Raw genomic sequence first — 144,179 nt, 5'->3', positions numbered from 1 at the left:
AAGTTGCTGTATTAGCTGTTGGCGAGGTCGCCCTACATCTGCCTAGTGGAGCTTTTATTGCATTAGATGCATGTTATTTTGTTCCTTCTATTATCAAAAACATTATCTCCATTTCATGTTTAAAAATTAGTGGATATAAATTTGTTTTTGAGAACAATGGTTGTTCGATATTATTAGATGATAAGATCATCACGAAAGGAACATTGCATAATGGTTTATTTATGTTAGACACCACTCCACATATCATGAATTTAAATGTGTCCAAAAGGAAACGAGATGAGTTGAACAGTGCATACCTGTGGCATTGTAGGCTAGGTCACATCCATGAAAGAAGGATTCAAAAGTTGCTAAATGATGGATATCTAGATCCATTCAACTATATGTCTTATGCAACTTGTGAGCTAGCTCTCCATTTAGTCGAACTGGAGAGAGAGCCACTGAGTTGTTGGAACTCATACATAGTGATGTATGTGGACCCATGTCAACTTATGCCATTGGAGGTTACTCCTACTTCATTACATTTACTGATGATTTCTCAAGGTATGGATATGTGTACTTAATGAAGTACAAGTCCGAGGCCTTTGAGAAATTCAGAGAGTATAAGAATGTGGTGGAGAACTAGACTGGAAAGAGTATCAAAACTCTTCGATCAGATCGAGGAGATGAATACTTAAGTACAGAGTTTACTCAGTTCCTCAAGGACCATGGGATATTATCCCAATGGACACCTCCTTATACACCTCAGCTCAATGGTGTCTCTGAAAGGAGAAATCGTACTTTATTAGATATGGTACGGTCCATGATGAGTTTCGCTGACCTACCCATCTCATTCTGGGGATATGCCCTAGAAACCGCAGCTTACCTTCTGAACATAGTTCCAACTAAGTCGGTAGTGTCTACACCATATGAGATATGGAAAGGGAAGAAGCCTGATCTTAAGGTTGTTAAGATTTGGGGCTGCCCTGCCCATGTTAGAAGACACAACCCCGATAAGTTAGAATCAAGGACAGAGCGATGCAAATTTGTGGGATACCCCAAGGAAACTTGTGGGTATTATTTCTATCATCTCGAGGACCAAAAGGTCTTTGTAGCTAAGAGAGCAGTGTTCCTTGAGAAGGAACACATTCTTGACAGAGACAGTGGGAGAATGATAGAATTGAGCGAGGTTGGAGAACCAAGCTCAAGCACCACTCTACAGCCCGAGTTTGTTCAAGTACCTAATACACAAGTATCAACTTTACGCAGGTCTGATAGAGTATCCCATCCTCCTGAGAGATATGTGGGACATATTAGAGCAGAGGATGTAGAGGATATTGATCCTCAGACCTACGAGGAGGCTATTATGAGTATAGACTCCGGGAAGTGGAAAGAAGCCATGAATTCTGAGATGGATTCTATGTACTCCAATAAGGTTTGGAACCTAGTTGATGCGCCCGAAGGTATTGTACCCATCGGTTGCAAGTGGATCTTTAAGAAAAAGATCGAAGTAGATGGAAAGGTAGAGACCTATAAAGCAAGGCTAGTGGCTAAGGGGTATCGTCAAAGGCAAGGTGTTGACTACGACGAAACTTTCTCACCCGTAGCAATGCTAAAATCCATCAGAATTCTATTGGCTATTGCAGCGCACTATGATTATGAGATCTGGCAGATGGATGTGAAAACTGCATTCCTCAACGGGAACCTCGAGGAGGAGGTGTATATGATGCAACCTGAGGGATTCGTGTCCAAGAACTGCCCAGATAAGGTGTGTAGGTTGCTTAGATCCATTTATGGACTAAAGCAAGCTTCCCGAAGTTGGAACATAAGATTTGATGAGGCAATCAGATCTTATGACTTCGTTAAGAATGAAGATTAGCCTTGTGTATACAGAAAGGTAAGTGGGAGCGCTATCACCTTTTTGGTGTTATATGTGGATGACATCCTCATCATTGGGAATGACATAGGAATGCTATCCACAGTAAAGGCTTGGTTATCTAGACACTTCTCTATGAAGGACTTAGGGGAAGCATCTTATATCTTGGGGATTAGAATCTATAGAGATTGATCCAATAGGATGCTTGGCTTGTCCCAGTCCAGGTACATAGAAACTATTATCAAAATGTTTGGCATTGAAAATTCTAAGAAAGGGCGAACATGGATATGATACCTTATGCCTCAGCAATATGGTATATCATGTATGCCATGCTATGTACTAGGCCTGATATAGCGCATGCTCTAAGTGTCACGAGCAGGTATCAGGCGGATCCAGGCTTGGAGCACTGGAAAGCAGTAAAGTGTATCCTTAAGTACTTGAGAAGGACTAAGGATCTTTTGCTAGTATATGGAGGTAATAGCCTTAAGGTTGAAGGATTCACTGACTCAAGTTTTCATTTTGATGTTGATGATAGCAAGTCGAATTCAGGGTATGTGTACACCTTGAATAGAGGAGCAGTGTGCTGGAAGAGTTCCAAGCAAGATACCACTGCTGACTCGACCACAGAGGCGGAGTACATTGCTGCATCAGATGCAGCAAAGGAGGGAGTCTGGGTGAAGAAGTTCATCATAGATTTAGGAGTCGATACATAGAGCGACAAGTCGACTTCCTTATATTGCGACAACTATGGGGTAATTACTCAAATAAGGGAACCCGAGTCTCATCAGAAGTGTTCTGAGGAGGTTCCAGCTTATAAGAGAGATCGTAACCCGAGGAGATGTAGTAGTGGAAAGAGTTCCATCCGAAGATAACATTGCAGATCCACTGACAAAGCCGTTGTCTCAGATTGTCTTTGAGCGTCACAGGAGTCTGATGGGGATCAGACACATAGGTGATTGGCTTTAGGTCAAGTGGGAGATTGCTAGTCATATGTGCCCAGCAAGCCAATCACGTGAGTGATGGCACGTGTGACTTGATACATAATCTTTTTGCTTATTATATTTTGGCATATATCATTTTATAACAATTGCATATGTGCATATATATATATATTGTGATGTTCTTGGATTTGTGCAATGGGAATCGGATCGTGATGAGATCACGATAATGAGATCGATTCACCTTTAAACACATCCTAAATAATCCCGGTCATAGGTTACTCGAGAGGGACATCGTGATAACCGGATAGACTGGTGTGCTGTATACCCGTCCATATGATGGATGCAGCTGGTCTCATAGCTGCTCGTGTAGGGACACTAGGGATACAATACAGGTGCTCATTGGAGAATGAGTTCACTGATTGATCCGCTTACGGAATACTGGATGGTTGATGATGCCTTATTGTTAGACAGCGATTCCGTAGTCCTAGTGGTGTATCTGATCCTTAGACTTGAGACACCAAGGATGTCCTGTATGAATGCTCCACTCTTTGATACCATACTTATAGGTTTTGCTGTCCCAGATCTAGTACAGTTGGTCATTGGGAGTGGTAGTCGACCTTATGAGGGCTATTGAGTGTCGATAGAGGATCATCCACTCTCGGCGTCATGAGAGGAATATCCCACTTTTCTCAACATAGTTAATCGGCGTCGAGAGTTCGTCGGAAGTCTGGACGTTTGTCGGAAGTTCTATCGGAACCAGTTGAGAAATCTCGGAGCTTGCCAAAGAAGCTCATCGGAACTCGCCAAGAAGATCGTCGTGAAGTCTAGGAGCTTGCTGGGAGTCCGCTGGAACATTACCAAGAGATTATCGGAAGTTCGCCGGAAGATCACCGAAAGCTCATCGGAAGAATAGACCTAGGGACTTGTTTAGCTTAGCAAATGTCTTAGGATTTCGTAGTTAGTACGTAATTGGGCTTGGATTTGGGCCAACCTAATTGGGGCCAGCTAGGCCTTTGTAAGAACTGTGTTGGGCCGAATAAGAGGCCCAAATAGTGCCCCAAGAGTCTCACCATCGTGGTAGAGTCTTCGAGACTATGTCAGGCGGTGGTACCGCTAGTCTGGGCGATTGTACCACCCCTGGCAGGGTGCCATGCGATGGTAATACCAGTTTGGGTGGTGGTACCGCCCAATGCAAGCGGTAGGACTGGCCATGCCTGGGGAACTCGGGATGGGAAAGTTTTAGGCTCCAAGTTTGAATCAACTTGAAGCCTATAAATACCTCTCTCATCCCTGGTTAAAGCACACAAGCACAGAGAGTTTAAAAGCAAAGAATCATTGTAGAAATCTCTTGTGAGAATCCTCCTCTAGCCTAAGTATTAGAATTCTATTTAGAGAGGAGAGTGGGTGCTTGTAAGGGTTATCTCTTAAACCCGTGAAAAAGAGAAGAGGGGTATAAAAGGTGATTAGCCTTCGCCTATTGAACGAAGGCCTCTAGTGGACGCTGGTGACCTCATCGGATGAGGAAGCCGAAAGTGGATGTAGGTCACGTTGACCGAACCACTTTAAAACTACCGTGTTCTCTGGTTTGCATTTTATTCTTGCTATTACCTTACTGCAAACCTCTTTTAGTGCTTACTGTCTTCAATTCATTTATTAACGTGCTTCAAGTTAAGATATTTCCAAGATCGATTTTCAACATAAATGAATTTTTTGAAGATTATTTTACCACTGCACTAATTCACTTAGTGCCGACTCTTGATCCTAACAGTATAGACGAAGGATATGTCACATTTGGAGACAACAATAAAGATAAAATTATTGGCAAAGGAACCGTAGGTAACAAATCTAACTTCTTTATTAAAGATGTATCGTTGGTTGATGGCTTAAAGCATAACCTTTTGAGCATTAATCAATTGTGTGATAAAGGATATATCGTTAAATTTGAATCTAATGCTTGCATTATTGAAAAACCATGCAAAAACACATCTATGATTGTCTTAAAATAAAATAATATATATACTATCGACATTGATGATCTTTATAATGAAATGTGCTCTACGGTTTTGAATGACGATGCTTGGTTTTGGCATAGAAGATTAGGTCATGCTAGGATAAAACTAATCTCTCAAATCTCATCTAAAGTATTTGTAAGAGGAATTCCTCACATAAAATTCGTTAAAGACAATGTGTGTGATGCATGTCAACTAGGAAAACAAATAAAAGGTAGTTTCAAACCAAAGAACCAAATAAGCACCTCTAGATTATTGCAATTGATCCATGTGGACTTGTTTGGACCAATTACAATATCAAGCCTGAGAAGTAGTAAATACGCCTTTGTCATCGTGGATGATTATAGTAGATATACTTGGACTTATTTTTTGACACACAAAAGTGATTACTTTAGGCATTTTTCTAAGTTTTGTAAACTTGTTCAAAATGAAAAAAGTTTTATGATTTCATCAATTCGAAATGATCACGGTGGTGAATTTCAAAATCATGATTTCCAAGAATTTTATGAATCTAATGGATACAACCATAATTTCACTACTCCAAGAAATCATCAACAAAATGGAGTAGTAGAAAGAAAAAAATAGAAACTTACAAGAAATTGCTAGAACCATGTTAAACGAACATAGCCTACCTAAATATTTTTGGGCCGAAGCCATAAATACAGTATGCTATGTCATGAATAAGGTTCTAGTAAAACCATTGCTTTCAAAAACTCTTTATGAGTTGTGGAACAATAAAAAACCTAACGTTTCATATTTTAAAGTCTTCAGGTGCAAATATTTTATTTTGAATGAAAAATATACCTTAGGAAAGTTTGATGCAAAATCCGATGAAGGAATTTTTCTTGGTTATTCTTCTATTTCTAAAGCTTTTCGTACCTTTAACAAAAGAACTTTGATTATAGAAGAGTCTATTCATATAGTTTTTAATGAAGTTTTTGAAACTAAGAAAAATGATTTTGATGATGATCTTAACTTTGATGCTTTAAATTTAAATAAAACCCTTTCTCCATCTAGCAACTTAGATGCATCTTCTTCTGAAACATCCTTACCCAAGGAATGGAAGTATGTAGATGCTTATCCTAAGGAGCTAATCATAGGGGACACATCAAAAGAGATTCAAACTCGTTCTTCTCTTAAGAATTTTTGTGCAAACGCCACTTTTCTCTCCCAAATTAAACCTAGATGTATTGATGAGGCCTTGAAAGATGATTTATGGCTTATCGCAATGTAAGAAGAGTTGAATCAATTTGAGAGAAATGAGGTGTGGATGCTTGTTCCAAAGCCAAATGACCATTTAGTTATTGGTACTAAATGGGTCTTTAGAAACAAGCAAGATAAATTTAGTATTATGGTTAGAAACAAAACTATATTAGTGACCAAGAAGAAGGTATCAATTTTGAAGAAACATTCGCTCCTGTGGCTCGATTAGAAGCTATAAGGATGCTCCTTGCCTATACTAGTAGTAATAATTTGAAGTTATTTCAAATAGATGTTAAGAGTGCTTTTCTAAATGGCTTTATTTTCGAAGAAATTTATGTTGAATAACCTCCGGGATTTGAGAATGATAAATTTCCTAATCATGTGTTTAAATTGACTAAAGCTCTCTATGAATTGAAACAAACCCTAAGGGCTTGGTATGAGAGACTTAGCTCATTTCTTATTCAAAATAATTTTTCTAAAGGCAAGGTCGATACCACATTATTTATTAAAAATTTTAAAAATAATTTTCTTATTGTTCAAATTTATGTTGATATATTATTTTTGGGTCTACTAATGAATATTTATGTAAATCGTTTGCAAAGAGTATGAGTCTAGAATTTGAAATGAGTTTGATGGGGGAACTAACCTTCTTTTTCGGCTTACAAATCAAAAAACTTAATGATGGTATTTTTATTAGCCAAACAAAATATACATTAGACTTGCTAAAATGATTTAATATGAATAGTACAAAAGCTATCAACACTCAGTACCTCCACTAAGTTAGACATTGACGAAAGTAGAGAAAACTTTAATTAAAAAGTTTATAGGGGTATGATAGATAATTTATTATACCTCATCACAATTAGACTGGACATCATGTTTAGCATAGGACTTTGTGCTATGTTTTAATCTAATCCTAAACTATCTCATCTTAAAGTAGTCAAAAGAATACTTAGATATCTTAAAGGATCCACAAATCTAGGACTATGGTATCCAAAATTCGAAAACTTTAAAAAAATTGCTTATGCTGATGTGGATTTTGCTGGATGTAGATTAGATAGAAAAAGCACATCCAGAACGTGTTAATTTTTAGGACATGTACTTGTCTCTTGGTTTTCTAAGAAATAGAACTCGGTTGTATTATCTACAACCAAAGCCGAATACATTACAGCTATGCATGTTGTGCACAAGTTGCATGGATGAAAAATATATTGAAAAATTATAAAATTTACCTTAAGAATATTTCTATAAAATGTGATAATACAAGTACAATATATTTAACAAAAAATCCTATTCAACACTCTATAACTAAACACGTTGACATTATGCATCACTTTATACGAGATCATGTCAATAATCATAATGTAATCCTAGAGTTTATTGATACGAAACATCAATTAGCTGACATCTTTATAAAACCTTTAAGTGAAGAACAATTTGATTTTATTAGAAGGGAGTTAGGAATGTTAAATTGTCCAATTACATGAATTTGATGTTTATATTTTCTGAACTTTCTCGATAACTCTCATGAAACTATTTCATAAATAAGACTTTCATGAAATCAATCTACTAAGTATCAAATTTTTAATGAAAAATAGATTTGATTTATGAAGGTTTATTCATGGAATTTCTCTTTCATATGATGCTTCTTTCATATAAATTCTTCCTTACCCTTCTCATGAAAGAAGTAGTTTTATAAATTTTTAAGTACAAGATGATCACTTGCAAGAATGAGGATTTGATTTTACATGAATATTTTGATCTTTTTTTATGAATCCCTTCTTTTTGTCAAAATTGAAGCATGATTTAATGAAACTTGTGCTTGACTTAGTTCAAATCATTTCATAAATTTTGTTCTTAATAGATTTCCTCCTTACTTTCCTTCCTCTCCTTCGTACAAATATTTTGATGACAAAGGAGGAGAAGTTGATGGAATCTATCGCTTTAATGTTGATAACTTTTGATGTTTTTGAATGTTATCATGCAACGATGCAATATCAATTAAATAAGTTAGTGTGAACCATGCTTGAATTTTACCATACTTGCATTGTGGAATTATTCTCCTTTTTATTGATGACAAAGGGGGAGAAATGATATGTTAAATTGATGACAAAATTGGCATTGTAAATATATGCAATGTATTCTATCGTAAATGCTTATCATAAATACTTATATGTGTTGTGTATGCTTGAAATATTATTGGAATCATCATATACATTGCAATACATGTAAATGCTTGAAATATCAAAATATACTTCATATGTATTATAGATAAATGTCTTTCATTATGATAAGATATCTTGAGCTTAGCTTGCTATTTTACAATTGATATCTTGTCATGGAATGATATATTGCTATATTTGTCATCTTGCTATATTTCATATTTGAAATTCGTATCATTCTTGAAAATGATGATTGTCTATCATTAGACTTGAAAATGGATGTCATGCCTTGACATCATTTTTATTGATAAATACGTGGCATCATATTTTAAGAATGTTAAATTATGATGGGAATCATGATGTGCATGTTGATAAGTTTACATGAACTTAACTTATCGGTTTGATGCTTGAATTCAAAAGCCTTGAATTCAAGAATGTCTTTTCTCAAGTATAGCATATAGATAGGGAGAGTTAAGGTTAACTCTGTCATCAATTGATTGTCATCATCAAAAATGGGGAGATTGTTGAATCTCAGATTTTGATGATGAAATCAATTGTAAATTGTTTGATCTAATCTATATGTTGAGAAAAGTGTGCATGATTAACTATGATAGTAATAAGACATAAAGCAAGTGTTGTGCCGGAGTCAAGATCAAGATCTCGTTGGGAGTTCAAGAGTTCGTCGGAAGTCCGGATGCTCGACGAAAGTTTTGCTGGAACCAACCGAGAAATCCAGGAGCTTGCCAAAGAAGCTCGTCGGAACTCGCCAAGAAGATCATCGTAAAGTCTAGGAGCTTACCAGGAGTCCACCGGAACATTGCCGAGAGTTCGTTGGAAGTTCACCAGAAGATCGTCGGAAGCTCACCGGAATAGCAATTGACATACCTGAATAAGAAAGTGCTTTAATAATATCTTAGTTATTGTAGTTAGATCAAAAATTGAGTTAGAATTGGGAGATAATCCCACTGACTTAGTTATGGGCCAATTGGGCCCTTAACAGGGTTAAATTGGGTCGGATTGAATAGCCCATTCAGCCCCTAAAATCATGGTCGACGGTGGCACCGCTTGGGAGACCCACTCTCCCAGGTGGTCTGGGTGTTGGTACCGCCCAAACTAGGCGATGATACCGCTGGCAGTTAATGCTACCAGCGGTGGTACCGCCCTTGTCAGGCGGTGGTGCCACCCAGTGTCAGACTATAGGCGGTAGTACCGCCCAGTAATGATAGTGGTACCGCCAGTACCCCAAAATCCAAGGATGTGACACTTTTTTGCTTTAATTTTGAAGTCATTAGGGCCTATAAAAACCCCACCCTTTTCTGCATGAAAGGGTGTTAGGATCGAGAGCACTAAGAGGGGGGGGGTGAATTAGTGCAGCGGAAATCTTACAGCAATTTAAAAGCTAAAGCTGCATTCGTCCGATAAAAAATGATTTCGATATAAAAGCAGAATCACAGTGCAGTTTGCGTCTAAGCGCAGTTTTGCGTCTAAGCGCAGTTTGCGTCAAAACACAGTTTGCGTCTAAGCGCAGTTTGCGTCTAAGCGCAGTTTGCGTCTAAACTCAGTTTTACGTCCAAACGCAGTTTTACGTCAAAACGCAGTTTTACGTCTAAACGCAGTTTTACGTCTAAACGCAGTTTTGCGTCTAAACGCAGTTTTACGTCTAAACGCAGTTTTACGTCTAAACGCAGTTTTACGTCTAAATGTAGTTTTGCGTCTAAAAGCAGTTTTGAACCTTGAAAAGCGTTTTACGTAGAAAGCAATTTGCAGTTATAAATGGAATCCGAATGTAAGCGTAAACTGCAGTGTGAAGATCGTACGAAAACACGATTTACGTTTGAATGCAGATTCTGAAAGATCAGAGCTTAGAAACTCGTTCGTAAAGGCGCAGAGGGCAGTAGCAATGTAGGAGGTTTGCAGTAATGATAAAGTGCTCAAGGTAAAAGCAAACCAGAGATTTAGAGTGGTTCGGTCAGTCTTGACCTACTCCACTTTTGGCTTCCTCCTCCGACGAGGTCACCGACGTCAACTAGCTGCCTTCCTTCAATGGGCGAAGGCTAACTGCCCTTTTACAGTTTCTCTCCTTTTGACAGGCTCAGGAGACAACCTTTACAGATCCTTTCTCTCCTCTCTTTACAACTCAAAACTTGAAGAACAGAAGGAGGAGAACTTTAGGACTTTACACAAATTTGAGCTCTTAGAATCACTGAAAAGATCAAGAATTCGGTGTGCATCTGTATCTTTTCAGTGCTGAATGGGTGGGGTATTTATAGGCCCCAACCCAATTCAAAATTCGAGCTCAAAACCATCAAATCCCGGAATTCCGGGATCAGGCGGTTGCACCTCTTGACTGGAGAGGTTGCACCGCCTGGCAGAGCTCGAAGACTGAGCTCAGGCGGATGCACCTCTCTGTCAGGGGTGGTTGCACCTTTCTGCCAGAGCTCGAAGACCGAGCTCAGGCGATGCATCACCTGTCCAAAGAGGTTGCACCTCTCTGCCAGAGCTCGAAGACCGAGCTCGGTGGTTGCACCTCTTGGCAGAGCTCGGAACTTGAGCTCTGGCGGTGCTACCTCTTGACAGAGGAGGTTGCACCGCCCAGTCTCGCTTGGAGACTGAGCCCTGGGCGGTTGCACCGCCTGGCTGGAGCGGTTGCACCGCCCAGTCTCGCTGGGAGACTTAGCCTGGGCGGTTGCACCGCCTGGCTGGAGCGGTTGCACCGCCCAGTCTCGCTGGGAGACTTAGCCTGGGCGGTGCTACCTCCCTGCCTGGGCGGTTGCACCTCCCACAGCTACTTGGGTTCGAATGGGTTGAACCATTCGACCCAACTTGAGTTCTTCAGGGGCCCAATTGCCCCAGGATTAAGCTAATGGGATCACCTCCCATTTCTAACTTAATCACCGTGCTAACTATGATTAAATCTAAGACAATTTCTGCAGCTTTGCTTCGGTACGTCAATCGCTTCTTCCGGCGAGTTTCCGGCGAACTTCCGTCGATCATCCGATGAACCCTCGGTGATGCTCCTGCGGACTTCCGGCAAACTCCTGGACTTTGCGAAGATCCACTTGGCAAGTTCCGACGAGCTTCGCTTGGCAAGCTTCTGGACTTCTCGGATCTGTTCTCGCAGAACCTCCGATGACCGTCCGAACTTCCGTCGAACTCTCGAACTCCCAACGTGATCATGAACTTGACTCCGACGCAACTCCTGCTGCTTGTCTATCTTTTATCGTAGTTAATCCTGCACAACAAAACAAAACTTCGATCGAGACAATTAATCCTAAGTAATTAACCAAGTTGTCCGACATGTCATTGGTCCCTCGATGCTTCGTTCGATTCTTCGGCGCATCGTCCTCTTCTGCAGCCTATTGCCCAATCGGCCAGTCGACTCCGCAACTCCGATATCCTTGGCACAATACCCGCTCTTCTTGGCCCGATGCCCGAGTCCACGGCCCGAAGCCTTCTGTCGATACGCCGACCGATCCACCGGCCCGACGTCCAATCTTCTGACATGTTCCTTCGGCACAACATGATTTTCCTGCTTTAATTGTCTCATCCTGATCGAAGCATCCTGCGTCACTCAAAACGGAGATTAAATCATAAACATATATCAAGTAGTTTCATCATCAAAATACGAGATTCAACAATCTCCCCCTTTTTGATGATGACAACCACTTGATGACGGAGTTAAACTTAACTCCCGGAGTTTAAACAAACTCCCCCTATCAATATGCCATATTGATAGAACCTCTTAGATTCAAAAATCTAAGCAACATGTCATCATAAACGGAGTTAACCTTAACTCCCGGAGTTTAAACAAACTCCCCCTATCAATATGCCATATTGATAGAACCTTGAATTCACACTGAATTCAAGTGATTGCAATATTCATCATGAATACTTGCAACACGTCAACATGAACATATGCATAAACTTATGCATCACTCGTCATGTCATCAACATACTTCTCCCCCTTTGTCATCAACAAAAAGGAGAAGTACCACAATCAAGTGTGTGTGTGTGATATTGGTTCATCTCATTGCATGAAAAACATAGTATCAAGTTTTATCATCATGCAATCTTGGAGCTAGAAGATTTAGCAAGTGTTACATCATGCTTAGAACATTCATGCTATCAAGTTTTAGATATTCAAGTTTTATAACATATAAGATAGCACTTTTGGTAATGTTCAAGATAGCAAGTTCTATATCATGCAAGCTAGCAAATTAGAGATGTTCAAGAAGGCAACTCTTGCTTCTTGAAAATTTTGCTCACTTTGCTAGATGCGCAAGTTAGCATTTTTGCCTCTTGAGATAGGCAAGATAGCACATTTGTTTCTTTTGAGATAGCAACTTTTTGCTTCTCTTTAGACCAACAAGCTAGCAATTTTTATGATATACAAGTTTCACAATATATAAGCTAGCAAAGATTTCGAAAGCAAATGCAAGATAAATTTCTTGTGTAAGCTCATGATTCTTGCTTCCTATTGCAATGTGCAAATTGCAAGTTTTGCTTCTTGAGATATTCAAGATAGTGATGTTCAAGAAGACAATTTTTCTTCTTGAAATAAGCAAGTTAGCAATCTTTGCTTCTTAAAATAGGTAAGCTAGCAATCAAGTTTTTGCATCTTCTTGACTTATACAAGCTAGCTATCTCCCCCTTTGTCATTGTAAAAATGAAAGAGAGAATACAGTTTTGTAGTTCTCTTTTCCTTTTAGAACGATTTCAAAATCATGACAAATGATGGATAATCAAGTTATGAATGTCAAGATAATTTTTCATCATGAATATTTTATCATTGCATGCATCATTATCATAAATTGAAGTATTACATGCATGATATCATATCACCATTCATAACTACATTAATATTTCAATACAACAATTTCTTCTCAAAATGTGTAACTTGGCACTCATAGCATTTTAAATCATGATTTACATCATATGCAATACATCACATCATAATTAGAAAGCACAAGTATTGCATGCATAATTGCACATCATAAATGTTTCATATCATGATGGTATCAATTTTGTCAAATTATATCCTACCATGCATGATCAAAACTTCTCCCCATTTTATCATTGAAAACAAGAAGAAAGTAGGGGGTAGAGCATAAAAGTGTTAAATATTTCAATCATTTCAAGGCATTTATATCATAGATCAAGTCATGATTCGTAATTCATCATAAAGCAGATTAGTTTTCAATCATCACATAAGGCTTTTAAGGAATTTTTGAAACATAGGAGAATGATTAAATTAAGCATACAATGTTTCAATCCAATTCAAGTCATGAATATCAATGCTTTCATATTGTGAGTATCAATTCATGAATACCACAAGATATTATTTGTGACTTCAATTTTGCAAGATCAAGATTATGATTTAGATAAAACTTATTCAAATCAAATCATTAACTTGAAATTCATAATCAAGTCATTAAAATTAATTTCGAGATTCACAAAATATCATGAAATCATTAATCTCGATCAGATGGGAAAAGCATTTTTTAAGAGATTCTTTTTCATCTAAGCATGCCTTAGTCTTTATATGCCAAATTAAGATAAGCATGAAAGTTCAAGACATAAGGCAAATAAATCTTGTATTATGAAATATACGATATCAAGGCTCATAATTCATTCGAAAAGATATAGTACAAAGAGCAACTTGAAACATTCTTATCAAGATCATATTTTAAAATATTCCAAGTTTCAAGATATCAATATGACACTTCATTGAATTGCATTTCATTTGAAGAAACCCTTTTTGATAAATGTAGGGAGCATAATGAACGATCTTGATTTATAAAGAGCTTCATGTTATAATTATCAAGATCATGATTTTAATAATTATTCTCTTTAGCAAAGAATCACAAAAGCACTTTATTTTTGCATAAGAAATCACATTGTATTATGATTTATAAATTCTTTTTCTGCACACGAATCATAGGAGATATGAATGTGAAACAAATCTTTGCAAGCAAAAACACTATCATTCATATTTCAAGATGGAGTTTATAAGCATGAATCATTTCATCAAATCCATTTTAGAAAAATATTTTTCATAAGTGTATGAGAAAATCCGATTGTTAGGATACCAATGGTTAAGTGAATCCGAAAATGAAATTAACACTTTCATATATTCAAACATGATTTTTGCTATAGATCTTGAAATTAAGTCAAGAAGATCAAACAAGCTCATGATCATGGATAACTTAAAATCACATGCATAAAATTGTTAATAACCATTTCATATTACATCTTTATGCATTACTTTAAATCAAACGTGATTTCATTCAACAATGTTATGATACACATTATTACTTCTTAACCATGATCAAAATCATTTTGTTTGTTTATCATAAAATATGCAATATTATTTTCGAAATGATCATAATTTTTGTATTTTTATTTTTAAACATGTAATTTTCAAGAAAATTAATTCTAAACTAAAAAAGAAAATATATAATGAAAGCATCAAGTAATTTCAAAATAAACCAAAGGCATTTTAATTACCTCAATGTCGTAGGCTAGTAAGGCGTAGTTTGCCGCCTCGCTTTTGTTGACTTTCTCATCTTCAGATGAGCTCGATTCATCCCAATTTTTGTTCTTCTTCTTGCGTTTAAAGCAAGTAGTTCCATTCTTTTTGCTTTTTAATTTTCATTTCATTTGTAGATTAAGTTCACCATCACTTGAGCTTATGCTCGAGTGGTCTTCAAATGTTCTATGTCCCAAATCCTTCCTGTTCTTTGGAAGGTGGTTCTCAAGTTCTTCACGTGCATTGCACGTCATTTCATATGTGATCAATGAACCAATTAGTTCTTCAAGTGGAAATTGGTTCAAGTTTTTCGATTCTTGAATAGCAGTTACTTTTGAATCCCAAGTTTTAGAAAGTGAGCGCAAAACTTTGTTAACGAGTTCAAAATCCGAAAAGCTTTTACCAAGTGATTTTAAACCATTGACGACATCCGTAAAACGGGTGTACATGTCAACAACGGTTTCGCTTGGTTTCATATGAAAAAGCTCGAAATCAAGCAGTAAAATATTAACTTTCGAGTCTTTGACCCTACTAGTTCCCTCGTGTGTGATTTCAAGAGTGCGCCAAATATCGAAAGCCGTTTCACACGTAGAAATCCGATTGAACTCATTTTTGTCCAATGCGCAAAATAAGGCATTCATAGCCTTTGCGTTTAAAGAAAAATTCTTCTTCTCCAAAACCGACCATTCGTTCATCGGTTTGGAGGGAAGTTGAAAACCGTTTTCAATGATATTCCATAAATCCAGATTTAGAGAAATTAAGAAAACTCTCATTCGAGTTTTCCAATAAGTGTAGTCCAATCCGTTAAAGAACGGTGGACGAAAGACCGAACAGCCCTCTTGAAAAGTCATTTCTCTCGGGTGTAAATCCGAAATGAGAAATACCCCGCTCTGATACCAATTGTTAGGATCGAGAGCACTAAGAGGGGGGGGGTGAATTAGTGCAGCGGAAATCTTACAGCAATTTAAAAGCTAAAGCTGCATTCGTCCGATAAAAAATGATTTCGATATAAAAGCAGAATCACAGTGCAGTTTGCGTCTAAGCGCAGTTTTGCGTCTAAGCGCAGTTTGCGTCAAAACACAGTTTGCGTCTAAGCGCAGTTTGCGTCTAAGCACAGTTTGCGTCTAAGCGCAGTTTGCGTCTAAACTCAGTTTTACGTCCAAACGCAGTTTTACGTCAAAACGCAGTTTTACGTCAAAACGCAGTTTTACGTCAAAACGCAGTTTTACGTCTAAACGCAGTTTTGTGTCTAAACGCAGTTTTACGTCTAAACGCAGTTTTACGTCTAAACGCAGTTTTGTTAGGATCGAGAGCACTAAGAGGGGGGGGGTGAATTAGTGCAGCGGAAATCTTACAGTGATTAAAAACCAAAAGCTGCGTTTGTTCAAAAACTATTATGATGCAAAAGCAAATTCTCAGTTTGTATCTAAGTGCAGTTTGCGTCTAAGCGCAGATTGCGTCTAAGCGCAGTTTTGCGTCTAAGCGCAGATTGCGTCTAAGCGCAGTTTTGCGTCTAAGCGCAGTTTTGCGTCTAAACTCAGATTTGCGTCTAAATGCAGATTTACGTCTAAACGCAGATTTACGTCTAAACGCAGTTTTACGTCTAAACGTAGTTTTACGTCTAAACGCAGATTTACGTCTAAACGCAGTTTTACGTCTAAACGCAGTTTTACGTCTAAACGCAGTTTTACGTCTAAACGCAGTTTTACGTCTAAACGCAGATTTACGTCTAAACGCAGTTAGACGCAGATTTACGTCTAAACTTTGAAACTCGTTTGTATACTCGCAGAAGGCAGTATGCAGTTGAAACCAAGACGTAAACGTGAACTGAAATCTGATGATTGAGCGAAGAAAGCCGATTTACGTCTGAATGCAGTTTTACGTCTAAATGTTGAAACTCGTTCGTAAAATCGTAGAGGACAGATTGCAGTTATTAATAGGATTAAAATGTAAGCGTAAACTGCAAGGAAGCTCGTTCGTAAAAGCACGGAAAACAGTTCTGCAGAATCAAACGTAAACGTAAACTGTAATGTATGAAAATACGAGTTTACGTCTGAATGCAGATTTGGAAGAACAGCACTTAGAACTTGTTCGTGAAAGCGCAGAGAGCAGTAGTGATGAGGGAGGTTTGCAGTAATGATAAAGTGCTCGAAAGTAAACGCAAACCAGAGATTTAGAGTGGTTCGGTCAGCCTTGACCTACTCCACTTTTGGCTTCCTCCACCGATGAGGTTGCCGACGTCAACTAGGTGCCTTCCTTCAATGGGCGAAGGCCAAACTTCCCTCTTACAATTTCTCTCCTTTTGGCAGGCTTAGGAGACAACCTTTACAGACCTTTCTCTCCTCACTTTACAATTGAAAACTTGAAGAACAGAAGGAGGAGACTTAAAGGCTTTACAACACTTTTGAGCTCTTTAGAATCACAGAAAAGATCACAATTTCGGTATAGGTCTGTTATCTTTTCAGTGCTGAATGGGTGGGGTATTTATAGGCCTCAACCCAATTCAAAATTCGAGCTCAAAACGATCAAATCGATCAAATCCCAGAATTCTGGGATCAGGCGGTTGCACCTCTCGACTGGAGAGGTGGCACCGCCTGGCAGAGCTCGAAGACTGAGCTCTGCCGATTGCTTCTCTCTGCCAGAGCTCGAAGACTGAGCTCGATGGTTGCATCACCTGGCAGAGCTCGAAGACTGAGCTTGGTGATTGCATCACCTGGCAGAGCTCGAAACTGAGCTCGGTGGTTGCATCACCTGGCAGAGCTCCAAGCTGAGCTCAGGCTGATCCACCTCTCTGCCAAAGCTCGAAGACTGAGCTTGGTGAATGCATCACCTGGCAGAGCTCGAGACTGAGCTCAAGCTGATGCACCTCTCTGCCAGAGCTCGAAGACTGAGCTCGGTGGTTGCATCGCCTGGCAGAGCTCGGAACTTGAGCTCTGGCGGTGCAACCTCTTGGCTGGGGCGGTTGCACCTCCCAGCCTTGCAGCCCTGGCGGTTGCACCTCCTGGCTGGGGCGGTTGCACCTCCCAACCCCACAGCCCAGGCGGTTGCACCTCCTGGCTGGGGCGGTTGCACCTCCTGGTGCAATCAGGGTCCGAATGGTTCACTCCATTCGGCCCACTTTGAATCTTTTCAGGGGCCCAATTGCCCCAAGATTAAGCTAATGGGATCACCTCCCATTTTCATGCTTAATCATCATGCTAACTACGATTATCTCTAAGACAACTTCTGCAGCTTTGCTCCGATGCGTCAATCGCTTCTTCCGGCGAGTTTCCTGCCAACTTCCGTCGATCAACCGATAACCCTCGGTGATCCTTCTGCGGACATCCGGCATACTCCTGGACTTTGCGACGATCCACTTGGCGAGTTCCGATGAGCTTCGCTTGGCAAGCTTCTGGACTTCTCGGATCTGTTCTCTCTGAACCTCCGACGACCGTCCGAACTTCCGTCGAACTCTCGAACTCCCAACGTGATCATGATCTTGACTCCGGCGCAACTCCTGCTGCTTGTCTTACTCTCATCGTAGTTAATCCTGCACACTTATCTCAACACATAGATTAGATAACAAATGACAATTGACTTCATCATCAAAATCCGAGATTCAACAAGTTTTACGTCTAAATGTAGTTTTGCGTCTAAAAGCAGTTTTGAACCTTGAAAAGCGTTTTACGTAGAAAGCAATTTGCAGTTATAAATGGAATCCGAATGTAAGCGTAAACTGCAGTGTGAAGATCGTACGAAAACACGATTTACGTTTGAATGCAGATTCTGAAAGATCAGAGCTTAGAAACTCGTTCGTAAAGGCGCAGAGGGCAGTAGCAATGTAGGAGGTTTGCAGTAATGATAAAGTGCTCAAGGTAAAAGCAAACCAGAGATTTAGAGTGGTTCGGTCAGTCTTGACCTACTCCACTTTTGGCTTCCTCCTCCGACGAGGTCACCGACGTCAACTAGCTGCCTTCCTTCAATGGGCGAAGGCTAACTGCCCTTTTACAGTTTCTCTCCTTTTGACAGGCTCAGAAGACAACCTTTACAGATCCTTTCTCTCCTCTCTTTACAACTCAAAACTTGAAGAACAGAAGGAGGAGAACTTTAGGACTTTACACAAATTTGAGCTCTTAGAATCACTGAAAAGATCAAGAATTCGGTGTGGATCTGTATCTTTTCAGTGCTGAATGGGTGGGGTATTTATAGGCCCCAACCCAATTCAAAATTCGAGCTCAAAACCATCAAATCCCGGAATTCCGGGATCAGACGGTTGCACCTCTTGACTGGAGAGGTTGCACCGCCTGGCAGAGCTCGAAGACTGAGCTCAGGCGGATGCACCTCTCTGTCAGGGGTGGTTGCACCTTTCTGCCAGAGCTCGAAGACCGAGCTCAGGCGATGCATCACCTGTCCAAAGAGGTTGCACCTCTCTGCCAGAGCTCGAAGACCGAGCTCGGTGGTTGCACCTCTTGGCAGAGCTCGGAACTTGAGCTCTGGCGGTGCTACCTCTTGACAGAGGAGGTTGCACCGCCCAGTCTCGCTTGGAGACTGAGCCCTGGGCGGTTGCACCGCCTGGCTGGAGCGGTTGCACCGCCCAGTCTCGCTGGGAGACTTAGCCTGGGTGGTTGCACCGCCTGGCTGGAGCGGTTGCACCGCCCAGTCTCGCTGGGAGACTTAGCCTGGGCGGTGCTACCTCCCTGCCTGGGCGGTTGCACCTCCCACAGCTACTTGGGTTCGAATGGGTTGAACCATTCGACCCAACTTGAGTTCTTCAGGGGCCCAATTGCCCCAGGATTAAGCTAATGGGATCACCTCCCATTTCTAACTTAATCACCATGCTAACTACGATTAAATCTAAGACAATTTCTGCAGCTTTGCTTCGGTACGTCAATCGCTTCTTCCGGCGAGTTTCCGGCGAACTTCCGTCGATCATCCGATGAACCCTCGATGATGCTCCTGCGGACTTCCGGCAAACTCCTGGACTTTGCGAAGATCCACTTGGCAAGTTCCGACGAGCTTCGCTTGGCAAGCTTCTGGACTTCTCGGATCTGTTCTCGCAGAACCTCCGACGACCGTCCGAACTTCCGTCGAACTCTCGAACTCCCAACGTGATCATGAACTTGACTCCGACGCAACTCCTGCTGCTTGTCTATCTTTTATCGTAGTTAATCCTGCACAACAAAACAAAACTTCGATCGAGACAATTAATCCTAAGCAATTAACCAAGTTGTCCGACATGTCATTGGTCCCTCGACGCTTCGTCCGATTCTTCGGCGCATCGTCCTCTTCTGCAGCCTATTGCCCAATCGGCCAGTCGACTCCGCAACTCCGATATCCTTGGCACAATACCCGCTCTTCTTGGCCCGATGCCCGAGTCCACGGCCCGAAGCCTTCTGTCGATACGCCGACCGATCCACCGGCCCGACGTCCAATCTTCTGACATGTTCCTTCGGCATAACATGATTTTCCTGCTTTAATTGTCTCATCCTGATCGAAGCATCCTGCGTCACTCAAAACGCAGATTAAATCATAAACATATATCAAGTAGTTTCATCATCAAAATACGAGATTCAACAAAGGGCACGAAAGTGTTTAACATATTCTTGAATCTTTGGGGTGTTAAGTATTGTAAAAGTGAGAAAGAGTCCTCTCCTCCCTCTCTTAGCTTTGTAAACATCCAAGAAAGATGAGTGGGGCTTGTAAGGGTTATCTCCTAAACCCGGCAAAAGAAGAAAGAGCTGTAAAAGGTGGTTGGTCTTCGCCTATTGAAGGAAGGCCTTTAGTGGACACTAGTGATCTCGATAGAGGAGGAATCCGAAGTTGATGTAGGTCACATCGACCAAATTACTCTAAATTCTTGTTTGATTTTTCTTTTGTGTAATTTATATTACTGCAAACCTCTTTAAGCTTCTCTTTATATTTTTATGAAAGCTCTCGAGTTCAACATCCTTCTGAAATGGTTTGAATCAAAACGAATATTTTATGAAATTGATGTTTTTTCATTGTACTAATTCATCCCCCTCTTAGTGTCGCTCTTGATCCTAATAGCCACTGCATGGCCCTTTTGTGGGTGACCGAATGGGCCTTCCACTTAGCCCAAAATAACCCAAACTCAGGCCCAATTTACCCCTAATTGAGTTAGCAACATCCCAAAATCGACTCAATTAGACTCTAAACTACTTGAATCTAGACAAATAATTACAAAGCATAAAACCTTTGTCCGACATGTCATTGGTTTATCTGGTGCTTTGTCTGATCTTTCGGTGCATCGTCATCTCCTTCGGCGTATTCCCTAGTCGGCATTTTGACCTCCGCAACATCCGATCTCCTTGACGTAATGTCCGATTCTTTGGCCCGATGCCCGAACTCATGGCACGAAGTCCTTCTGCCAATATGTCGACCGATCTTTCTGCTCGACGTCAAATCTCCTGACATGTTTCACTCCGACCGAACGTCCGATTCCTCCTGCTTTAATCGATTTATCTTTTTTGATCGAAGTTAGTCCTACGTCACTCAAAACGTAGATTAGATCGTAAACGCATTAATTGATTTCATCATCAAAATCTAAGATTCAACAACGATGCCTATCACGTTGGGTAATCCATGTTTTCTTCGAGGGTATAAGTATGGTGTAAAGCATAATGCACAAGAAAATGCATCTCCTAATCGATTAGGTTAAGTTGTTTAACCAATATGGTTATGTCCATCTAACATCAAAGATCTTTTATTAGCAAAAAGTACGTCAACTTGTAGCTCTATCACCTACTACGAAATATGACTAAAAGGTAAATCTTGCACTAGCGAATGATGCCTATAAAAACCAAGCAGCACTTCCCCCTAGTCCTGCATTTCTAGACAACTACAAAATTCCCCACGGTTTGACCAATTACCAACATGTTTAACTAATTGCAGCCAACACAACCCTGATCAACTTTGGGCTGATCCCAATGATCTAATTACAAGTAGAAGAAAAAACATGATCAAATTCAACTGTTTGGTCAATCTAAATCAGTACTGATCCTAAATCTTATGATTGATTCCAAACACACTTCCAACCTTGCAAAGTTTGGATTTAGAGTACCAAGCATTCGGTGGTAGCTAATTATCGTGGAAGAGTGACCCGTGCACATACAAGAGAAGCATTAATTTTTATGTCTTTGCCTTTCATAACTTGACAATCGCACCGATGGTGCCCACTATTACAAGCCTAAAAACAAGAACCAACACTAAGCATCAAGAGATAAGTTGGCATATCCAGACAAACTCTCTTTTTGATTTTTTTAATGGCCTAATTTTGTTTCTTCTCAAATGAATAAATTCAATTTTCAAGACCTCATGATCATGTTTGTATCAAGTGCAAACTAAGCCGATGAGATTGTTAAATATGGGCTTAGCTTATTCATCCCAGTTGTATATGGGTTTATCCATGTCTTCCAATGATAAAACATAGGTCATACCTCCAGACAACCAAGTTATTCTGGATGGCTAAACTTACATATCATATCCTTTCTTTTTTCTCCTCCGTGACTATCCACCGATATTGTCAATCATGAGTGCCACCACTGTATCTACACTCTTTTGCTGTATTTCCCTCCAATTTCTCGAACTAAGCATCACATATCGGTCAGCAGGGAATCACATCATACTGTCAGAGCATAATAAACCATCAAGCACTGAATTCTAACTATTGGCAACATCTACAACTGCCAACTATCGGAGAAAATCAATTAGCAAACGTAATAAATCATCGAAAAAGTGCGCTCAGGCATCTCCGATCGGTCCGATCCGCGGTCGGAGAAGGTGAGTGGGGTTTCATCCAATCAGGGGAGGGATCGGCACCGATGCCGACGGCGACAAAGGGAGAGGCGGCGACGACGGTCTCTTGCACCACGGAAAATCTTCAGCTTCTCCATCACCAGCTCCATCCCTCGCTCTTCGCGCTGTCGATCGGGTTCCGATCCAATCACTCGGCGCTACCTCGCTCGTTCGGATCAAATGCGGCACATCATCAGATGTGCATCAACAGGAAGCCGCCGTCGATCATCAGCAGCCGTCCAAATAGGATCCGCTTAAAATAAGTCCCGCGCCCATCATCGACAAAACGGGCCAACTCGGCCTGGCCTTGTTACGTGCAATCCGTGTTTCCATTTCACTTGCATCGCTTTCTACTGATTCACATCACGTCACACATCAATCCGTTTGCCAAGACTATTCAAATGATTTCATGACAGGCGATGAGTCTTTCTAATCTTTTGTGTTTGTTCATCCTAAAAAAATTACGATAAGAGATGCTCTGTCGAGAACAATTGCAATGTAAGCTAAGAGAACACTGACCACACTTCCAGTTGCTGTATACAGTAATAAAACATATAACTAAAGTTGACTAAAGATGTCGGATAATTTTACATTCTTTTCATGCTCTCCATAAAAGTTTTGTTATAATGAATTATATTTCATCAAGCTCGTAGACACATGGAGGATCTCTCCCCTACAAGACGTACTTTTAGCTAGGAAAAAAAAAAGGCAGGAACATCCCATGTCGAATAGTATCTGTTGAATCTCGTATTTTGATGATAAAACTACTTGATATATGTTTATGATTTAATCTGCGTTTTGAGTGACGCAGGATGCTTCGATCAGGATGAGACAATTAAAGCAGGAAAATCATGTTGTGCCGAAGGATCATGTCAGAAGATTGGACGTCGGGCCGGTGGATCGGTCGACGTATCGACAGAAGGCTTCGGGCCGTGAACTCGGGCATCGGGCCAAGAAGAGCGGGTATTGTGCCAAGGATATCGGAGTTGCGGAGTCAACTGGCCGATTGGGCAATAGGCTGCAGGAGAGGACGATGCGCCGAAGAATCGGACGAAGCGTCGAGGGACCAATGACATGTCGGACAACTTGGTTAATTGCTTAGGATTATTTGTCTCGATCGAAGTTTTGTTTTGTTGTGCAGGATTAACTACGATGAGAGTAAGACAAGCAGCAGGTGTTGCGCCGGAGTCAAGATCATGATCACGTTGGGAGTTCGAGAGTTCGACGGAAGTTCGGACGGTCGTCGGAGGTTCAGCGAGAACAGATCCGAGAAGTCCAGAAGCTTGCCAAGCGAAGCTCGTCGGAACTCGCCAAGTGGATCGTCGCAAAGTCCAGGAGTATGCCGGATGTCCGCAGAAGGATCACCGAGGGTTATCGGTTGATCGACGGAAGTTGGCAGGAAACTCGCCGGAAGAAGCGATTGACGCATCGGAGCAAAGCTGCAGAAGTTGTCTTAGAGTTAATCGTAGTTAGCATGATGATTAAGCATGAAAATGGGAGGTGATCCCATTAGCTTAATCTTGGGGCAATTGGGCCCCTGAAAAGATTCAAAGTGGGCCGAATGGAGTGAACCATTCGGACCCTGATTGCACCAGGAGGTGCAACCGCCCCAGCCAGGAGGTGCAACCGCCTGGGCTGTGGGGTTGGGAGGTGCAACCGCCCCAGCTAGGAGGTGCAACCGCCTGGGCTGTGGGGTTGGGAGGTGCAACCGCCCCAGCCAGGAGGTGCAACCGCCAGGGCTGCGAGGCTGGGAGGTGCAACCGCCCCAGCCAGGAGGTGCAACCGCCAGGGCTGCGAGGCTGGGAGGTGCAACCGCCCCAGCCAAGAGGTTGCACCGCCAGAGCTCAAGTTCCGAGCTCTGCCAGGCGATGCAACCACCAAGCTCAGTCTTCGAGCTCTGGCAGATAGGTGCATCAGCCTGAGCTCAGTCTCGAGCTCTGCCAGGTGATGCATTCACCAAGCTCAGTCTTCGAGCTCTGGCAGAGAGGTGCATCAGCCTGAGCTCAGTTTCGAGCTCTGCCAGGTGATGCAACCACCGAGCTCTGATTTCGAGCTTTGCCAGGTGATGCAACCACCAAGCTCAGTCTTCGAGCTCTGCCAGGTGATGCAACCATCGAGCTCAGTCTTCGAGCTCTGGCAGAGAGAAGCAATCGGCAGAGCTCAGTCTTCGAGCTCTGCCAGGCGGTGCCACCTCTCCAGTCGAGAGGTGCAACCGCCTGATCCCAGAATTCTGGGATTTGATCGATTTGATCGTTTTGAGCTCGAATTTTGAATTGGGTTGGGGCCTATAAATACCCCACCCATTCAGCACTGAAAAGATACAGACCTACACCGAAATCTTGATCTTTTCTGTGATTCTAAGAGCTCAAAAGTGTTGTAAATCCTTTAAGTCTCCTCCTTCTGTTCTTCAAGTTTTCAGTTGTAAAGTGAGGAGAGAAAGGTCTGTAAAGGTTGTCTCCTGAGCCTGTCAAAAGGAGAGAAACTGTAAAAGGGCAGTTAGCCTTCGCCCATTGAAGGAAGGCACCTAGTTGACGTCGGCAACCTCATCGGTGGAGGAAGCCAAAAGTGGAGTAGGTCAAGGCTGACCGAACCACTCTAAATCTCTGGTTTGCGTTTATTTTCAAGCACTTTATCATTACTGCAAACCTCCCTCATCACTACTGCTCTCTGCGCTTTCACGAACAAGTTCTAAGTGCTGTTCTTCCGAATCTGCATTCAGACGTAAATTCGTATTTTCATACATTACTGTTTACGTTTACGTTTGATTCTGCAGAACTGTCTTCCGTGCTTTTACGAACGAGCTTCTTTGCAGTTTACACTTACATTTTGATCCTATTGATAACTGCAAACTTTCCTCTACGATTTTACGAACGAGTTTCAACGTCTAGACGTAAAACTGCGTTTAGACGTAAATCTGCGTTTAGACGTAAATCTGAGTTTTAGACGTAAATCTGCGTTTAGACGTAAATCTGCATTTAGACGTAAATCTGAGTTTAGACGCAAAACTGCGCTTAGACGCAAAACTGCGCTTAGACGCAAAACTGCGCTTAAACGCAATCTGCGCTTAGACGCAAACTGCACTTAGATACAAACTGAGAATTTGCTTTTGCATCATAATAGTTTTTGAACGAACGCAGCTTTTGGTTTTTAAAATTATTATAAGATTTCCGCTGCACTAATTCACCCCCCCCCCTCTTAGTGCTCTTGATCCTAACAATTGGTATCAGAGCGGGGTATTTCTCATTTCGGATTTACACCCGAGAGAAATGACTTTTCAAGAGGGCTGTTCGGTCTTTCGTCCACCGTTCTTTAACGGATTGGACTACACTTATTGGAAAACTCGAATGAGAGTTTTCTTAATTTCTCTAAATCTGGATTTATGGAATATCATTGAAAACAGTTTTCAACTTCCCTCCAAACCGATGAACGAATGGTCGGTTTTGGAGAAGAAGAATTTTTCTTTAAACGCAAAGGCTATGAATGCCTTATTTTGCGCATTGGACAAAAATGAGTTCAATCGGATTTCTACGTGTGAAACGGCTTTCGATATTTGGCGCACTCTTGAAATCACGCACGAGGGAACTAGTAGAGTCAAAGACTCGAAAGTTAATATTCTACTGCTTGATTTCGAGCTTTTTCATATGAAACCAAGCGAAACCGTTGTTGACATGTACACCCGTTTTACGGATGTCGTCAATGGTTTAAAATCACTTGGTAAAAGCTTTTCGGATTTTGAACTCGTTAACAAAGTTTTGCGCTCACTTTCTAAAACTTGGGATTCAAAAGTAACTGCTATTCAAGAATCGAAAAACTTGAACCATTTTCCACTTGAAGAACTAATTGGTTCATTGATCACATATGAAATGACGTGCAATGCACGTGAAGAACTTGAGAACCACCTTCCAAAGAACAGGAAGGATTTGGAACTCTGGACAAATGAATGCCACTTGAGCGATGACTCAAGTGATGAGGACAATGATGAACAAACCAACCTTCCAAAGAACAGGAAGGATTTGGGACATAGAACATTTGAAGACCACTCGAGCATAAGCTCAAGTGATGGTGAACTTAAAATGAAACGAAAATTAAAAAGCAAAAGGAATGGAACTACTTGCTTTAAACGCAAGAAGAAGAACAAAAATTGGGATGAATCGAGCTCCTCCGAAGAAGAGAAAGTCAACAAAAGCAAGGCGGCAAACTACGCCTTAACAGCCTACAATGATGAGGTAATCGAAATCCCCCTAATTTACTTCGAAATTACATGATGCTTTTCATGATGCACTTTTCTTTTTCTTTAAATTTTCTTGAAAATTATATTTTTAATAATTTAATAATGAAAATGCAAAAATATGATCATGCTTATAATCTTGAAAATGATAATGAAAATTGCATGTCTTATGTTAATGCAAGATAGAAATCTAATGATTTTACACCTAGTGAGATTAATCTTATTTATGTGCTTGAGAAGCAAGAATGTATATTTTGATGATTTTCATATTGCTTTTCAATGACGATACATGGCTTTTGTCTGGAAGGCTTGATATTTTTCATTGTCTTTGTTTATGAAATATAATGTATGGTTTTGACATAAAAATAAAGATTTGAGCATGCTATTATAAAGTCAATCATAGATTAAAACTAAAGAGGTTTTAGGCATCTATAAGAATCATTCAAAATTATGTTCAATGAAACCTTGCTTAATGTTGCAATGAAAATATTAAAGTTATACTTGATGATTTCAGATTTGACAAATGCTACACTTTAAATATGAATCATTCTTCAATCAGATTAAATGCTTCAATCATTTTCTATCTCTAAGAGTTCTCGATTTTGGTGAAATACAAGTGATAAATTCATTTATGATATCTTGTAAATCACTTGAATTATGAATGAGTTTTTCTTTTTTATGATGTGTTAAAAGAATCACTTAAAAAGAAAATGTTTTTCCCATTTTATCGAGATTAATGATTTCATGATATTATGTGAATCTCGAAACTGATTTTGATGAAATAATAATAACGTTATTCATGTTATAAATCTTAAAAATGATAATATGCTTCATGTGATAATATGAATACATGAAACACTTATGATATTCTGTGTATTCATAAAATATTTATCTCATCATCCAATAACTCTTCTTGATATTCCTTATGAGATGAAATGAAATAATGCATGAAATACAAATGAGGAGTTAATGATCATGCATAATAGGATGTAATGAATTCTAGATACCATCGTTTGAATATCTATGATCATGCTGCCAAAATGATGTATCATGAATGCTTGAATATCATGTTTGATATGCTCATGATGATGATTTTTCAGTATCATGCATAAATTTTTTGAAATGTAATGTTAATGAATTTGTGCATTGAAACTATAATGATGCACAAATAAGAATGATTACTTACCTTTGTCATGATTTAGAAATTGATGTAAAGGGTTTTTCCCTTGTTGACAATGACAAAGGGGGAGATAGCTAGTTTGCACAAGTCAAGAAGATGCAAAAACTTGATTGCCAGCTTGCCTATCGTAAGTAGCAAAGATTGCTAACTTGCTTATTTCAAGAAGAAAAATTGTCTTCTTGAACATCACTATCTTGAATATCTCAAGAAGCAAAACTTGCAATTTGCACATTGCAATAGGAAGCAAGAATCATGAGCTTACACAAGAAATTTATCTTGCATTTGCTTTCGAAATTTTTGCTAGCTTATATATTGTGAAACTTGTATATCGTAAAAATTGCTAGCTTGTTGGTCTAAAGAGAAGCAAAAAGTTGCTATCTCAAAAGAAGCAAATGTGCTATCTTGCCTATCTCAAGAGGCAAAAATGCTAACTTGCGCATTTAGCAAAATGAGCAAAACTTTCAAGAAGCAAGAGTTGCCTTCTTGAACATCTCTAATTTGCTAGCTTGCATGATGTAGAACTTGCTATCTTGAACATTACCAAAAGTGCTATCTTATATGCTATAAAACTTGCATATCTAAAACTTGATAGCATGAATGTTCTAAGCATGATGTAACATTTGCTAAAACTTCTAGCTCCAAGATTGCATGATGATAAAACTTGATACTATCTTTTTCATGCAATGAGTTGAACCAATATCACACACAAACACTTGATTGTGATACTTCTCCTTTTTGTTGATGACAAAGGGGGAGAAGTATGTTGATGACATGACATGTGATGCATAAGTTTATGCATAAGTTCATGTTGACGTATTGCAAGTATTCATGATGAATATTGCAATGACTTGAATTCAGTTTGAATTCAAGGTTCTATCAATATGGCATATTGATAGGGGGAGTTTGTTTAAACTCCGGGAGTTAAGGTTAACTCCGTCATCAAGTAGTTGTCATCATCAAAAAGGGGGAGATTGTTGAATCTCGTATTTTGATGATGAAACTACTTGATATATGTTTATGATTTAATCTGCGTTTTGAGTGACGCAGGATGCTTCGATCAGGATGAGACAATTAAAGCAGGAAAATCATGTTGTGCCGAAGGATCATGTCAGAAGATTGGACGTCGGGCCGGTGGATCGGTCGACGTATCGACAGAAGGCTTCGGGCCGTGAACTCGGGCATCGGGCCAAGAAGAGCGGGTATTGTGCCAAGGATATCGGAGTTGCGGAGTCAACTGGCCGATTGGGCAATAGGCTGCAGGAGAGGACGATGCGCCGAAGAATCGGACGAAGCGTCGAGGGACCAATGACATGTCGGACAACTTGGTTAATTGCTTAGGATTATTTGTCTCGATCGAAGTTTTGTTTTGTTGTGCAGGATTAACTACGATGAGAGTAAGACAAGCAGCAGGTGTTGCGCCGGAGTCAAGATCATGATCACGTTGGGAGTTCGAGAGTTCGACGGAAGTTCGGACGGTCGTCGGAGGTTCAGCGAGAACAGATCCGAGAAGTCCAGAAGCTTGCCAAGCGAAGCTCGTCGGAACTCGCCAAGTGGATCGTCGCAAAGTCCAGGAGTATGCCGGATGTCCGCAGAAGGATCACCGAGGGTTATCGGTTGATCGACGGAAGTTGGCAGGAAACTCGCCGGAAGAAGCGATTGACGCATCGGAGCAAAGCTGCAGAAGTTGTCTTAGAGTTAATCGTAGTTAGCATGATGATTAAGCATGAAAATGGGAGGTGATCCCATTAGCTTAATCTTGGGGCAATTGGGCCCCTGAAAAGATTCAAAGTGGGCCGAATGGAGTGAACCATTCGGACCCTGATTGCACCAGGAGGTGCAACCGCCCCAGCCAGGAGGTGCAACCGCCTGGGCTGTGGGGTTGGGAGGTGCAACCGCCCCAGCCAGGAGGTGCAACCGCCTGGGCTGTGGGGTTGGGAGGTGCAACCGCCCCAGCCAGGAGGTGCAACCGCCAGGGCTGCGAGGCTGGGAGGTGCAACCGCCCCAGCCAGGAGGTGCAACCGCCAGGGCTGCGAGGCTGGGAGGTGCAACCGCCCCAGCCAAGAGGTTGCACCGCCAGAGCTCAAGTTCCGAGCTCTGCCAGGCGATGCAACCACCAAGCTCAGTCTTCGAGCTCTGGCAGATAGGTGCATCAGCCTGAGCTCAGTCTCGAGCTCTGCCAGGTGATGCATTCACCAAGCTCAGTCTTCGAGCTCTGGCAGAGAGGTGCATCAGCCTGAGCTCAGTTTCGAGCTCTGCCAGGTGATGCAACCACCGAGCTCTGATTTCGAGCTTTGCCAGGTGATGCAACCACCAAGCTCAGTCTTCGAGCTCTGCCAGGTGATGCAACCATCGAGCTCAGTCTTCGAGCTCTGGCAGAGAGAAGCAATCGGCAGAGCTCAGTCTTCGAGCTCTGCCAGGCGGTGCCACCTCTCCAGTCGAGAGGTGCAACCGCCTGATCCCAGAATTCTGGGATTTGATCGATTTGATCGTTTTGAGCTCGAATTTTGAATTGGGTTGGGGCCTATAAATACCCCACCCATTCAGCACTGAAAAGATACAGACCTACACCGAAATCTTGATCTTTTCTGTGATTCTAAGAGCTCAAAAGTGTTGTAAATCCTTTAAGTCTCCTCCTTCTGTTCTTCAAGTTTTCAGTTGTAAAGTGAGGAGAGAAAGGTCTGTAAAGGTTGTCTCCTGAGCCTGTCAAAAGGAGAGAAACTGTAAAAGGGCAGTTAGCCTTCGCCCATTGAAGGAAGGCACCTAGTTGACGTCGGCAACCTCATCGGTGGAGGAAGCCAAAAGTGGAGTAGGTCAAGGCTGACCGAACCACTCTAAATCTCTGGTTTGCGTTTATTTTCAAGCACTTTATCATTACTGCAAACCTCCCTCATCACTACTGCTCTCTGCGCTTTCACGAACAAGTTCTAAGTGCTGTTCTTCCGAATCTGCATTCAGACGTAAATTCGTATTTTCATACATTACTGTTTACGTTTACGTTTGATTCTGCAGAACTGTCTTCCGTGCTTTTACGAACGAGCTTCTTTGCAGTTTACACTTACATTTTGATCCTATTGATAACTGCAAACTTTCCTCTACGATTTTACGAACGAGTTTCAACGTCTAGACGTAAAACTGCGTTTAGACGTAAATCTGCGTTTAGACGTAAATCTGAGTTTTAGACGTAAATCTGCATTTAGACGTAAATCTGCATTTAGACGTAAATCTGAGTTTAGACGCAAAACTGCGCTTAGACGCAAAACTGCGCTTAAACGCAATCTGCGCTTAGACGCAAACTGCACTTAGATACAAACTGAGAATTTGCTTTTGCATCATAATAGTTTTTGAACGAACGCAGCTTTTGGTTTTTAAAATTATTATAAGATTTCCGCTGCACTAATTCACCCCCCCCCTCTTAGTGCTCTTGATCCTAACAGTATCAACAGTTAGGAGCATGCGTAAGTAAAACTGTCACTGCTTGGATGGACAGAGAAACTGAAGAATATGTAATTCGATATTATCAACGACTTTCAATTGGTGCAAGGATTATTATGCAGGTTCTTTGTATAACAATGCACGCTTAGCTTCTTCGTCTCTATGGCAAAGGCAATTCTTTAAGTGAACCAAAGAATCACCATGTAAAAGACCATAATATTCGTATATTCTGGTCAGACTTATATGTCGTCCGTCATAATTGGGCTAACATGACTAACCTAATTAAAAGATGAGTTAGGTTCAGGTGCAGGAAACTGACTTAAACGACCAAAATCGACTAATTAACAATCATGTTAACAGCATCCTTTTGGCTTACTGTGTCAAGCATATCATACAAATATGCCATTTAAACAGGTTAGATCATGCCATGTTTTACTCAGCCTAACCTGACTTTTCTATTAAATGGTTCTATAGGTCGGTCAAGACAATTCACTCCTGTATTAGATGGCGAGTTTGGTTTAAATTAAAAGTTGATAAAGGGATTTGTTTCTATATCCTGCTGGAGCCACATATGGTTGCATAAATGTGCATGTGATGTATTTGTATTCATATCACAATGCAGCTATCCAAAATCTACTTCATATTATTGATCATATGTCTACTTAATCTGCATAAGATGGCTTCTACAGATTGTTTCTCTAATCTTGAGTTAAGCCAGACTCCAAATGGTATTAGACAACAATATACATAATTTAACTTTATTTGAGAAGATGTGCTCATCCATTTCAAGTGCAGATAGATAAGGAACTTAGGTTAACAGTTAATGTACATAATTACCGATGAATTTATTAAAACTAAGGAGAATATAAATATGATACCGTGCAGTGTGATGAAACAACATAAGAACTTGCAGAAAGATAAAACAGAGTAAGAGCTGAACAGCCCCTTGCCTGTACAATTTCTCTGACTCATGCAATAAACAGTCCCTTTCACCAAAAGGCAAATTCATGTCATCAGAACTCCCACTAGAACACGAATCATGTGAATACTCATTGGCATTGTATATGCCAAATGATGATTGAAATATTTCACTAGCATCCAAATTCTCAATAGAAGAAAATAAGTCCTTCATATAATGAACTGTCTGGGTGGGTTCGGGCAGATCACAATTTTCAATATGCTGCAGTGATTTTTGGGCAACCAACAAAGCCAAATCATCTTTATCTGCAATACGCCACCATCCCTCAGGCTTGTTACACCCAGACCAAGGCGTTTCAAGGTATGAAGAAGCCTCGTCTGACTTCCTCAAAGCTAACTGATCAACTGGCTTCAGATCCAAAAGATTTTCCACCTTGTAAACAAAATCCATATTTGTCTGCTGCTTTAGTGGCTGTTGTGAATAGATGGTTGTTGTATTCATCTCTTTGACCCTAGTTCCAGAACCACTCTTCATGGAAGCTGTTGATACCAGATCTTCCCTTTTAAGTACAAATTTAATAAAGTTAACTGGTAAAGACCCCCCCCCCCCCCCCCCCACATCCAACTTTGATGTTGGGACTGCAGTTTCCGTATACTTCTTGATAACTTCGCATTCTATGGAACTTAGTTGCTCACAAGTAAAATCCTTCAGGGTTGGAGCTGAAGTCGCCCTTTTGTTTCAGGAGATAGATTAGGATTCATGGGGTTCCTGTTTGATGGCATGAATTCCGGGACATGATAATCTTGTGCCATTGCAGTATTCTCATAGCCCAGAATGTTCACCGAGGTATATGATGGACAGCAAGCCAACCTTGGAGCTCCTTCTGCATCTTCCTGGACTAGGCAACGGCTTGCAATGCGCTGCCGAGCTGGCCTTGATTCTGTAGCTTCCATTAGTGGCTCATTTCCTCAGACTTCTGTAATAAAATTTATCTACCAGAGGCAAACAAATTGGTTATGTACTTGGTATGAGAAAATCAAACAATTAGTCAAAAAGTGAGTATATCAAAATAAATCGTCTAAATTCTCCACTTCATACTTTACAGCAGATTGATGTTCAAAGCATCATGTGGTAATAGATGACACTTTACACAGATAAAAGCAATTTCCAAGTTCAAGAGCTGCGTACCATGCAACACAAGAAACATGTATCACCTTCTCCAATTAGATACAAGCATAAAATAAGGAACAATAGATATGGTCCCTGAAAATTACTTTCAGCCAACATTTCAAGATGATAGTAGAACAATTGCATATCTTAAGATGATAGTAGAACTGTAGAACATATAAATTTAATGAAACAAAGAGGTTCCTATTCCAGAATGATCATTAAGGCATGTTTTGTCAAAACAACAGCAAACATTGTCAAAAAAGAAATTTCATAACTATAAATTTATATTTATATGGACATAAATAGTCTTATAAATGTAAGATCACTACCACTGAAGCATTAAAGTGAGTCTCCGGTCATGACTCTAGGCATTATATTTTTGTATTACGGATTTTATAAGGCTTGAAGTCTGGCCTAGCATTCTATCTTAAATTAGGCAAACTTACAGTAAGCATTTTGTTCATAAGAAGTTACATTAAAACAAAAAAAAGTAAGCATTGTTCGTAGATTTATGGAACTTCTTCATGGTTTTCGAGATGACAATGTTGAGCCCTTGTACAGAAAGATCTGATGATGTCCCAAGCCTCCGTTTCCCTACTAAAGATATATGTTTTTCTCAACCAGATGACTTTCAATACATTCCACCATTTATCCTGGTCATCCATTAGACAAACAGTCGGTAATAGAGCTGAATAGTACTTACTATGCATATGATCCAGTAAACCTTTAAATCAAATGATCTCAAATGATTAGAGAAGGAAACCAAAGCTAGCAGGGCCAAAATTGGGGGGAGACAATCAAACAAAACAAGTAGAAACATTCTACACACTTAATAGAAGAGAAAGAACAAAAAAATCATGCGTATTCCCACCAAGTTATCAACAGCAACTACTCGCAAGCGAATGAGGGTCCAACCCACAAGCTAAACAACGGAAACCACCAAATCTGAAGCAAACATGAAAGCATTAGATAAACGCGTCAAACTCATACCAAAGAATAGGAGAAGGAATTCGAGGAGAAGACCCAACTCCGACATCTAAATAAAACGTGCACTGTGAACTCGGAGGCCTAGGAGATCAACATTTGGAGTTACGGCGATTCCATCGTTCCGTCGGTGAGGCGATGATGCAGAATCGAATCTGGTGTAAGGGAAAGAGGAGGTGACGTGTGCTTATTACGACGGGCATCAATCGACCCTCGGGCTCCCCTGTGGGGTCCACAACCCCCGGTGACCGTCAGGAAGCGGTGGGGTCATCGGGAGCGTCACGTGTTCATGAAAGTTCGATCTGGGCCTGAGAATGGGCCTCGGCCTGCTTTTTGTCGCATAGGGTTTGCTTCGTGATTCATGCAACAGCAGATTCACTCGTATCCATCCCCTCCGAACTCCCTCTTGTATAAGAAAACGGCCGTGTCCGACTAAATCTATGGACTCCGTAGCCTCCACGCCATCCTTCGAACGCCATATAAAAAGGGCTCAGATTGGGGGAAGGTAAAAGAAAAGGATCGAGCGCTAGGGTTAGGGTTTCGGTCGAACCCCGCCAAGGATGCCGAAGAACAAGGGTAAGGGAGGGAAGAACCGCAAGCGCGGGAAGAACGAGGCCGATGACGAGAAACGCGAGCTGGTCTTCAAGGAGGACGGCCAGGAGTACGCTCAGGTTCTCCGGATGCTCGGCAACGGCCGTTGCGAGACCATGTGCATCGACGGCACCAAGCGGCTCTGCCATATCCGCGGTAAGATGCACAAGAAGGTCTGGATCGCCGCCGGTGACATCATCCTCGTCGGCCTCCGCGACTACCAAGACGACAAGGCCGACGTCATCTTTAAGTACATGCCCGACGAGGCCCGCCTTTTGAAGGCCTATGGAGAGCTCCCGGAGAACATCCGCCTCAACGAGGGCATCGGAGGACTCGATGAGGTGGACGAGGGCGGCGCTGATGACTACATCGAGTTCGAGGACGAGGACATCGACAAGATCTAAGCGGTCCAAGGATCGATTGCGGTTTGCCTTGCCTTTCTTCTCTCTATCTCTTGAATGGCAATCCGTTTCTTTTAAGTCTGCTGCTGGAGTTGGGTTATCATATAGAATTAAGTACAGATATGCTTGTATGGTTTCAAATGATTAACTTTGTCGATGAGTGCTGCAGGCGTCAAAGATTTTTAGTCTATCTGGTTAATGATGATGCTTATGTTGCACTTTGCTATAAAAATACATATTATCTTTGAGTATCTTTAATGGTTCTTCAATTCAGGTTTCATGGTTTTCTTATATCATGATGTGTATTTTGTACTTATGCAATACAACCATGATCAAAGTGGTTTTCAGTTCCATCTAGATTGAACTAGATGTTCTATGGTGTTAGATCAACACCTATCCTTTTTCAGATCTTTAGCTGTTTATGTTAATCTTGTGGAATACATTGATGATCTGACAAAAACTGTAAAGAACCTATTCAATACCATATTGATGCTTGGTCTGGGATGTGATTTCATTTCATATGTTTTATGTGCTCTTGTCAAACTTACCTTCGAAGTGGGTGGCTTTGTACTCTTGATTCTTCGTTTCTGTTGTTTTCATGCATGCTTTACTTGAATACTGAAGCTTTGTTGGTGGAACATCAATTTTAGCAGACATGTCTGTGTTTGCTGATTTGTGCCTCTAGATCTTAAGCCAGAAGCTGCTTGAATGAAGCCAATAAAACACTAAAGATGCATCATCGACATTAGATGACTATATTATTTCTGCAAGATATTTTGTTGCTCTGTGCAGTCCATCTCAACTGGCTTATTTCTCGCTTTTCATACTCAAACTACCGTATTCTGAGTATACTGTATTGAATATCATGAATTTTGGATATAATTAGTGAAGACTGTTAAGACTGTTTTTGTTCTTATACTTCTTGTCTCATCTGCCCAAGAGTTTTGAGCCCAACAGAAATACAGAAATAAACAAGTACTAGTTTATGTTGCATGAATGTAGTTTAGTTTTAAAGGCATATTAGGACAGAAGAATGTCAATTTATTCAGTAATTTTCGGATTATATGTATGCTTGGTTGCACTTAGATGGTATACATTCTGTTTGGTATGCAAGAATACTTGGACCCAAAATCTTCTTTCTAATTGTTTGTGGTCCTACAAGACCCATTCTGTTATTTTCTATTTCATGATGTTTTCTTTTATTCTTTTACGATCAAGAATTAGTCGATTTTGAACATGAAGATTTGAGGCAAGCTGTTTCCACATTCCTGTTGTCTTTAGTTAATCACCTATTGGCAATGAGAGCAGAGGACATTGCATTTAATGCTCACAAGCAGGGTAGACTAGTTTGAGATAGTCAGATTCAAGAGATTACCCAATAGCTTTGGAGATAGATTATAGAAGAAAATAACTTGTACAAGTCATATGCCCTTCCATGCCTAAGGACAAATAAGAATGCAACCACATGAAAGCTCTGGATTTGGTTTGCAGGGTTTCGAGTTTTGTTACTCTTGGTGGTTGATCTATCTTCCTGTTATCATTGATGGCCTTACTGACTTTCTCTGATCCTACTGTTTCCCAGCACCATATGATGGAATCTTTTTTTTCTAAATGATTGATGATTATTACCATAAGAATTTTTAGACTTGTCTGGGCAGTAAAGAATTTTTTTGGATTTGTGATGGCACCAAAACTAATGGCTGGGTGCAATGATAACGGTCGGTTGATATTTGTATCAGCTAGACTGTAGAAGATGGCTGATCTAATCTTTCATAACCACAGTGGCCTCTATCATACTCATCCAAGTGTTTCGGAATACCAGTTAGTGGAAATGCTTTAATGAAGGGCCTGATGAGGTTTGTCATCTCTCTTTTTGGAGTTATGGCACTTTTGTTTGGACTTGTTTTTGTCACTGGAGCTAGTTGGTGGTGTAGTATATATTTGCCTGATTTCGTGATAATCTTGCTAGGTTGATGTGATGTGGTGGCTCTGTCAAGTGGTTGGGGATGCCAAGTTGCGGAAGCAAGAATAGATGACAATACGTGTTACTGCAACCTAGTAAAGTTTTCTTTGTAGATATGTGAACAATATGTAGCATTTAGCCTACCAAATGTGAGGTTGATCAGATAAGCTGATGAGTATGATAATATTAGAGCTTTATTTCTAGATGGAAGAGGTACTGTTGTGGTTGGATGAAGCGCAGTTTGGTCATCTCTTATTGGGGGCATGGGACACCCACTTTTGGCTACCAAGAGAGCTCCTATGCTAGAGGAGTTAGGATGGGGGAGAGGAGGTTAGGGATGATAGCAGATTGGGTACTATCTGAACCCAACTATTCATATCTGTTAACTGAACCTAACTTGGGTATCTATCTTCCTAATTGAATAGCTAAATCTGATTTAAGTGGGTTGGGTAGATGTGGGTACTCCCATTGTCATCCCTAACTCATATCAAGCATGATAATAATGGGTGAGGTATTTGCAACCAAACCTGATAACTACCTTAATAGCTAATTTCGAATCTGGCTCAGTTAACTTCACTTGTTGATCTATGACAAAAATCATTGACTGCATATGAAGTCGGTTTTCTGAAATTTTGTTAGGCTTCGATTGGTGACAGAACAGCAAAGCTGAAGAGATTTGTCCCTCCCTCCTGGAATGTGAGTTATGTTTGCTATTTTTCTTTTCCTTGAAGCTTTCAATAGGAAGTCAAGTAGCTTGTCTGTCGTGTAGCATATTTATTATCCTCCTCACTTGATTTTTGGCATCATTCACTCTTCCGTAATTTCTTCTAAAACTAAGAGCTGGTGAAACTTGATTGTTAGGACCCAAGAAACATGGAGTTGCTATTTTGAAAGCACTTAGTTTTAGTTCTCTTATTCTTGTGAATTCATTGGCTTCTCCGTTTATGTAAACGTATCAGTTGTCTCGATGTGTCTCTGTAATCAAGAAGAGGAAAAAAAAAAAAAAAAAAGGGAAAGAGAAAAGTCATGTAGGAAATGTGAGGTTTTTAGGAATGAATTAAGGCAGGACCGCAATAAGAAGTGATAGGCTTTAGTGAGTAGGAGATGGATAAAGGTCCTTCAAATCCAGTTATGTAGTAAGTAATCCCTGAAAAGCTTTTGATATCGTTTTAGCTAAAGAGTAAATTTATCATATGCTGCAAACCCGTTCGGTAGCGGACACTGTTCTTTGGATCCGTTGGCTTCCGCATCCAAGCATGTGCTCCAACGACCGTCTAGAACTCTCGTCGTGGTGGTTATGTTTTCTTTGGTTATTCGTGGGTGGGTTTTGTCGAAGTGGAGCTTTTCCATTACCTCAGTCAGGAAACCAGTACGTACCACTCGTTTGTATCGGCTCCTCGTCCTTCTTCCCAGTCTGCTTTGTGCCCACTCCCAAACATGTATTGAATGTTTGTGCAGTCGGGACGCGTTCTTTGTTGGAACTCGGGAACCACCACTCGTAGCTTCTTTTTTTGTCCCATCGGTTACTGCCAGTGATGAATCTCGTTTTAAGATTACCACCAACGTGGCTTAAAGAAATAGTATCCCTATCTTTTCTCCGCACGACTCGTCTCATTTACAGACCACAGACAATTCGCTTTCGTGCGTGAGCCGGTTCCTGCCTGCATGTGATGATGATTGAGCCGATCCTCTCGTAATGATTTATCACATGTTAGACATGTTCTTCAAAAAGAAAGAAAAATTCTAAATAAAGCCATCAGATCGGATACATTATTACGTCGAGGCATACGAGTCTGTCCGACCACCAGCCCTGGTTAATTGTCATCTCATGTTTATGTATGACTCCACGCACGAGTAGAACCCCTCCCTCGTGACAATCTATTATAAATGTACACTTGCTGGCACCAAAGCATTGTCTGATTCAACACCAACCATCCTGCCTCGTTACAAATGTTTGTGTGCACATCTATGACTCGGGTATCAGAGAGATTCCTCCGACTTGCTTCTCGCTAGTTGGTGTAGATCATCCCAGGTCAACTCTCCGCAACATGGGAAGCCATGGAGGCAAGCGTAACAGCTCGATCGTCAACTCCGGCAAGCTCGATAGTCGATAGTTGATTCGTCGGATCTCCTGACTTGATTTGAATCACAAGTGAAGCAGGAGAATGTGTTCCATCTTACTTGAATCTCATTTTTTTCTTCTGGATCACGTTCTCTATGCAGATGAGATGGGGTGTGTGACGCAGTCAACGACATTGAGTTGTGGAGGAGGAAACTACAAGGGAACAGCACGCCTCAAGGAACACCTTTCTTATTCGTTCCTAAAAAACACAACCCCAACAAGTAAAGGAGTAATGATCAATCATAGACTTGCATCTTTCATGAATCATGTGTGTACAGTGATTAATGGTCGTGATCAATCATCACCCAAACTTGCGGAGTTTGTGCGCTACCATCTCATCGATGTGCGGTGATGAGCGTCTCGATGAACCGCAGCCCGTCGAATCTGGGAGCGAATCCATCTCCCGGCTGCGGCTGCTCCTCCTGCTTTGATTGAGACGCTGAGTCCTGCGCAATCGCAAGAACCAATTCGAGGAACTATTTCATGAGGGGAGTCTACTGATGTCCACGAGGGCCAATTACCTGGCTTGGACCTTGGGCCCTGGAGTCGGAGAGCGAGCCGGACAACGCAGTCGAGTACGAGGCGGCGGCAGTGATCACCGTCGACGCAATTGCGACCGCGCTTGTAACCTTCATGGCGGTAGGAGCACCTCTCTCTCGTTCTCTCTCTCTTTCTATATATCTGTAAAACCGTTCCTCCCTCTCCTTCCGCACCTCTATATATATATATAATACCACCAAACAAAGGGCGAAGAACGAGAGACAAGGAAGAATGGGAGGAATCGAGGGAAGGAACTTATCTCCTGCTTCCTGGCGTATCAATTCGAATTCCGCCTCGAACCAGGTTGGCTTGCCACCCCGGCCGTGGTGGATGCGGCGTGGAGGGAGAGGGAGTGTATATATATATATATATATATATATATATACTCTTTCTTTCAGGAATTGGCCTCGCACGGCCGCGAGACGACCGAGGGGTGAAAGAGTAAACTCGGGTGTGGCCGCTGCCACCATTACACGTTGGGTGTGGAGTATCGGAGCGAATGATGATTTTGTAGGAGCCGTCCAATTAATCGGTCATAATCAATCCTCCGTTTTCCATTTACTATAATTGTAGTATATATACGTGTCGGAGGTAAGGCATTTGATCCTTGAACATTATTTTTGCCATTTATTTATGAACCCTGTCGTGCCGCTGCCTCTTGGAAGAGTCCATTGTTAGTCACATCTTATAAGCATAAATTTCTATCAATGATCCAGCCAAAATAGTAATATTAGGAAGACATGACTACCAATTGCTTCTTGTTGTATCGGTTGTATTTGAAATAAGAGGATGTTGAACGTTGAGGAAAAATGTATTTCTTATTTTTTAAAAAAACTGAAACAAATACATGTGAAATAACTTTGTTGCCCTTTCACACGGTTGCCGTGTGGTACTCATACTGTAAGTTTGTATCAAGCAAAGTTTTAAAAAAAAAAAAAAAAAAACGAAAATATATTACAAACTTAGATTGAAAAGTTCATACGAAGTGATAGAAAGTGTTTTTTTTTTTTAAAGAAAAATATCTTAGCATAGACTAAAGAGTTCATACAAGGTGAATCGTCATGAGGAAGATAATTACGCTGTCTTGGTATATGATTCCAACTCATCATATTTGTCTTCCCAGCACAATCGTCAAGTTTGTGAGACTCCATTAGATTTCTTTTAGGTTCTACATAAAATAGATTAAGTTGTTTGGAATCCGACAAGATCATCCATTGGAGATGGATGTTCTGTCACCCCCAAGTAGATGATACGGTGCAACGATCGGAACAATCATGTTGTTCTCTTGGCCCCAGCGGTTGTATGTAACCCACCCCTGCGACATCGAGGACGCTTGGGAGAGAGAATATACAGAAATACTAGAACTATATATAGCAGTAAGTTGATGGAATATAAAGAAGAATTATTTTTTATACTTATAAGTACTGACAGATCATAACATATAACAAAATTAAATAAAAGTTATAATCAAATATGATACCAAAATTTATGTGCAAAAATTTTCCAACGTAAATTGTAAAACCCACATGACAAACCAGAGATAATCCACTATAAGAATAATGAATATACAAATCTCAAAGTCTTTTATCCAAAACGTAAGTAACAATCTCAAAAGAATAATTATGATACAAGAATTACACTGTGCATAGTATTCAAATTCTCCCCTCTACTATAAATCTAATTTCACCTAAGATGAGAATACTGCAGAATAGTCTTGCTACGTTGTCCTTATCTTCCTTTTTCTCTTTCTCTTATTTTTCTATCGTTTTCTCTTCCTATTTTGATCAAGATACTACTGCAATTTTCTACCTCATTGTTGTAATTTTTCCTCTTCTATTTTCGCATCCCCCACACCCCCCTTATTAGATCTAGGGTTTGACTTGAAAGGGGGGTGTGTTGTGGGCTATTAAAGCCCACTATGAGCTAAACTTGTGGGATGTTAGCCCAATAACCTCCCCCTTTAGCCCATAAGAGAGGTTGTCTCATGACTTCTCAATGTGAAATCATATTGATCAACTATCGACATATCTCCTATTTTTCTTTTGGTAATGTCTTTGTCAACATATCTACTCCATTGTTATCTATGTGAATTTTCTAAAACTGCAACTGCTTCACTTCAAGTACATTTCAAATCCGACATTTATATGCTTTGACTTGGAATGAAAAGTTGAGTTCTTACACAAATGGACGACACTCTGGTTGTCATAATTCATCACATAATTTTTCTATTTCAACATCAATTACTATAAGAATTTTTTTTCATCCATAACATTTCTTTGCAAACCTCTATAGCAGCAATATATTCTACCTCTATTGTGGAGAGAGCAATACACCTTTGTAATCTAGATTGTTATAACACAACTCCCCCTGTAAAAGTAAGTACAAAACCTGATGTGGACTTCCTCGTATCAATATCTCTTATCATATATACATCTGTGTAACCTGTCAACATAGGTGGTCTACCTCCAAAGCTTAAACAAACCTTAAAGCTCCCACTAATATATCTAAAAATCCACTTCACTATTGTCCAGTGCTCTTTGCTTGGATTTGTAAGAAATCTACTATAACACTCACTGCATATGTGATGTCCGGCCTTGTACATACCATTGCATACATTAAACTTTCAACTTCTGAAGTAAATGGAACTTTTTGTATTTTCTCATTCTCCTCATCACTTGATGAACTTTGTTCTGAGCACAACTTGAAGTAACATGCAAGAGGAGAACCAACTAGCTTTGCATTACTCATACTAAACCTTTCCAATACATTCTCGATGTATTTCTCCAGTGACAACCAAATCTTCTTGATTTTTTTGTCACGAAAAATCTACATGCCCAGTATTTGCTTTGTTGGTCCTATGTCCTTTATTGCAAAAGACTCACTAAGTTCCTTCTTCAACCTATTAATTGTAGATATATCTTTCCTAAGGATAAGCATGTCATCAACATAATAAAGTAAGAGAATAATAAAATTCTTACTAAACCATTTGATGTATACATAATGATCTGAAGTCATTGTTTTGTATCAATTTTCTGTCATAAATGAATCAAACTTTCTATACCACTATCTTGGAGCTTGCTTCAGCCCATACAAGCTCTTTCTCAACTTGCAGACAAAGTTCTCTTTACTTTTGACTTTGAAACCTTATGGTTGCTCCATATAAATTTTCTCTTCAAAATCACCATGAAGGAAAGTTGTTTCCACATTTTATTGCTCAACCTCTAAGTCCTAGCTAGTAGCAATATCAAAAGCAACACGAATATAAGATATTTTAATAATAGGAGGAAAAATCTCTTCAAAGTCAATACCTTTCTTTTGACCAAAGCCTTTCACAATCAATCACCCTGATATATATTGGAGGAGTAATTGGGTCACAATCTGCTAATCCTTCTACAGAAGTTTTGGCTGGTGCCTTCTTCTTCAAATTCTTAAAGGTTTGATCCTCAAAGAAAACTACATCTTTGCTTCTAAACACCTTTTATTTTTTTGGAACCCAAAGCCTAGCCTGTAACCAAACTGATAATGTGAGCAGCCAAGAAAAATACATTCTTTTGTCTTGCCATCTAGCTTGGACCTCTCATTGTTTGGAACATATGCAAATACATGACAACTAAACACTCTCAAATGCTTGTAGGAAATATCTTTCCCTAACCATATATGCTCTACAGCATCACCATCTAGGGTTGTACATAGTGACAAGTTGATCACATCAACTACAGTCCTCAAAGCCTCATCCTAAAATTTTTTGGGTAACTTAGCTTGTGAAAGCATACATTTGATCTTTTCTAATGATAGTACGGTTTATCCTCTCTACAATAGCATTATGCTGAGGTATACCAGGAACTATCATCTCATATTGGATTTCATATGACCTGCAATAATCATTAAACAATCTTATATACTCACCACTATTATCTGATCTTATACATTTCAATTACCTTTCTGTCTCCTTTCAACTCTAGCATGAAACTCTTTGAAGACATTAATAACCTAATCTTTGGTCTTCATAACATAGACCCAAACTTTCCTAGAAAAATCATCTATATAAGTGACAAAATAAAGTGCACCACTGATATCAAGAACATTAATAGATCCATCAGGAGTTTTTGTCCTCAAAGGACAACATATATTTGTATAAATACGGTCTAGGACAACATATATTTTTCTAGACATAGTAGAACTAACAAATGAAACTCAATATTGTTTACTAGTCAAACAATCAATACAAGAGTTCATATGTATACCTCTGAGGTCTGGCAATACCTCTCTCTTGGAAAGAGCTTGCAGCCCCTTCCCGCTCATGTGTCCTAGTCAACTATGCCACAACTGCTAGTCATAGGTGTCCAGCAAGCCAATCACGTGAGTGATGGCACGTGTGATTTGATACAGAATCTTTTTGCTTATTATATTTTGGCATATATCACTTTATAACTATTGCATATATATATATATATATATATATATATATATATATATATATATATATATATATATATATATATATATATATATATATATATATATATATATATATATATATATATATATATTGTGATGTCCTTGGATTTGTGCAATGGGAATCAGATCGTGATGAGATCACAAAAATGAGATCGATTCGCCTTTAAACACATATCCTAAATAATCTCGGTCATAGGTTACTCGAGAGAGACATCGTGATAACCGGACAGACTGATGTGCTGTATACCCGTCCATATGATGAATGCAGTTGGTCTCATAGCTGCTCGTGTAGGGACACTAGGGATACAGTACAAGTGCTCATTGGAGAATGAGTTCACTGATTGATCCACTTATAGAATGCTAGATGGTTGATGATATCTTATTGTCGGACAGCGATTCCGTAGTCCTAGTGGTATATCTGGTCCTTAGACTTGAGACACCAAGGATGTCCTGTATGAGTGCTCCACTCTTTGATACCAGACTTATAGGTTTGGTTGTCCCAGATCTAGTACAGCTGGTCATTGGGAGTGGTAGTCGACCTTACGAGGGCTATTGAGTATTGATAGAGGATCATCCACTCTCGGCATCATGAGAGGAATATCCCATGTGTTATTGCTCAAACAAATCCCTAGCCAGGGTCATTCGGGTTGAGAGAGAAAGAGTTCTCCGGGAGAATCCGATTAGAGCGAGACTCGAGTAGAAACCGTATGGGTCTGACAGCACTATGCTCAATATACGGTCTCTGGGATATTAGATAGATGATGGACTATAGGTACATAGTAACTGAGGACAGACAGGTCCAATGGATTGGATTTTCCTGTATCGTATGGGGACTATGGCGTAGTGGCCTAGTACGTCCGTAGTCGATGAGTCAAGTGAATTATTACAGAGATAATAATTCATTGAGTTAGAAGGAATTCTGACATGTATGACTCGCGGCCAGCTCGATATTGGGCCTAGAGGGTCACACACATATGGTAGGCATTATGATGAGTAGAGGTTCAGATATGAGATATCCGACGAAGCCCTTGTCTTATTGGATATTCAATAAGCCCCTGAATTATTGGATCCCATGGACGAGATCCAATAAGAGCCCATGAGAGATTATTGGATAGAGATCCACTAATCTAAAAGGCTTGGGTTATTGGATGCAGATCCAATACCCACTAGGGGAGGATCCATTAGGTTTTGACATTGGACATCTATAAATAGGAGAGATTCGGAGCCTCATAAGCTAGAGCCTTTGCTTGCCTCTCTTATTCTCCTTCCCCTCTCCACCTCAAAGCAGGCTTAGAGTTTTGAGGAGCGTCATCGTAGCCCTGCTGTGTGGATCACCGCTAGAGAGGAGGACTCTTGACCTCCTTCACCCTCTCCTAAAGATCTGCAAGGAAACAGGGATATACGATATCCCTAGGTAACACAATCTACTCTATACATAGTTTTTCAGTTTCGCGGATTTTGCGCACCAATCTTCACACGATGATGAACATCTTTTTGGGAATCCGGGATTTTGTTTTCTTGTTCTTCCGTTGTGTATGTGATGTCGCCCCTAGGATTTCCCAACAACAACTCTATACTGAAATATTTCTCTATAATATTTAGCTACTCACCACAAGCTTTATCTTGCAACCTGTATAAGGTGTGACATTTCTTTCCACTACCTACAACAAGAGTGCTAGTCATATATACCCTACAAGTTAATCACGTGAGTGATGGAATGTATGACTTAAAATACAGTCTTTTTGCTTATTATATTTTGGCATTTGTCACTTTATATTGACTATTGCATATATGCATATACATATTATGATGTTCTTGGATCTGTGCAATTGAAATCGGATCGTGACGAGATCATGATAATGAGATCGATTCGCCTTTAAATACAAATCTTAAATAATCTCGTTCATAGGTTACTCGAGAGAGATATTGAAATAACCGGATAGACTGGTGTACTGTATACTCGTCCATATGATGGATGTAGCTGGTCTCATAGCTACTCGTGTGGGGATACTAGGGATACAATAGAGGTGCTCATTGGAGAATGAGTTCACTAATTGATTCGCTTACGGAATGTTGGATGGTTGATAATACTTTATTGTTAGACAACGATTCTGTAGTCCCAGTGGTGTATCTGGTCCTTAGACTTGAGATACCAAGGATGTCCTGTATGAGTGCTCCAGTCTTTGATACCGGACTTATAGGTTTGGATGTCCCAGATCTAGTACAATTGGTCATCGGGAGTGGTAGTCAACTTTACGAGGGGCTATTGAGTATCAATAGAGGATCATCCACTCTCAGTGTCATGAGAGGAATATCTCATATGTTCTTGCTCAAACAAATCTCTAGTCAAGGTCATTCGGATTGAGAGAGAAAGAGTTCTCCGGGAGAATCTGATTAGAGCAAGACTCGAGTAGAAATCGTTTGAGTTTGATAGCACCATGCCCGGTATACAGTCTCTAGGATATTAGATGGATAAGTGACTATAGGTATATGGTAACTGAGGACAGACAAGTCTAATGAATTGGATTCCCCTGTATCGTTTGGGGATTGCGGCGTAGTGGCCTAGTACGTCCACAATCGATGAGTCAAGTGAATTATTATGGAGATAATAATTCACTGAACCAGAAGGAGTTCTAACATATATTACTTACGACCAGCTCGATATTGGGCCTACAGAGTCACACATATGGTAGGTGTTGCGATGAGTAGAGGTTCATATATGAGATATCGGTCGGATCCCCTATCTTATTGGATATCCAATAAGTCCCTGAATTATTGGATCTCATGGACGAGATCCAATAAAAGCCCATGTGAGATTATTATATAGAGATCCATTAATCTAAGAGGCTTGGGTAGTTGGATGAAGATCCAATACCCGATAGGGGAAGATCCATTAGGGTTAAGTTGATATGAGACCTCTATAAATATGAGGGATTCAGTGGTTCATAGGCTAGAGCTTTTGCTTGCCTCTCATATTCTCCTCCCCCTCTCCACCTCAGAGCAGGCCTGGAGTTTTGAGGAGCATCGTCGCAGCCCTACTGTGTGGATCACCGCTAGAGAAGAGGGCGCTTAACCTCCTTCACCCTCTCCTAGAGATTTGTAAGGATTCAAAGATATAGGATCTCCCTAGGTAACGCTTGACCTCCTTCACCCTCTCCTAGAGATTTGCAAGGATTCAAAGATATAGGATCTCCCTATGTAACACAATCTTTACTATACACAGTTTTCTATTTCGTGAATTTTGCGTACCAATCTTCACACGACGACAAACATCTCTTTAGGAATAGGGGATTTTGTTTTCTGTTCTTCCGCTGTGCATGTGATGTCGCCTCCAAAGATTTCCTAATAAAGAAAACCCTTACTGAGCTTCTATTACCCTTTGTGAAATCTGCTATCATAGTCTTCATCATCTAGTCTTCTAGTTGAAATAAAATTCAGCCTCAAGTCAACCACATACCTTATATCTTTAAGCACCAACTTGCAGTCAAGGTTGGTCTTTATGTGGATATCACCCATGCCAATGATGGCTGTTATGCCATAGTTTCCCATCTTAATAATACCAAAATTTTCAGACCTATAGGTAGTAAAATACTCCCTCTGTAGCCTAGCATGATAAGAAGCACCTGTGTTAATCAACCAATCAAGATCCTGACACACACAAGAAAAATTATTATTAGAATGAGATAAAATCAAATAATTACCACCCTGCAATGTAGTTGTGGTATTATCTTTTGACTTTACAGACTTCACTTCTTTTCTCTCTTTTTTTTGCTCTTCTTAAGTTGCTTGCATTAGTTCTTATAATGTCATTTCTCACTATAGTTATAGCAAACAATATCTTTTATTAATATTAACTTGCTTCTACCCATGCGTGAACTGCTTCTAGACTTTGACCTTCCTTTGTTCTTTGAGATAAGTGCTTGTGAATCATTCTGAGATGTTGAATTCTTTTTTCTCAACTCATCATTCAACAAACTGGTTATTACTTGATTCATAGTAACAACACTATCTGGCGTAGAATTACTGAGAGAAACCACCAGTGTCTCCCAACTTTTTAGCAAAGAATTGAGAAGTAATAATGCCTGTAACTCATCATCAAGAGACATTTTTATAGAAGATAATTGGTTAGTGTTACTATATATTTCATTTAAATGCTCAGCAATAGAAGCACCCTTTTTATATTTTAGGTTTATAAGTTTTCTGATCAAGAAACCTTTATTGCTGGCTATTTCTCTTTTATAGAGACTTTCCAATTTTTTCCAAAGAGAATATGCAGAACTTTCAGTAGAAACATGGTGAAAGACACTGTCATCGAGCCATTGTCGAATAAACCTAATTATTTTTTGATCTAACCTCTTTCACTCATCATTTGTCATAGTTACGGGATTTTCACTATCTCCTTGCAAAGTCCATACAAATCTTTGTAATATAAGAGATCTTTCATTCTTGGTTTCCATATCATCCAATTGTTTCCATTCAAGCTAATCATACGAGAAACATTATTGGCCTCCATGTTCAAACATAAAAATTAAATAACCAAAAACCCTGATACTAGTTGATGGGATATAAAGAAGAACTATTTTTATATACAAACAAATACTAGCAGACCATAACACGCAGCAAAATTAAATAGAAATCACAATCAAATATGATACCAAGATTTACATGGAAAATCCTTCCAATATGAAGGGTAAAAATCACGAGATAAACCAGAAATAATCTAATATAAAAATAATGAATATATAAATCTATGTGTCATATTAAATTATTATATGAGGCCACTAACTGCAACACACTATGTTGGTCGCTATCACTCAAGAATGTCTATTCTCAGTGAACTTGACAAGAATATGGTAAGTAGAACCTTAATTTAGATATCCCTGTAGATATTTTATAACAGCTACATGTCTCTTCAAAATGAAGAAAAAAAAAAAAAAAGCCAGCTCTTTTGATCTTCTCCTTTCAAAAAAATCAACTCTTTTATCTTCCGTAATAAGACTATCATGAAATCTTAATATTATAGAAGAGTTTACACAATGCCTTCTTTTACTTTTTAAACCGAGTTTACACAATGCCTTCTTTTACTTTTTAAACATAGTTTTTTTTATCTCTTTACAAAATGTAAATACTGAAAATAAGATTCGAACGATGGCCTCTACTATCAAAATCCTTATAAAATAGGTTAGTTAATGTTAGGATCGGAGCGGTAATAAGAGAGGGGGGTGAATTAGTGCAGCGGATTAAAACTCATAAGTTTGAAAACGATTTCGTAAATGCGTAGAGATTTCAATTCAACAATGAATGACTTGGTGAAAGTAGCTCGAGTAAAGTGAGAAGATGAAAACCGGAAGCTTGCTCTATGTAAATAACGGTTTCAAAAAAGTAAATACTTACACATTCAAGGAACACACCAATTTAAAGTTATTCGGTCAAAATTACATACATTCACTTGCGAAGCCTTCTTCAATAAGGCTCCCAACTTCCAATAGCAAATCACTTTGAAGGAGAAGGACAAATACCCCTCTTTCAACCATTTACAAGTGGTTCACACTCTTACAAATTTTCAATGAGAAAGAAGGAACTGAACACTCAAGAAATTAAAAACAAGACTTGCTAAAGACTTTGCTAAGGTTTTATCTCAATCTCTAACTTCTCAAAGGTTGTATTCTTTGTTGAGAATTGAGGGGTATTTATAAGCCCCAAGAGGATTCAAATTTAGGCTCTAAATTTTGAATTCTCTTGGGTTCCCAATGCTGGCGGTGCCACCACCTGTCGGTGTCTAACACTGACAGTGTACTAGCGGTGCCACCGCCCAGTCCAGCGGTACCACCGCCCGATCCTTGGGTTCTGGGTGGTGCCACCGCCCAGTCCGGCGGTTCCACCGCCCGGTCCTACGGGTCACTAGATGGGTTTCAAATCTAGCCCAAACTAGGTAATATCGGACCCAGTTGGCCCCTAACCAGGATATAGGATTATCCCTTAATCCTAACCCTAATTACATGCAAACTACGCAACTGAAAACATAGTTCTAAGCAAGTTTTCAACCGGCAAACGTTGAGTCTCCTTCCAGTGAGCTTTTCGGCGATCTTCCGACGGACTTCCAGTAGGCTCCCGATCTTGTGGCGAGTTCAGCGAGTAGCCGAGCCTTCTCGGTGATCTCCATGAACCTCCGACGATCTGTTCGGTGGACTTCCGAAAACTCCAACAAGTCCCCGATTTCTTCTTGGTTGGTTCCGACAACATCTCCGACGAATCTTCGGACTCTCGAACACCCATCGAACTTGACTCTGGTAGACTTGCTTTATGTCTTCAAGCTATCGTAGTTAATCCTACATAAGTAAAGCAAAACTTCGATCTAGACAATTACTCCTAAGCAATCAAGTTGTCCGGCATGTCATTGGTCCCTCGACGCTTCGTCCGATCCTTCGGCGCATCGTCCTCTCTTACAGCCTATTGCCCAATCGGCCAGTTGACTCCGCAACTTCGATATCCTTTGCGCGATACCTGCTCTTCTTAGCCCGATGCCCGACTTCCAATCTTCTTATATGTTCCTCCGGCACAATATGATTTTCCTGCTTTAATTGTCTCATCCTAATTGAAACATCTTGCATCACTCAAAACGCAGATTAAATCATAAACACATATCAAGTGGTTTCATCGTCAAAATACGAGATTCAACAATCTCCCCCTTTTTTATAATGACAACCACTTGATTACGGAGTTAATCTTAACTCCTGGAGTTTAAACAAACTCCCCCTATCAATATGCCATATTGATAGAACCTTGAATTCAAGTCAAATTCAAGTTATTGCAAATATTCATCATGAATATTTGCAATACATCATCATGCATAACATGATCATACTTCTTCCCCTTTGTCATCAATAAAAAGGAGAAGTGTCACTTTCTATGTGTTTGAGATATAAAGTTCAATACATTGCATGAAAAAATATAGTGTTAAATTTTATCATCATGCAATCGAGCAATTAAAGATGTGCAAGTTTAGCATGTTTGCTTTTCATGAGATAGTAAATGTTTGCTTCTCTTTATACTACAAGCTAGCAATTTTTATGATATGCAAGTTGCTAGTCATAAGTGCCCAGCAAGCCAATCACGTGAGTGATGGCACGTGTGACTTGATACAGAATCTTTTTTGCTTATTATATTTTGGCGTATATCACTTTATAACTATTGCATAAATGCATATATATTGTGATGTCCTTGGATTTGTGCAATGGGAATCGGATCGTGATGAGATCACGATAATGAGATCGATTCACCTTTAAACACATATCCTAAATAATCCCGGTCATAGGTTACTCGAGAGGGACATCGTGATAACCGGATAGACTGGTGTGCTGTATACCCGTCCATATGATGGATGCAGCTGGTCTCATAGCTGCTCGTGTAGGGACACTAGGGATACAGTACAGGTGCTCATTGGAGAATGAGTTCACTGATTGATCCGCTTACGGAATGCTGGATGGTTGATGATGCCTTATTGTCAGACAACGATTCCGTAGTCCTAGTGGTGTATCTGGTTCTTAGACTTGAGACACCAAGGATGTCCTGTATGAGTGCTCCACTCTTTGATACCAGACTTATAGGTTTGGCTGTTCCCAGATCTAGTACAGCTGGTCATTGGGAGTGGTAGTCGACCTTACGAGGGCTATTGAGTGTCGACAGAGGATCATCCACTCTCGGCATAATGAGAGGAATATCCCATGTGTTCTTGCTCAGACAAATCCCTGGCCAGGGTCATTCGGGTTGAGAGAGAAAGAGTTCTCCGGGAGAATCCGATTAGAGCGAGACTCGAGTAGAAACTGTATGGGTCTGACAGCACCATGCTCGATATACGGTCTCTGGGATATTAGATGGATGAGGGACTATAGGTACATGGTAACTGAGGACAAACAGGTCCAATGGATTGGATTCCCCTGTATCGTCTGGGGACTACGGCGTAGTGGCCTAGTACTTCCGTAGTCGATGAGTCGAGTGAATTATTACAGAGATAATAATTCACTCAGTCAGAAGGAGTTCTGACAGGTATGACTCACGGCCAGCTCGATATTGGGCCTAGAGGGTCACACACATATGGTAGGCATTGCGATGAGTAGAGGTTCGGATATGAGATATCCGACGGAGCCCTTGTCTTATTGGATGCAGATCCAATACCCACTAGGGAAAGGACCCATTAGGGTTTTGACACGGGATCTCTATAAATAGGAGGGATTCACAGCCTCATAGGCTAGAGTCTTTGCTTGCCCTTCCTATTCTCCTCTCCCTCTCCCCCTCAGAGTAGGCCTGGAGTTTTGAGGAGCGTCGTCGCAACCCTGCTGTGTGGATCACCGCTAGAGAGGAGGACGCTTGACCTCCTTCACCCTCTCCTAAGGATCTGCAAGGAAACAGGGATATACGATCTCCCTAGGTAACACAATCTCTATACGCAGTTTTGTGTTTTTTGCGGATTTTGCGCACCAATCTTCGCACGACGATGAACATCTTTTTGGGAATCGGGGATTTTTGTTTTCTTGTTCTTCCGCTGCGCATATGATGTCGCCCCCTATGATTTCCCAACACAAGTTTTGCTACATGCAAGCTAGCAAAAAAATTTCGAAAGCAAATGCAAGATAGCTTTCTTGTGTAAGCTCATGATTCTTGCTTCCTATTGCAATGTGCAAGTTGCAAGTTTTTGAAATATCCAAATTCAACACATTGCATAATTAATATAATCTCCTAGTTTTATCATCATGTAATTTTGTTATTATCATCGATATGCAAGGTAGTATGATAACAATTACTACAACATACAAGCTAGCAAATTTTACAATACTTTTAGAACATGCAAGCTAGCAGTTTTGAGATGTTCAAGAAAGCATCCCTTGCTTCTTGAAATACGCAAGTTTGCTAGATGTGCAATTTAACATGTTTTGCTTTTTGAGATAAGGCAAGATTGCACATTTGGTATGCAAATTTATAGTATGCAAGTTATCAACTTTTACACATAAAAAGTTAGCAAAAAGATGTGCAAGATGGACTATTTTGCCTCTTTTCAAAATATGTAACTTGGCACATATTACTTCTTTGAGATTTGCAAGATAGCACTTTTGCTTGAGATTACAAGATAGCATTTCTTGCTTTTGATTTGAGAAAACTAATAAGTTTTCCCCTTTTTGCGATATGTACATTTGTAATTTTTGCTTCTTGTCTTGTGCAAACTAGCTATCTCCCCCTTTGTTATTGTCAAAAAGAATGGAAGACCCTTTACATTAATTTCTAAATCATGACAAAGGTAAGTATCAATCTTATTTGTGCATCATTATGTTTTCAAATTAAAATATGCACAACTTCAAAACTTTACATTTGTATCCTTACTTCATACATTATACAAATAAATTAATCACTATGGGCATATCATACATGATACATCATTTTGGTAATAAATCATAGCATTTATCAATATTTTGATCATGATACCAAGCATTCATCATTTAGAGCATTCATGATACACATTATATGCATATATCATCACAATAAAAAGTAATTGCATGCATAATTTCAAATCATAAATGTTTCAAATCATGATGGTATTAATTTATCAAATTGCATCCTACCATGCATGATCAAAACTTCTCCCCATTTGTATTTCATGCATAATTTTATTTCATCACATTAGGATTATCAAGAGGAATTAATTGGGTGATGAGATAAATATTTCATGAATACATGGAATTGTATAAAAAATCATATCATAAATGTTTCATACATTCATATCATCACATGAAAGAATATAAACAAAAATTGGTGATGAGACATTACTTCATGAATGTAATAAAATTCATATAGCATATCATAGTTTATTATAACTAGTCTTCTTTTTTGTTAATAGAAAAAAATAGTAGTAGAGCAAGATCTCAATTCATGCATATCAAATATTCAATCATTAAAATCATGATTCATCTATAAAATGCTCCTCTTTAAATATTCAAAGAGAGAACTTAGGAGATCAAATAATAAGAGATTTTCAAATAAAATTTTAAGTCAAGAATTTTTAAAAAGATATTCCCTTTAGTAAATCACAAAAAGAAACACAAGAGAAAAAGATTTCAATTCATATTGAAAATTTTCTCAAAATGTAAGAGAATAAAGAGTAAGAAATCATGATTCATAAAGGATTTTATGTTATAAATTTTAAGAGATCAAGATCATAATTTCGATAAAAAATTATTCAAATTTAAATCATCAAAATCATTATCAAAATCCAAGATATTCACAAAGATGATACAAATAGATTCATCAAAATCAATAAGATAGAGCAAAATAATTTTCAAGAAGAATGTTTTCCTCTTTTTGGTTGTTTCAAAACATATGATTTTGTTTCATTTATGTCAAATAAAAATATGTATCATGTTTAAAATCAAAAGTATAAGATTTATTACAACAAAGATCAATAAGGCACTTTCATTATGGTAAAAATCAATAATCCATAAATCGCAAGATTCATCATGCATAATTTCAAAATTTATTAAGCATGATCATTATGCATGACACTAAAACATGGTTTCAAAATGTTTAATATTTTCATTACACAATTTCATCATTATGCATCATCATATTTTCAAATTCAAACATGCACAATTTCAAAACTATATCTTTCATTTTTATACAAATAACTCAATCATCATTATGAGCATATTATATATGATATTCAAGCATTTATGATACATTATTTTGGAAACATGATCATAGCTTTTCAAATGATGGTATCTAAATGTCAAAGTTCATTACATCCTATCATGCATGATCATTAACTTCTCATTTGTATTTCATACATTATTCAAAATATCAAGAGAATTTTGGTGATGAAATATACATTTCATGAATGCAAGAAATTTTACATAATAAAATTCAAGTCATAAATTATCAAGATGTCGAGTAGCATAGGTTAATTTGAATAAATCATTTTTAGTGAATACCAAGACGAATCACATCATGAAAGAATTTTGATTCATGGAAAAATTTCATGTATCGAGAAATCAATATGATAATTTATAAAAAATATTACAAGTTATATTCAAGAGAAAAATCATCATTCGTTTTTATCCCATTTGATTTGTCAAATCAATATCATGATTTTGATATAACTCATTTCAAATTTAAATCATCAAATCAAAATCATTTTCAAGAGATTCATATAAATCAATAAGATGGAGAAAAATAATTTTCAAGAACAATGCTTTTCTCTTTTTAGTTATTTAAATTCATGTCATTTATTTCATTTATGCTAGATAAATATGTGCATCAACATTTAGGATCGAAAAATGAATTTTGTCATAAAAACCATCAAGATCAATAAACCACAAAAATTATTATGTATAACTTTACAATCTCATGCATAAAATCATCAAATCATAGTATCAAAATTTCAATATTTTCATTCCATCATTTTGCATTGGTTTCATTGAACATAATTTTGAATAATTCTTATAGATAACAAAAACTTCTTTAGTTTTAATTTATGTGATTGACTTTATATTAGCATGCTCAAATTTTGTTCTTAAGTCAAAATCATACGTCATGTTTGACTACCAAAGACAAGGTTCGAAAAGATCATCAAGCCTTTCATTCAAAAGTCATGCATCATTATTAAGCATGATTTTAAACTTCTCAATATTTTCATTAAGACATCAAGCATGGTTTCAATCAAAATCGTAAATCATCAAAATATACATTCTTACTTCTCAAGCACATACATAAGATTTATATTTAACATTTTATTATATTTTTATTTTTAAACATTAAATTATTAAACATGTAATTTTCAAAAAAATTAATCCTAAACTAAATTAAAAATAACTTATGAAAAGTATTATGTAATTTCAAAATAAGTTAGGGGGATTTTGATTACCTCATCATGGAAAGTCGTTAAAGCGTAGTTTGCCACGTTGCCTTTCTTGATTTTCTTCTCTTCGGAAGAGTTCAATTCATCTCAATTTTTGTTCTTCTTGCGTTCAAAGCAAGTAATTCCATTCTTTTTACTTTTTAATTTTTGTTTCATTTGTAGTTTAAGTTCATCATCATTTGAGCTTATGTTCGAGTGGTCTTCATGTGTTCTATGTCCCAAATCCTTCATGTCCTTTGGAAGGTTGTTCTCGAGTTCCTTTTTTGTCACATTGTTCATTTCGTAGGTCATTAAAGACCCAATTAGTTCTTCGAGAGAAAATGTCTTAAGGTTCTTGGCCTCTTGAATGGCCATAATTTTTGGATCCCAACTCTCTGGAAGGGATTTTAAAATTTTAGTTACTAGTTCAAAGTTAGAAAAATCTTTACCAAGAGCTTTAAGTCCATTGATGACATCCGTGAAACGGGTATATATGCCTCCGATGGACTCACTTGGTTTCATCCGGAAAAGTTCGTAAGAATGCACAAGAATGTTGATTTTGGACTCTTTCACTCGGATAGTGCCTTCATGAGTGACCTCAAGAGTTCTCCAAATATCAAAAGCCGGATCACAATTCGAAACACGATTAAATTCATTTTTTGTCAAGTGCACAATATAAGGTATTCATAGCCTTTGCATTTGGAGAAAACATCTTCTTCTCTAAATCATTCCAATAGTTCATTGGAAGAGAAGACATTTCCAATCCATTTTCGACTATGTGCCATAAATTCAAATCCAAAGAAAGTAAGAAAACTCTCATTTGAGTTTTCCAACAAGTGTAGTCCGTCCCATTGAAAAAGGGAGGACGAATGAGAGAGTAATCCTCTTGAAGGCCGAAAAGAGTCATTTCTATTTGGATGTTAAACCAAAGCAGAAAACCGTGGCTTTGATACCAATTGTTAGGATCGGAGCGGCAATAAGAGGGGGGGGTGAATTAGTGTAGCGGATTAAAACTCATAAGTTTGAAAACGATTTCGTAAATGCGTAGAGATTTCGATTTAACAATGAATGACTTGGTGAAAGTAGCTCGAGTAAAGTGAGAAGATAAAACTGGAAGCTTGCTGCTATGTAAATAACGGTTTCAGAAAAGTAAATACTCACACATTCAAGGAACACACTAATTTAAAGTGGTTCGGTCAAAATGACCTACATCCACTTGCGAAACCTTCTTCAATGAGGCTCCCAACTTCCACTAGCAAATCACTTTGAAGGGGAAGGATAAATACCCCTCTTACAACCTTTTACAAGTGGTTTACACTTTTACAAATTTTCAATGAGAAAGAAGGAGGTGAACACTCAAGCAATTGAAAACAAGACTTGCTAAAGACTTTGTTAAGGCTTTATCTCAATCTCTAATTTCTCAAAGGTTGTATTCTTTGCTGAGAATTGAGGGGTATTTATAGGCCCCAAGTGATTCAAATTTGGGCTCCAATTTTTGAATTCTCTTGGGTTCCCGATATTGGAGGTGCCACCGCCTATCAGTGGCGGTGCCATCGCCTGTCAGTATATGACACTGATAGTGTACTGGCGGTGCCACCGTCGGACCTCTCGGGTGTTGGGCAATGGCACCGCTCAATCTGGTGGTACCACTGCCTGATCCTCGGGTTTTGGGCGGTGCCATCGCCCAGTCCGGTAGTTCCATCGCCCGGTCCTATGGGTCACTAGATGGGCTTCAAATCTAGCCAAAACTAGGTAATATCGGGCTCAGTTGGCCCCTAACCAGGATATAGGATTATCCCTTAATCCTAACCCTAATTACATGTAAACTACGCAACTGAAAACATAGCCCTAAGCAAGTTTTCAATCGGCAAACGTCGAGTCTCCTTCCGACGAGCTTTCCAGTGATCTTCTAGCGGACTTCCAGTAGGCTCCCGATCTTGTGGTGAGTTCAGTGAGTAGCCGAGCCTTCTCGGTGATCTCCGCGAACCTCCGACGATCTCTTCGGTGGACTTCCAAAAACTCCGACAAGTCCCCGATTTCTTCTCGGTTGGTTCCGGTAGCATCTTTGACGAATCTTCGAACTCTCAAACACCCATCGAACTTGACTCCGGTAGACTTGCTTTATGTCTTCAAGCTATCGTAGTTAATCCTGCATAAGTAAAGCAAAACTTCTATCTAGACAATTACTCCTAAGCAATCAAGTTGTTTGGCATGTCATTGGTCCCTCGACGCTTTGTCTGATTCTTAGTGCATCATCCTCTCTTATGGCCTATTGCCCAATCGGCTAGTTAACTCCGCAACTCCGATATCCTTGGCGCAATACTCGCTCTTCTTGGCCCGATGCCCGAATCCATGGCCCGAAGCCTTTTGTCGATACGTCGACCGATCCACCGGCCCGACGTCCAATCTTCTGACATGTTCCTCCGGCACATCATGATTTTCCTACTTTAATTGTCTCATCTTGATTGAAGTATCCTACGTCACTCAAAACACAGATTAAATCATAAACACATATCAAGTGGTTTCATCATCAAAATATGAGATTTAATAGTTAATATCTCTCCAAAGCTAATATCATAACAACGAAACTTAGTTAATTATAATAAAGATTCTTTGCAGTTGTAAATGCGTCTGAGATGAAAATATCGAGCTTTTGACATATCACATGCATGAAGACCGAAGTTAGAGAGATTTCTCAACTTGATCCCTTCAACACATAAGCTAGTAACCTAATATAGATAGTATCATCATGACCCTCCTTTGTAACTATATTAACAGTAATTTATTTATGTCTAATAATAATAATAAAGGGACGAAATATTATGTGGAATATCATATGAGGAGGTAGTCTTTTCGCTGCCTCTAACAATCTCAATTTAGTCATTTGTCTATGTAGACAACAAGGGTGGAGATAGCCTATAACTATCTACTTGGGCCTATGTCTACGTGGCTAAACTAATGGGAGAAAGTTTTTATCTTTTTTTTCTAAACTAAATATTATACGAAGGTCATGTGTCAGATGATAATTTATCGATGATATCCTCTCTATCATTTATCTCCCACAAGATAGGTTTTAGAAGCTCTTTAGTAACGATCTTAAGGCATGATATTTGGCTCATCTAACATATTTTTTTTTATACTTTTTTGATAGCTTCTTTGAGGGCAAGAGTATGAGTGTCTAACCAATATACTTTAGAAACACTCAAAAGGGGATCGGGGTGTTTGACCTCCCCACCTCAGGTAGAGAAGGGGTTGAGGCACCCATCCTTAACAACATGGTGGTCGACACCCAACCTCCTCACCTTGGGCAAAGAAGGAGTTGGGTGCTCCCCACCTCGGTTATAGAAAGAGTCAGTATTGGACCTCTCTACCGCAGGTGAGAAAGGGTCGACGCCCAACCTCCCTACCTCGAGCACTTTTTCCATTGTGTCTCATGCTATGATGATTTTCTTCTCATGGGGGTTAGGTTTTTTCTACTGACACATCTCAAGCATATTTTCATTTATGTATCTTGCCATGCAAGTTTCTTCTCATAAGGGTCAAGTTTTTCGAGCTAATATACCTTTTTATTTGTACTCCTGTTATAACAGGTTTCTTCTTATGAGAGTTGGATTTTTTTAACTTATGTACTTTGGGCACATTTTTATTTGTGCCTCTCGTTATAATGAGTTTTTTCTCATAAGAGTCGAGTTTTTTCAACTTATGAATCTTGGAACATTTTCATTTGTGCCTCTCATTATAATGAGTTTTTTCTCATAAGAGTCGAGTTTTTTCAACTTATGAATCTTGGCACATTTTCATTTGTGCCTCTTTTCATGATGAATTTCTTCTCATGAGTTAAGTTTCTGGACTCACGCACTTTGGCCACATTTTTAATGGGTTATCTAACACACATCAAGCATATTTGTGTTTTTTGAGGTATCCCTTAGAGGGTTGGAATTGCCCTCACTTTCGAGGGAGGTTCACTTCGTTCCCTTTCTAAGATACCATAATATCATAATTAATTAGGGAGTTAGGGTGTTACCATCATTAATAACCTCTCTTCCTAATATACTATCATTAATTAGCATCTCTTCGAATTCAACTTGAAATGACATTTGATTTTAACGTGGGAGGTGAGATGTTAGTTCCCACCTTATAAATCCCCCTTAGTCATGACATATGAGGCTAATTCTCTCATTTAGGTCTCCGTGATCCCCTTAGAAGCTTCCTCTTTTTAGCCTTGGTCTTTCTCTACAAGGCAAGTTGGTTCTCTTGGGTCACGACCTCCGTGTGTGCCGACTCTCTAGCACCTCTGTTTTGAAGCATTTTTTTACCTCTATAGGTTAGGATGTCTTTTTTTTCTCACATAAATTCTTTACGATATGATAGCTATCAAATGACCGAGAGGATAGGTGCTCCATCCTTAGATAGCTCATGGGTGAAGGAAGTTTCAGCCTTCCCCTCATCAATGGAGTAGATCCAAGTAAACCAGAATATCCTTCGAGATTTAGAGTCGATGAAACTCATATGATTAGGACTTGGTAATGACCCCAAAGCTCCTAGACTGCATGCGGATTACGTACTTCATCCCGACTAGATTCGAGCTATAAGTTACTTAGTTGGTTCATCGCTCATATAACTCATTGTTTATGTTTTTTTGTTTGACTTCTAATACACACTAGATACGAGACTTTAATTTTTTTCTTCAATTGTGTTTTACCTCCGATCATGGAGGATATCGTCTTCCCAAATAATATTTAACTTGTGGTACTATCTTGTAGTATTATTTATTGAGAAATATTATCGATATCACCCCGAATCATAATTTTTTTAAAAAAATTAATTATTACTTGATTATTGGGGAAGCCTCGAAGATTAGTAATGTCCGTCCGATAATAAAAGTTAGGATGAAACATTTCTTCTTCACAAGTGTTATATTTGAATTGTGGTTCAATCTCACCTGGTTTGCACCGCCTATGTATAACAACAGCCAAGGCTTAAGGGACCTATTCCCTTTGTTTGGATACCAACATTCTATTGATTCGATTGACTTGCAGGGATTTATCTAAAATTAAAATACACCATACAACATACAAAGTAGACTTCAACAAGTACATAAATTGGTTGTAGCGTTGAAGTGTGATGTGGTGGTACGAAAAAAGTTTTTATCGTCGAATTCAACCATCGCAACGTCTGGCACTGCACGACAAAATCCTTAAACAACTTCTATCGTCGAATTCATTTCATTTCATTTCTATATATATACCCAGAATTTTTTATATTCTCTCTCATAATTTATTCGCCGCAAATGAAAATTGGGCCGGCCTCGTGACATGAGCACCGTAAATACCAGTCACGCCGTCCCGGACTCCAGACAAGGCCGCCTCCTCATGGATCTCGTCAAGTCATTTGTCCAAGCTGAGCCACGAACCAGGGAATGAAGTATGATATTTTTCCGCGAGTGATGCCGTACCAACGTTGTCAACCAATGACGATACGTCTCCCCCTGCTTCGTGCGACGGGTGAGACATGCGACCGCAACTGGGCCGAACGATTGGATCGTATGTGACGCGAATCTTCCGTCGCCGAGATGGACCACCGACCACGTGGTGGCCCGTCACGTCAACCAATTCCACCGTGACAATAAAGGAAGGGTCTGCGGAGTGGAGCAGCGAGTTGCGTCCGCAGCGAAAGAAGACAAAACAGTGGGGGTCATAAATTACACGCGCGTCGTGCAAGTTCACCGGCTCTGGAATCCTTTTTTTTTCTTTTTGACTTGCCACCCCACCGAACCCAACCTTCCCAGAGAAGCCTCTCTCTGCGAGCGACTGGCCCAATCCTCCACTCACCCCGCTGCCTTCCTTCCTCGTCCTAACCTATCTCGTCTGCTTTAAGCAAGCAAACCATCTCCTCCTCCGCTTGGCAATTCCCGAAACGCGAACCAGAGGGAGAAGGGCTCCTTTGCGGCGGCGACGAGAACGAGAAAGAAAGGAATAGAGGAAGAAGAAGGATGTGCTGCGAGTGCGACTGCGAGTGCCGGCCGCTGGGCTGGCTGCTGGGCCTCCCCTTCGCCTTTCTTTCCCTCCTCATCTCCATCGTCGGCGCCGCCGTCTGGATCGTCGGGTATGTCAACATCCCTGCTCCTTTCCTCGCCTTTTAGATGGATATAGTTCTTCGGATCTGTGGTGACAGCCAATCGAGGGGACTCCTGTTTTCTTCTTCTTCTTATTATTCAATCGTGTGGGAGTGCAATTGCAGGTTACTGCTGTCGTGCATCTGCCCCTGCTGCCTGTGCGTGACCATCCTGGTGGAGTTCGCCATCGAGCTCATCAAGGCGCCGCTCCATGTCATGAGGTGGTTCACTTCCCAGATCCCCTGCTAGTATTCTTTGATAGTTCGGTCCTCCATAAGACGGATGTTGTGCTTCAGAAGATTCATAATACACAGAGAGAGGTGGAGGAGGAGGAGGATTGATCCGTGTTTGCTGCAGATGTTGATTCGTCTTCCATGTGATGTTTCTTATAATCATTCATCGGATACTCGCCCTTTTTGCTTGGATTCATCGATGCTTTTGGGTTTCCTCCTGCGTCTCAAAACACAACCACTACATATGCATGCTATATGTCAAAATTCTTCTTCTTCTTCTTCTTCTTCTTCTTCTTCTTCTCAGGTTATTTATTTAGATTAAAAAAGAAGCCGAACCCACGGATTCTGTATTGGGATTAACTGTTTCACGGGCAGAGGGCAGAAGAGGGGATAGACGTGTCCCCTTGGTGCCATGATGATATCGCTAGTATTCTCATAGAAGAGAAGAATATGTAAAGAGCATCCATCGTTCGGCCGTGCCATCAGATTCACCTCCGGAGGATTAGAATTACATGATCGATAGCTTTCGTCTTTCGTGTATAATTGTCCAAAGTCACTTTCACTTGACCATTCCAATTGATCGACACATTGTGTGAAGGTAAGGCAGCCTTGTGTTGCGAATCACTAATATAAGAGTATAACGTCTCTCAAAAAGATGCTCCTCTCTTTTATTTGCCAAAGCCAAGGCAGAACGATATGATGCTTTTAGCCTCAGGGAGCAATGATATGGATGGTATGATTTCTTTCCCCAAACCCATTGCTGCCACTTAAAAACAAGACCAATATTCGATAATTCAATTACATGGTTATAGTAGATGCCAGCGATTGTAATGCTTTATATTTTTAATTATAATTAAACTAAATAATATATTCATTTCATTATCATCGCACGTTTCAACGGTGGTGTTGCCATGCAATTTGGTTCCTAGATGCAAAAAACAAAGATCTAATTTGCATATATATATATATATATAGTACTAGAAAAATGAAAAGAGAACAACTATTTCAATCGAATCTATGTATTTACATTCCTTGAAATGGAAACAAGTCATGTACTTCCTATAAAATAAATTATAATCAACGATCATCAGGTCAACATGACTTTCATCCTCGTCAAGAGAAAGTACATTTACTCACGTGGTAGAAAGAATTTTTATATTTTCTCAAGAGTCGAATAACGTAAAAAGGTATGACCTTAAAAAAAAATAAAAATTTGAAAGCACTAAAAAAAAGTATTTACTCACATGGTAAAAAATTTTTTGTATTTTCTTAAGAGTCAAATAACGTAAAAAGGTATGATCTTAAAAAAAATAAAAAATTAAAAGTAGTAAAGAAAAAGTCGCCGGTGCCCTTTGTAAATAAGTCACTTCCGTCTTTGACCTGGCTTCTCCAGCCGCGCGCACCCATAGGTTGCTTGGCCACCTCTATTCCACCCTCCCTGTACAAACCTCGGGCGACCATCACAATCATCATAACCAAGAATCCAATCTGCAGTCCAAAAAAAAAAAGAAAATTGCATGGGCAGGAATCCGAGATGTGGCCAACAGGTCCTCCCATCCATCTGTTTTTAGGGATAATCAAAAGGAGCCGCCAGTCGCCCAGCTATTGGTACACGCAGACCACAGACATCAGGACGGCGGCGATTCGATCGCGGACGAAGCGGCTGGCTGAGATGGCCCTGCAAGCTTTGCGTTGGTGTGGCACGTAGTACACAGCTCGCTCGCTCCCTCCCTCCCTCCCCTCCCAAACAACACAAACGTCCACCTGCAAATGAATGAAACCGGAGAGCTGCATTCTGCTGATGTGTTCGCCGCCGGATGCCTGCGAAAGTCGTTGAAAAGTATTAACACTTGGAAGTGAAGGAGGAGACGTCGTAAGACTATTCCATCCGACGGCTAACAATTACCTGCTTCCGCGAGCAAAGACCGGTTTGCATTTCTCTTTCCTCAGCCTTGTTATTTTATTGCCTGCGGTTGGCTTCGTCAGGTGCGCACCCACGTGCTCGTGGATAATCTAGTTTATAATCGCTTCTGTATAATTGAAGTATATCTGTCACCTAACGCTGTGTAGTTTGTAAGCTTATTAGTTCGCTTCTAGACGACGCGTCGGATGGATATTCCCAAAGTCCCCAAATGCATACATAGTTTGCCCCTGGTTTGGGTTCTCCGGTATCACAGTGCGTGTTCCTGCTTTCGGACCCCAGTTTTCCCGTACCCCATCCCGTGTTCCTGCTGTGAGACCACTGATTTCCCACCCCGTCCGCTCTTCTCCTCGCCCTCCTCTTCCTCTACTTGCTTGTAAATAAGAACCTTGCTCGACTCCCCGCATCCCTCCCACATCACAACCGGCGAGCGACACCTCTAACAAACAAACAAGCAAACACCTTCTCTGCTCCCACCGCAACTACCGGCAAATGCAGGACGGACTGGACAACGGAGGCCGAGCCGGGCGGCGGAGCCCCGGGACACTGGGACGGCACCTGGCCCGCCGGCTGGTGCAGGTCGGCGTCCGGGACGTGTTCGCCGTCCCCGGCGACTTCAACCTCACGCTGCTCGACCACCTCATAGCTGAGCCCCAGCTCAACCTGGTGGGCTGCTGCAACGAGCTCAACGCCGGCTACGCCGCCGACGGCTACGCCCGCGCCAGCGGCGTCGGCGCCTGCGTCGTCACGTTTACCGTCGGCGGCCTCAGCGTCATCAACGCCATCGCCGGATCCTACAGCGAGAACCTTCCCATCATCTGCATCGTGGGCGGGCCCAACTCCAACGACTACGGCACCAACCGCATCCTCCACCACACCATCGGGCTCCCCGACTTCTCCCAGGAGCTCCGCTGCTTCCAGACCGTCACTTGCCACCAGGTTGTTCTTTCTGCTTCTTCTGGTTGCTGAGATCTCATAAAGCAAATGCGTGGAACTGATGGGACTGCTTGTTTATGTGCTCGTATTTTCTAGGCGGTGGTCAACCATATGGATGATGCTCACGAAATGATCGATACCGCGATCTCGACAGCTTTGAAGGAGAGCAAGCCAGTGTATATCAGCATCAGCTGCAACTTGCCTGGGATACCGCACCCTACCTTCGTGAATGAGCCGGTTCCTTACTTTCTCACGCCCAAGTAGGTCTTCTTTAGCTTGATCTCTCTGTTATTTGTGTTGTTGTGTGTATATAGAAATGTTAATTTATGTGGCGGAACAGTCTTATTTTTATTGCGTTCAATCAGTATGATCGAAGCGAAACAACTGTCACTTCTTTACGATTTTAAGCATACAGATGATGTTGGACCAAATATTATTCCTTTAAGAAGGTTATATATGGAATCCTTGTAGTTGTAAGTGGCATTGAGTTTTTTCTTTGTTTACTTTTGATCTGTTGATCTTCTTTCTTGGGTTCATTCCTACATTTGATTCATTATCAATCTGCAAACAAGCATGCCTGATACAACCACAACACTACGCCATGAGAAGAGTACTATAAGTTCAGTTCTTTTATGGAGTCGCAATGAAAACTAAGATGGTTGATATATAGGGTCTTGAGCTCTTTGCAAATTGTGCAATAAGTTTCTGTTCTGTGCATGTATGTTTGTTTATTGATAGCTAAGAATGGTTTAGTTAGTCATCGGTAGAACCAGTCATACTCAGATTCAGGTTTTATTTGAATTTGAGTGTCAGTTGTATTATTAATATCTGTTGATAACCAATATACTTTGGAAAACGAACATGTAGTCAACAGTATGAAGGTATTGCTGATGTCGTAAGAATCTTCCATAAGTACAATGGCTAATAATTCTAATAAGAATCTCCAGTTACAGGTAAAGAAAAACATATCTTTGTTGTGTGGTTTTTCCTTTTCGTAAAATCAAATAGGTCAGAAGTTATGCAGTATAGTTTAAGTTGGATATTTTACATATATTGCAGATACCACTCTGTAAAGTAAAGAAGTTTTCCTTTTTTGTGTAAAACTGCTGAAGAATATAATTGTTTGACCCCTGTAAGTTCACTCAGTGTCTGATTTGGAGGTTTATTGAGATTAGGAAATGATCATGAATCAGATCAAAATGAAATATCTATTTTTTACTTGTATATTACTGAATCTAATCACTTACTAATTGTGAAAAACTGGAAACTAAAGATGTATAGGAAGTCAATCTTTTATGCATGTTGTTAATATCATTTTAAATATGCTAAATGTGGGCAATGATTCATCAATTTCTTCTCTCAATTTTTGTAAAGTTTTTTTATATGTTTATTCTGATACTGTCAATCGTTGGTTGTGGAATTCTAGTGATGGAAACTGTGTAGGGTCAGAACAGAACTAAATTCTTTTTATCAGTCCGCTAGTGTCACCTCAATTTAACTACATAATGCTGTTCCTATTATTTTAAATGATCTATGTAGGAAAACAATAAATGAGCCCTGAGTAGAACTGATATATTGACACTTTGAAAACCCAAAATCTTTTTTTTCACTTAAAATTCTTGCACTATTGTTATACAACAAGTGCATACTTGTAAAGTCGGTACAATGGAGATTGGATAGCCAATGTCGTGCAGCTAACAGTTATGGTCTGGATACTTGATTATAATGTCTGTCGTATGGTTTTGTTATCATAGGTAGTGATGAACGTACTGTCATATCTATTAAGTTGATCATGTGACATCTTGTGTACTTAGTGGGCTCATGCTATCTCTAAAGATCAGCGAGTGACATCCTACATATGGTCTCTGTAATGCATTATTTTGTGAGATAAAAAAAGAATAACTGCAACTTCAAGGGTATCTCTAGTATTTGTGTTTGGAAATGACAGACTTGTATCCTTTGCAGGGTGAGCAATCAATTGGGACTAGAGGCTGCTGTGGAGGCAACGGCACAATTTTTGAACAAGGCTGTGAAGCCAGTTTTAGTTGCAGGTCCAAAACTGAGGGTGGCAAAAGCCCATCAGGCCTTCGTGGAGCTAGCAGATGCATGCGGGTATCCAATAGCTATTATGCCGTCAGCTAAAGGGATGGTACCCGAGCACCATCCTCATTTCATTGGTACTTATTGGGGTGCAGTTAGCACCAACTTCTGTGGTGAGATTGTGGAATCAGCTGATGCATACATCTTTGTTGGCCCGATATTTAATGATTATAGCTCCGTGGGCTACTCATTACTGATTAAGAAAGAAAAAGCAGTGATTGCACAACCCAACCGAGTTTTTATTGGTAACGGCCCTTCCTTTGGTTGGGTTTTCATGGCGGATTTCTTGACTGCACTATCTCGGAAGCTCAAGAAGAACACTACTGCCTTGGAAAACTACCACCGGATCTATGTCCCACCCAGTAGGCCTCTCAAACGAGAGAATGATGAACCTTTAAGGGTCAATATACTTTTTAAGCACATTCAGGCATGCCTTCAATCATTGCTCTTGCTACTAACTTTTTATTCATCCAATTTATTTTCCTTTAACATGGTTGAAAAGCACCTTTTCTCTTTACCCTCTTTGCTCACAAGAAACTTGTAACTCCTACTAGGTTTGACATTGGACTGCTTGTTCCATTTGTGCAATTGATCTCATTACTTTTTCTTTCTTGTCAAACAGGATATGCTGAGTGGAGGGACGACTGTTATTGCAGAGACTGGCGATTCATGGTTCAATTGCCAAAAGCTTCGCTTGCCAGAGAACTGTGGGTAAGTGAGTTTTATGGTTAGGTTGTTGCTAATTGTCATATCTCCCGATTATAAGTCACCAAATGGCTTGACTAAAAGGCAAATTACACAGGTATGAGTTCCAAATGCAGTATGGATCTATTGGATGGTCAGTTGGTGCCACTCTTGGATATGCTCAGGCTGCTAAGGAAAGGCGTGTTATTGCTTGCATAGGGGATGGAAGTTTCCAGGTAAAGTGAGAGAGTGACTACCTGCATGGTCCATGTGAGAAAAAAAGGTTTTTGATAACAAAAAAGTTGATGGCTAAACTTGCTTTTGCATTAGGATTGTCTTTTTAACGAGTGGGGTCTTTCTTCTTTCTGGGTTAGTGGTATTTACAATTTGGGCTCTTATTGTCCACCTAGTATTTGTTCCTATGTGGTCAAAAGAAGTTTTGAGGAAATATGGTCCATTTGCTCATTCAGTAGTCACCGGTTAATTATTTCCTTCATTCTATAGGTTACAGCTCAAGATGTATCAACAATGATCCGGCATGGGCAGCGAAGCATTATATTTCTCATCAATAATGGTGGATATACCATCGAAGTAGAGATCCATGATGGGCCTTACAATGTGATTAAGAACTGGAACTACACTGGATTTGTCGACGCCATTAACAATGGGGAAGGCAAATGTTGGACTTGCAAGGTGAGTTTGTGATGACAAAATGGTTGACTGTTTTTATGCCTCTTTGGTACTAAGGTTTTTTTACCATGTTTATGGTGTGAGGTTGACAAAGAAAATTCTGCGGTAAACTAATTATTGTAGGTGAGGACCGAGGAAGAATTAGAAGAGGCCGTCGCCAAAGCCACAGGAGAAATGAAGGATAGCTTATGCTTCCTTGAGGTAATTGTGCATAAAGATGATACGAGTAAGGAGCTACTGGAATGGGGATCGAGGGTCTCGTCCGCCAACAGTCGCCCACCTAACCCACAGTAGAGAAATTTGTATGAAACAACGATAAGAGTCGATGACTGACAAGTACTATGCTGATATCCCAATGTCGTAATAAGGAAAACCAAATAAATTATCTGTTGCAATTGGAAAGTAGCATTCCATTTCGTGTTTGAGTTGCATATCAGCCGTCGATTCTAGTTGGCCATCTCCTGGGATGTTCGTTACTTTGGGATGCATCAGCAACCGGTTGCGTTCCAAGTGGTTTTTATACTTCAATTCTCCTTCTCATGGACGGAATATTCTTCGACTTTTAATCTGAGCTGTTGTTTCTGCACCATCACAATTATTCGTCCCCTTTGCCGTGACCACTAATGCTGGCCTCAAACCTCTGCTTGCTTTTCCTGGCCACAACTACTGGTTTGTTCATTGGTTTCCCCACCTCGACTGCGACTTCCTCCACCGATACAAATCGGTAATAATGGATGCAAGTCCATGATGCACTCGAAGCCAGCCCAACCTCTCTCTCTCTCTCTCTCTCTCTCTCTCATTTAGAGAAAAAATAATGACGTCATGCCTTACGTACTACGATGATTGCATCAGAATCCGACTCTTTTCCCGGCCTCGGACTTACGACTCAACCGTGAGTTGGCAGAGCCAACCCACCCGCGGATTTGTGCCGGACATGTCAGCTGCTTCTTCACGGAAACGTCGAGGACTCTCAAAGGTTCCATCTTGTGACCGCATTCGCATAATAATTACATGTCGATCAATGCCCAGTAATTTAGACTGAACTGAAAATAAATGTACGTCGAAGAAGAAATAGCACCTTTACATTATATATATATATATATATATATAGGTTAATTAAGGATATGTAGATATTACATTGTGCACAAGATGTAGCATGCGGTCGGTCTCGCTTCGTTCTTCAACAGCTGTAAACTGTAACTTTCCACGCTGCAAGCGAACTCGCAGCGAGCGAGGCCTCCGAAGCTTCCAGAAACCAACCGTCGCTCAGCTTTAAAAGGGCGGCCCCTCTCCCATTTCATTGCCGTCCGCTGTTTTCAATTTCTTTTACGATTTCCTTCCCATCCGATCCCTTGGTCTGGAGCGATGAGGAGCTTCGTTGTCAGATCCATCGAGTCCGCCCTCCGGCGCCGCGGGGCCGCCTCATCTAACCGCCGTCTCTTCTCCTCCGACTCCGCCCCCGAGCGCAAGGTTGCCATCCTCGGCGCTGCCGGCGGGATCGGCCAGCCCCTTGCCCTTCTCATGAAGCTTAACCCCCTCGTCTCCAACCTCGCCCTCTACGATATCGCCGGCACCCCCGGAGTCGCCGCCGACGTCGGCCACATCAACACCCGCGCCCAGGTCTCCTCTTCCTTCCCCCATCCTCTACTACTTCTAGATCTTACCCCTTTTGTCTACTCACCCTTTCGATCCTGTTTATCGTGAGTGGATCTCATCAGATCTAAGGGTTTTCCGTCTGTTTCTTGATGGATCTCCAGGTCGCCGGCTATGTGGGCGAGGAGCAGCTCGGTAAGGCTCTCGAGGGCTCCGATGTGGTGATCATCCCGGCCGGCGTGCCAAGGAAACCCGGCATGACTCGTGATGATCTCTTCAACATCAATGCCGGCATCGTCAAGTCGCTCTGCACAGCCATCGCGAAGTACTGCCCCAGCGCATGTCTTTCTGTCGCTTCAACCCACACAATTTTCTGCTCTCTCTATTCCATTCCGTGCACGCCTTTGTCCCAACTAATTGGAATTCTCTAGTCCATCCGAGGAGCTGATTCTGCTGTTGTTTTTTTTTCCCCCTAATCGGATCAGGCTGTTGTTAATATGATAAGCAACCCAGTGAATTCAACTGTGCCAATTGCATCCGAGGTGTTCAAGAAAGCGGGAACATATGACGAGAAGAAGCTGTTCGGTGTCACTACTCTCGATGTTGTCAGGGCCAAAACTTTCTACGCTGGGAAAGCGAAGGTTCCGGTAGCTGGTAATGCCTTCTTTTCCCTAATAGTTGTTTTGTTCTTTATTAGCTTAGAGAATGTCTGCAATTGATCGGTGAATTATTACTTGCAGACGTTAATGTTCCAGTTGTTGGTGGGCATGCTGGCATAACCATCTTGCCTCTGTTTTCCCAGGTAATTTCTGTGGATTCGAGATCCTCTAAACTTTTCTTTTGAATGTTAGGATCTTTTGTGCTTCTATATATGTCTGAGCAAATAGAGATATATGCTTAACAACAAATTTGTTGACAGGCAACTCCTGCTAGTAATGATTTGGCCACCGAGGACATCAAGGCTCTCACGAAGAGAACCCAGGATGGTGGTACGGAGGTTGTGGAGGCAAAGGCTGGAAAAGGCTCAGCAACATTGTCTATGGCGTAAGTCTGTGGGATATTTTTCAACTATATTGTTCTGACTCTTCTTTATTTTAATGTATCAATACATGTTAGCCTATTCCATGTGATATTTATTTATTATTGTGTTAGCTTCTTGGAAACACTGTCAAATTTAGGTTTGATATTTATTTATTTATTATTGCTTCTTCCATATGATATGTAGTCCACATTTGTACATATTTATCTTGTTTTTGCATTTTTGAACAATTAGATCTTTGGTTTGATCTAAATTCCCGAGGAGATTTACTATTAAGTTCTGCATAGCCATGTTAGATGTTTCATGTACATTTAACTTCGTTTCTTATGATCGTTCTGTTGAGACATCAAATATCTTGTAACTAAATGGTGACAGGCATCTGTTTCTTATGATGCATAAGCAGACAAAACACTTTATCCATTTAAAATTAAAAATTTTGTTCTTTTCTATAATTCTGGAACTAGAACATTACTAAATTTACTGGTAGCAGCAGGTGAATCAGTCAAATCTGTCAGATAACAACTTCAATATAGTGAGAGAGCATGTGGAAGACCTAGGACTATCAAAATAGGGAGAATAGATACATTGGCCTTATGGTTGTCAGATGATATGGTGTTCTTAATTATACATACCTGATATACATGTTATGTTGCTCTCTAATATTATAGAAAAAACTTTGTCAAATTATCCTTTTTTATACTAGAAGAGTCATCATCCACAATAGTGTTAATGAATGCCATCTAAGCATCCCAAGGTTATATACATCTCAGGGATCAAAAAAACTAAAGGAAAATTGTCTTTAGAATTATGGATATTGATAGGTCTCGTACAAAAAATGAATGTGATGTTTGACACTAGAGGAGATTGATTATATATATAATTTGTTGTTTTAGATATTCTTAATTTTAGTGCTTTTACTCTGTTATCTTGCAAGTCATAAGTTCATTAAAGGTATCATCATTTCTGGGATTCTTTTAGAAATATAATTAATTTGAATTCAGGGCTCAGGGCTCACTATATTAGTGACTTGTTGCCCCATTCTCAAAAGTAGATCATTTGATGGAGGTGTTTAAGGTGGTGGGTATTAGGACCATTAGGAACTGGACTTCTCTTGGTCCATGATCCATATACATGCAATAATATCCTTTAAATGGTTGAAAACAAAATCCAATTCTCTCTCTCTCTCTCTCTCTCTCTCTCTCCCTCGAAATGCCTGTGCTTCAGCAGCATATTTGTTTGCTGCTAATATAGTAAATGCATAGTTTCTTAGATTACTAGAAATAATATTGGATGAGCAGGACATCTTTACGACTCTTGTGCTTGAAGCCTGTAATTTTTGGACACGACATAACTTGTCTTGTTAGCATCTATTTTGTTGTTCATTGCTTAATGAATATCTTGATGCAGATATGCAGGAGCTATCTTTGCAGATGCATGCTTGAAAGGTCTTAATGGGGTTCCTGACATTGTTGAGTGTTCATTTGTACAATCAAGCGTCACAGAGCTGCCATTTTTTGCTTCTAAGGTGATTTTTTCAAGCTTATGCCAAACTATCTAAATAGATGAAGAATTTTCTTAATATTGTTCGATGATGTTAAATTTTTTTGTAATTTGGAAAATCCTCATTAAGCTTTTCAGGTAGATGTAAGCATCTACAACGATACACTTAAGATCCTTACCTTTAGTTTTTACAACTTTTACTATGTCACAAATCGAATCTTCTATAATGTTGTGCAAGAAACTATTTCCAAGGTTTAAAATCTTGGGGGTAGAATAATCTTATATTTTGCAAGACCAGATGCTTTTCTTAGAATTTTTAAGGAATCTGTTAGAATTCCTTTCTATCTTTATATGCAGTTGATATTGTTAGTTCTTATCCGTTGCCATTATGCCTGACATCTGATATGGCTGTGATGAGCGTGGAAAGTACACTGTTCCTTGTATTTATTTACTTGTGATTAATGTCATTGCCTTTTTAGTTAATTTGTGCAATATAAGTTATTCTTTTGTAATATATGGTTTAAGTATATGGCAGTTAAAATGTTAATTGAGACAATATTTGTATACTGAATTACAAGTCTCATCTTTTGAAAGGGAAGATCGATGACTTGTTTGATGTGCTTTACCTATGACCGATGGATTCTTGTAATTACAGATCTTTTTATACTTGTATAATGGTGTTTTAATCTAATGATATATGGTGCAATTTGAAAGAACCATCATTTATTGGGAAAGCCTTGTGGTGTCGAATAAGAGTCAAAATATGGGTCCAACTAGCTGGTGCTTACAAATCGTTTGACAAATGAGCAATGAATAAAAAAGTAAATATAATCATAAGGAAATTAAAACTTTTTTTTTATTCATCCTTGCTTTTATTGTAATGTTGGATAAGGGTCCTTATTTCATCCTTGCTTTTATTGTAATGTTGAATGCTCACATGATTGTGAATTTCCTAATACTAGAATGCTTTATACTTGGGAAGATAATTGCTGTACATGCCTTTCTTGGTGTGTTTTTTTCTTTTGTAAATTTGTTGCATCTTATTGTTATGACCCACATATTTTTCGGAATTGATCATGATTTTGACCAGAAGATTATTGCATTTAAGTGAAGTTAGCATTGGTGATTCCAGTCCTTTTTTGCATTAGTGAAATTAGTCAGGAAAGCCATGTATCCTTTCAGCTGCATACCGTTAGTCCTGGAAAGGCATCTCTATCCTGTCGCCTATCATCATAAACTTTTGGTTTCCTTTCCTAGTGAAAGACTCCGCTAATGTGGGTGATTTGATTTGGTGTTGTTGAATTTGCTAACTTTATTAATTTTGTTTTATTTGCTTACTGTATATGCTGGTTGATTATTGTCTTGAGCATAAAACTTTGTCATCCTACAGGTGAGGCTCGGGAAGAACGGAGTGGACCAAGTACTTGGGCTCGGGCCATCTCTGTCTGATTATGAGAAAGAAGGATTGGAAAATCTTAAACCTGAGCTTAAGGCCTCCATTGAGAAGGGAATCAAGTTCGCAAAGGACAACTAGCTTAAGACCTTTTATTTCTGACTTCTTTACAATCGACCATCAAAATTTTGTCAAAAGGCCTCTTTCTCTTTTGTCGCTAATTATGACGGCATTGAAACTTTGTTATAATGAGCCATGCATGCAAACTGTGATGAAAACATATTTCACTGACCAACAAATTGCACATGGTGTTCAGCATATGCTTTCGATTTAATGCACTGTAGACTTCGAATGAAGTAAGCCAATATCACAATTATTCTTTTAGCACGTTTATAGCGTATTGTTTATGCATAATCTAAATCTATGAGATGAGGTTACGCTCTTCTCAACCAACATAGTACGAACCTTAGCAGGCAATGGTGAGTCTAAATCAAGTTTGGTACAAAAAGAAAAAGAAAAGTCTAAATCAAGTTCAGCTACGGAATAAATGTAAAATATTACTTTAGTGCAGGGTTACAGCAGAATAAACTAGAAATCACATGAAGGGCAGCCAGTCCTGTCCAAGCAGGATTTATTGATGCATACAATCATCTGACGCTTCTAACAACCAGAACACGTCCAAGTCAGTACGCACGGAACGACGCATCCATCATAAAATTTTTGTAAGCTTGTTGGTATATCAAATCTGCAAGAGCTTTCATCAACGACTCGGGCTCAAAAATTGCCCCCACCTTAGGATCATGTAGAGAATCTACAGGGACCTGCAATGGCATCCAAAAAAAGAAAACTCAGGCTGAAATCTGTTTTAAGCATAAACCACCACGAACAATTTAACCTGTAATATCAGTAATGCCCCTTGTCACTGCCATCCCACTATAAGGTCTTGTCATAAGACCCCGTCACCTTCTATCATGTGGATCGTAGGGGCCGCCAACGTTTTATGATCGTTAACCTTAATGGAGGGAGAGGAGACCAGGCTTCTCTACCTTCTCCCCCACATGGCCCATCGCATCAAGTGACACTTGCATGAACCCATCGACCGCTCCACTCCCTTGTGCACCACCTTGGATGTCCTCTCCCTCGCAGTCATCGTCGAGCACTGTTGAATCCATATTTTGATGATGAAATCACTTGATATGTATTTATATTTTAATCTGTATTTTGAGTGACGTATGATGCTTCGATCAGGATGAGACAATTAAAGCAGAAAAAATCATGTTGTGCCGGAGGAACATGTCAGAAAATTGGACGTCGGGCCGATGGATCGATCGACGTATCGACAGAAGGCTTCGAGCCGTGAACTTGGGCATCGGGCCAAGAAGAGCGGATATTGCGCCAAGGATATCGGAGTTGCGGAGTCAACTGACCGATTGGGCAATAGGCCGAGAGAGGACGATGCGTCGAAGAATCGGACGAAGCGTCGAAGAATCGGACGAAGCGTCGAGAGACCAATGACATGCCGAACAACTTAGTTAATTGCTTATGATTAATTATCTCGATCGAAGTTTTGTTTTAAGTGTGCAGGATTAACTACGATGAAAGTAAGACATGCAGAAGGAGTTGAGCTGGAGTCAAAGACTATGATCACGTTGGGAGTTTGAGAGCTCGACGGAAGCCCGGACGATCGTCGAAGGTTCTACGGGAACAAATCCGAGAAGTCCAGGAGCTTGCCAAAAGAAGCTCGTCGGAACTCGCCAAGTGGATCGTCGCAAGTCCAGGAGTTTGCCGGAAGTCCGTCGAATGTTCGCCGGAGGTTCGTCGGATGTTCGCCAGAAGCTCGCCAGAAGAAGCGATTGACGCACCGGAGCAAGTTGTAGTAAATGTCTTAAGAATGATCGTAGTTAGCATGTAGATTAAGTTAGGAATGGGAGGTGATCCCATTAACTTAATCTAGGGGCAATTGGGCCCTTGACAGACCCAAATTGGGCCGAATGGATCAACCCATTCGAACTAGAATTCCTACTAGGCGGTGGCACCGCCAGGGTCGGCGGTGGCACCGCTCAGGAAAGGGTCTCCCAGGAAAGCTGGGCGGTGCAACCGCCCCAGGTAGGCGATGGCACCGCTTGGGCTCAGTCTCCGAGCTCTGCCAAGCGGTGCAACTGCCCCTGACAAGCGGTGGCACCGCCCAGAGGCTCAGTCTCCGAGCTCTACCAAGCGGTGCAACCACCCTAGTCAGGCGGTGCAACCGCCAGACCCCAGAATTCTGGGAGATTACAGTTTTGAGCTTGGAATTCAAACTGGTTTGGAGCCTATAAATACCCCTCCCATCCCTGGGTAAAATATATAAGCACAGAGAGATTAAAAGAGAGAAAAAGCTGCTGCAATCTCTAGAATTTCCCTCCTCTAGCTTAAATATTAGAATTCTGTTTAAGAGAGGAGAGTGAGTGCTTGTAAGGGTTGTCTCTTAAACCCAGTAAAAGGAGAAGAGGGGTGTAAGAAGGAGATTGATCTTCGCCTAGTAAAGGAAGATCGTTAGTGGATGCCGGTGGCCTCGACGGAAGAGGAATCGGAGGAGTGGATGTAGGTCACGATTGACCGAACCACTATAAACTCTCGTCTTCTCTAGTTTGCATTTACTTTGAGCATCTTATCTTTACTACAAACCTCCTCAGTAGCTTACTGCCTTCTGCTCATTTACAAATGTGTTTCTTAGTTAAGTATTTTCCGAATTGGCGTTAAGACGGAAATCGGTTTTATCATACGAACATCATATTTCAGTTTGCTCTTACATTCTGATTTCCATCTTAACTGCAAACTGCCTTCCTTACTTTACTTCAAATATATTTCCGTAAGCTTTCAAAGTTATTTTTTGCACGAAATGACTTTTATGTCGAAATCAGATTTCAACGTACGAACGCAGTTTTAATCGTCGAAAGTTTTCCGCTGTACTAATTCACCCTCCCCCCCCCCTCTTAGTGCTCTTGATCCTAACAAGCACCTCCTCGCAAAAATCCTTGTAGCATCCTCTTCCCTCCTACCTGTCAACACTGCTTGCAGCCTCACCTAGTTGACCACTGGTGGTCGACTATGGTCTACCTACTCAAGCGACGTAGAGGGTAGGCACATAGCTAGGTGAAAGTCAATGATGTGGGGTTGACCCCTCGTTATTGTTTATGACGCCCACAACCTCTCCTCCAATGCTGGCAACAACTATCCCATCTCCCTCCTTCCCACCTCTCCGATCTCTATGCCCCTTTCTCGTCCGCTAGGTCGCATCACTGTCAGACAATGGTGGGATAGAGGTGATGGGATAGAGGTAGCAATGTGGAGACGACAAGGCCTTGCGGTTGGATGGAAGTGGCAAGCACCGATGAGGAGGATTACAAGTATCATAATAAATAGGGGTATCAAATGAAAAAGATGAAAAATAAAAAAAAAATTCCTAGAAAAGCCCCAAAAGAGGAGCCTGTTTAGGAAAATTATCTAATAGATTTTATATCATGTTTCTGGTCAAATTCATGCTATAATTTTATTAACACTTCTTATAATAGTATAACGAGAATCAACACTAGTGAACATTGGATCACATTTTTCCAGTATTAGCATAAACTCTTTATCTAGATCGAATAAGACACAACACTAACCATAAACCAAATAATGACAGTGAAACAAATTTTGAGCAGGATCACTCTTCTGAACCTTCCTATTCAGATAAATCTCTGGCTGCGGCTATTATCTATTTCTTCCATGTTCTATGAACGCCTCTATCGACTAAAAATCAAAAGTTGGTCTAAACAAATAAAAAGCTTATGGAGACGATATATTCCAAGTAGTCAATGTGTGTCATCTATGTAAGTTTTTTTTTACTTCAACGATAAACAGGCTTTTGGTGACCAACAAGTCTTCCTTTGCTGCATGCTAAATATTAAACTAAAACCCACAATGTAAACTGACAACATGACGAATATGGCAAGCAAAGTCCCGAGACACCAAAGACTGCATATATGGTAGAGATAAATATCAAAGTTTAAGTTCTGTCAAATTTGTGGTATCCTCAATATAGTCCCTTTTGTTCGTCTTTTCATATCATTTAAAACATTGTTGAGTCACAATACTACTAGTACATATCTAAAGGAATTGATCTTGATAAACGATTCAGTGTGCAAATACCAGAGGAGAAGATTCAGAACATAAAGCACCCATGCTAATGATACCAAGAGCAGAGTAGGATATTAAAATAAGGGACATACAACCACCATCTCTAAGTAAGCATAAACATAACGTCATAAAGTGAAATTAATAAATTTATTTATTTTTCCTATTAGTTGCATAGTAAGATAGGAATTTATATAATTAGCATGGATATGAATATTTTTAATATAAAAAGGAACTGTATAGCTTACCACATGAAAGATCCGTTGAGTAGCCAAACATTGAACATCTATAAGGATTTGACCATCACGAGGAACCAGCAAAGCATTGATGTAATCACTAGCCTGCACAAAAATAAACACAAAAACACTAAATTTTCTGAAAAAAAAAGGTGCTGCTTCTGAATTTGATAGATTGACACTGCTTCAGGATGATTATCACATATTTGAGTTGTACAAAGTGTGTTGTTGTATCATGCCTATGAAACATGCAGAGTACAGCCAAAAGATTAAATAATAATCATCAACCAATGGTTGCTTCAAATAGCATAAGGCAGAAATTCATGAAGCATGGAGACAAATATGGGATATGGCTATGATACATAAATGGATATGGACATGGGTAGTACGTGATACAAATTCAGAAAGTAAGATATGATATGGAAAGAACACCGAGGACTTGAATTTCATCTGGACTTGTCTGGATTGGTATCTATTGGTCCAGGTGTGAACTGAGATGCAAATAACTCCATTTCAGAAGGCTAGTTGGATAGATAAATGAAACTAGAATATTGGCTGAAATATCGAATTAGAATAATTTGATACACTTACAGTGTTCTTTAAACTTTTGCCAGGGTCTCCATAAGTTCGATTTAGAGCATCTGTGATTGCAGTCACAAATCCAGAAGCAGATAATCCAGTAGTTTCTCTATCATGTGAGCCATTCAACAAAAGTACCTATATACAACAGAATGTGCATTATGAGTGCTAAAAACTGAAGTATTTTGCACATAGAATTACTCTTGATATTTATTGCTGATAAGAAAACACAAGATGTCAGCGTGTCCCACATGATGCAGCAAAAATCGATTATTGCAAACAAGACAGTTCTATAGATACTAGTTTCAATGTACAATTGGATGCCTCAACAAACTGGAAAATAGGATCTTTAGCCAGAATGAACTGCTGCAAGTTGGCTTCATCTGATCGTTAAATAAATCATAAAAGTATACACTCAAAGTTCCATATCAGTAACGCAAAGGACTTATGTCCAACTAAATGGGGATTTATAACGCTCACACACTCTTAGGAAAAGAAACTTTCTGTCATTTATAATCAAAATATACATAAATGATTAAAGATATTGAAAAGTTGGTTAGGGGCAAAAGCAAAAGAATATTACACATATTTACACTTTAACTAAAAACATCTAGATATCTATAGCAATAAATTACATTGTAGTTTTCAAAGATCACAAGAATTCTTTGAAGATAAGGGAAGTAGTATTCATAACATTATATCCTATTGGTTACAAACTACATGAATATAAGCTTTTCTAAAATATTCCAAAATATTCAACTACAAGCTTTTTATTCCACAGCATGCTCCTCTGCTGGTATCATGCCAAACATTGATCAGCACATTCAGAAATTGCAATTCATGCTCCAATGTTGGGCATAACAGGCTCAAAACCTATGTTACCTGGATCCCTAGTTTCACCGGTTTTAATGCCATGACAAGGGTACCTACACGACACCTAGACATGCATCCATGCATTGAGATTTTCACAAACGATATTATCGTTACTCCTTGCATCTGACATTATTAACAGTACCTATGAAAATAACTCAATAATAAAAAAGAACTTAGGCTATACTTGAAAGTCTAACCAGGCTACCTCCTTGGTCCATCCTAAGCAGGACATAAAAATGAGAGGGATATAAACATTGAGCAAATTAAAGCAAGAAAACAGGCAAATGATAATAGCAAAATATCCTAATATATGGGAATAACTAATAAGAACTTCTTTTAGGTTTCAAAAAATAGCACCTTGGGAATAGATCTGGAGGCAATGATCTCACCAATACCATGTAATACCTGTAAAAATCTTAAATGTTACAAACTCCATAAAGATGTCTTCGTGTCAAACCATCTATTGCAGAAATTGCATATTGTAGAACAAGGACAAGTATGAATTATACTAACATCATGTCGTACACAAATGAGATGCCCTCTTTCACTTAAAACAATTAGATACTAATCCAGAGTACATCCTTTCAAAGATTACATTTCTGCATCGCTGGCTGTCCATGGCAGCCATAATGCCTACATAATCATGTAGGAATGGGGCTTGCCATGACATTGTTTTCCAGTGCCAATACCCCATTGGCAAAATGTGGAGCTTTTAGGCAATTAAACATTAGTGACAACGCTCACAATACCCAACATGCTATCAGAGAACCTTAATGAGGTGTCTAGACTGAATAGAAGTGCTCATAATTATACAACAGTAGTACAACTTTTTTCTTAATATAGAAATTGGAAAGTATCAACCAGACAAATCCAGTCCAAGGGCAAACCACTTATCAGGGTAAAACAGTCATGTTGTTCATATGAGGCTTGAAAACCTATTGGAAGACAATGTATTTACCTGTAATAATGATTAACAAGAATCTTGTCTAACACAAGAAAGTTCTCATATATATAGTGGACATGAGTGGTAATGTCTCCTCCAGTTCCATAGGATGGCATTCAATTCATTATATTCAATTCTATAGATATGCCACTTGAAACTTAAGCTTGATGCATTTACCCATCAACAGAATCTTTAATGAAGATTAATTCAAAGAAGGATGAACAAAGCCATATAGAATGGAAGTATAAAATTTTAGTGTTGTTGGCACTTGGCCATACAGGCTTGTGATATTAACCCAAATGAGACAATCTGAATTAGCAATGAGATATTACAAATTTACAATATCATTGATTGACAAGCCACCAGAGGCAAGATGTGGAAGATCTAATAGAAGTGTAGCCATACCTATACGCTTACTGAATGTATTTGAGCTATATAAATAATTAAGCATAAGCAAAATTTTCTCATGATGTATAAAACATGGCATGATTATCAAAATATTCAAATATGATGCAGTGTTTTGTATATAAACAAAGCTAAAAAAATATTATTACCAATGATGGACATACGGAAGTGAAGAGAGAGCCCATAGCATAAACAATGCAATCCACTTTCTTCAACTGCTCCAGAACTGTAGGGTTAGCCGCAGGGAAAACCTACACAGGGAAGGCAATGGTTATGTTGGTGATAATCTGTTAATGATATTGTTGTTATTGTTGAAAGTTTAGTTGGGATTTATTCTAAAAGCAAGTTTTTGATATGACAAGAAATATGGTCATAAATGGAACTCAGTGGTGGAAAATATCCATTTAGCTGATCCCAAATAATTATTGCAGAATTCTTATATTGACCACCTGTTACAAATTGTAACCAATAATTATCACAACATTATTTTCATGGGACAACCTAAAAGCAAGTGTAATAGTAGCTAGTTGAAGTAGCATTTTAGAAACTTCTACACATCATGCTTTTGCAGGACAAGTGCATGCTAGTCAGCAGGACAAGTAGTATATTGGTGTAAAAGTTACCTAGAATTGATTTATTATAAAGATATGCTTGCCTTTCCATAGAAATATTGTAAAGTGATAAACACATCTAACTCTTGTCCTGTTGGGAAGGGAGAGTAGTTGCAATGAAGATCAAGAAATAGTTAGCTCATCTACAATGAGGAGAAACTTTTTACATCAGTTCTGTCCACGTTGAATTTGGCTTGAAAGGCAAGAAGGTTCCACAATGGTTAAAGTCAATGATAATTGGAAAACTACTTGATGATTATGTTTTTTATCATAGAAAACTAAGGATTGTGTACTTGACCGTTGTTCCTAACTAAACAAACAGCAGTACAAAATACAGCTAATTAAACAAATAAAAATGGCCCTTATACTTCCAAACTGAAAGCTACTATATCCAATACCAAATTATATTCAACAGATAAAAGAAATCAGAAAGTATCAATTCATGGAATTAAACTGTTCAATTGTAACTACAGAGAACATATAACTCACCTCATGCAACAAGTTGCAACCCTCACTTGACATGTAAAAAACCCGCTTAATTCCAGAAGGCAGCCTTAAGGTTGAAGCACAATCCTATCCATAAGTGTTATACATAAGCTAATGCACAAACTCCACTTAAAGTTATTTGAACCAAATCATGTAAAATAAAGAAGTTGGACTATGGAAACATCTTGAAGACACATACTAGTTTACAGCAAGTAAACTTCTGCTATGATTAATTAAAAGCCTCAAACCTATTGATGCAGAACCATTAATGGACATTATTTATTACAACACACAAAGCAAAGAATAAGCCAGATGACAGAAATCCTATCTCTATTACATAAATGAAATAGAGATAGGATGTGAACATCAATCAGCGGCACTGGTAAGAAACAAATTGTTATCTTCAGGTATTCCATCAGTCAAGGAATTTATCTTCATATCAAGATTTCATAAAAGATGAATCTCAATTGAGTTTCTAGTCATTATCAAAGTTATGATCTAGCTCAATAAATATAGAGGATAATGGTCAGAGTCTGTATTTCTTAATTCCTCTAATTCTATTTTCCCTTTTCTTATTTTGATGAAGTACATGCAAAAAAAATTGAAACCAGTGATTTCAATAGGCACTCAGGCGCTCGCCTAGGCACTCTTGCCTCGCCCGAGCGCCTCGCTTCACTTTCAGGCGATGCATTCAAAGAGGCGCCGCTTGGGCACTCGCCCGAGCCTAGGCGCCGGGAGCTTCAGGCGAGCAACTGGGTTAAACCAAGCGACCGAACCAGCGTTTTATGTCTGGTTCGGTCTCCGGTGCTTTAGTTGGTTCAATCGAACCAACTAAAGCACCGATATCAGTTGCCGCTGCCCAACCCTAACCCTGCTCGCCGTTCATGCTACCGTTGTTTGTTGCCGTTGCCACTACCGCTATCGTCGCTCGCCACTCCCACTGCCACTGCTTGCTGTCGCCGCTCGCCTCTCCCGCTCCTGCTCCTATTGTCGTTGCCGCTGCTTGCCGCTGTCGTTGCGACTGTTGCCGCTCGCCGCGCTCGCTGTCGCTGCTCACTTTTACCGCTGTCACTGCACCCTCGCTCTTCCCTTACACTCCTCTTCCTTCTCCTCTTTCGAAAGTATACTGTTAACAGTATACTGTATACTGTTAACAGTAACAGTAATATATTTGTATTTATTAGATTAATAATATATTATTTTTAATTTTAATATTGTTAAATAATTATATTTATTAATTATATTATATATTTTAATATTTTAGCATCTCGCTTCGCTCGAGCGAGCGCCTAGCGCCTCAGGCGTTTTTGGACCTTGGCGCCTAGCGCTTTTTAAAGCACTGTTTGAAACATTAATTGATCAAATGAAATTTCACTTTATTTTCATTAGTGTGTTTAAGTGGTTGTATGCCATGTTCCCCTTCCCTTCATGAACGTAGAAACTTGAAATAAAAACAAGGTTTATTTCTTCATATTCAATAAAATGGATTTCCATGTCAAATAATCCTTCATACCAAATGCACTAGAGGGTTGTTTCTTCATCCTTCATGAAGGGGCCTAGTTATGGACACCTATACATGTCTGATAATAAGATATACATGCATGTGTATAATAAATGGAAAAAGAGAATTTTAACCATTTTGTTAAACGTCTCCATATGATCCCATATGGCCAAGCACAAACCTTAACTTGGAACCTCTCATGTTATATGTCTGTTCACTCCCCTAACAATAATTTTGATCATTCATATTGACACAACTGAACCACCAACCTCATCCTAGCTACATCAAGTGGGACTATCACAAATTTATCACTCACTAGTAGCAGAGGAGAAGAGAGAGGAGAAATGAGCACTTAAGCAACAAGGTTGTAAGAGGTGGGATAAATAAGCAAGGTAAATGGTAGAGCACTAATCTAAGAAGTGATGCAGAACACAATTTGTCGAAGATGGAATCGTTGAAGGAGTGTTCATGTGCTCAAGGAAAGAATGAAAAGCAACACAGAGAAGAAGTCAAGCAATGGGAAGACAGTAGAGTAGTTAAAATCAGTCAAGCAGTGATAAACATGAATATCATAGTTCTAGTAGCTAAGAACATGGAACAAGTGTTTTCATCTGAAAGAAAATAAACCGATCGCATGCAACAGATGTATGTAGCAAGATACTATTCAACATTGGCACATGCATCCTCTCTGTGGTGATCAATATAGAAGAGGAATTAAGTACATAAAAGGAGATGTGAAATTTTAACTTATCAAACCAAGGTTAAGATAAAGCCATCGGTTAAGCAACCCCCTTTTCATGAGCCAATGCAATGAATCCACTATCCCTTAAAAACTCATCATTAACAGAGAGAATAAAATGGAGCAAAATATGAAAAACAATGAAATAAAAGGAGTGATCAAAATGGCTACTGTATAACCACAGAATGAATAATTTACGTAATAACTTCTGAAGATAAAAAAGTTACACATGATGTTGGTGTAGGAAGTCACTGTAGACTAGAATCTGGATGAATAGGAGAAAAGCACTGAACATACCACATATGCATATAATGAAAGGAAACTTTTGTTTAAGAAAACATAGTATTTTGCATGTGAAACAAAGGCAAAGTGAGCCAATGACTTGGCAATGATATAGCAATGGCATCTTACATAATCAATAGACTAAAACAAGGTTTTGTGGCTTTCGTCAAAAGACATTCTATAAATTAATTAAGTATTGTTTAGAACAATATTGACAATTTCTAAAAACCACTAACTTTATGATCTCTTAAACTGCAAGACAGCAAGTGCTTTAAACTTTCTACATGTAATAACTCCATATCTATTCAAATAACATCAAAGTATACAAGACCTCCTGTATAAGTGATAATATTTAAAAAGAATCTATAAGTGAAAAGAAAAATCACCAGCAAAGAATGTGCACAGACCTATAAAGGCAATCTCTGCTCCATTAGTATACCTTGTTAATAGGTTCCATGCATCCATTAGTTGGGTGTGAAATTTCATTTTGACCACGAATAATAGTTCCATCCTGAGAATTGAAAATTACAGAACCCATAAAAAAATAAATATTCATTACACCTGCCTGTAAACTTCCATCTTTACAGCAGTAAGTTAGATCAAATTGCAGAAGATAGAAGCATTCGTAAAATTGATATGATTTTCATTCCAGAAAGAATTACCAAACCTGAAACTTTCTCAAATGCGGAAAGAACAACTATAAACACCTAAATAAACATTTATCATCATATAACAATGACTTTTAACTTCCTGTTGTCCTTTTCTTTTTCAGAGTTATGCATTACCGTGTACTCCCCATCTGGTCATGTTTATTCCCTATAGTCACAGAATGAGCTACTTTGTGACCTAGACTGCTAAAGCTCAAGCGTAACAATCATGAAAAATCTCTCTATTAACAAGGGTAAGGCTGCATATGTTTGCCCTTCCAGATTTCCATCTCTGGATTACGGGAGTCTTGTGCATTGGGCTGCCCACTTTTAGAGCCATGTCCAATCTTCCAACTCCAGAAAATGCTAATCTAATGGAAAAATAATTATTGCATGTCCCAATAAACTAGAAGATATTTAAATCAGCAGTCATCTTTTCTCTCAGTTGTATTCCCAAAAAACCACTTACTTTTAATATTATGATACCATGATCTGAAATATCACTATCTGTTTAAGCTACAACTTACCAAAGAAAAGGACCTCTCAAATAATACTATCAGACCAGTAAAAGATACTTATAATGTATTCTTCTTAATCTTCCAAACAGTCTTAAAAGGCTCCAAATCCAATATGCATAATTAAGCAAATAAAAAGACCACAATGTACCAATCTGTATTTCACTGTTTGTTTGATTTGCGCATGGACTGGGATATGATTGGTATGCTTTAAACTGGATGAATTGGCATTGAGCTGGCCAATGTATTATAAGATCCAAACATTTTGGAAAATCTGGGTTGAGAATTGAAACTAAATACCCTTAAAACCAAAAAGAGCCATTAAGAGCATGAGGCTCCAATCAATGCAAGTTTAGATCAATGTATGCAGCATACACCTATAATACAGGTTGTCCCAAGGGCATGAACTCTAACTTAAGTTGCAAAGACTGAAAGAAGCAACCTTGACATGGTGCAAAGCTTGCCCTCTACCTTCAACTCAACCAGTCAAAGGATTATATATGCCCCATGATCACAACTCACAGCCCACTCTCTCATCATTCCCCCTTCATTGCCAAAAACCCTGACAAGTTTGCAACAAGGGATAAAATTAATGAGAAGAACAGGAGAAGATGGAAGTGGACTAGAGGAGGTGGTGGTGGCCGTGGCATTTAGTTCTTCAATCTCTGTTGATGCAGTCAGAAGTGGGGGAAATCAAGATCTACTGCTTATCTTTTCTTTTTTTTCTCTCGGTATATACTAGCTTGTACAATGAGCCCATATTCACCCAACAGGCAACTGATATGGGTTCTGGTATTAAGATTTAAAATCTTGGCAAAAATCACCACAAAAAGAACATGACAACAAAACAGGAGACAAATACAAATAGGCCATCATAATAGTTTCTGGATTTGGAAAAAGGAAGATTAGCATGAGAATACCCATAGTTCACAGCCCAGTGTTAGTCTATCATTGGTGGAAATCACAGGAAGAACTAGACTTTCTGTTGGAATATCTGAAACACGCGAAAACAAAAATATAGCAGCATCTAAAGACTGAAAGAATATCCGGGCTCCAGCAAAAAAGAAATTTCCAATGCTGCAAAAAACAAATTCATCTTTTATGTCAAACATATAGAGTTAGCTACTTGAACTAGTAACTGCTTAAAAGTCAAACATGAGTACAAATGTCAAAATTAAGGATTCGTTTAAACACCCTGTGAATATCATACCAAGCAGTGATGTATAAAGAACTTGTGCTGTTTCCACATGTAAAATCTAAAAAAACATTAACTTATTAACCATGTTATAACTGAGAAATTCTTTATCCAGACTATCTTAAAGGAAAATTAATAGCTTCTAATGCTCTTTTAATAATAAAATCAATGGCATCCACATGATTCATATTTACTTTCGTTCTCATGGCAAGTTTCCCAAAACACTCTGCCAAGGGTACAGGATATAGTATTTGATCTATCATTCTTCTTCTCAAGGAAGGTGAACTTGTGGGCCAAAACTTTGAGCAATTTATGTCAACCATGCATGTAAGTATCAGTTTGTACTCTACAATAAATTTCCCACGCCAGTGAAATACTTGCATGATAAAAAGGTGGTTACCTTGTGCATGTTCCGAGCAACATCAACCTATGACAGCCACTAACAAGCATCATTTTGCAATTCAAGAATGCTGACATATGAACCAACACATGATGGAAAATGTAGGCAAATCTAGTTATAAGATGCCATTGAGTGACCAGCACGAGCATCATACATAGTGAATTATAAGATAAAATAAAGTTTTGTTACACTACATGCCTAGATCCAAAGATGTACTACTGCTAAACTCAAATTCCAAATAATTACCTACGACAGTTTATACTTTTAAGTTTTAACTAGTATAAAGTTTCAAATTATCACAGACAGTGCTGAATTGCTAGGTATGATGCCCTGACACAATGACTTGGTTATGTCTGCTCATGTTGATTTTGACTCAGGAGTTACATGAAAACTTAAAAAGAAATACAGAGGCAAGGGAAACAGTGTTGAACCTGTTGCCCAGCTTAATTATTGTCGAACATAACTATGATGAACAAGCCTTTTCGGTTTCCAAACAATTCAAACTCAACCAAACTTCTTATGTGAAATCATAGGGAAAAAGAAAAGACAAACTGAAACAAAAGATCTATTTTCACATAGATTGAATAAAAAACACATCTTTAGGATTATCATTTTCCTTTTGGAAATTTTACAGTGATTTTCAGATACTATAGTTTACCATCAAAGATGTCAAGAAGGGAACGACTAGTGGTTTCCAAGTGGCCAATTAAAGCCCAAATGATAAGTAACCATTGTCTAGTTTACTTCTACATCAATACATAACTTAGAATTCTATCTAACCAGCAAATCATTCATTTCCTACTGTCTTCCTGACATAAACAAGTGTGCTGCATCCCAGTTTATATACTGATCAGATCTGATCAATTCATCCCCACATGTGGCCAACTAAATGCTGCATAAATATTGAAATGGTACTGACATTAATACATACACATGTACATTCAATAGGTTGTCTTCCTCAACATCTTAATCAAGCTACCATAACTTCAGTTATATAGCTCTAGCAAGTATGCATTAAAGCTCTAATGACTGCCATGCAAATTGGTGGGAAAACATTGTGTTAAATAAACTCTTCAATAAACTGATTCCACAGCGGAAGGCTGTAACAAACATCAGTATAGCTTCAATAAAAAATAAATGAGCTAAAATCTGCAGAATTTCAGGCACATTTGTAGCAAATACATAGACGAATCAGTTCATTGAATTCATCTAAAATCAAAGTCCAGGTATTATTATGATCCGATTGCTTAACTCCATAGCTAGTAATAATTTTACTTGATTTTCACGAACAAGAAAATAAACTAATCACATCAATTTAATCACATCAACCACAAAGCATAAAGCAGAAAATAAATTTAGATAGTTCAAAGTACTATTCATTTGCAAAACCTGGCATCAAAATAACAAATGACAAAAAAAGAATCTTGTTAGCATTTAAGGCAGCACCTGCCATTGCTGAAACAGAATGATTCATTAGAGCGTTGAAGTATCTGCATAAAGAGAACTACAGTAAGTTCTTGAAGAATCAAAATATACCAAAGAATTAAGTTAAACAAAACATCATCAAGGCCATAGACTAAAAAATTAAACTCAAATTGGCATCCTATCACTGCAGTGATAAGATCATGGTTTTGCAGCAATTAAACTATCTAGAACAGGGAATGTGAAACATGACAGGTAAAACCTCAAAGAGCAAAAGTTGAAGTATTAAAGTTAATTAATGATATGCTGACACTTAACATCATAGCAGGAAAATTATTGTTGGTGAGAACGTGCACAAGCTAAATCCACAGTGTTTGAATAGTATTGGATGAACATCTGTCTAAAACAACAGGAAATAATGTCGACTGACCCTTTGTTAACACTCGGAAGATGTATGACTAGCCACATGGACAAAGTTGATATCTGAATGTCACCTGATATTGGAAAAAAGCCAGAAATGCACGAATTGTTTCACCATAAGGTCGTGATACACCATCCCATAAACAATGCTCTCCTTCGACAATCTGGTGCCTGTCAGATTGTCAGCTCAGCACAAGATTATTCAGTACCACCACTGATGTAGCAAATTGATAAAAGATGTTCAGAAAAAACATTGAAATTACTGATCATTTGAAAATAGGTCGTATGTCAGGTAGGAAACATGTTAAGCAAACAATGGTGAATGAATCTGAAGATGTTGCGCATTAGGTTGAATTATTCTCTAAATTGAATCTGGATTGGTTTTTATTGCTGATAAATTGAACTTTAGAATCCGAAATCATCTTTCATGTAAAGGAGGTTAGTTCAGATCCTAATCTGTGAAAAGAAAATATATGAAATCATTATTCTCTGTGTCTAACTGCAGTACTAAAATAAGGAAAATACAAACTTGTCAAACATACACACGTATAAAACAATCACGAAAGGAAGTTCAAGTGGATCCATCTATATTTGGGACATCCTTAAGATTGACAGAAAGAAAAGAAAAAAAAAAAGTTAAGCTACATAATTGATCACTGAGCCAATAAGAACTTCATCTAGTGAAAATATACACAGAGCTAGAAGCTTCATATTTAGTCTTAGATCTGTTATGATATAACTAATTGATGTGATGATAAGGATATTAGCACATGAAATTCATGTTAGCCTGCTCAATATAACTAGCTTATCAAGCTGAAAGACAACCTTACAATGACCTCAGAAAGAAATAGAAGAACATTAAATAACCAGGAATCTACCAGCAACAGATACATATGTATAGTTTACTATGGTGCAAGCAGATCTAAAAGGATGATTACATGCCATTATTAACATAACTTACCATTCTGACTTAGCTTCTGATGCGTCAAGAGACAAACGGTGACCAAGCAACATTCGAACAGCAAGCGCTTCAGAAGTGCTTTCATCAGACAATCTCAAACATCTCGACCGAATGTCCCCAACAGCTGGTCCACCTACGAGACACACGCAAGATCTAAACATTCGATGCCTTACCACATAAAACAGAGGTAAAGCATCATATTAAACTTACCGAGCACGCGCACGATCTCGGCAGTACTCCCTCCATCATCGGATACAGGAAGCACATGCGCCACTCTGGTCGTTAGTTTCTTCAACTCTTCCACGACACCGTTAAACGCAGTGCCACCTGAAGCGACGCCAAGACCCGTACCAATTTGAGAAAGACTGCGGCGTTGTTACATGTATATATATTCCCCCGAGATCAAGACAATTCTACGGGGTTGCACACGAACGATAATCTAAAAGAGGAAATGCATAGGCGCCAATCGGTGAACCCCGCGATTGAGATCGCGAAAAGGAAAGGGAACGGCGATGTGCCCGGGAGGGGAAGAAGAGTAAGACCTGAGAAGACGAGCAACGAGGGCGGATCAATAAGGTTAGGACTGGAGGAAGGGGAGGAGGCGTCGGCGCCGCGAGGAAAGGTGCCGCTGCTGCAATGCGACGCGGCCATAGGGACGGCGGAGGGTCTGGGAATAGATCTGGCGGCGACGGAAGGAGAGGCAGAGGGTGAGGGAAGAGGAGGACGGGGCGAGGAGGAGCGGAGGAAGGGCGTCAGCGACGGCGCGGGTCCTCCCAATAGGCCGGCCGCCACCATGGATTGTGGTTCGTCCGTCCGCCCGCCCGCTTAGATGCCGCTCTCTCTCTCTCTCTCTCTCTCTCGGAATCCCCGGTATCCCACTAGTTGCGGGATCTGCCGCGAGAGGATAGCCTTCATGTGGAGTGTAGTGGTTGGGTGGAGGGGCGAAAGATTCCAGCGTGGCCTTTTGCTCTTCCGAGTAGGACGACGCCCCGTAGGAACAGCACAACGTTTCGGTTACTTCCATTTCTATTTCTTTTGTGTTTTCTTTGGGGTCTCAATTCGGAGGCATAGTTCCCTCTTTTATTCCTCGTCGCGCGCCCACCGGCCTCCGAAGGCACCCGTGCCGGGTCAAAGACGGTAGGCTGAGTGGTGGGTCCACCGGCGGGTGACGTCACCTGGAACAGTGGGAATGGGAGAATGGACCCACCACTGTTCGGCCCAGCCTTTAATAGATAGATATTTGTGGGTCGGGTAAGTATCTGTGGGCTGGGCTCATGGTGTACGTGCCCTCAAACTTTGGGCTGGGGATGCTTAAAACCCGTACTATAAACAAAATATAATTCATTACGAACAGTTGATTCGACAAATACGAGTAGAGAATCTAATCATATAAATTACTTACGGTCGTTGCGACATCCTTGTCACCTCGAGAAGGGGCGTTAACAATTTTTAGAAAGTTAGCAATCGCTTTACAATCAAAGACATGAGCCAGTCAAGGTAGTATAGTGTTCCAAGAAATGAGACTAATATGAACATAAGAAGCAAATCGGCAGAGCAATGCTTGATCAAAGCAGGTAAAGAGAAGGACTATGCGCAAATGCAGAAGCCATCGGACGCGAGTGTTCTCTGTGAACCATGCTTCTAGCACTTACAGATGAATCCAGCAAAAATGGACGTAGCTATCATATAAAATGAGTATGAACTTCCGGATGGTAATTATATCTTTAGGAGTGAAAAAAATAGATCCAACGAGAACCTTTCACGACGTCTCGTGCAACGCTCCGCTTTATCTAAAGAAAGAAGACAGGGACAGCCATGAAAACTCTATAATTTTAGAGTGGTGATATAGCAATCAAAGATACCATAAAACAAAATGTTTCGTGGAGGATGCTGATTAATTATTAATCAGAACAATGTCTCTAATCTCAACTCTACCATATCAGTCAAAATAAATTTTGCATTGCTGGTGATAAATAGCATTTATTCCACGAAGAAAGGATGTAATTCTTTCTTAAATAAAACAAAATGTTTCGTGGTGATGTAACTTTTTCTTAAATAATAGCAAACCAAATAGAAAAATAATAGATCAAGGTGAAAAAATATTTAATTTCTTAAAAAAAACTTATAAATCTTGAATGATTTTTAGACTTGACTTGAATACTTGAGACTTGAATTGATTTACGTATAGATATCACCTATTTATAAATATAAAATATAAGAGTCTATGATCTTTATAACTTTATCTAATCTTGTTTGAAATATTCTAAACTATATTTTAAACCAAGAATTTATTATCCCTAAAATTCTATCTAATATCATTTAAAATATAAAATATTAATTTATGTTCTTCCAAAGTATACTTTTAATTTCTTAACACTCCTCCTTAAAGTATACTTTTGGAGATTAGTCCCGACTTGATCTATAAGGTCCGCCCATAACTATCACCAAATATGGGATCATGTAGAAATACGACCTCGACCAAAGCTTCTAGGACTATTGGGAATACTTGTTAACCCATAGCTTGATCCAAACTTACTAAATGAGAGACATTCAAATCTTTAATTGGACTTCATGCAAAAGACACAACATCCATATGATGGTCAAATTCAAGAATAAACGTGTGCAAATAAAAAATATTATCAAGTTTCTTATAAAAATCAATTGGACTTGATAGAAGATCTCGAGTTTTATTTTTATAAACAGCATTCATTTCTTTCGCTTCATCAAAAACAAGTTGGCTCAAAATTATTAATTGATTCAAAAAATAAATAGTGACAAATGTTTATATTGTCTCCATCTTGTACTATGCTAGTTTGAGAATTATTCTTTTTTATCTTCTCCATGTTAGAATTTCCTCTTCACGAACGTCATTACTCCCCCTATCGCTTTGCTCCATCATTAATGATGAAAAAATAATAGGAATAGATACGTATGAGCAAAAATTTATAATAGCATTAGATGACAAAGAAATCTTAATCAGAACATGTATTACTTTCATTATTGTGATTGATATTTAAAAAAAATTATTTATGAAGAATAATAACAAGAAACTTTATCAAACATAATATCTTAAGATACCACATATACATGTGTTTGTGGATCCATATGTTGTTGAATCTCGGATTTTGATGATGAAGTCAATTGTAAATTATTTGATCTAATCTATATATTGAGAAAAGTATGCAGGATTAACTACGATAGCAGTAAGACATAAAGCAAGTGTTGTGCCGGAGTCAAGATCAAGATCTCGTTAGAAGTTCAAGAGTTCATTGGAAGTCCGGATGTTCGTCGGAAGTTATGCCGGAACCAACCAAAAAGTCTAGGAGCTTACCAAAGAAGCTCGTCGAAACTCGCCAAAAAGATCATCGTAAAGTCTAGGAGTTTACCGGGAGTCCGCCGGAACATTACTAAGAGTTCGTCGGAAGATCACCGAAAGATTGCCGGAAGAGTACTTGACGTACCGGAACAAGAGTGCCTTAGATTATGTCTTAGTAATTATAGTTAGATAGTATATTAAGTTATAATTGAGAGGTAATCCCACTAACTTAATTAGGGGCCAATTGGGTCTTAACAGGGCTGAATTAGGCCGGATTAATCAGCCCATTCAGCACCTAAAAGCCTAGCCGACGGTGGCACTACTTGGGAGACTTGATCTCCTAGGTGGTCTGGGCGGTGGTACCGTCGGCAGTAAATACTACCAACAGTGGTACCTCCAGAGCTCGGTTTTCGAGATCTGTCAGGCAGTAGTACCGCCCAGTAATGGCGATGGTACCGCAAGTATCTTGAAAATCGAGGATAAGACACTTTTTGTTTCCATTTTTGAAAGCCATTAGGGCCTATAAAAACCTCATCATTTTCTGCATAAAAGAGCACGAAAGCTATTAACATAATCTTAAGTTCTTGAGCCTTCAAGTGTTGTAAAAGTGAAAAGTTCTCCTCCTTCATCTCTTAGCCTTGTAACCATCCAAGAAAGATGAGTGAGACTTGTAAGGGTTGTCTCTTAAACCCGATAAAAAAAGAAAGAGCTGTAAAAGATGGTTGGCCTTCACCTATTGAAGGAAGGCTTTTAGTGGACATTGGAGATCTCGTCAGAGGAGGAATCTGAAAGTGGATGTAGGTCACATTGATCGAACCACTCTAAATTCTAGTTTACTTTTCATTTGTGCAATTTACGTTACTGCAAATATCCTTAGTCCTCTCTTGCAATTTACGAACCCATCCTTGAATAGTTGTAACATAAGGAATATATTATTTTTAAAAACAACGAATAATATAATATTTTATTTATGCATCAAATAAAGGGTCATCTAATCTAAGAGTGATATCTCTAAATATAAATTTTTAATCTTTAAAAAATACTGAGAAATTGAGAGATCATCGTAGTTAGTATTTGTCAAATCATTTTTTAAATACTAAAGTCGAACCATATTCTTTTTGTTAAGCAATACATAAAGAGATAAAATATCTGAAGTTGATTTATAATAAAAAATGTGTTTAAAGATATCATGAGAAATATACCTTTTTAATATAAATTCAACATTTGCATTTAAAGTCCTACATCTCTTCTTGGTAGCATCTCCATCTGCCGTGCTCATTGACACTAACCACATTAGATCTTTCCCATGAGATAAGACTCCAAATAAGTTTCTGGTAGTTAGACTAATTAAAAAAGTTAATACCAAATCCACCAACTTGATTATAATATTTTATAATAAAAAAATATTATCTTTTTCATCAAAAAGATCTTTAAAGCATATATTACCACCCTTATGACTGTAAGAGTACGTGAAGAAAGAGATGATCACATGTAAGTGCAACCCTTTATCAAATAGTAGTAACAAGGTAATACTAGTCCAATATCAAATCAAATAGAAGAAAAAAAAACTAAGGCGAAAAAAAAAAGGCTTTATAAAACTTCTCAAAAAGAAAAACAATTAGAGATCTTGAATAATTCTTAAAATTGACTTTAATACTTGAAACTTAAATTAATGTGTGACATATTTATAGATATAAAATATAAAAGTCCCTAATCTCTATAACTCTATCTAAAATATATTTTAAATCAAAAAAATTTATCCCTAAAACTCGATCTGATATCATTTAAAATATAAAATATTAATTTATAATTTTTTCAAAATATACTTTTTAAGTTCTCGACATCATCTGCCGCCTTCTCGTCTTATTCTTCTCTTTCCTCGCGTTCACTCTTTTTTTTTTTTTTTTGTTCTTTTCATTTGCTTTTCCAACTCTTCTTTCCTTCTTCCTTTCCTCGTCCTCGTTACCGAAAGCTACCAGTTATAAAGCCATAGGAAGAAAAAGAGATGTTACTTTCTAAACCCTTTCTTTTTGAGCCACTCGAAACCACACAGGCTTGTGAAGTCACGGGAACCATTGACGTCCAAGCCAAGTTTGATGGCGTTGGCAACGAATCATGTGAAAGCAGTCCATAGCGTCGATAGTTTCCTCGGCAAGACATTTGCGAGTGACAAGCACCGCCAACCGTAACAAGTGACCATTGACTGTGTTGTGATCTTATGTTATTAGAACCAGATTTTGTTTCCTTTCACCCTTTATTTGTAGAAAAAAGAACGCTTTCTCAGGGTGATACGTTGATTTTAAGTGGGGCGCCGCGCCCTTCAAATCTAGCTTGCCATTTGATGCAAGGCGACACCATCTTCTCTGCCGCCCATAATTGCATAGCTTTGCCAAATTCGAAGCATCCCATCCATCCTGCACTTTCTGCTATTATTAAAGTGGCAGAGTCATTGTTAGATCCAATGATCACCCAGGCAATAGGAAGCTACGATGCTCGGGTTGCCCAAGTCAATCCCTGGCTTCCCGGTTCCCATTTCTCCATGATTTTGCACTTTAATTCAGCAGACAACGAACACATACTCTTCAATCTCGATGCCAGCCATTTTTTTCTTGGTCGTCTTCGTCAAACAGTTTGATGATCCATGATGTCAATCCAGATGTCCATTTACCCTCATGCTTCGTGTGCTGTGTATCAAACGTATATAATTCACACTCATCGAGAACGGATCTCACGTTACGTGTGCGTCACCAATCCCCAGGAGAAGAAGATGCACGGAACCGAATCATTATCATATTCATTCTCTTGCATGCGGACGGAGGGAAGGACTCCACGAATGAAGAGAGGCCAAATAATTTCTATGTTCCAGTAATAGCGATAAACGAATAGGTAGATAATGGTAGGTAACATTATTCTCTTTGTGATTTATTCTATTCATATGAACAAGATTATGTACTTTTATTATATCAAAATCCTGGATGGATAGGAGGAGTTTGAACTATATTGATATTTCCAAAGAACAAGTTTAATAAATGTTGGAGGATTATTATTATTAACTTTATGTACGTGATGAAATTTATTTTATTACACTCTGAATTCAACGGGAGAATAATAATTTATTTTATTACGAAAAATAACCACTGGGGTTTGAAAGAGACGAAGAGAACAATTTCGGTAGAAAAGTTGCATAGTGTATTTTCGATGTGAACTATGCACCAGTCAAAAGCATATTTATAGATGTAAATATGCGTATTCCTTTTGCCACAAGAGTATATACAGACGGAATAACACACATAACTCTCTATTCTTTGACAACTTGAACTTACAGGTAAACTTATTGCGACATACATGAAAAGAACAAAATTGCAAATATTCCATTAAATAAAATATAAATATGGTATTAGGAAAGAAGAAATTAAGGTATACATGATGACCATATTTGGTACTTCCCTTCATCGATATGTTTCCAAATCCATTTAACCCAATTTTTAAATCAAGGGAAAAATATAAAAATAAATATACGAGTGTTGGAAATCAAAACAAATATATAAATAAATTAATTAATAAACGGAAATATAGTAATTAAAGAAGCAATAAATAGTTGTCCGTCTTGCCTTTTCTAGTCCGTCCCATCAACTAGTCTGCTTCCACACCAACTCCTCTGCAACTTTACTCCCCAAGACAGCCGGAAAAGAACGGTTTGGGTGCACCAAAACCCTTACTCTCTCCATTTCTCCCCTCTCCTGACAACCCTACAAAACGCATACGGCCGCAGAGGATGCACAACCAGCTCGTCTGTGCCAAGGCTGCCACAATCCGACCCATTCTGGAGCCAGATCAGGAGACTTCAAGACCTAAAAAGGATTGAGATGTGAAGTTCCGTCATGGCGTCCTCAGAAGAAAGGATCAAACTGTTTAAAAACAGGACAAAAAGTCCAACATGCACTAACCAATCCCCCAACCAAAACGACAAGTGCTTTCTCTCCTAAGCATTGACTCCAGCTTCCGGAGGGGGTATCGTGCTCGCATGGAGTCCCTTCCACCTCCCCTCGTCAACCGCAAGTGGCTGCTCTGCACCCTGGGCTGCTTCCTCGGCTATCTCCTCATCTCCTACCGCCTTCAGAAAGTGTACCGCCCGAGCACGACCATCGCATCTTTTCCTGACCTCGACGGCACTGCTCATGTAAGCAAAAAGCCCTCCACCGTGCCTTCGCTTGCAGAAGCATCAGCAGAGACTTATGTAGAGGTTCCACCTGTCAGCACTGCCCCCGTGCCTTGTGAAGCTTTTGTGCAAGAGTTGGAGCCGACGCCTACTCCTCCATCGGTCATCGCGGCCATGTCCCCACGGGCAACCACCGAGGCGGATGCGTCTCCACAGCCCAGCGCGGTAGCAGGGATGGCCTTCTCACCATCCGACAAAGCAGAGCTTCCGTCTCCGGATTCTAGCCTGGTGCATGTCACGAATTCCTCGGGGTCTCCGATCATGGCGCTTCCACCTAAGCAGTCTAATGATGTCGATGCAAATACTTCTTCCTACTCCTCACAAATTATCACAACCAAAGAAATCCTTACAGCCGAAGCGACGACACCGGCAGCTCGCGCCACCGAAGAGGGAAACTTGGTGAAGGAGAAGAAGAAGTGCGACGTGTTCGACGGCAGGTGGGTGTACGACCGGAAGAGGTACCCTCTTTACCGGTCGCAATGGTGCCCCTTTCTCACCGACCAAGTAAGCTGCCAGAGGAACGGCAGGCCCGACTCCGACTACGAGCACTGGCGGTGGCAGCCTAATGGCTGCGACCTTCCGAGGTCAGCAGCTCTCATGCCATCATCAACTGCTACACGGAATCTGCTCGGTTCAATTGCTTCTGGCTCATCTGCTGCGTTCTGCGATTCTGAAAATTCTTGCAATGAAGGTTTAATGGGAGCGAGATGCTGGAGAGGTGGAGAGGGAAGCGAGTGGTGATCGTCGGTGACTCCCTCAACAGGAACATGTGGGAGTCGCTCGCCTGCATGCTCTACTCCTCTGTCCGGCGCACCGACGTCAAGTTGCACGGCTCAGATTACAAGGTGTTCCGAGCCCTGGTACGTTGCCGTACTTACTCTGCTTGCTCGATCAGTATCAATTTACCCGTACACTTGTATAAACTGTTCACTTGCTTAACGATGGATCTAATAGAATAGTACTTGTGATGAGGTCCTACATTTCACCCCAACAACAACAACAACAACAACAATAATAATAATAATAAATGTGCACTGCACCCAAAGCCAAAGTAGAAAGAAAAGCTGAGTTCCTTCACTGAATCATTCTGAAATATATGCTTTGGTTGGATGTGAAGAATTGCACTTGGAAAAGTTTTTAGATGACTTGCAAGTATTTATATCATGGAAGAATATTATTAGGACAAGTTTTTAGTCGATGACTTGAAAGTGTTTGAAAAAAGTGGAACAGCAAACATTTTATTTAGAAGAAAGGAAGGTCGTGCATGATGCACCTAATTTGCTAACACCTTAGAACACAGCACTAAGTAGCTGACAAGCTGGTGTGCACTTGATGTACCGGAAGTAAGTTCATCGACGCCCGAATCGATTGAATTTAACACGTGGCGTGGTAGGTTCGGATTTGGTGTACTTCGTCGAAGCAAAATGCTGTACGAGTGGCTCAATCTGTCTTGACTTTGCACACCCTTAATCTGTCTCCAATTGACTCTCGACACGCTAGGCGAGAGAGTACTTGTTAGGTCACCAGTCCCACCAGCCCAGCCCTCGTGAGACGTTGATATGAATCGCCTTTAGTTTGATCAAGTATCACGACGATGATGATGGTATATATGTATGTATTCATAAACTTGATCTTATCGGTTCTAAAATCCGCTAACAATTTAGATAATCGAATCCCCTTCCAAGCTTTTACTTTGGGTACTATTAATATGCCAATCCACGTCTGATCCATATTCATTCAATCAATACTTGTGGCTGAGGTAGCGCTGATACTTGAAAACCTTCAAGTTTTCTCTACTTAGTTTGTCTCAAACTCTCTAATCGATTACTGCAGATTAACTAATCGAGTAATGATTCGTCCAATGCCTAATGTCAAAGTTTAGGTTAACAATCTGTGTCAAGCCTTGTCTCGTAACTATTTTCCTGTCTTTTCCCTCAAGGATTATGATTGCTCGGTGGAGTTCTTTTGGAGCCCCTTCCTGGTAGAGCTGAAGGAAAGGGAAGACCATGCCAAGATCCTAAGGCTCGACAAGCTCCCGGCAGAAGAACGCCGATGGCTGGGTGCCGACGTCATGGTGTTCAACACCGGCCACTGGTGGACGCACCGCGGCAAGATGAGGGCGTGAGTAGTGTACACACCACCCTATCTCGTTCTCTCTCACACGCACATGACGGTACGAGCTTTGTTTAGGTGCATAACAACGGATGTGCATGCTGCATGCTACAGGTGGAACTACTTCGAGCGCAGCGAAGGGTTGATGGAGGACATGGAAGCGGAGGAGGCGTTCCAAAGGGCACTCCGGACTTGGGCGCAGTGGGTCGACCGAAACGTGGACCCGGGCAGGACCGCCGTCTTCTTCAGGAGCATCTCGCCCGAACACAAGAGGTGCGTACATCGGACCCACAACTCTTGTGCCCAGAATGCTGAGTTCTTCTTTGGTTTGACCGAGTCTATCTCAGAAATTTTTCTGGGTCCCACTACGATCAATCAGCGTCCTTTTACAAAGAAAGGTGAGAGTGTCATCAAATGTGTTGCCTTCGTACAGTAACACGCGTAAATTCAACCCGGTCATACTTACCGGATATATATATACATATATATATATATATATGTATATGTATATATATATATGTATATATATTTGTATATATAAAAGAGTTCAGCTTCCATGGTTGCCAACACAATGCAACGGTTGAGAAATCCAAAGACCTACAAGTCTGTCTATATTATGGCCGACTACTCTCTCCTTCCCAATCTGTTGCATACAGGATGGCAAGCATGTTCTCATGGAGCGTCTGTAGAATCAATCATGTCATGCCTTGCCATGGAAGCACCTCCAAACAACAACATAGTTAAACTTTACTAAGCCATATTCTGAACTGCTAGCTCCTGTAGCCAGCCTCCACAAAGCTTCAGGAACAGCCAGCTCCTGTAGGACTTGCAACTTGGTGTCATAATTGCATTTCTGGTGCGTATACATGCAGGGAAAACTTACACTGGTGCTACAACCAGACCCACCCCATCACCAACGACACTTATCTGCAGCAGTTTCCGAGATCCATGGTGTCGCTTGCGGAGACGACCATCAGGAAGATGAGAACCCCGGTGACGTATCTGAACATCACACGGCTGTCGGAGTACCGGCGAGATGCGCACACATCCATTTACACATCCAGGCAAGGGAAGCTGCTAACGGCGGAGCAGAGGAAGGAACCCGCGAGATATGCCGACTGCAGCCATTGGTGCCTTCCAGGATTACCCGATACTTGGAATGTTCTTCTCTTTGCTTCCCTCCTCATGGGAACAACCCCCTCCATCATTTCATAGATCTTTTCATCGTGTAGTGCTCCTTCAGGATTGCCACTTAATTATTTTCTGGACATGAAATGGATCATATTTAAATTTAGGAGCTCAACCCAAAAGAATCAATGTAGCTAATTAAAAAAAAGTACAGAACGTACATAAACAAGAAAGAAGAGTACGAAGCAAAGGGATTGCTACATTCACTTGCACTGGAAACATTAGTCGATCATAACATCCACGCATCTCTGTAATTTAACCCTCCGTTCAATATTTTTTTTGGGAGGAAGATGGTATTTTCAAACGTGTCCCCATAAGATATCCCCTTCCGCAGAAGAAGGTTTCGTATTAGTTTTGATAAGTTGTCTTGTTGTAGCAGTCTTCGGGTCCACGGATTTTGGTATACCTGTGAGTATTAGTCCCATGGCATTATACTCATTCGATTTCTTGTTTCACAATCAAATGATTGATGTTTTTCCTTTTTTCTTTTTATTAAAAAATTCCTTTTGATACAGACACAAAGTGATAAAATCCATCTCATTTGGTTTTGTTTCTAAATCTCCCACAAATAACTGCCAAATTTGTTGGCCCATTTTCTGTTCATGCTTCTATGGTTTGTACCGTAGGTTTATAAATTTTTTTTTTTTTTTTTGATCTCAGTCATCCGGACTTTTTCGATATTTATTAGTGTGAGATTATTCTCTTAATCCTCTTTATTACGTTTTCACATATAAATATTTTTATATTAAGTATTAATTAGATATAGTTAAATTAATACAATCCGACTCGATTTGGTTGTCTCCTAAAAACTGCTCCACGAAAAGAAAAAAAAAAAGAAAAAAAAAAAGAGCTGTGTGGTTGTCTCCGTTGAGAGTGCATTTGTTGCATAAATTAGTTTCAAATCAACCATCATATAAACTATTTAATATAATAAAATTATTTTTATTTAAAGACAAAAAACAAAGAAAAGGACAGTGAGTGGTTCACCAAAGTTTAGCTTCCGTGTCAGCGTCGGATGAAGATGATGGTCCGCATCACATGCCGTTCGTCTGCGATCCGCCGGGCCATATTAACTCCCTTGCAACGGCTTCTGGTCTAAACCTTCTGTCCCATTTTGTTTTCTGGCGATCGTTACACGGAGAACGGTGCGGCCTAAGCAAACTCCACCAACTCCGCGCTGTGATCGGTCAAGCTTGTCGCTCGCCCGAACAATGGTTGCAACGTACTCCAATTAATTTGTTTCGCCAAACACAATGTTGCGGTCGGTGCAACTTTTTGTTTGAGCAAACCCACGGTAAAGACGCAGCGCTATAAACCGTGTCAAAAAAGCACCGACCCTCCGCAGGGCTCGCACGCTGTTCCGGTAAAGGAGGCGTCCGCCATCCAGGAAGCACTATTGTGCTCGAGAAAAGCTATAGCGGTGAGGTTTGGTGCGTTAGCTCAACCTCTTGCCCTGCCCTTCTCATTTTCTTCTACTCTCCTCTTTGCCTCTTGACACTCGGTGCTTCTCCTCACTCCTCCATGGAGCTGCAAACGCTGAATCTTGGCAGCCGGAGACCCCGATACCGCATCGAAACCAAGTCGTTGTCCTACGACCTCTCGACCGCCACACGGAACGTTCACCTGCGTTGCTGCGGCTTTCCCAGCACCTGCAGGTCTATTCTGAAGAACGTGTGCTGTGAGGCCCTTCCCGGTGAGCTCCTGGCGATCGTCGGCCCGAGCGGAGCTGGAAAGACCACGCTGCTCTCCGTTCTTGCCGGCGTGATACACCCGAGCCAAGTCTCCGGCGACATACTCGTCGATGGACGACCCATGGACGTGTCCCGCTTTCGAAGGGTATCCGGCTACGTCACGCAAGACGATGCGCTCTTCCCGCTACTGACGGTCGAGGAGTCGCTGGCATACAGCGCCAGGCTGAGGCTCAACGCGACGGCTGGCGAGGCCGCTTCCCGCGTGAGGGAGCTGATCAAAGAGCTGGGTCTGGATCATGTGGCCGGTTCTAGAATCGGCGGCCACGGAGCTGGCGGCATTTCCGGCGGTGAGCGCCGCCGGGTTTCCATCGGGGTCGACTTGGTGCATGATCCGGCGGTGCTGTTGCTGGACGAGCCGACCTCCGGGCTGGACTCGGCCTCCGCCCTCCACATTGTAAAGCTGCTCAAGTCCATGGCGTCTGTCCAGGGAAAGACCATTGTCCTCACCATCCATCAGCCGGGGTTTCGGATCCTCGAGTTGTTCGACCAGGTCTTGCTCATCGCCGGCGGAACCGTTCACCACCAGGGGCCGATCGCGCTATTGGAGAGTCGGCTGAGGGAGGCTGGCCATCGCATTCCTCCTCATGTCAATGTGCTGGAGTTCGCCATGGATGCCATGGCTAGCCTGGACTCAGGGCCCACTACTCCCCAAGAAGAGGTTATCAGAGGTCCCAACTGCAGCACCAAAGAAGACAAAATCTTCTACGCCAATTCGCGGTGTGGCGAGGTTTTCATTCTAACCAGCCGGTTCTTCAAGAACGCTTCGAGGACCCGGGAACTGTTCACCGCGAAGGTGATCCAATCCATCGCAGCTGGGTTCGGCCTCGGAACAATCTTCATAAACGTAAGCAACCTCCAAGCCAGGGTGGGTTTCTTCGCGTTCAGCCTCACCTTTCTTCTGTCGTCCACGAACGAAGGCTTGCCCATCTTCTTGCGGGAGAGAAGGATTCTGCAGAGGGAGACCTCGAGAGGGGCCTACAGGGTGTCCTCCTATGTCATAGCCAATGCGCTTGTCTTCATGCCTTTTCTTCTAGTAGCTGCACTCTTATACGCCACTCCAGTGTATTGGTTGGTGGGACTGAGAAGGGAGATGGATAAGTTTCTCTACTTCTCTTTGGTGATATGGCTGGTGATGCTGATGGCCAACTCTTTTGTCGCGTGCTTCAGCGCCCTGGTTCCAACCTTCATCATGGGCAATTCCGTCATCTCGGGGCTGATGGGTTCCTTCTTCCTCTTCTCAGGCTATTTCATAGCCAAAGACAACATACCCAGGTACTGGATCTTCATGCACTACCTCAGCTTCTTTAAGTATCCGTTCGAGGCTTTCGTGTTGAACGAGTATGGTGGAGTAAGGGGAAGAAGGGAATGCTTGGAGTGGGAGGGAAACATGTGCGCTCTCGACGGAGGGATGTTCTTGAGGGAGCAGGGCGTGGTGGAGTCTCAAAGATGGAGCCATGTGGGAGTGATGCTTGCTTTCATATGCGGGTACAGAATCCTTTGTTTTCTCATCCTGCGCCTTAGATGCTACGATGTGAGAAGATAGGGAGAGAGAGAGAGAGAGAGAGAGAGAGAGAGAGGACTTTGCCGTCCCATCTTTGTTCTCTATGGCAGAAGAATTTGCTAATTGTCTCTTCAGTGTTTAATATGTTCCATTACGTTTCCGGAGACGAGAATGGATTTCTGAAATGTTGCACGCTGATTCCTCGACATGACACGCACACTCATGTTGGCCCAGCGAATCACCTCGGAGTGTGTAAACAATTTAAATATACTTTGGTGTCTATGTACTTTTTTTCCCACTAACAAGGCAGAAGAGTCGTTGCTCGTATACTTCACGAGTCATTGCCTTGACGAAGACGAAGGTCGATTCCAGTTGCATATGGTCACTAATTATCCACACACACACACACACACACACACACATATATATATATATTATACTTTGTGATTTTCACAAAATTCAAGGTTCTCAATTGCCTTACCAAATGAATGCTCTGTCTATCCAACTCAAGACCGGCGGAATGGTGTTTACGAACTGTGGCCCACCACCATGATTGGGCTTGGGCCATCTATTACGGACTGCAGCCCATATGATCTATGGGCCTGGAACAGCTCGAGTCCCCTCCAAGCTGGATGGTGTTTACAGCAAACTTCCTCGTGGTCATTGGCGACAATGAATAATTGAATACAGCCTTGTGGCGTGGAAAAGGGATGGTAGAGAGTCCATCTGCCCACCGCACCAAGTCAACCCATTTTGGTGTTTTTACGACTGTTTCCAAGTCAAACTCCATCTTTCGCCGAAGAGGATCACAACAGCAGTCGGTTGGCACGCACGCAGCAATCGCATCGCTCCATCGTAGTACACCGGTCGAGTTCTGGTCCTCTGCACCGATTCAGGAAGGTCGATGGTCGCCCTGCTACCAACTGATGAGTGCGTGGTTAGCGCACCAGAGAAGAGAGAATTTGGTTTGGATTTTCCACGGAGGATCCGCAAGACCATTCCCAGGAGTGGCGCCCACCTTCCTTTCTTCCGTGACTGCAACCTTAATGTCCATGCCATGCATGCATCGAGATAGCAGGAGTCAGTCCAGCCATGGAGGAAGGAAGAGTTACCAAGCTTAGTTCTGTCCCTTTCTAACTTGCTGCGCCAATATTTCACACCTCCTCTCGCTCACATCGAGAGCTTTCTCTTCTGGACTCTGCCATCTGATGCCCACGGTTGCGAGCCAATCCTAATGCCACAACCTTGCACCCCCTAGATAAGAAGGAAGGAATTCCTCTTTCGGAGGATTGCTAGGGCGTACCGCTGATAGGTTCCGCTGCGCGGAGGCGATGAACTCCATGACACGAAGAAAACAGAGAAAGAGACCAAAGCAGAGATGCCTAGCTATGAAGTGGGAGCCGAATCCATATGCCCACAAACACAAACAGTCACCGTCTTCCATCGTCGTCGTCATCATCTCAGCTTCCCGCCTCAGTCGTAGAACCCCCTGCCTCGATCGGCATGTAGCGCACGTGCCAGACCAGAAACCTTGACGTGCCCCCATGCAAACCCACATGCCGTCTCCACATTTCGGAGCCTCAGAAAGCTCTTCCTCCCTACCACGTGATTACGTCACGCACATTGAAGAAACCGAGGAATTAACTCTCTCTCTCTCTCTCCTCCTTCTGTACGTGATTTATATGGTGATTGCTGCTACAACTGATACAAATTGTTAGTGGAGAGCTGCGCTCTGGTATGCTGCATAAATTGAAGGCTCCTTCCGTCCGCACGGAGTTGTGCCATGCTGTGAACATTAGATTCCCTGCTTTCTTGGGAGACGAGTACATTTGTTTGGTGTCAGTCTCGTCTGATGCCGCTGGGTATTACTTTTGGATGGAATTGGCTCATGTAATCAAATTTGTTTGCATCCCTCTTCTGTATAATCATGTTGGCATTTTGTGGAACGAGTGTGAATCAGCAGCGTTATACAAAGAATCAGCAGCGAATGGATCGAAGATAAGAAGACAACACGGTCGAAAGCTGAACATGCAGGGCAGGGATCATGTGCAAGTTAGGCCACTAATTTCTTTGAGGTACTGTGGCCACAGGAACCATTGGATTGGTAAGCATGCGGTGAGAGAAAAAGAGGGACTGCGATGGACTTAAAAGAAGTCCACTAATCGGAAACCCTGTACCAGCCAGCCACACACCTCAGAGAGAGAGAGAGAGAGAGAGAGAGATTCTGTTCCCCAAAAAACACAATAAATGAGAGGAAAAAATATAAATTAATGAAAACGACCTGATAATATAACAAGAGATTCTGATAAATCTCTCCTCGAAAGTTGAAGTATAGAATTGTTATAGGAGGATCCTTCTTCTCTTTGGATCTACTCGAGCGTATTTATGAACCTCTCGTCTTCTTCTTAATGCGCTTAAATCTGTCTATGGAAGGGGACGCATAAAGCTTTTAGCACTTTAAATCTGTCTCTGGACGGGGAAACATAAAGCTTTTATAACTCAAGAAATCCAATGCTTTAACCATGTGATTAAGGACCAGGTTCTTGAATTGGCTTTAACTGCATGCCTCGAGGTAGAAAAAGAAAGCAGTACGGCTTCAGATAGAAACAGTGGCTTGCTTGCTGCTCTCTGTGTGCTCGTCATGGCTGGCGAAGCATGCATGGATGTTGGGAGTCCCACGAGTTGGAATCTGGCTATTGAGTTCACTGCGTGGGAATTCATTGCCCCCATTTACTGCTTGGACATAGAAGAAATTAAGACTACCATTCAATGCCGGCTTTGGATTCCTTTTGATGGCAGAGAATATTTAAGCCGAGGCGAGGCTTCTCTCGACGTTGAAACTATTGGCGCTGCTTCATGACGCAAATCTCACCACCCGATGCAGCAGAATATGGTGAAGTGTGCTCGCAGCTTGCAGTGGTCGATGGGATTGTTCACATGGTTTCCGTGCCCATCTCACTGCTACGTCTTCTTCCTCATCCTCACCGGAAAGAAAGAAAAAGGGGAAGGGGGGGGGGGGGGGGGAGGGATTTCTTATCTGAGTTCCTGACATTTAATCACGATGTATATATATTTGGATGACAAACCTTACGCCTGCAACTGTTGTTTGTAAAACCTCTGATAAGAAATATGCATGCATCTCCCCCAACATGTTAAGATTTATATTCGAACGAGGACAAAACGGATCCATTTACGTATCCAACCCTGCTTCCGTACATCATATCACTATAGATTCCTTATAGCAACAATATTAGCATCTGTAGTCCCTCCTGTCTACCTCTAATTCCCGTTCGACTTTGGCAGCCCGTTCACGGCATACTTTATATATAGCCTATACTTACGCTCTTATCGGCTGTTAATGCTCAAAGATGAAGCTGTGAGTTCAACACGTTGATGTGCTCTACTAACATATCAAAACAAATCCCGCTAACCCTAGTAAACCAAACACGTCTATGCTCTGCCTACGAGGAGTATCGAACTTGATGGGAAAAATGATAGAGTTATTATAAAAAAGAGAGAGCAGATATTCTATATTTCACTCAAAATTGTTTATAATTTCAAAACTCTATAATTTTCATGACCTAATACATGCGGTTTATATAGTCTTCAAAAATATATGATATTAATTATATTTAAAGTGAATCATTATTTAAGAATCAATAATCAATTTGATTTGTCCTTCGATAGATATTTAATTTTTTTTCTTGATATAATGAACATTTATTTTGATAAAATTAATCTCTTTGATACTTGAACAAGTTTAATTCTAATATTCTCTCCCCTTAAATTTGTTCCATTTAATATGTCAAGTTTCTTTGAAAGTTGTTGAAATATTTCAGATTTGAGAGGTTTTATAAATATATCGGTCACTTGTTCACTTGTAATGCACATTTACTTTTTTATTTTTTATATGATCTTTTATCAAATAAAATCTTGTATCGATATACTTCGATCTTTCATGGTATACTGGATTTTTGGCTAAGGTAATAGTTGATTTGTTATCAATATAAATCTTAGCTGACTTCTTTTGTGACATATGAAGTTCTTGGAGTAATATTCGTAGCTAGATTGCATGACAAACATAAGAAGATATTGCTATATATCTGGCTTCACAACTTGATAAAGCAATAATTTGGTGCTTTTTTGAAAACCAAGTGAATATAGCTTCACCAAAATAAAATACAGATCCAGTTATACTTTTTCGATCATCGTAACTTCCAACCCAATCACTGTCACTATATTCAATAAGCTCTAACCTTTTAGATGATGAATAGAATATTTTATACTCAATTGTTCATTTAATATATCATAAAATTCTTTTAGCGATATTTAAATGAGATGTCTTAGGAGCTTCCATATATCTATTTATTAAACCAACTCCAAATAGTGTATCAGGTCGAGTGAATATCAAATATCTTAAACATCTAACTAGACTTTTATAATGAGTTTAATTAATGTATTTACCTTTACCTTTCTTAGTCAACTTAGTGTCATATTCGGAAATAAGTCATTAGGCCTAAGTCGATCATCTCAAATTTCTTATTTATAAAGTGCTTAAAATATTTAATCATAAAACTACTATTGCCTATAAATATTAAATCATCTACATACAAGCGTACAAACAAGATATTTCCATCAGAGTTCATTTAGAGAGCATATTCACATGAACACATTGAAAAATTATTTTGAATAAAATAAATATCTATTCAAGAATTTCAAGCTTGTGAGGCTTGTTTAAGCCCATAAAGAGCTCTTTTTAACTTGTATAATTTGTCTTCTTATTCATAAATAATAAAACAAGAGGGTTATTGAATATATACCATTTTTTCAAGAACTCCATTAAGAAATACTGATTTAACATCTATTAATAAAATTTTTTATTTCATTTGAGCTGTTAGGAATATAAGTAATCTTATTGTCTCTAGTCGTACAACTAGTGCAAATACTTCTTCATAGTCAATTTCATATTGTTGTTTGTATCCCTTTGTAACCAATCATACCTTGTATTTCTCCGGCTCTAATTTTACATTTCTTTTTGTTTTGAAGATCCACTTAACTATTAGGATCAAGAGCGGCACTAATAGGGGAAGGGGGGGTAAATTAGTGTAGCGAAAAAATCAGTGATTTTAAAAAATATTTATTTTGATTAAATCCATTTCGGAAAGATATTAAACTTGAAGGTGTTCATAAGACTGTAAAGAGAAATTTAAGGAAGATTGTAGTAATATAAATTGCTCAAATAGAAACGCAAACCAGAATTTAGAGTGGTTTGATCATTGTGACCTACATCCACTTCTGATTCCTCTTCCGTCGAGATCATTGGTGTCTACTAATGGTCTTCCTTCAATAGGCGAAGACCAACCACCTTTTATAACTCTTTCTCCTTTTATCGGGTTTAGGAGATAACCCTTACAAGCCTTACTCCTCTTTCTTAGATGGTTACAAAGCTAAAAGAGAGAGAGGAGGACTCTTCTCACTTTTACAACACTTTAACACTCCAAGAATTGAAGATTATGTTAACACTTTCATACTCTTTCATGTAGAAAATGGTGGGGTATTTATAGGCCCTAATGGTTTCAAAATTGGAGCAAAAAATTATCTTATCCCGATTTTTCGGGGTACTGACGGTACCACCGTCGTTACTGGGCGGTACTACCACTTGTCACTCTAACATTGGGCGGTACTACCGCTTGTCACTCTGACATTGGGCGGTACCATTACTGGCAACATTAATTACCGGTAGTACCACCACCCAGTCTGGGCAGTACCACCACCCAGTCTGGGCAGTACCACCACCTAGAACACCTGAGAGATCGAGTCCCAAGCGGTGCCACCGTCGGCTGTGGTTTCAGGTGCTGAATGAGCTGTTCAATCCGGCCCAATTTAGCCCTGTTAAGGGCCCAATTGACCCTTAACTAAGTTAGTGAGATTACCTCTCAATCCTAACTCAATTTAAGTTCTAACTATAATAATTAAGATATTTAACAAAAGCATTCTTATTTTAGTACGTCAATTGTTCTTTCGGCGAGCTTTTGGCGATCTTCCGACGAACTTCCGATGATCTCTCGGCAAAGTTCCGGTGGACTCCCGGTAAGCTCCTGGACTTTATCACGATCTTCTTGGCGAGTTCCGATGAGTTTCTTTGGCAAGCTCTTGGACTTCTCGGTCAGTTCCGGTAGAATTTTCGACAAATGTCCGAACTTCCAATGAACTCTCGAACTTCCAATGAAGTCCCGATCTTAACTCCGGCACAACACCTGCTCTGTCTTACTGCTATCATAATTAATCATGCACACTTTTCTCAACATATGGATTAGATCAAATAATTTACTATTGATATTAACATCGATCGCTTGGTGGTCTTCCAGAAGTGTAGTAAGCTTTCATGTATCATTTTTGTTAATGGCGTGAATCTCTTCATTCATAGCTTGTCGTCATTTTTCTTATGTATAAGCTTCTTCGAAGGTTAATGGATCATATCTTACAAAAAGATAAAATAAAAAATATTCATCATTCGGCCTCCTTGATCGCTTCGAGGGGATCGACCCTCCTTGATCACTTCGAGAGGATCACCCTCCTAGGGTTTAGCCATAAAGTGAAATAATATTTAATTGATTAACTAATTGATTCTCAAAAGAAATGGTTAAATCACTATTTATAGAGTTCCACCTATAGTCCATCGAAACTTGGACTCTTAATAATAAATAAATATTAAATAAATCTCTACTTGACTCTAACTGAACTCAATAAACAACTGAACTAAACAGACTCAGTAAACATTATTCAAAAGCTCAGAAAAAGGGTCCTAACAGTTCCTCCCTCTTCAAATCAGCCTTGTCCTCAAGGGTGAGCAGCATCAATCTCGGGGAGCCTCTCTTTTAGCACTTTAGTCATAGATTATCTATAACCCATCATAACCCATTGATCAAGTAAGTATGGTATCCACTTTTTGATAGTGTAAGCAACAAGTCGGTCTTTCAGTATAGTAATCGTTGCAAGAAACTTCTAGCCCTGTATAATCAATTTTATCTTTGAACATTTGCTATCAGAAGTGAAAATCCATCCATCAACAATCTTTACTTCGAATCTGTCATACTCTTCAATGTGGTGGGTCAATCGTTCAACAGTTTTACTGTCCATAAAATTATTAGTGCTACTAGTATCAATCAAAATTATAATAGACTGATGCTTCAGAGTTCCGTCAACTTCAGTATCAATCATTCGAGTTGCATTATATAACTCCTGAATCGATCATGTCCTTTTTATAATCGAACTTTTTAAATCATGTGACCTAGTTGATCGAAGTGATAATTCCGATAAATCCATTTCAGTGCTTGCTTATATTATATCATCCTCTTTTGAAGTTATAGCTTTCTTATGTTGCTCATCGTTTTTCCAATTCCAAATCTGTTGCTCATCAAACTCAACATTTTTTGACATCACAACTATATTGGTGATAGAATTGTAGAGTTTATAGCCATTAGAATTAACTGAAAAACCTAGCAAAATACATTTCTAAATTTTATCTTCCAATTTTGTTATATTTTCTTCTGGTATCTTGGCAAATGTAACGTTTCTAAAAATTCTCAAATAATCAACTTTTGAATTTTCTAAACTTCATGCTTCTTCTGGTGTAATATTACCAATTCGTTTTGTTGGAAACCTATTAAGCAAATAAACTGCACGAGCAACTGTATCTCCCTAAAATTTTTTAAGAATTTTTCTTTCCTTTAATATGCATCGAACCATATTAAGGATAGTCCTATTTTTTCTTTCTGATATACAATTTTGTTGAGGTGTATATGACATAGTAAATTGATATAGAATTTTATTATTTTTATAAAAAAATTCAAATTCATTTGATATATATTCACCACCCTTATCTATTCTTAAACATTTAATTTTATAACCACTTTATCTTTCAACCAATCTTTAAATTATTTGAATTTATTTAAAACTTTATTCTTCCTTTTAATATATAAACCTAAGTTTTACCGTTATAATCATGTAAGAAAATACATACTTCCTCCAAGTAATACTGGACTAATAGGGTCACAAACATCTGAGTGCACCAAATCAAGTTGATATCATATTCTTTTTATTTTTCTGACTTTGAAAAACTTTCTTTCTTGCTTGCCCATGAAACATATTTCACATAATTTTAATGGGTAATCAATTCTTAGCATTCCTATCACCATGTTATACTTCTCTAGAAGTTTTAAAACCTTAAAATTTATGTGAGGATATCTAAGATACCATAATGTAGGAATATCCTCAATATCAATTTTAAAACAATTTGACTTATCAAAAATAGATTAATGTAGAGGAAACATTCTATTTTTTATCATTTTCACATGTGATATTAATGTTTTATTCTTGTCATGAATTGAGAGAGTCATATCTTTTATTTTAATATCATACTTTTTTTTAAGTAATTGCCCAAGCTTATAATATTATTTTTCATATTAGGAATAAAATAAACGAAATGCATAATTCTTTACCATTATTAAGTTCAAAGAGAATTTTACCTATCTCTTATTGGTCTCTATGATTGTAATATTTCCAGAATAACTTGTATCTATTTTTAAAAATAATTCTTTAATATCACACATGTGATATAATTCTTTAATACTATGTCATAGACTTATCCTCTTTCAAATCATCATAAGTCATTAGTAAAACTTGATTTTTATTTTTTCTTCCTCAATAAAATTTGTCTTATCACCTTGATTGTTAGGATTATAATAATATTCATAGGAGTAATATTCATACTTTTTGTAAATATAGTATTGTATTTCAGATCTTTTAGAGTTTCTACCATGTCCACGACCTCGGCCACGCCTTCGACCATAACCTCAGCCTCTTTGACTAGAATTTTCTCCACCACCTTCGTTGTTTAAAGATTCTTAATTGGTCTAACTTCTGCCTCCTCTTCCTCTTTGTTCGTGTCCTCTTTCTTTTCGAGAATTTGATTCACGTTTGTTTTCAAAAACAAGCTTGGTTTATAGTGCTTGCTCTATAGTTTTGTCTTCTCTTTTTTAATCCTTTATTCATGAACTTGAAGGGAACTCATAAGTTATTCTAAAGACATTTTTTTTAAATCTTTATATTCTTCAATCGCAACAGCAATAAAATTAAATTTTAGATCTAGAGACCTCAATATTTTTTCTATTACTCTTTGATCACTTATTTGTTCATCATTTCATCTCATTTGGTGAACAATAGAAATGACTTTTGAGAAGTAATAAGAAATAATTTCAAAAGTCTCTTGATGTAATTTTTTAAACTCGGTTTGTAAAACTTATAGACAAAGTTTTTTTACCTTATCAACACCATCGAATGTTTTTTGTAGCATTTCCTAAGCATCCTTTGGAGTATTTACTAGAACGATGATCTCGAACATTGTATCATCAAACCCTTCGTAGATCGTGAAAAATGCTTTATTCTCCTTCTTCCTTCTATCTTTGAGTTGTTTTCTTACTTTCTGCATTCATTGCTCCATTTTTTGCTTGACTTGGTTTAACAAATCAATCTTCTACAAACTTTTATAGATCTTTGGAGCATAGAAAAACCTTTATTCGGATACATCATATGTCATAAATTTTTTTTTTATCAATCTAAGGATAGTATTTGGGGAAGAGGCCACAACGTAACCTATGCTTTGATACTAAATGTTGAACTTAACGAGAAGAAGGGACAAAGTTATCACACAAACGAAGGATAAGATAAGATATTTTATATTTCACTCAAACTTCTTTACAACTTTAAAACTCTATATTTTTCATGATTCAACATATAGGATTTATACGGTCCCTAAAGATATATTATATTATATTAATTATATTTAAAATAAATAAATTTTTAAATATTTTAAGAATTAATAATCAATTTGACTTATCTTATATTATAAATATTTAATCTATTTTTTTTTTCCTCTTGATGTAATAAAATTTTAATTTTCTTTTGATGAAATGAATTTCTTTACAACATTGAACTTGTTTAATTCCAAGAAGGAGATACGACATTTTCTTCATTTCATTCACGAGTGACGGAGAATCTAAAAGAAGCCATCGTTTGGAGAACGAGAGGCCAACAACCAGGCTTGGAAGTCGCTAACTCAGATGAACTCCAGGCTTTAAATCTCTGTTACACAGGAAAGGTAAAAAAAGAAGGGGCCTTGTTCCAGCACGTGTGCGCGTGCATAGCTGATGCCTATTTTGATGCTTTTAAGTTTGGTGTGCAGTAAAAAGAGCTGCAGCGGTTGTTGCTCCATCGGAACACTGACATCCCGCGGTCTCCTCCTACTTGATGGAGCGGCCGCCATGCGTCGCTGGTAAGAGCCAACGGGTTCGCATCGCCTAGCTGCGACGTGCACGCACTGTTGACTTGCTCTGTCATTCCAAAAGAGCATCAGCTTTTGGTTATTAAGAAGAGAAAGCTGCGGTGCTTCGTCATTTCCGGTATGCAAGTAGTTTGACAAACATGTATTATTGGTAATGTAACGAAAGAACTGTGATCGAATCAAATTGCAATGTTTCGCTAAGCGATTAAATGGATTAAAGAAAAACCTCCATTTTGAACGTGGAAAAGAATAGAATGGACTAGAGTCAGTCAGTCAGTCAGTCAGTCATAGTATGACGGTGTTTCACTAAGCAAAAAGATTGGACTAGGGAAAAACCTCCATTTTTTATTACTCAAACCTGTAGGGTGAACTTAAGCACACAGTACCCCGCTAAGCAGAGAGAATGGATTAGGGAAATACCTCTATTTTAAATGCACAAACCTATGAGCGTATAATAAATATTTCACCAAGCATAAAATAAAATGGATTAGGGAAAACATCAATCTTGTTAAGGGCAGAGTCGATGGATGCGCACTTGGTTGGAAAAAGATCAGCTGCTGCTACGCGCTTAGGGTTTACGAAAGGGGTTGGTAATTCGTATCCCCAAAAAGTGAGTTGCGTGGAAATGGACTGCTGTTTAGTGGGTTAATCTTAATCTGATTCATCGACGGATCGATGAGCTAAAGTGGCTTCGTATCACCAACGAACGGGTCAAACAGGTCACAACATTATTTCATAGTCGGAGTCAATTGCGTCGGCGCGGATCCAATCAAACGTACGCGTGATTCCCTCCCCACCCCCCACACTCCAAAAACACAAAGGTAAAATTTGGGTACAAATTTTCGACTCGTATGATCGTTGCAACGTCTATGGAAGCAGCGTGATGATGGGTCATGATCGGGGGGGGGGGGGGGGGGGGGGGGTGGTTGGGAGCAGGAATGATGGCTGGCGTCCGTGGAACGGTGGCAGCAGAATGGTCCAATGGCTTCTCGGGTCACGATGCTGCATCAAGATTCGCATGCGACCACACCTGCCTTGGTATCCGTCCGATCTTCCTCGGGCTGTAGCAGCAGCACAACAACAACAACAACAACATATTCTCCCAATCGGATGGACCGGCTATTTAACTCACTCTTTTGGCTTTTGGATATCGTGGGAGTCGATTCCTTTCTGATTAGTGTATGCAAAATTCAACACCTCCTTTCTGATCATTCATTCTGTATCTCTCTGTGCGTGTTTCCCTTTTACAATTGTTTATGAAAATTGCCGGCGATATGTGTGAAAAGATGGCATGAGAAACTAATAATACATATCCTGCAAAAGAAAATGCATCATCAATTCACATAAGGGTTTTATCTGAATTGCCGAAAGCACAACACCATAATCAGCACAAATACATATGTATGTATATACAGAGAATATATTGTATATGATGATGATGATGATGATGATGATGATGATGATGATGAGTGGGCTGAAGAAAACTTGAAGGCAAGCATCATCCACGACAGAACATTTGGGTCATCATGGAGAAGACGCTACATGACTTAGTATCTATCATCTTTGCAGATCGAGGAATCATAATGAAATAAGCAATGCGAATCGACGGTTGACAAACAACAGGCAGGAATAGACGATCCATGCACGCACAGGCAGCTCCAAGTAGACATAAACCTCTTGCTGCATTAATCGGAAAGTGACGGAGCCATCATATCATAATTTAATGCGATGCTGCTTCCGCTAGAGTTTATTTTTCCCTTCCCATCTTCCTATCCTGCTTCTATTGCGCGAGACCGGCGGATGACGACCCTTCTTTCAATAGTCCTCGAAATTCGTGTCCTCCTCCATCCACCACAGATGATTGTGAAATTATAACCAGTAGAGAGGTATATTTTGACGAGCGGCATCAAGAAATCGAAGCCTATATGCAAATTTCAATGATCAGTCGGACATCCAAATAATTCAACTCAATCGCTGCAACACCAATGGGCAAATTAACTCGGGGGCGGAGGGGTGGTGCGTGTAGACCTAAGTGACACAATCGTTTTCGTTAACACTAAAAAGGTTAGACTAAATGAAAGAGATGACCCATTCTTTTTTATATTTAATGATGAATCGGCATAGGTTCTTCAAAGACGACTCCATCATCACCACGATACGGTCTTGATCACTAGATATTATTAGATACATGCATCGAGATCTCGGTCTAAGGGGGCACAACTCTCTATTTTTACACGAGGTGACCGAATGCACTTCTTTTATAGCCGGGCTGAGTAGTCGGACTCGATCCATCGAACTGTGTTGGAGATGAAGGGTCGACGGATCACGGTCGGAGTGTGAGCGCTTAGCTTGAGGGCAACGGGGGCGCTTGGAGCTCCCCTGAATGGGCTAACTGGCACATGGAACACCGCACATGGCTAGCTGCGACCGTCCCGAGCCACCTCCTTTGGACAAACTATCCAAAATGTCTCTCCCTCTCTTTCTCTCTCTCTCTCTCTCTCTCTCTCTCTTTCTCTCACCTAGAAGCTATCAGTAATAACAATAACAATAATAAAGAAGATAATATTATCAAGGGGGGCAAGAGTAACTTCGATAACACACGGTACAAATAACTTTGGTGCGATGTTTTTCGTGGGTCATGACTTCGGCCAAGGAGATTTATCATCCATCATCGTCATATCGAAAAAAAGGTGAGAAGCGCAAGAAAATAAAAAATCATTTAGATTTTTTTTTTTTTTGATTCTACGGAGATAGATAAATAAAATAAGGAAGAAATTAGGAGGGGATAGACGAAGGAGGAAGGATATAAGTCGGAAGGGGACAGGGTGAGAGAAGATCATGGGGAGGAGAGGGCTTCCAACGATGCAGGACGGCAGTGTCAGCATGGGGTAAACCGGAGAAAGTGTAATTGAATGATGAAAACTTTCCTCCTTTTTATTAGTTTCTGACTCCGCTCTTCTCCCCCTTCCTCCTCCTCTTCTTTTTTCTTCCCCTCCTTCCCATCCCCTCTTTTGCTCCCTTCTCCGACGTTACTCACATTCATTCCCTTCTTCCTCCTTTTTCCGTATCACGATATCCCTCATTCCCCCTTCTCTCTCTCTCTCTCTCTCTCTCCTCTCCGTCAGGATTTGTATTATTTTTTCGCCGCAGTATTTTCTACGATTCCTGTAGCCATTACAACTATAGGAGCTACGGGCATTGATCTATTAGAGAGAGAAAGTGCGAGGAAGGGTGGCGATAGAGGAGATCTGAAGCCGAGGGAACGAGGCCCAGATGTCACGAGCCGGCGAGACGGGCCGGCCAGACCATAGGATTGGCTCGGACTCGGGGACACCTGGCCGGCTCGACCCCGTTGCCGACCGGTTCAAGACGGTGCTCGCCTTGGAGGAGAACAAGCCCGACTTCCCCGATCTCGGCTCCCCCGTCTCCCCTCTCGGCCAACACGCCTCCACCCAAACCAGCAGCTGCTCCAGTTCCTCCGGCTCGGCCGGCAAGGCCGTGCCGACCGCAGCCATCGTCGCTCGGAAGCCTGGCGCGGGAGCCCCCGACGCCGGGCGGCTGTGCCACTCCGGCGAGCTCTTCGTGGAGTTCAGCCCGACCGCTGCGGAAGGACGGGATCTGAAGACCGCCACCCACCGGCGATCGGGCTCGGGGCCGCTGATCTTCTCCGGCGGCAGCGGCGGCGGTGGTAGCAGCAGCACGGCTAGCTCTCCCGTCACCAATGCGCTTCCGACCGGAAACATCTGCCCCTCGGGTAAGATCGGCAAGACGGGGATGATGCATAGGACGTCGCCCAGGAGCGATGTGCTCGGGTCTGGCACCGGGAACTACGGCCACGGCAGCATAATTCGTGGCGGGATGGGCGGAGGCGGTGGTGTTGCCTCAAGACCCGGTGGCGTTGTTGGAATATGGAATTCAGGGGGTTCGAATGCTAGAATGGCGACGGGGAGAATGGATCCTCTGGAAGCAACTAGGGCTGGGAACGAGCACTACAAGAAGGGGCAGTATGGGGAAGCGCTGGCGTTCTATGACAAGGCGGTCGCGATGTGCCCGGAAAATGCCGCATGTCGGGGTAATCGTGCGGCGGCCCTGATGGGGCTCGGCAGGTTAGAAGAGGCGGCGAGAGAGTGTGAGGAGGCCGTCCGGTTGGATCCAACGAACGGCCGGGCGCACCAGCGGCTGGCATGCCTAAAATTAAGGTGAGACCGTGAAATGCCATCGTTGTGTTGTAGATTACTCGTTCGTTCTTGATTCACGTCGAGAGACTTAAAAATGCACTCTTGTCTCCGGTATTAATGTGCTGCGCAAGGTAGGGTTTCACCGCTGATGCCATCTCCACCCTGATGGGTAAACAGATGGCTTCTGTTCATCTGCTGTTTTATGTTCTTTCTTTACTTGCTTTACGTTTTGAAATCCTGCTCGTGTTCTTTCCGTTCTTTTGTCCAAAATTTTGATCTTTGTGCTCGGCAGATCTCTCTTCCATGTGCCTTTGGTTTTTTTGTTTTTCTTAAAGGGATTGTTTTCTGTCGATCCTTTTGGCCGGCAATCTTTTGCGTTAACTTTTTTGGTTGGCATGTGATGACACCGTGATCAGTATGATTTGGTTATGTCTTATCTTCCTCTTCCGATGTTACAGTCCTTGGTGTACGTTCAAATCGCCTTGGGCATGACTTGGATCAAAAAACTGTAATTAGGATATAATTCTTAGGCTATCCATGGAAATATTTTGCGGATTCTTGATCCCAAATGTTCTAACCAATTCACAGACTCTGCCTGGCTGTTTTATGATTCTGTTAGAATAACAGTGGCTGCTTTGTGATTTTGCCGTAAACAATGTCTGCACAGGTGCCATTTTCCTGTAAAAAGAAATTATCAGAGCATGTATTTCATGCTTGATGCAGCAATTCGCTGCTAGAGAATTGACCCACTCAGAACTTTTGTATATGCTTCTAATAAAATTTTTATGGACTCTTATTTTGCTTCGCTAGCTGCTGTGGTGGCTGTCTGACTTTGTACATACTCCGATTTGTAGTAGGAAGGCTATTCCATTTTTAAGCCATTTCTTATTGCAGGTTAGGGCTAGTTGAGGATGCAAGGAAGCATCACTTCTTGACCGGACAGCCTCCTGACCTAGTTGAGTTGCAGAAGCTGCAATCGGTGGAGAGGCACTGGCTAAAATGTGGCGATGCCAGGAAGGTTGGAGATTGGAAGAGTGTGTTGAGGGAAGCTGATGCTGCAATTGCTGCTGGAGCAGACTCTTCTCCGCTGGTAAGTCCTCAAGATTGGATTAAACTACTGTTATCTGCTAATTTGTTTATTGTTTTCTCTGAAAATTGAACATACAATTGACCGAGTCCGATACTGCAGCTTGTTGCATCGAGAGCAGAAGCTCTTTTCCATCTCCATCAGCTTGACGAGGCTGATTCGATTTTAACAAGATCACTAAAATTTGAAGACTCGTTCTCTTTCTTCTCAGCTGCCAAGATCTTTGGTATGCTTTCGCATTCCTATTTCTACATTGTTAAAGCACAGGTTGATATGGCTTTGGGGAGGTAAGCTGATATCTCCGAAGTTCTGCAGAATAGCATAAAATCAAATTTTGGGTGATGAAAATCGAATTGGAACTCTTGTAGGTTTGAGAATGCAGTCATGGCAGCAGAAAAGGCCAAGCAGATGGATGGCAGGAATATAGGAGTGACAACGGTCCTGAATAATATAAGATCAGTGGCAAGAGCTCGAGCTCAAGGAAATGAGCTCTTCAAGTCAGGAAACTTTGCAGAAGCCTGCACAGCTTATGGTGAAGGACTCAAGTATGATCCTTCAAATCCAGTCCTCCTATGCAACAGAGCAGCTTGCCGCTCTAAGCTTGGGCAGTGGGTTAAATCTGTTGAGGACTGCAATGAAGCCCTCAGAATCCAACCCAACTACACCAAGGCTCTTCTCAGAAGGGCTGATTCCTATGCCAAGGTTGTCTCGTACCATGTGGCTTCTTCGATACATAAATAATGCATCACTGGTATTGACAATATCTTGTTTTGATCGACATGGTAATTAGCTTGAGCGTTGGTCTGAATCAGTACGAGATTATGAAGTTCTGAGGAAGGAGCTTCCCTGTGACAACGAGGTGGCTGAAGCCTTATTCCATGCTCAGATTGCATTAAAAACATCTCGTGGTGAGGAGATCTCTAATTTGAAGTTTGGAGGAGAAGTTGAGGAGGTTACTAGCGCAGAACAATTCCGAGCAGCAGTATCATTACCTGGTCAGTTTGCATTTGACTGGTTAAGTATTTTGTGCCATAAGCCCTCTATTAATTAAGCTCCACTGCATTTCTTTAGGCGACTTCTATAATTTCTGTGGTATATATGTGATTTTTAGGCCATACTTCTCCTGTTAATATGATTTACTGCCTAGGAAGCTGATGCTGACAAAAAAAAAAATCTACCTGTATTTGTTCTGATCAAGTTTGATGCTCGTGAATCAATTCTTGGTGGTGTCCTGCAGTTGATATGACTGTTTTATGGATTTACATACGTCAGATAGCATAGATTGACTACCATACCTTATCCATTAGTTTATATCTCCACTGAGATTAAAGCTTCACTATCTCAGGTGCTTCTGTTGTTTATTTCATGACTGCTTCGAATCTGCAATGCATTCAGATAACCCCTTTTGTTGATGCGCTCTGTACCCGGTACCCATCCGCAAACTTTCTCAAGGTAAATATCGATAGTCATGCATCACAATTTCAGCCTCACAATAAGTCCTCTTGTTTGATGCCGTCGTCGTCTAATTTAATTGCGTGATTGTACCAAAGGTTGATGTCAAGCGGAGCCCTGGTATTGCGGTGGCAGAAAATGTGAGGGTAGTCCCAACTTTTAAGATCTACAAGAATGGGAAAAGAGTGAAGGAGATGATCTGCCCAAGCCAGCAGGTGTTGGAGTACTCGGTGAGGCACTACAGTCTTTAAGAAGAAACAAGTGGTTGTTGTGATACATCCTGGCAAGCCACCGGATTTCTCTTTTTATACAAATGTCAGCTCCCATTAAACCAGCGACTGAGCTACAAAATAATTGATTGTGCCAAAGCATGAACTGGAGTCAAAAGAAAAAGAGCCCATTTTTCTCCATTTACTTGTACATTTTTGGTCCCTCGGCCTCCTTATGTATTCTTTCCCTTCATTTGCGGCGCTCCAGTATCATCAATCAAATGTCCCGACCAACTATTATCTTCATGAGAAGCTTGATTGTACTATTAATTCAGTTCGGAGGCTGGTTCGGATTTATTGCATGTATATATTCCATATATGTGAAAAGAAAGAAAGAAAGAAAAAAAGAAAAAAAAAAACATTGGAAGCCATGGAGGGAGGGGGAGATGGAAAAAGAAAGATGTTCATTGATGTGTTTTTTTTGCTTCTGCAGCACCTCTCTGAAATAAAAAGAACAATCCGCAGATTTTTCTCATTTCAGGATGTGGGTGTATGTAAAGTTTTAGTTGCTCACTTTGTCGGGTTTCTTGTTTGGGTTGGGTTTCTTGCTTCTCAGATGACATGATGATGCCGATCCTCTTCATCTGGCTGTTCTTGCCCCAAAACTGTTGTCTGGTGTTGAAGGTTTAGATCTGGTGGGTGGTGGGCTATTAATTGCCTGCCTGTTGGATGCATTCATTGTTTCGAAATGACCCGCCCCCTGTTGTTCGCTCCACTCGTAGAAATACTCCTCCAGTACAGTGACAGCGACACAGAGGAGTAGGAGGATGCCTCCCCGTTCTAACCAATGTGAAGTTGTTCACCTTCCTCCTCGTCGGCAAGTGCTAACGCGGAGGAGATGGGAGTCGAGATGGCATTTCTTCGATGTACCCCCGTCATATCAGTCTTCGTCCTCCTCGACAGAAACACATCCGTGAGTCAGACATGCACAGCCAGCCAATTACCGATACCAAACTAGCTTCTTCCCCATCATCATCATCATCATCATCATCATCATCATCTCCTCCCTTCTTCGGTTGGTCGTTGGCAGATGTTCCCAACCCGTGACCGTTGGGGGTGCCCCCACAAACCTGCGCAGCATTATGGAACGGCACGCCCCTCATTAATAAACCAGCGGGTGGGTGGCATCGCGTCTCGCCCGTGATCTCTGCTGGTATGGCCTCATCGACCATCCTTGTTATCATTTACTTCTTCTCCACTGGTCGAGGAACTAATAGTGCATTCGTACTGCGCTCTCTCTCGTTGTGTTGGAAAAGTCCATTCTTTTCGGATGATCCCATACATCTTCTTCATCTGTCGTTTGCATCGCTCCTGTGAAAAAGACCTCTCTCGCTTCGCGTTGGGTGGGATGCTTGTCCTTCAACTTTACGTTACGGTAATTGAGCTTTCACGATCAACTCCAGAACGGTCTCCATGGGGAGCCGATAGCTGGAAAAGAAACAAGGCGCTGAGCTCACGATCCCAAAGAAAGACAAGACAACGCCGTGAAACGACGACAGGTGGTGGTGCCACCCAGAGGCACTAAATTCTCTGCAAGCAATCGGAATATATATTATTGGTAGGAGGCTGAGGCGGAGGAGATGTAATAAATAGTGGTTGGAGTCCAAAAAGAGAGCGTCGAATCGCATCTATATCTGTGACTGCCCATCTGCAGGCCCTCCACCGCACGGTGCAGCTTTACAAGCTGTAAAGAGCACCGTCACCTGATGAGTTCCTGTGGGATTCTTGGATCCCAAGCATCGCCAACCCTCTTTCCCATTCTCGCGGCGTATCGAAGATTCATTTGAAAAGAGGAGAGTACAAACGAACAAGGGTGATAAAGCAGGCAAAAGGCCATGCCATGCCACCTCTAAGGCCTACTACAATGTCGGTAGCGGACTAGGATGGATCCACCTGCTTTCTTTACTTGTTAGGAGAGAAGGGCTGCCCTTTCAATCATGGCCAGCAAAATGAACAAAGGCACAGAGGTGGAAGGAGGAACACTAGTGCAGAGGCCCTTACGAGAATCCGTTACCACAGCCTCGGCCACTTCCTTACCACAGGCCATGAGCAGTTGAGATATATATATATATATATATATATATATATATATATATATATATATATATATATATATATATATATATATATATATATATATATATATATATATATAAGAACTGAATCTTATTTCTGGAATTATAATTTGTTGGGAATTCAAAACCATATTAGAAATCCGACTGAAACCGTACGTAGTATTCCGGCCTGATTTGATTTGATTTTATTTTCCTATAGCAAAGTGGTTCGGTTCGTTCTAGAAAATGTTATCTTGTACATTGTGTTTAGTTTAAATCGACGTCCGACTGGGCCGGCTGTCCCTACCAAAGATTGCTCTTAAGAGGCCGGCAGTAGGCCTATGTCTTTGCCGGCCTTCCTGACTTGGATCCCCAACTGCTTACACGGCCGCCACACGTCGTCGAGTGGAGATGGGTAAAAAGGCTTCCTTTCTCGAAAATATATGGTATGTTCCGAGTCGGTACCGAACACACATGCTCAAGTTTCCTCCGCGCTCCCAGTCGGAAGAGTCACCGAACAAAGAGAGCCCATTGATCTTCGGAAGAATGAACGATCCTTCCTGACTTGAGATTGATGATGCTGGCCTCACGCGCATTGTATCAAACAACTGGTGTGCTAAGAATTGAACTCGAAACACGCATGCTTGGCAATATAAAGTCGCAACAAAGGAATCAATCTAATCGAACGCCAAGGGGTACCTGCAGTATGTCTCGTTCTTAATACACAGAAACAACCTCTCGTACGCGGAGGCCATCTTGCTGGCGGTGAACATGGACTTGGCGTACTCCTCGCACGCCCTCCCCCTCTGCGCCAACCTCGCCTTCCCTTCGCCCACCACCTTCTCCAACACCTCCAGCAACGCCTCCACGTTGGGCGAAAACGTGTACCCGAACTCCTCCTCCACCACTATCGTCCCCTTGATGCTCGGAAACCTCGTCGCCACCACCGGCTTCCCGCACTGCATCGCCTCCATCAGCGTCAAGTCCAACCCCTGCGGCCTCAGGGTGGGGTTCAAGAACACGTCCAACGAGTTGTAGAACCCATTCAGCTTCGAAGGTGGCACCGGGCCGAGCGCGATGACGTTGACCCCCAGATCGGCGTACCGCTGCGCCCAAGGCCCCGATCCGGCCACCACCAGATACACGTTCGGGTGCCTTGACAGCAGCTTGGAGAAGGCTTCGAAGAGGAGCGGATGGCCCTTGTCCTTGACCAGCCGCCCCGCCACGCCCATCACCAAGGCTGCGCCGCCTGGCAGTCCGATTTCCGCCCGGAACGCGTCGCCGAGCCTGGTGTCGGGTGCGAATTTGTCCTCGTCAACGCCGTTGAGGATGACATGGACTCGGCCCGATGGGATCTGGTAGACATCGCGCAGCATCTCCCCGGTGCTGTCGCTGATGGCTACGTGGTGGGCGTAGCTTCGGAAGAACCTGATCTCGTTCAGCACCTTGTAGATGGACTCCGCCAGGCTGCGGTTGAATGCCGGGGTCATGGGCTCGTCGGGACCGCGGGCCAGGTCCTGGTAGATGCCGGAGTGCAGGGCCTCCAAGGAGATGCCGTGCCAGGACACGACCAGGTTGGGCACGTCGCGGGCCCAGCGGTGGAACAGCGCCACGCTCTCCGAGTGGACCACGTCGAACGAGCCGCCCCGCGCCGCCTCCGCCTCGTACAGCCCCCACGCTTCGTCGCACCGCCAGCGGGCGTCGGACAAGAAGTGGAGCCGCGGGCGGCCGGGCTCCTCCTCTTCCTCTCCGCCTTCCGGCAGACGCTCGCCGGACGAGGGAGCGGAGGTAAAGACGTGCACGCGATGCCCGCGGCGGGCGAGAGCGGAGTGGAGGGTGAGGGCATGTCGCTCCATGCCGCCGGGCGCGGTGGCCACGGGCCATTTGCGGGAGAAGACGGCGATTCTCAGGACGGTCGGAGGGGGACGGTCGGACGTGAGCCTGAGGCTGTTCCAGGAGAAGTCCACGTGGCGGAGGTCGCCGGAGAATGCTCTCCTAGAGGAAGAGGAGGTGGCGGCGGTGGAGCAAGGGGAGAGGGACGGGGAGTGGAGGAAGAGGATGGCCACGGCAGAGAGGGTGAGGAGAAAGAGGAGAATGATGTGAAAGCTGGGGATGAGCGAAAGCATGTTGGAGTGGGGCTTCTTGGGGCGGTGGAAGGAGGAGGGGAAGGCCATCGACAGGGATCAGAGATGGTTTAGTGCTGCTGTGATTTGTGTGCGGGGGCCGAGAAGGAGAGAAGAAAGAGCAGTGAGGAAGTTGGCGTGGAGTTAGGCGAGAGTTGGAGACGGTGCGTTTCTCACGGCCCCCATTCGGTGCGTTTACTTGGTGTGGTGTTTGGCTCATTTGCACGCATTCTTCAGCCATTGGGAGTCAAACACAGCATGACTCGAAATGTGGTGACATGCATGGAATCGACCTTCATTTTTATTATGTGGTGGGGGGTGCCAAGAAAAGAAAAGAAAAGAAAACAAAACAAAACAAAAGCTGTTGACTAAGCTGGGATGGGGTTTGCTTCTCAAAGTTGCTTCCCTTCCCTTCCCTTCCCATCTCGACATGGAAGATCACCAAATACACCCGCCCAATGATGGATGGTCTACGTGAGATCTGAGCCACCGCCTCGCAGGATTCCTAATACACCGACGCTTTTTATCTTTGGGCCTCCGACGACACACAGTTGCGAAAAACATGATGATCGATTCCACATTCGTCGACTCCGGTAATAATAAATGTCCTTGGTTTTGGGACGCTGGCCGAACTAGTCGTCGTCGTCCATCCAGATTCTATCAAGCAACCCACTTCACATTCTAGTATTATGCTACGTAACAAAATACGTATATATCATGCCGATGTGACGGTCCACTGGAGATCATCAATTCATTGGACGTGATCGATGAAGTATTATCGTGCTTATGAATTCTGGTTGTAAGCAACTCCGTGAACTGTTTCGCAACAGGTGGCCTATTTTTTTTGTTTTTGTTTTGTTAATCTTCCGAGAGGGCTCCTCCTGTCGTCGCGTTCACTGCTTTCAAGTTAGATCCTACTTTTTAGGCGCCATCGAATCTCGAGAGACACAAGCATTCATGACGGTGATGCAACTCATCGCCCCTTCTCTTGGATCGACGACGACAGCCACGGGGCCAACCGTCGGATTCGGTGCCCTCAGTCCAAATATAAAAGTCATACGATGGATCTGCCGACTGACTGAGTTGACTTCGTAGTGTAAACAAAGCAAATTGCATGGGTGACTGTCCTTTTAGTGTTAGAATAGTACTGTCATCCGAAAGGCGAGGTAGCTCGTACTTAATCGCCGCTAAGGACCCCGACGAGAAGGGTACGCACATCCTGTGAAGAAAATAACATTCGAATATATATATTATCAGCCCGTGGTTCAGTTAAATCTCTCAAATTTTTGTACGAAGATTTCGTCGAGAAATTACTGTTTGTTCGACGATAATTTTGCTTTTACAAGACAATACAATTCTACAGTAATCTTTTACTGATTTCTATCAAACCTTTGCTGTCATCCACCACAGATCGAAAACTTTCATCCGCAGTCCTAAAACTTCACCAAACCACACCCTCAAACTACACCCAAAAAAACAACAAAACAAACCTAAACCGCAGCCTACATCTACCAATCCACCAACCCTTTCAACCATCACTTTTCTCAACCTATACATGCCTTTAACCCGTCAACAAAAGAGAAATCTTAACATCACAGTTTTGGAGTCATATACTATAGCATCTGAGGAGGCAATCAATACTAAATTTGAAGCCTTTGAGGCACGAATGGAGGATAAGATTCGGACAACTAGGAAAGATCCGACAAACCTCCACCATTCAGGAGTACCAAACCAGGTTTAAAAGGTTATCTAATCAAACTCGTGATTGGTCTGAAAAATAGCTATTGGGGACCTTTATTGAGGGCTTAAAGCCAGAGATCCGGGGAGAAGTTAAGGCGCGACAACAATACACGCTGATGGCAACCATCTCTTTCGCACGACTTCAAGAGGAGCGATTGAACCATGAAGCCCGGAGGACTAGGATCACTCCTCGACCTACAATACTAAAGCCCTCAGCCCCCCGCGCTTCTCGCGTAGGATGATCTATTTGCCCTTATAGTAGAATTTCATAATTAATTTAGAAAAGTTTCAAGAGACATCACCTAGTATAGTCAGCCATTCTATACCAAGCACTGCCTCATAGTCATCAAGTGGTAGGAGGAAGAAATCGATGATAATTTCTTGGTCTTGCAGTAATAGTTTCACCTGCGGGCATCTTTGGTCGCACTTTATGATTCTGACGTTGGCCACCTTTACATCGAACTTGCTGCAACCTTCAATATATAGTGTCATCCGAGCAGCAACCTTACTATTCAGGAAGTTATTAGTGCTGCCCGTGTCGATGAGAACAGTAATCAGCTGTTGTTTGAGAAGGCCTCCAACTTTCATCGTTTGCGGGTTTGAGTAGCCGACTAGTGCGTGTACCGTAATGTCAGTCGGTTGTGGCTCTTCTTCCATATCTTCTATTTCATATTCAAGGCTCTCTTATGGATGTTCAATGACATTTTCTTCTACTGGTTCAATCATAAGAAGTCTCCATTTTCTATAGCGATGCTTGTGGCTCCATGGCTCGTCGCAATGCCAACATAACCCCTTCGCAGATCGCTCCCGAAGTTCTTCTCTTGTTAACCTTTTCAGTGCAGGGACTCGGTTGATAGTAGGGGGGGCTGAAGGCTTTAGTATTGTAGGTCGAGGAGTGATCCTAGTCCTCCGAGCTTCATGGTTCAATCGCTCCTCTTGAAGTCGTGCGAAAGAGATGGCTGCCATAAGCGTGTATGGTTATCGCACCTTAACTTCTCCCCGGATCTCTGGCTTTAAGCCCTCAATAAAGGTCCCCAATAGCTATTTTTCAGACCAATCATGAGTTTGATTAGATAACCTTTCAAACCCGGTTTGGTACTCCTGAATGGTGGAGGTTTGTCAGATCTTTGCTAGTTGTCCGAATCTTATCCTCCATTCGTGCCTCAAAAGGCTTCAAATTTAGCATTGATTGCCTCCTCAGATGCCATAGTATATGACTCCAAATCTATGATGTTAAGATCTCTCTTTTGTTGATGGATTAAAGGCATGTATAGGTTGAGAGAAGTGATGGTTGAAAGGGTTGGTGGATTGGTAGATGTAGGCTGCGGTTTAGGTTTGTTTTGTGGCTTTTTTGGGTGCAGTCTGAGGGTGTGGTTTGGTGGAGTTTTGAAATGTTGAAGGAGCATTAGTGAGTCCAAAAGGCATTACCAAGAATTCATAATAACCATCATGTGTGCGGAATGTAGTTTTTGGAATGTCATCTTCACATACCCGAATTTGGTGGTAACCGGATCGGAGGTCCAACTTCGTGAAGACTCGAGCTCCTTTTAATTCATCAAGAAGTTCATCCACTACTAGTATTGGGTACTTGTCCTTGATGGTGATGCCATTTAAAGCTCGGTAGTCGATGCACATCCGCCAAGTTCTCGTTGCCCTTCCACAGCCATCCATCAACCCTCCACAACCGCCCAAAGCAATTCCCACAATTGCTTAAAAGATCATCGCCAAATTCTGCGATCATCTCCACCACCACGGATCATCCTTTGATCTCCCCATGAATTGTAATAGGTTCTGGTTTTCTACCTTACTGCTACTGCAATTTAGTTATCCTTATTTGAAAATCCCAAAAAAATTATTCCTATATTGCTGCATAAACTTTTCGTCATAAAGTTCTCATCTCTATGATGAAAAATACATCTTGCTATTGTGTTTTTTCTATCCAAATTTCTATGAAATTTTTATGACAACTTGACACTTCCTAACAGCAGATTTCTCTTTGGTTTTGTCAAAAAATTCTCAATATAAACCATTGATATTTTATGTCTAATATGCTATACTTAAAAATCTGCACCGTAAAATTTCAGCCGCATAGCACTATTTATTTGATCTTGATACTACGTTGTTTCTATCCAAATCTCTACGAAATTTTTATGATAGCTTTAACACTTCCTAACATTGGATTTCTCTTTGGTTTCATAAAAAAATTCTCAATATAAACTACTGACCTTTTACGTCCAATCTACTATACTTAAAAATCTATGCTGTAGAAAATTTCAACCGCATATTGTTACCTTAACCCATATATTTACAATATTTTTTGAATGAAATTTCTTATACACTTCATAGATCATCTTGGCTTCCATATAAGATTGATCTATTAAGAAATTCATCTCTAAAAATGATTTTTTGTTCCTGTAAATTTTCATCGTAACCCGCTGAAATTTTTGGACGAGAATTCTGCAATCGTAACTTGCACCAATTTCCTTGTTGTTATATAGCCAAAATTTTCTTGATTAAATTAGATATCCTTGCTATCATATAAACTGTAATTTTGCTATCAATTTCCTTCTTAATTCTCTCATGTTTTTGGTGGAAATTACGTCGAGAAACCGTTGTTTCTTCGACGATAATTCTACTCTTACAAGACAACACATACTAAGCCCACAGTCCATCTTCTTTCTTAATCTAATCCTAATATATATTATGGGATGTGTGGTGGCTGTGAAAATAGGTAAAAATAGGACAGCAACGAGGGCAACAAGGTAGATTTTTGCAGCAGCAAAAAGGAGGAGAAAAAGATAGAAATCTAAGGAGAAAGAAAGGGAAGAAAACAAGGATAACACAGAGAGACTATTCTCAATCATCTAGTAGTGTTCTTATCTTAGGTTAGATCAAATCTATAGTAGATTTTTACTGTGATTACTTGAGGAGAATTAGGAAGGATTTAGAATTTTGAACACAGTGACGTGATCCTTGTATCCCAATTATTTTCTTATGATTATTGCTAGGGTTTTGGGTAAGGGATTAAGATTTGTATATTCATTATTCTTACAGTGGATTATCTCTAGTTTGCCCCATGATTTTTGTTGGGAAATCATGGGAGCGACATCACATGCGCAGCGGAAGAACAAGAAAACAAAATCCCCGATTCCCAAAGAGATGTTCGTCGTCGTACGAAGATTGGTGCGCAAAATCCGCGAAACTTAAAACTGCGTACAGAGTAGGTTGTGTTACCTAGGGAGATCATATATCCCTGTTTCCTTGCAGATCCTTAGGAGAGGGTGAAGGAGGTCAAGTGTCCTCGTCTTTAGCGGTGATCCACACAGCAGGGTTGCGACGACGTTCCTCAAGACTCCAGGCCTGCTCTGATGTGGAGAGGAAGAGGAGAATAGGAAAGGCAAGCAAAGGCTCTAGCCTATGAGGCTCTGAATCCCTCATATTTATAGAGGTCCCTTGTCAAACCCTAATGGGTCCTCCCCTAGTGGGTATTGAATCTGCATCCAATAAGACAAGGGCTCCATCGGATATCTCATATCCGAACCTCTACTCATCGCAATGGCTACCATATGTGTGTGACCCTCTAGGCCCAATATCGAGCTGGTCGTGAGTCATACCTGTCAGAACTCCTTCTAACTCAGTGAATTATTATCTCTGTAATAATTCATTTGACTCATCGACTACGGAAGTACTAGGCCACTACGCCGTAGTCCCCAGACGATACAGGAGAATCCAATCCATTGGACCTGTCTGTCCTCAGTTACCGTATACCTATAATCCCTCATCCATCTAATATCCCAGAGACTGTATATCGAGCATGGTGTTGTTAAACCCATACGGTTTCTACTCGAGTCTCGCTCTAATCGGATTCTCCCGGAGAACTCTTTCTCTCTCAACCCGAATGACCCTGGCCAGGGATTTGTCTGAGCAAGAACACATGGGATATTCCTCTCATGACGCCGAGAGTGGATGATCCTCTATTGACACTCAATAGCCCTCGTAAGGTCGACTACCACTCCCAATGACCAACTGTACTAGATCTGGGATAGCCAAACCTATAAGTCAGGTATCAAAGAATGGAGCACTCATACAGGACATCCTTGGTGTCTCAAGTCTAAGGACCAAATACACCACTAGGACTACGGAATCGCTGTATGACAATAAGGCATCATCAACCATCCAGCATTCCGTATGCGGATCAATCAGTGAACTCATTCTCCAATGAGCACCTGTACTGTATCCCTAGTGTCCCTACACGAGCAACTATGAGACCAGCTGCATCCATCATATGGACGGGTATACAACACACCAGTCTATCCGGTTATCACGATGTCCCTCTCGAGTAACCTATGACCGGGATTATTTAGGATATGTGTTTAAAGGTGAATCGTTCTCATTATCGTGATCTCATCACGATCCGATTCCCATTGCACAAATCCAAGGACATCACAATATATATATGCACATATGCAATAGTTATAAAGTGATATACGCCAAAATATAATAAGCAAAAAGATTCTGTATCAAGTTACACGTGTCATCACTCACGTGATTGGCTTGCTGGGCACCTATGACTAGCAATCTCCCACTTGACCTAAAGCCAATCACCTATGTGTCTGATCCCCATCAGACCCCTGTGACGCTCAAAGACAAAATGAGACAACGGCTTTGTCAGTGGATCTGCAATGTTATCTTCGGATGGAATTCTTTCCACTACTACATATCCTCGGGTTACGATCTCTCTGATAAGTTGGAACCTCCTCAGAACACTTCTGATGAGACCCGAGTTCCCTTATTCGAGTAATCGCCCCATAGTTGTTGCAATATAAGGAGATCGGCTCCTCGCTACCCGGCACGACTCCCAAATCTGTGATGAACTTCTTCACCCAGACTCCCTCCTTTGCTACATCTAATGCAGCAATGTACTCCGCCTCTATGGTCGAGTCAGCAGTGGTATCTTGCTTGGAACTATTCCAGCACACTGCTCCTCCATTCAAGGTGTACACATGCCTTGAATTCGACTTGCTATCATCGACATCCGACTGAAAACTTGAGTCAGTGTAGCCTTCAACCTTAAGGCTATTAACTCCATATACTAGTAAAAGATCCTTAGTCCTTCTCAAGTACTTAAGGATACACTTTACTGCTTTCCAGTGCTCCAAGCCTGGATCCGCTTGATACCTGCTTGTGACACTCAGAGCATGCGCTATATCAGGCCTAGCATGGCATACATGATAGACCCTATTGCTGAGGCATAAGGTATCATATCCATGTTCGCCCTTTCTTGGAATTTTCCATGCCAAAACTTTTGACAATGGTTTCTATGTACTTGGATTGGGACAAGCCAAGCATCCTCTTGGATCTATCTCTATAGATTCTAATCCCCAAGATATAGGATGCTTCCCCTAAGTCCTTTATGGAGAAGTGTCTAGATAACCAAGTCTTTACTGTGGATAGCATTCCTTCGTCATTCCTAATGATGAGGATGTCATCCATATATAACACCAAAAAGGTGATAGCGCTCCCACTTACCTTCCTGTACACACAAGGCTCATCTTCATTCTTAACGAAGTCATAAGATCTGATTGCCTCATCAAATCTTATGTTCCAACTTCGGGAAGCTTGCTTTTGTCCATAAATGGATCTAAGTAACCTACACACCTTATTTGGGCAGTTCTTGGACACGAATCCCTCAGGTTGCATCATATACACCTCCTCCACAAGGTTCCCATTGAGGAATGCGGTTTTCACATCCATCTGCCAGATCTCATAATCATAGTGTGCTGCAATAGCCAATAGAATTCTGATGGATTTTAACATTGCTACGGGTGAGAAGGTTTCGTCATAGTCAACACCTTGCCTTTGACGATACCCCTTAGCCACTAGCCTTGCTTTATAGGTCTCTACCTTTCCATCTACTCCGATCTTTTTCTTAAAGATCCATTTGCAACCGATGGGTACAATACCTTCGGGCGCATCAACTAGGTTCCAAACCTTATTGGAGTACATAGAATCCATCTCAGAATTCATGGCTTCTTGCCACTTCCTGAAATCTATACTCATAATAGCCTCCTCGTAGGTCTGAGGATCAATATCCTCAACATCCTCTCCTCTAATATGTCCCACATATCTCTCAAGAGGATGAGATACTCTATCAGACCTGCGTAAAGTTGAAAATTGTGTATTAGGTACCTGAACAGACTCGGGCTGTAGAGTGGTGCTTGAGCTTGGTTCTCTAACCTCGCTCAACTCTATCATTCTCCCACTGTCTCCGCCAAGAATGTGTTCCTTCTCAAGGAACACTGCTCTCTTAGCTATAAAGACCTTTTGGTCCTCGAGATGATAGAAATAATACCCACAAGTTTCCTTGAGGTATCCCACAAATTTGCATCGCTCTGTCCTTGATTCTAACTTATCGGGGTTGTGTCTTTTAACATGGGCAGGGCAGCCCCAAATCTTAACAACCTTAAGATCAGGCTTCTTCCCTTTCCATATCTCATATGATGTAGACACTACCGACTTAGTTGGAACTCTGTTCAGAAGGTAAGCTACGGTTTCTAGGGCATATCCCCAGAATGAGATGGGTAGGTCAGCGAAACTCATCATGGACCATACCATATCTAATAGCGTACGAATCCTCCTTCCAAAGACACCATTGAGCTGAGGTGTATAAGGAGGTGTCCATTGGGATAATATCCCATAGTCCTTGAGGAACTGAGTAAACTCTGTACTTAAGTACTCACCTCCTCGATCTGATCGAAGAGTTTTGATACTCTTTCCAGTCTGGTTCTCCACCTCATTCTTATACTCTCTGAATTTCTCAAAGGCCTCGGACTTGTACTTCATTAAGTACACATATCCATACCTTAAGAAATCATCAGTAAATGTAATGAAGTAGGAGTAACCTCCAATGGCATGAGTTGACATGGGTCCACATACATCACTATGTATGAGTTCTAACAACTCAGTGGCTCTCTCTCCAGTTCTACTAAATGGAGAGTTGGTCAGTTTTCCACGAAGGCAAGGCTCACAAGTTGCATATGACACATAGTCGAATGGATCTAGATATCCATCATTTAGCAACTTTTGAATCATTCCCTCATGGATATGACCTAGCCTACAATGTCATAGGTATACACTGTTCACCTCCTCTCGTTTCCTCTTAGACACTTACATTCATGATATGTGGAGTAGTGTCTTGCATAAACAAACCTTTATGTAATATTCCTCTCGTCAATCTCCCCTAAGCTTTGCTAGAATTTACAATAAATTATAGATGTAATAAGCAATATTGGTATCCAATACCAATGCACTATCACAAAAATCTAACAATTGGAGATTGATCATGAATGTACCTGAAGCTTCACCAAGCTTCTTGTTTCGCCCTTTCTGCAAGGTACTCTTTGCAGTTCCTCTTCCAGTGCCCATCTTTACCACAGTGGAAGCACTGGTCTTTGTCATTTGCTAGGTCTTTCTTAGCAACCTTTGCTTTACCTGATTTGCCCTTGCCCTTTCCCTTCTTAAGGGACCTTTCTGCTTTCCTTTTCTTTCTGGTCTCACCAGTGTAGAGAACTGGCTTCTCTTTCTTAATAGTACTCTCTGCCTCCCTCAACATATTGAGGAGCTCTGGGAGAGTCACTTCAAGCTTGTTCATATTAAAATTCATTATGAACTGTGAAAAGGAATCTGGTAGGGACTGAAGCACAATGTCCACACATAAGTTATCCTCTAGGACCATTCCTAGACCTGTGAGTTTCTCTATCCACTCAATCATCTTTAGGACATGGTTCTGAACCGGTGTCTCCTCAGTCATCCTAGCGCGGAAAAGGCTTTTGGATATCTCATATCGTTGAGTCCTTCCCTGTTCCTCAAACAATTTGCGAACATGTAGGAGAATGGATCTAGCATCCATCTTTTCATGTTGTCTCTGTAACTCAGGAGTCATAGAGCCCAACATATAGTACTGAGCAAGAGTGGAGTCATCAATGTACTTCACGTAGCTAGTGATCTCATCCTCGCTTGCCCCTTCTTCGGGCGTAGGCATCACTGTATCAAGGACATACATGATTTTCTCCGCTGTGAGAACAATTCTCAAGTTACGGAGCCAATCCGTATAATTTGGACCAGTGAGGCGGTTGACATCAAGTATGCCACGTAAGGGATTTGAAAGCGACATTTTCTGAAAATAAAGATGCAGCAGAAATGAATAACATGCAGATTTTGAAAGAAATAAACTATCAAGATATGGACTTCTATCTTAATATGCTCCCACTATTTTACTAACGAGTCACGCGACACCCTCAGCACGTGAAACGGAAGTCTCCAGTAGACTTCTAGTGGGGATCAGGATCCAATCAGCGTCTTAGTGTAACCTTGAGGGACTCGACCAATCACACTAAGCCTAAAAGGTAGGCAACTCTTACCAATCACACCTCCTTGTGATTCTCGTCCTGTTCGGCCTCCGAATCACCATGGCCTCGAGGGACTCGACCAACCATGATGCTCGGTTAAGTCAACACCTTCGTTACAAGATGAGTCTGATTTGATAATATACCCTCGAGGGACTCGACCAAGTATACCATGCCCTCAGGTCACTGGTGACATCTCTATGTCGTAAGCAAGATAGCGAATCGCGATATAGATGAGTCTCGAGGGACTCGACCAACTCAACCTACACCGGGAATCGGTTCCTACTTATAACGATGGAAGGCCACGTGGGTCAATCTAATTGCCTCACGTTTACCGACTTAATATTATCGAGAGATGTTTCTAAGATTTTGTCTCCTAATATGACATGTCACACATATACATATTTAATATATATCTACATCGCATGCAAATATATATACTTTGTTAGGATCGAGAGCACTAAGAGGGGGGGGGTGAATTAGTGCAGCGGAAATCTTACAGCGATTTAAAACCAAAAGCTGCGTTTGTTTAAGAACTATTATGATGCAAAAGCAAATTCTCAGTTTGTATCTAAGTGCAGTTTGCGTCTAAGCATAGATTGCGTCTAAGCGCAGTTTTGCGTCTAAGCGCAGATTGCGTCTAAGCGCAGTTTTGCGTCTAAGTGCAGTTTTGCGTCTAAACTCAGATTTACGTCTAAATGCAGATTTACGTCTAAACGCAGATTTACGTCTAAACGCAGTTTTACGTCTAAACGTAGTTTTACGTCTAAACGCAGATTTACGTCTAAACGCAGTTTTACGTCTAAACGCAGTTTTACATCTAAACGCAGTTTTACGTCTAAACGCAGATTTACGTCTAAACGCAGTTAGACGCAGATTTACGTCTAAACCTTGAAACTAGTTTGTATACTCGCAGAAGGCAGTATGCAGTTGAAACCAAGACGTAAACGTGAACTGAAATCTGATAATTGAGCGAAGAAAGCCGATTTACGTCTGAATGCAGTTTTACGTCTAAATGTTGAAACTCGTTCGTAAAATCGTAGAGGACAGATTGCAGTTATCAATAGGATTAAAATGTAAGCGTAAACTGCAAGGAAGCTCGTTCGTAAAAGCACGGAAAACAGTTCTGCAGAATCAAACGTAAACGTAAACTGTAATGTATGAAAATACGAGTTTACGTCTGAATGCAGATTTGGAAGAACAGCACTTAGAACTTGTTCGTGAAAGCGCAGAGAGCAGTAGTGATGAGGGAGGTTTGCAGTAATGATAAAGTGCTCGAAAGTAAACGCAAACCAGAGATTTAGAGTGGTTCGGTCAGCCTTGACCTACTCCACTTTTGGCTTCCTCCACCGATGAGGTTGCCGACGTCAACTAGGTGCCTTCCTTCAATGGGCGAAGGCCAAACTTCCCTCTTACAATTTCTCTCCTTTTGGCAGGCTTAGGAGACAACCTTTACAGACCTTTCTCTCCTCACTTTACAATTGAAAACTTGAAGAACAGAAGGAGGAGACTTAAAGGCTTTACAACACTTTTGAGCTCTTTAGAATCACAGAAAAGATCACAATTTCGGTATGGGTCTATATATTTTCAGTGCTGAATGGGTGGGGTATTTATAGGCCCCAACCCAATTCAAAATTCGAGCTCAAAACGATCAAATCGATCAAATCCTAGAATTCTGGGATCAGGCGGTTGCACCTCTCGACTGGAGAGGTGGCACCGCCTGGCAGAGCTCGAAGACTGAGCTCTGCCGATTGCTCCTCTCTACCAGAGCTCGAAGACTGAGCTCGATGGTTGCATCACCTGGCAGAGCTCGAAGACTGAGCTTGGTGATTGCATCACCTGGCAGAGCTCGAAACAGAGCTCGGTGGTTGCATCACCTGGCAGAGCTCCAAGCTGAGCTCAGGCTGATCCACCTCTCTGCCAGAGCTCGAAGACTGAGCTTGGTGAATGCATCACCTGGCAGAGCTCGAGACTGAGCTCAGGCTGATGCACCTCTCTGCCAAAGCTCGAAGACTGAGCTTGGTGGTTGCATCGCCTGGCAGAGCTCGGAACTTGAGCTCTGGCGGTGCAACCTCTTGGCTGGGGCGGTTGCACCTCCCAGCCGTGCACCCCTGGCGGTTGCACCTCCTGGCTGGGGCGGTTGCACCTCCCAGCCCCACAGCCCAGGCGGTTGCACCTCCTGGCTGGGGCGGTTGCACCTCTCAACCCCACAGCCCAGGCGGTTGCACCTCCTGGCTGGGGCGGTTGCACCTCCTGGTGCAATCAGGGTCCGAATGGTTCACTCCATTCGACCCACTTTGAATCTTTTCAGGGGCCCAATTGCCCCAAGATTAAGCTAATGGGATCACCTCCCATTTTCATGCTTAATCATCGTGCTAACTACGATTATCTCTAAGACAACTTCTGCAGCTTGCTCCGATGCGTCAATCGCTTCTTCCGGCGAGTTTCCTGCCAACTTCCGTCGATCAACCGATAACCCTCGGTGATCCTTCTGCGGACATCCGGCATACTCCTGGACTTTGCGACGATCCACTTGGCGAGTTCCGACGAGCTTCGCTTGGCAAGCTTCTGGACTTCTCGGATCTGTTCTCTCTGAACCTCCGACGACCGTCCGAACTTCCGTCGAACTCTCGAACTCCCAACGTGATCATGATCTTGACTCCAGCGCAACTCCTGCTGCTTGTCTTACTCTCATCGTAGTTAATCCTGCACACTTATCTCAACACATAGATTAGATAACAAATGACAATTGACTTCATCATCAAAATCCGAGATTCAACAATCTCCCCCTTTTTGATGATGACAATCAATTGATAAAGGAGTTATCCTTAACTCCCCCTATCTATATGCCATAGTTGAGATAAGTCAACCTTGAATTCAAGACCTAAGAATTCAAGTGACGTATTGATAAGTTAGATCAGTTAAACTTATCAATGCTCCCATCATGATGCCTATCATGATGTATCTCTTCAAGAATTATGTCAAGGCATGACATACATCATTAAGTTTGTATGATTGTGTTTGTAACCATTCATCATGTAATCATATAAAGCTACGAAGGACTTTTTACATGATGCTCACATTTGAGATTTTCTAGTAAGTTTGCATTTTCTTTACAATATCAAATCAAGATATGATGCAAACTATAGTACATGTTCACATATCTCTTGGTGATGCAAGGATGGCATAACATTGTTTATAGCATCACTCAAGTATTTGCAACTATGACATAGATATGATTATGGCAGTTCAGCTATGACATAGTGTTTATCAATTCATATTTTTCTCCCCCTTTGTCATCAACAAAAAGCAAGATAGCATTATCAAGCATATAAAGGAAGTTATGACACATATATCTCTTTTTTGCTTGACGGAGGAAAGTCATTTTCCAAAGAGTTTTCATAAGAGTGTACGGGAACATCCCATTTTTAGCATACAACCCGAAAAATGAACTTCTTACATGCATTTGGTTAAAAATATTTGTCACATAATTTGCAACATGTTATTTGATCAAGCGTTGTCAAGGCATGTAATAGTAATGACATTTGAAAAATAAATTTAAGTATTTGGACACATCAACATTCCTAATTCTCTTCTTATGTAATCAAATTGTTCTTCACATAGGGGTTTTGTGAAGATATCAGCCAGTTGATGTTTGGTATCAATAAACTCTATGGTCACGTCATGATTAGTGACATGATCACGTATAAAGTGATGTCTAATATCAATGTGTTTTGTTCTTGAGTGTTGTATAGGATTTTTAGTTAAGCATATTGCACTCGTGTTATCACATTTAATGGGAATATCTTTAAGATTCACTTTGTAATCTTCTAAAGTGTTTTTCATCCATACAACTTGTGCACAGCATGCACTTGCTGCAATGTATTCAGCTTCGGTTGTTGATAGGGCAACCGAGTTTTGTTTCTTAGATGACCAGGATACAAGGGCATGTCCTAAAAATTGACATGATCCTGATGTGCTTTTTCTGTCTAGTTTACAGCCAGCGAAGTCCGCATCAGCATAGGCTGTTAATTCAAAATTTTCTGATTTTGGGTACCATAATCTTAGATTGGTAGTTCCATTAAGATATCTGAGTATTCTTTTGACTGCTTTGAGATGAGATATCTTAGGATCTGATTGAAATCTAGCACAAAGTCCTACACTGAACATGATGTCTGGTCTGGTGGCAGTGAGGTAAAGTAAACTTCCTATCATACCCCTATAGGTTTTTTGATCGAAGCTTTCTCCATTCTCATCAATTTCTAACTTAGTGGAGGTGCTCATAGGGGTGTCAATGGCTTTTGAGTTATTCATTTTGAACTTCTTTAGCAAACTCACAGCATATTTGGTTTGACTGATAAAGATGCCATTGCTTAGTTGTTTGATTTGTAGGCCTAAGAAGAATGTTAACTCTCCCATTAGACTCATTTCGAATTCATGACTCATAGTTTTCGCAAAGGATTTACAAAGAGATTCATTTGTAGAACCAAAGATAATGTCATCAACATAAATCTGAACAATGAGAAAATCATTTTCAAAATTCTTGATAAACAATGTAGTATCAACCTTGCCTTTTATGAAATTATTTTTAATGAGAAAAGAGCTAAGTCTCTCATACCAAGCCCTTGGGGCTTGTTTTAAACCATAGAGAGCTTTAGTTAATCTAAACACATGATTAGGGTAGCCATTATTTTCAAATCCTGGAGGTTGTTCAACATAAACTTCTTCGGAAATGAAACCATTTAGAAAAGCGCTTTTAACATCCATTTGAAATAACTTAAAATTATTGCAACTAGCGTAGGCAAGGAGCATCCTTATGGCTTCCAATCGAGCCACAGGTGCGAAGGTTTCTTCGTAATCGATACCTTCTTCCTGGTTGAAACCTTTGGCCACTAATCTAGCCTTGTTTCTAACCACGATACCATTTTCATCTTGCTTGTTTCTAAAGACCCATTTAGTACCAATTACTAAATGGTCATTTGGCCTAGGAACAAGCGTCCACACCTCATTTCTCTCAAATTGATTTAATTCATCTTGCATTGCGATAATCCATGAATCATCTTTCATGGCTTCATCAACACATTTGGGTTCAATTTGGGAGAGAAAAGCGGCGTTGGCACAAAAGTTTTTAAAAGAAGATCGTGTTTGAACCCCCTTTGATGTGTCTCCTAGGATTAGCTCCTTAGGATGAGCATCTATATACTTCCAATCCTTGGGTAAGGATGTTTTGGAAGTGGATGCAACCAAGTTGCTAGTTGGAGACGGGGTTTCGTTTAAATTCAAGGAATCAAAATTAATATCATCATCAAGATCATTTTTCTTAATTTCTGAAATCTCATTGAAAACAACATGGATGGATTCTTCAATAATTAAGGTTCTTTTATTGAAGATGCGAAAAGCTTTAGAAACCGAAGAATAACCAAGAAAGATTCCTTCATCAGATTTAGCATCGAATTTTCCTAAGTTATCCTTTTCATTCAAGATAAAACACTTACACCCAAAGACTTTAAAATATGAGACATTGGGTTTTTTGTTATTCCATAACTCATAAGGAGTTTTGGTGAGTAAGGGTCTTACTAGGACTCTATTTAAAATATAACATGCAGTGTTTACAGCTTCGGCCCAAAAATATTTGGGTAGGCTATGTTCATTCAACATGGTTCTTGCCATTTCTTGCAAATTTCGATTTTTTCTTTCTACTACCCCATTTTGTTGAGGATTTCTTGGAGTAGAGAAGTTATGGTTGTATCCGTTGAGTTCACAGAATTCTTGGAAGTCATGGTTTTGAAATTCTCCACCGTGATCACTTCTAATTGACGAAATCATAGATTCCTTCTCATTTTGAACAAGTTTACAAAACTTGGTAAAATGTCTAAAGCATTCATTTTTTTGTTTTAAGAAGTAGGTCCATGTATATCTGCTGTAGTCATCAATAATGACAAAGGCGTATTTGCTACCTCCTAGACTCGATGTAGATATTGGTCCGAACAAGTCCATATGGATCAATTGTAAGGGCCTAGAGGTGCTTATTTGATTCTTAGCTTTGAAGCTACCTCTTATTTGCTTACCTAATTGGCAAGCATCACATACATTATCTTTGATGAACTTGATATGAGGAATTCCTCTTACAAGTTCTCTAGATGATACTTGATTGATTAGTTTCATGCTAGCATGACCTAATCTTCTATGCCATAGCCAAGCATCCTCATTCATAACGGCAAAGCACATTTCATCACATAAGTCATTGATGTCAATAGTGTATACGTTGTTTTGTTTTAATGCAATCATAGATATATTTTTGTGTGGTTTTTCAATGATGCAGGCATTAGATTCAAATCTTATAATATATCCTTTATCACATAATTGACTAATGCTCAAGAGGTTATGTTTTAAACCATCAACTAGTAAAACATCTTTAATAGAGAGGTTGGATTTGTTACCTATGGTTCCTTTGCCAATGATTTTACCCTTGTTGTTGTCTCCGAAGGTGACATATCCTTCGTCTATGCTAGAGAGCTTAGAGAATTGAGATGGATCTCCGGTCATATGCCTTGAGCATCCACTATCAAGGTACCATTTCTTGCTCCTAGCTTGCGATTGTTTAGTTTTCTACAAGAAAGGATGACGTTTAGGTACCCATTTGCTTTTGGGTGCCTCATAAATAGATCTACATTTTCTATCATGTTGCATAGAGTTTATCATGGTTCCTTTAGGAACCCAAATTAATTTGTTTGGACTTATTTTCTTAAATGGACAACAATGTGTCTTGTGTCCAGATTTGCAACAAAAGTTGCACTTGGTTTGGTTTTGAACATGTAAGATGGGGCCTTTTACAAAGGTAGTTGGATTTCGGTGAGGACTCCTCACAAATCCAATCCCACTTCCTTTGGGAGCATGACCCTTGTTTGTAAGGATCATGTTTAATGACTTGCTACCAACCTCGAATTTCTTCAAGGTGTCCTTAAGCAGCAAGTTTTCTTTTTGTATAGTTTCTAAATCATGACATTTGATACATGAGTTTAAACTATCATGATGTTCGACTTTTAACTTATCAAACTCACAAGTAAGATTATCATGTACCCTTTTTAGCAACTTGTATTTTCTATTTATAACTTTGCATTCATCAAATAAATCATGGAAGGCATTTAATAATTCATCGAAAGATAAATCAGCATCTAATAAATCTGTTACCTCCTCTTCGATGGCCATAAAGGCGTAATGAGCAACTTGCTCGGTGTTAGATTCTTCTTCCTCGGATGCGCTCGAATCATCCCATGTTGCTTGGAGCGCCTTCTTCTTTGTTGTTCTTTTCTTGACTTGGGGACAATCACTTTTGTAATGTCCCGGCTTTTTACATTCATAGCAGATCACTTGGTCCTTCTTAGGTTCAAGTTTATTTTTCACATCGTTTTTAAACTTGTTTCTTTTGAAGAATTTTTTAAACTTTCTTGTCAAAAGTGCCAAGTCATCATCACAGTCCTCATCACTTGAGTTTTCTCTCAAGTGGCA

At 40.5% G+C, this 144,179-nt stretch overlaps 9 protein-coding genes and 1 long non-coding RNA gene across 12 annotated transcripts; 7 read left to right on the top strand and 3 right to left on the bottom strand.

The window, feature by feature from the left end:
• Positions 1–32,372: 32,372 nt before the first annotated feature.
• LOC135636062 (uncharacterized) lies at positions 32,373–34,570 on the bottom strand. Its single transcript, XR_010495790.1, has 2 exons — positions 34,410–34,570; positions 32,373–33,241 (listed from the first exon to the last, which is right to left on the bottom strand). It is a non-coding gene; the product is annotated as an uncharacterized LOC135636062 (long non-coding RNA).
• A 278-nt stretch (positions 34,571–34,848) lies between these two features.
• On the top strand, positions 34,849–35,646 carry LOC135634711 (eukaryotic translation initiation factor 1A-like). The gene has a single exon (XM_065145248.1). It carries the CDS (start codon positions 34,964–34,966, stop codon positions 35,396–35,398), a length of 435 nt encoding a protein of 144 aa, XP_065001320.1. The 5' UTR covers positions 34,849–34,963; the 3' UTR covers positions 35,399–35,646.
• Positions 35,647–62,083: 26,437 nt separating this feature from the next.
• LOC103973722 (signaling peptide TAXIMIN 1) lies at positions 62,084–62,903 on the top strand. The gene is made up of 2 exons (XM_009388365.3): positions 62,084–62,464; positions 62,600–62,903. The coding sequence occupies exons 1-2, from the start codon at positions 62,352–62,354 to the stop codon at positions 62,721–62,723; spliced, it is 237 nt and encodes a 78-aa protein (XP_009386640.2). The 5' UTR covers positions 62,084–62,351; the 3' UTR covers positions 62,724–62,903.
• A 1,618-nt stretch (positions 62,904–64,521) lies between these two features.
• LOC135636931 (pyruvate decarboxylase 1-like) lies at positions 64,522–69,454 on the top strand. The gene is made up of 7 exons (XM_065149133.1): positions 64,522–65,567; positions 65,661–65,824; positions 67,530–68,091; positions 68,287–68,375; positions 68,467–68,584; positions 68,853–69,041; positions 69,162–69,454. Exons 1-7 carry the CDS (start codon positions 65,121–65,123, stop codon positions 69,330–69,332), a joined length of 1,740 nt encoding a protein of 579 aa, XP_065005205.1. The 5' UTR covers positions 64,522–65,120; the 3' UTR covers positions 69,333–69,454.
• An 880-nt stretch (positions 69,455–70,334) lies between these two features.
• On the top strand, positions 70,335–74,881 carry LOC135635145 (malate dehydrogenase, mitochondrial). The gene is made up of 7 exons (XM_065146025.1): positions 70,335–70,658; positions 70,796–70,969; positions 71,117–71,285; positions 71,372–71,433; positions 71,551–71,675; positions 73,078–73,195; positions 74,561–74,881. Exons 1-7 carry the CDS (start codon positions 70,404–70,406, stop codon positions 74,702–74,704), a joined length of 1,047 nt encoding a protein of 348 aa, XP_065002097.1. The 5' UTR covers positions 70,335–70,403; the 3' UTR covers positions 74,705–74,881.
• Positions 74,882–75,085: 204 nt separating this feature from the next.
• Positions 75,086–91,873, bottom strand: LOC135635144 (uncharacterized protein YNL011C-like). Of its 2 annotated transcripts, XM_065146023.1 has the most exons (13): positions 91,476–91,873; positions 91,144–91,260; positions 90,934–91,066; positions 90,047–90,143; positions 89,577–89,620; positions 87,456–87,612; positions 85,813–85,884; positions 82,855–82,938; positions 81,904–82,005; positions 80,764–80,811; positions 79,546–79,671; positions 78,967–79,059; positions 75,086–75,384 (listed from the first exon to the last, which is right to left on the bottom strand). In XM_065146023.1, exons 1-13 carry the CDS (start codon positions 91,726–91,728, stop codon positions 75,247–75,249), a joined length of 1,464 nt encoding a protein of 487 aa, XP_065002095.1. In that variant the 5' UTR covers positions 91,729–91,873; the 3' UTR covers positions 75,086–75,246. The 2 variants fall into 2 exon arrangements, with proteins under 2 accessions (XP_065002095.1, XP_065002096.1); XM_065146024.1 differs by lacking the exons at positions 75,086–75,384; positions 78,967–79,059 and adding an exon at positions 79,192–79,445 and having other exon boundaries at positions 91,476–91,871.
• Positions 91,874–97,916: 6,043 nt separating this feature from the next.
• Positions 97,917–101,883, top strand: LOC135581790 (protein trichome birefringence-like 42). Of its 2 annotated transcripts, XM_065147827.1 has the most exons (6): positions 98,304–98,429; positions 98,507–99,052; positions 99,160–99,328; positions 100,408–100,589; positions 100,695–100,853; positions 101,453–101,883. In XM_065147827.1, exons 2-6 carry the CDS (start codon positions 98,583–98,585, stop codon positions 101,793–101,795), a joined length of 1,323 nt encoding a protein of 440 aa, XP_065003899.1. In that variant the 5' UTR covers positions 98,304–98,429; positions 98,507–98,582; the 3' UTR covers positions 101,796–101,883. The 2 variants fall into 2 exon arrangements, with proteins under 2 accessions (XP_065003898.1, XP_065003899.1); XM_065147826.1 differs by having other exon boundaries at positions 97,917–99,052.
• Positions 101,884–103,126: 1,243 nt separating this feature from the next.
• Positions 103,127–105,169, top strand: LOC135636509 (ABC transporter G family member 10-like). Its single transcript, XM_065148205.1, has one exon. It carries the CDS (start codon positions 103,290–103,292, stop codon positions 105,060–105,062), a length of 1,773 nt encoding a protein of 590 aa, XP_065004277.1. The 5' UTR covers positions 103,127–103,289; the 3' UTR covers positions 105,063–105,169.
• Positions 105,170–118,173: 13,004 nt separating this feature from the next.
• On the top strand, positions 118,174–122,828 carry LOC103973715 (TPR repeat-containing thioredoxin TTL1). Its single transcript, XM_009388357.3, has 7 exons — positions 118,174–119,561; positions 120,435–120,630; positions 120,730–120,914; positions 120,996–121,329; positions 121,418–121,622; positions 121,973–122,079; positions 122,178–122,828. The coding sequence occupies exons 1-7, from the start codon at positions 118,636–118,638 to the stop codon at positions 122,328–122,330; spliced, it is 2,106 nt and encodes a 701-aa protein (XP_009386632.2). The 5' UTR covers positions 118,174–118,635; the 3' UTR covers positions 122,331–122,828.
• Positions 122,829–125,025: 2,197 nt separating this feature from the next.
• On the bottom strand, positions 125,026–126,867 carry LOC135635914 (uncharacterized). The gene has a single exon (XM_065147378.1). It carries the CDS (start codon positions 126,574–126,576, stop codon positions 125,080–125,082), a length of 1,497 nt encoding a protein of 498 aa, XP_065003450.1. The 5' UTR covers positions 126,577–126,867; the 3' UTR covers positions 125,026–125,079.
• Between the last annotated feature and the right edge of the window lie 17,312 nt (positions 126,868–144,179).

This window comes from Musa acuminata, chromosome BXJ3-4 (assembly GCF_036884655.1).
Source record: "Musa acuminata AAA Group cultivar baxijiao chromosome BXJ3-4, Cavendish_Baxijiao_AAA, whole genome shotgun sequence".
Taxonomy (NCBI): domain Eukaryota; kingdom Viridiplantae; phylum Streptophyta; class Magnoliopsida; order Zingiberales; family Musaceae; genus Musa; species Musa acuminata.
The sequence above is the reverse complement of the archived record's forward strand: the minus strand, read 5'-3'. Positions and strand labels throughout refer to the sequence as shown.

What these genes read in the sequence shown, in the direction of transcription:
- LOC135636931 (XM_065149133.1), top strand. Translation starts at nt 65,121, where the DNA reads ATGCAGGACGGACTGGACAACGGAGGCCGAGCCGGGCGGCGGAGCCCC. An exon ending in TACTTTTTAAGCACATTCAG is followed by an intron (nt 68,092 to 68,286) that starts GCATGCCTTCAA and finishes CTTGTCAAACAG; the next exon opens with GATATGCTGAGTGGAGGGAC. An exon ending in CGCTTGCCAGAGAACTGTGG is followed by an intron (nt 68,376 to 68,466) that starts GTAAGTGAGTTT and finishes CAAATTACACAG; the next exon opens with GTATGAGTTCCAAATGCAGT.
- LOC135634711 (XM_065145248.1), top strand. Translation starts at nt 34,964, where the DNA reads ATGCCGAAGAACAAGGGTAAGGGAGGGAAGAACCGCAAGCGCGGGAAG.
- LOC135636509 (XM_065148205.1), top strand. Translation starts at nt 103,290, where the DNA reads ATGGAGCTGCAAACGCTGAATCTTGGCAGCCGGAGACCCCGATACCGC.
- LOC135581790 (XM_065147826.1), top strand. Translation starts at nt 98,274, where the DNA reads ATGGAGTCCCTTCCACCTCCCCTCGTCAACCGCAAGTGGCTGCTCTGC. An exon ending in ACAAGGTGTTCCGAGCCCTG is followed by an intron (nt 99,329 to 100,407) that starts GTACGTTGCCGT and finishes TTTTCCCTCAAG; the next exon opens with GATTATGATTGCTCGGTGGA. An exon ending in ATCTCGCCCGAACACAAGAG is followed by an intron (nt 100,854 to 101,452) that starts GTGCGTACATCG and finishes GTATACATGCAG; the next exon opens with GGAAAACTTACACTGGTGCT.
- LOC135635145 (XM_065146025.1), top strand. Translation starts at nt 70,404, where the DNA reads ATGAGGAGCTTCGTTGTCAGATCCATCGAGTCCGCCCTCCGGCGCCGC. An exon ending in ACATCAACACCCGCGCCCAG is followed by an intron (nt 70,659 to 70,795) that starts GTCTCCTCTTCC and finishes ATGGATCTCCAG; the next exon opens with GTCGCCGGCTATGTGGGCGA. An exon ending in AGCGAAGGTTCCGGTAGCTG is followed by an intron (nt 71,286 to 71,371) that starts GTAATGCCTTCT and finishes TATTACTTGCAG; the next exon opens with ACGTTAATGTTCCAGTTGTT.
- LOC135635144 (XM_065146023.1), bottom strand. Translation starts at nt 91,728, where the DNA reads ATGGTGGCGGCCGGCCTATTGGGAGGACCCGCGCCGTCGCTGACGCCC. An exon ending in TTCTGTTTCAGCAATGGCAG is followed by an intron (nt 87,613 to 89,576) that starts GTGCTGCCTTAA and finishes TGTTTTTTGCAG; the next exon opens with CATTGGAAATTTCTTTTTTG. An exon ending in CCTCCAGATCTATTCCCAAG is followed by an intron (nt 79,672 to 80,763) that starts GTGCTATTTTTT and finishes TGTTGTATATAG; the next exon opens with GTACTTTTGTTGAATGGCTC.
- LOC103973715 (XM_009388357.3), top strand. Translation starts at nt 118,636, where the DNA reads ATGTCACGAGCCGGCGAGACGGGCCGGCCAGACCATAGGATTGGCTCG. An exon ending in CTGGCATGCCTAAAATTAAG is followed by an intron (nt 119,562 to 120,434) that starts GTGAGACCGTGA and finishes TTCTTATTGCAG; the next exon opens with GTTAGGGCTAGTTGAGGATG. An exon ending in GGGCTGATTCCTATGCCAAG is followed by an intron (nt 121,330 to 121,417) that starts GTTGTCTCGTAC and finishes CATGGTAATTAG; the next exon opens with CTTGAGCGTTGGTCTGAATC.
- LOC103973722 (XM_009388365.3), top strand. Translation starts at nt 62,352, where the DNA reads ATGTGCTGCGAGTGCGACTGCGAGTGCCGGCCGCTGGGCTGGCTGCTG. An exon ending in GCCGCCGTCTGGATCGTCGG is followed by an intron (nt 62,465 to 62,599) that starts GTATGTCAACAT and finishes GTGCAATTGCAG; the next exon opens with GTTACTGCTGTCGTGCATCT.
- LOC135635914 (XM_065147378.1), bottom strand. Translation starts at nt 126,576, where the DNA reads ATGGCCTTCCCCTCCTCCTTCCACCGCCCCAAGAAGCCCCACTCCAAC.